This window comes from Cololabis saira, chromosome 8, assembly GCF_033807715.1.
Source record: "Cololabis saira isolate AMF1-May2022 chromosome 8, fColSai1.1, whole genome shotgun sequence".
In the NCBI taxonomy this organism is placed as follows: domain Eukaryota; kingdom Metazoa; phylum Chordata; class Actinopteri; order Beloniformes; family Belonidae; genus Cololabis; species Cololabis saira.
The window spans coordinates 14887486-14992068 of record NC_084594.1 but is presented as its reverse complement, the minus strand read 5'-3'; the positions used below and the strand labels follow the sequence as shown (position 1 = coordinate 14992068).

The 104583-nt window shown below is 40.3% G+C and overlaps 2 protein-coding genes across 8 annotated transcripts; both read right to left on the bottom strand.

Moving 5' to 3' along the window:
• Positions 1-3533: 3533 nt before the first annotated feature.
• mybphb (myosin binding protein Hb) lies at positions 3534-17490 on the bottom strand. The gene is made up of 12 exons (XM_061726853.1): positions 17189-17490; positions 15829-15924; positions 15602-15736; positions 13713-13880; positions 11353-11441; positions 11072-11267; positions 10851-10990; positions 10528-10687; positions 8187-8323; positions 4637-4823; positions 4498-4553; positions 3534-3835 (listed from the first exon to the last, which is right to left on the bottom strand). The coding sequence occupies exons 1-11, from the start codon at positions 17418-17420 to the stop codon at positions 4522-4524; spliced, it is 1572 nt and encodes a 523-aa protein (XP_061582837.1). The 5' UTR covers positions 17421-17490; the 3' UTR covers positions 3534-3835; positions 4498-4521.
• An 849-nt stretch (positions 17491-18339) lies between these two features.
• On the bottom strand, positions 18340-101940 carry nav1b (neuron navigator 1b). 7 transcript variants are annotated; one of them, XM_061726851.1, is made up of 32 exons: positions 80124-80923; positions 79900-79988; positions 70301-71038; positions 64045-64147; positions 62062-62418; positions 45068-45218; positions 43849-44149; positions 40948-41692; positions 39212-39625; positions 38443-38484; positions 38193-38353; positions 37617-37790; positions 36946-36998; positions 36584-36607; positions 36000-36077; positions 35231-35239; positions 32514-32597; positions 30809-30920; positions 30598-30719; positions 29145-29320; positions 28871-29027; positions 28392-28584; positions 27332-27429; positions 27147-27242; positions 26578-26746; positions 24884-25119; positions 24610-24764; positions 24447-24518; positions 23088-23284; positions 22872-22990; positions 21646-21843; positions 18340-21541 (listed from the first exon to the last, which is right to left on the bottom strand). In XM_061726851.1, the coding sequence occupies exons 1-32, from the start codon at positions 80906-80908 to the stop codon at positions 21458-21460; spliced, it is 6492 nt and encodes a 2163-aa protein (XP_061582835.1). In that variant the 5' UTR covers positions 80909-80923; the 3' UTR covers positions 18340-21457. The 7 variants fall into 7 exon arrangements, with proteins under 7 accessions (XP_061582835.1, XP_061582830.1, XP_061582831.1 ...); XM_061726846.1 differs by lacking the exons at positions 35231-35239; positions 70301-71038 and adding an exon at positions 101827-101940; XM_061726847.1 differs by lacking the exons at positions 35231-35239; positions 36584-36607; positions 70301-71038.
• Between the last annotated feature and the right edge of the window lie 2643 nt (positions 101941-104583).

Below are 104583 nucleotides of genomic sequence, written 5' to 3'. Positions count from 1 at the left end.
TTTGTTCCACCCTTGGGCTTACTGACAGACTTACTGAATATGCATTTCTTCTGTGAAGCATTGCATTCATCAACGTCTGAGCTCCATTTGATGATTCAATCGTTGTGGTTAAAACTTGCTAAGCACCACAGATGAGGCTGCTGCTGGACTCAGATTTTTTTTTTTATCGCCTGCTATGTTAAATCAGTCTGCTTCTGACAGTTTGAGTCCAGTGCCACATGTCCCACAGGACACCAATGCAGCCTTCTATTATACACTTAAAGATACATACAAATTCATAGTGACTTGAATTTCAGTGACGAGAAAGATGGAGATGGAGAATAATTCGACTATGTTTTGGGCCTGTGATGGGACTGTATCCCCGAATCTAGACAGCTTATGTTTTCAAGCTGAGGTGGCCCCAAATAAAGCGGCATAGATTCATTTATGTTTTTATTTTTAACATGTTATTGATGTTAAACTTTGAAGCAAAGAAAATAAGCATTTTATGCAGATTTCCCCAAAACAGCTTTGCCCTTTTGATGCCCGATGTTTGAGTGATATGTGATAAATACCTTTCTGATACCTCTGCAGCACCCTCACCATCAATCCAATCAAATACAGTCTAAAAAAATAAATGCAATAAATAACAAAAGAAACAGAATTACCTAATGTTTTCATCGAGGTACAAAACAAGTTTTGTACAGAAAACTGTAAAGGACTGAATTGGGAGTGTTTTTCATTTCAATATATAACAAAAACTTAAAATTTTAAAAAGTGTATGTATTTTTTTTATATATCAGGCATCAAGGGGTTAAATGTTGAATTAAACAAAGAATGTCTTTCTTTGTGCACAATGCAACAACTAATTTCTAAGAAAGTAAAAAAAAGAACCTTGTCTCAAGCAAACGTGAGTATCTTAAACTATTTTGCTAAGAATTCTTGTTAAGAAGATTTTTATCACCCCATTAACATATTGATATTTTTGCTTAAATAATAATAATAATGATAACATTTGACTTAATATATGAATACTAGGCTTATTTTTAGTGGGGCAGTTTTTTGCAGTGTAACAGGCACCTCATTCCTCCTTAACTACACGAATGAAAAGTGGGCACTGACAGGCTATGCAGCTGATTTAGAAGTGGAACATTTGTCAATGAAAAGCATCAACAAGATGAAGCAGCGCGTGCCAATTCCACCATTACCCTTATTAGAACTTCTGGGAATGCTGCCAAAACTCTGCAGCAAAAGACGGCCACCCTCCCTTCGACCGGGACGCACCATTTCATTACCTTTGACGTTACCCTTGACGAAGCAGCTCAGTGCATCACCAACAATAGGAGCAACACCAACAGATGAGTCAGAGGTACTGCATAAATTGAGCCCTGTCCCTTTTCCTTTTTTAATAGGGCTGGGCTTATTTCTCTTCCCATTTTGGGAGACAGTGACAGAGGGAAAAGCTCTGATTGAATCCAACTATTCCGCCAGAAGGTGTTTTGATTGCCTGCTGCTGAACATTGTAACAGATGAGGGTGAAAGCACAGAGGTAATTTCGTGTGGAGATTTACAGGCAGGAAAATGTGCCTGAAGCGTCCACAAAACCTGAACACGAAAGTCTCAAACCCATGGTGAGGCTGGAGAAAAAGGTTTTGGGTGTTGTCACAATTTCAAAAGCATTTATTCTTAAATTAGATGATACAGACTCATCTAAATGAAACTCTGCCCGCCTCTCTGCAAGACAGGAGCAATTAATCAAATTATACTGCTGAATGTGAAACAGCAAACTCACTGACATTAAGAATATGGTTTCGGTACGGTACTTTGTAAAACTAATAAAACCACTGAGTCAATGTTCTCTTTTTAATTTAATTTAGAATTTAATTCTAGCATTTGGATACATTTTGGGAGACACCTTAGATATTTTATACTATAATCTTTAAGTATTGTTTACCAATGATTTAATAGTGGCTTTGGTGCGGGGACCAAATCCTTTTCAGAACAGGATCTAAATTAGACAGGAAGTCTCCTGCTCCATGACCCTTTTGCAGCATGTCAGCATCCAGGGACCCTGTAGAAGTAGGTCTGAGACCCAATATGGCTCACAGCCAACAGGTTAAAGCTACACTAGTGAAATCATACTAGTATCTCAAAATGACAGGAGTGGTGTATATTTATGTTTCTGTGTGGGAGTTATTGGCAGTCAGAGGTGTTCAGATTTCTACTCCTTTGATTGGATTTTAAAAGGTGAACTTATGAATGAAAATTACAAGACATGTCATCATCATGTGGGTCTGTATTGATGTATGAATGTGTCGCTGTCAATACTTGTTTGAAACACAAGAGGGCGACAAACTCAAAGAGGACTACATACTGGGCCCGGACTGCAGACTGGGTTTCTTATTTTAAGTCCTCAAAACTCAGCCTTATTTATTCCATAAAGAAATCATATTCAGTACTTGGAGATGTCACTGTATCACAAGAATAAATGTAACAGAATCTGAGGAACTTTTGCTTTAATCTCATTACATTTATATTATAATTAGTTGCATTCCATTTTAGTAATTTATCTGTTTTCCCTCTCTCAGTGAAGGAAACTCCCTCTCTAAAGTACATTTTGTTAGTTGAGCCACTCGGCCCCTAAAATAACCTGAACAAGATGGAGCACCAAGGCTAATTTAGTCGGGCTCTGGGTGAACCCATGCGTCTCTGTAACCTGGATATCTCTGGCTTCCAGCTCATGTCACTATGCAAGTAACTCCGTGTCCAAATAGTTACAAGAACAGTATTATCGACTGGTATTATTATGGAAGTCCTGGCATAGCGCGATGGAGTCTTCGGTCCGCATGAGCCAAATAAATGGTGCTGTTGCTGCAGTTTGTCAATTATCTGCCAAAAAGGTCAACGCAGTATGCATCTGAGTAAAACTTGAGATGACTGAATCGGGACGCAGTTAAAGTGCCCTCTGCTTGCTTGTTAGGTGTATATTGTTTTGTTTTACCTTAAAAAAAAAATGAAAAAATCCAACATGAAAGTGAAAAATCACATCAATATAAACTGTGACTATGAAGACATACAGGACTGTCTCAGAAAATTAGAATATTGTGATAAAGTTCTTTATTTTCTGTAATGCAATTAAAAAAACAAAAATGTCATACATTCTGGATTCATTACAAATCAACTGAAATATTGCAAGCCTTTTATTATTTTAATATTGCTGATTATGGCTTACAGTTTAAGATTAAGATTCCCAGAATTTTCTAATTTCTTGAGATAGGATATTTGAGTTTTCTTAAGCTGTAAGCCACGATCAGCAATATTAAAATAATAAAAGGCTTGCAATATTTCAGTTGATTTGTAATTAATCCAGAATGTATGACATTTTTGTTTTTGTAATTGCATTACAGAAAACCACAATATTCTAATTTTCTGAGACAGTCCTGTACAATACAACTCATCACTAAGTCTGACTGCATGAACAAGTACTGTGAAACAACTGCATGTTTAAATTACCTGCACAGTGAATTCAATTTACTGTATTGAACAAACAGGACCAGAAATTAAATAGTTTATTATTATAAACACGTAGCTGTTACATGTCCTATGAGGAACAGATCATTGAGACGGACAAGATGATAAAATAGATAATGCGATAACTAGCCGTCACTGACAGTTTTGTTGGGAAAAACTGATTGGAAGAAGCAAAATTGTGGACATGGATATGGACTTGAAAGTTTAGTTTCAGCCAAGAAGCTTTGACAAGAATTGTTCATCTTAACCGAGTCACAGGCCACAACCCGTTGGAAGTCTGGTCACCAGCCAAAAATACACATTTTCCCAGGAATCCAGCACCTTCCTGTGGTGACAAAAACACAAGTTCAGCTTTGACACCTTCTTTAATTGTTGAAGATGACATAGATACATTTATTCTCTTACACACCTTATGTTGTAAAAGCCTCTGCGCCTACTTTAGGATGGCAATAGATAAACAAGTGACACGTGTTAAAGTGTCAGCACAATTTAATCATGGCAGCAATTTAAATCACACTGAACGAACGCCTACACAAATAACAGCCCCCCAAATATTTATGCTATTCTGGTGTTAAAAGAGTAACTTATGAATAAAGTTGTGTTGTCCTGGAGGAGGTTGCTGCTGCGGCAGCTGAGTCAAGGAAATGTGATTAAGTCCCTTGACTGAGTGCACCAGCAGACATTTAATTTATGGGTGCTACCGCCTGGACCCTCTCAAGGCAAAGGCTGCCTTTTCCAAGTTTAGCGACTTCCGTTTATGGACACCAAGTCACGAAAGAGGGTGGAGCCGGCTCAGCACTCACACGTGTCGCCCCGAGACACAGATGCAACTAAATTGTTCTATTTGAACCGGTGTTCTTATCACAACTGAAGAACGGGTGAAACTTACACCACCGTTTACATCTGAATCATTTGTTTCAATGTTTATTTATAAAATGTTTCGGCCAAGTCAACACAGTGTTTCAAAAAAGAGATCCTTTTTCTGACCTTTTTGACGGTGAAGATCTCCACTTATTTCTTTTCAGCGTCGGCAACCACCGGCTCTGTTCAACAGATAAAGTTTGGTTGCTTGAGTCAGAAACTAAAAAAACTGGCAAACAAAGAATTTTAAAGCCCCGAAACTTACGTTTGACCTCCACCTTGCAGCTGACAACGTCTTCACCGTGATCGTTCATGGCTTTGCAGGTGTACGTGCCGCCGTCAAAGCTGCAGGGCTTTCGGATCTCGAGAGAGCAGATGCCCTGGACGCAGATCTGCCTGAACTTGGGGTCATCTCCAATAATCATCTGGTTTTTCATCCACTGGACTTTGGGCTTCGGAGAAAAAAAACAAAACATTTGTACAAGGGCCATGTGATGTGGCCAGCACATGATAAAACAACTCGCAAACATCCACGGAGAAGTGCTATTTCTATTTATATCCGCATCATATGGCAGAACAATACATTTGGTTGAAGACGAGTCCTGGTATGGGAGTTTTAATGGCCCTGATGTGGTCAAGACCCCGGGCCCCCACAGAGAATGTCAGACATGTGACTTTAAATGTGACATGTGACTCTTAAAACTCTTTTCCTGCTCCCGTGCTTCACAAAAGATATCTGTCCTGTCGGTGTGGCGGCAAAGACGAGGTGAGAGGCTCAGACAGCAGACTAACAGGGTCAGGTGATGATCGCCCACATTGTCGGCGCAAAGCCAGAACACTGGCAGCAATGCTTGAGTGATGGAGGGAATGTGTTGCTGCTGACGGGTGGTTTTGGTAAGTGTATCAGCAACAAACAGGAGTTTGCACCTAATCTAATACCAGGGTTTCCCACAGGCTGTAAGACCAGGGTGAAAGACCAGGGTGAACATTTCACAACCTCCTCACACATTTGTAAATCTTACTACCCAGAATGGAGGAATCTGCTTCTGAAGAGCTGTATCCCGCGGTGTGATGCAGGCCTTCCTCTCTGACACACACATTACACGCTCACAGAGAAGTAACTGGGTTACGGTGTTGAGAATCGGATTTAGAGACTGTTAAGGCCTTTTCCAAACCCTTTTAGGAAATGTTATTACAAAAAAAAGAGTTTTCTTTTACATCAAACACTATATGGTGGTCCAGGAGCTTTAGTTTGTTTTTTCCCTGTAAGTCGGTCTTAACGACTGAGATCTTCCCCTGGAGCTGATGAATGTTGAACTAGTGCTGGGCGGTATGACCAAAAATTTATATCACGGTATTTTTCAAAATTATATCAGTTTCACGGTATATCACGGTATTTTTTTCTTCATGCACAACTGGGTGTTAACCACATTTTCTAATGATTTGGAAAGGAATTGCTGCAGTAAATTAGCTTAGAATGGCCTATTTTACTGTCATGAGGAGGATGCATAAATCAAATAAATTTGATTTAGGCATGTTTTTCAAAGAAAAAAATCTTTTACAAAATTACAAAGTAGAAAATATTTATTGAACATAAAAAAACTGAACATTTTTTAATTTCCCAGCATTATGTTGTTTTGGTTCCACTTCCTGGTGAATGTTAGGTAAAATTCTTATGTGGTTACTTTTTGGTTGGCCAACGATTTATGTTTGTGGTGCTTGTTACGGGAGCGGCCAGTCTATTTCCTTATTTTACAACGCCGTTATTAATTGTTCGTTTTTTTTACCACTTATTCCACCGAACACCGAAAGTGTTTTTTTGCCATTTTCGGCCGAACAATTTCGGTTACCGAACAATCGGTGCATCACTACTGCTAAACAGTCCCCTCACAAACAGTGTCCAGCGGTGCTACGTTCCCAACGTTGTGTACGCTACTGTACATACTCACCGGTATTACGGTATATGAAAAATTCCTATCATAAGAAAAATAAACACCGGTATTCGGTATGAACCGGTATACCGCCCAGCACTATGTTGAACTGCAGTTATTTAACTGAAAATACAACAATCTATCCATCTAGTGTCTTTGAATTTGGCCAAGAAGAAGCAGGAAATTCAACACTAATGATTGTAAGATGGACGCGCTCCTAATTTAATGAAAGTTAATTTGCTGGTAGCTCACTCCTCGATCCCTCGTTGTTTACTACACATGTATAATCCGATTCTTTGGAAAACCCTTGGGAAGAAGCGATGCTTTAGCACATTAATTATACATGTGCCCCTCGCCACATCAGCAACCTGTACTGATGAAGACGAAATATGCAATGAGATAAAGCTTTTGTGGCTTTTTTTTAATTACTTCTTAAAGCGTCAGCTGTGTCCTTTACTGTGAACAGACAAACTCTCTCCCTACGATTAAGTCTGGCAGGTCCAGTTCTAGAGACAGTATTGTATAACAGTTAAACTTGTACTTTTAGTATTCCTGGTTGCACTGGTACGTTTATGATCCAAAATATACTATACAAAGTCATATAAGAGGTACAGTGCAGTTTCTGTTTTGGAAGTATACAGAATTAAAATACTTTCATCACTGAACTCAAACCTAAAACTGCAGTAACGGTGACTGTACAAGTAACAGACGCATCACTTCAATTTATGTCGTATTTGTGCTGTTATGTTATGTGTGAGACAAGTGATAGTTTGTATTTTTCAGGTACTTTGTTTTTACGTTTTCATCTTTTGTTTGCACATTTAAGTGCTTTTGTCAAAGTTTTTTCAATACCCAGTTAACTAGGGGTGGGCAAAAATATCGATATGGCAATATATCGCAATACTTTTCCAGCTGATTCAATATCGATATTCAAAATTTGAATATCGATTTTTTTTTTTTTTTTTTTTCCTCCCCCCCGATTTTTTCCCCATTATATCACCCAGTGCTCCTACCTAAGTGACAGTCCTGGGCATTGCCACTCTCTACCAACCCTGGGAGGGCCCTGCACTGAGCTCAGGTTATTTCATTTTATAATTTATTTTTTATATAACACAATTGCCTGTCCTTAAAAAATGAAAAATAATGGACAGAGGTTCATTTATTTATGGATTTATATCTATACTGACTGATCACTGTGCCTGTCCTTGGTTTTAGTACCATCTTTCTTGTGTTTATTATCATTTGCCACATAATTAAAGCAACCTCATACTAAATTTAATGTTAATTTCATATGATGTAAATAATATGAAAAACATATACAAATATGTTGTAACTTTAGCTTGTATAGTTATAATAAAACATTGTTTTGACTCAGTTTGTCCCATGAATTGTCACTATAATCTGATGAACGTGCAACTCAGATTTTAAGATCCATCACTATCATCTGATGTACATATATACAACTTGGATTTTAAGATGTGTAATGCATTTTAAAATTTTTCGGTGAACTATGTAGAATATAATAATCGGGATATCGCATAATCGGGATATCGCAATGTGTATCGTATCGTGGCTCAAGTATCGTGATGCGTATCGTATCGTGAGGTCCTTCCCAATACCCACCCCTACAGTTAACCACTTTCATCTTGACACCATGATACACAATCAAAGAGAGCACGCTTCCCAAAAAAAAAGTAGCTTTTGAATTTCTGGACAGCTCCAGTAATGTTTTGTTGATGCATTTCTTTGTTTCTTGGATCAGATGTAACTACAGGAGTAGGCTGTGCTGTAGAAGAACAGTCTTCTTTCTCAATGGTCTTTTGGGGCCACTTTTCTACGAAAGCTGTTAATTTAGACATAAGCCAGGGAGATGAGTAACTGTACCCTAGGGAATCCCCTGACGGAGCAGAGCAGCCTGGTGCTGTAGCCGACGGTGGTGTGCCTGTCCGGCAGAAGCGTGGTGAACTTGGGAGCCTCGTTGAAGTCATGCTCCTTGTATTCAGGAGGCTTGTAGTCGATACCTGCAGTGTAAGCAAAACAGACACAGTTGACCGTCTCATCTGTCCCTTCCCATGATACTACAGAATCACTGGTGCATGCTGGAATGCAGGCTTTCCCTTCTGCAAGCAAAACATTGTTTTTCTTCATTTAAATAACATTCTTTTATTTAGTTCTGTCTGATTACTACACATGTTTTCTGAGAGCTTCTTGAGCTTTCACAAAAAATGCACTTTTTGAAGCACACTGTCTTTTCCTCCTCCTGATAGCCGACACCGCTTAAAGGAGCGTTCCGGAGTTAAACCAACCCCAAGTCTATTATTAGATGGGAAGGAGTGTAAACTTTCATTGGGGACCAGAACACCGTGAATCAAAGCAGTTTTAACTCAGAAGAGAACATGTTTGCAGCAAAATGGCAATTAATATTAGCGCAGTGGATATTCAAGCTACGGTATACAGACATAAACTGCTATTCAAAGCTTCTGACAAGACAGAAAATAGTCATTTAACTTTAGTGATTGTGTGCCGAGGTTCCCTACAGACAATCCAGGTTAACTTTACCTTTGTATGTACACAAAAAGTGTATAAAAAGGACTGATTGTACAGACATCTCCACCTGGATGCTGCAATCTCATCATGAGTTTGTCAAAAGATGCAAAAGGAGGAGAATTCATGGCCTCCGCGTCTAACGCTTGTCCTGATCCAGTTCCGTGGAAGCAGTGTATCGATGTCCCAATAAATACACAATGCAGCATAAATCTGCTTTAATTTTCAACTACCGGTATATTAACACGTTTACTATTCATTAACATTGTCCAATCATTTTCAGTTTCACTTATTAGGGCCAGACTGACAGTGCAAAGGCCCTATTGTATCTGTAGGAATTTTTTTTTTCCTTGTTTTTCTTGTTTGTTTTTTTTTCCTTCTTCCGATTTTTGTCCCCTAAACGTGCCCCAAAAGTCACCAAATTTTGCACGCAAACCAGGCCTGGCGAAAGATTTGATATTTAATGGTTTGCATTAATGGGCGTGGCCTAATGGCTCAACAGCGCCCCCTAGAAAACTTTGTGCCTCAAGCCCCACAATACGGTTTGACGTACATGCACGAAAATCGGTACACACCTATATCATGGCACAACTTAAAGAAAAGTCTCTTGGCGCCATGGCCGAAACCGGACAGGAAGTCGGCCATTTCGAATTAATTGTGTAATTTTGGCACAATTTATGCTATTTCTTCGGCCGCTTCTTCACCCGAACCGTAACGTGCACCCAGGTGTGTTATACATAAAAATGTGCGTCTCGATCCTGCAACGATGCACATTACTTTTCTCAGTCAAAAGCGTTACCGTGGCGACGATAGACGCCAAAAAGCGCGCCCCCCCCTTCATCTGATTGGTCCATATTTGATAGTTCCTACTTTCTGCTCTAACTTTTGAATGGTTTGATATAGAGTCCTGGGTGGTGTCATCTGACTCAGTTTTGAGTCCTTTAACATAATTGGTGCAAATTAGCCCCGCCCCTTCTTCTGATTGGTCGATATCTGATAATTCCTACTTTCTGCCATAACTTTTGAATGGTTTGGTATAGAGGGTCGTGGGTGGTGTCATCCGCTAAATGTCTAGGCCTGAAGAATCTACATGCAAGTCATACAAGCGCTTCCACTGCAGCACGCCTGAACATGCACGAGGGTGCGAGGGCCCGTTCATCGCTGCTTGCAGCTTTAATTGGTTTTGTGGTTTCCTATGCATTTATTGGTATTGATTTTTGGCATTTTTATCAACATATTTACCTGTTTTTTTGGTTTGTTTAGCATTTGTGCAGGCAAATTAGATTTCCTTACACTAATGCATGTATCAAATCTATTTTACAGCTGTATATTCATATATTTTAATCAAATTTAGTAGTTTTTTTTAAGCTAGATGTATTTTTTTTGTAGTATTTTTTTCTTTCCATTTCTTCCATTATTTTCATGATGTCCTTGCAGATTAGTTTCCATGTCTCCTTTTGACATTTTTGTGTCTGCATCAGATCGTCATGAACATTTAAAAACTGCTTCCACTGTTGCTCACGGGAAAAATTTCCATTTTTAGCAACGTACCGGTGAGATGAGTCCATGCATTATTGTTAAACAAAGAAGAAAGAAACAAATAAATAAATAATTACAAAGCTGTACAATAATACAGATATTGTCCTAAACAGCGGATATTTTTCAGAGGGAAAAAACGTACCTGTCTTCAAGATCTTGGCCTCTTCCTTCGCCATAGTTGCACACTCGCTCATTCCGACCTTGTTCTCAGCAATCACTCTGAACTTGTAGGTGTTGCCCATGATGAGGTCGGAGATGGTGGCGTTCAGCCTGTGATAATGCTCCAGCACATTGAACCACTCCTGTAAACACACAAACACGCACGGCGACGAGACGGTGAGTTATCCGAGAAGGTGCTGCAGATTGAGGATTTAAACTACGTCAATTATCGGTGGGATCCTTCGATTAATGATAACCGAGCATTACTAACTGCTGCCTTACAGCCAGCTGAAACTGAGAACTTACCCCAGTCTTTTTGTCAGCTTTCTGGATCGTGTAACCTGTGATCTCAGTGTTTCCGTTGTCCTTGGGTGCAGTCCACTCCAGAGCGACGTTGAAACCCCAGGTATCCACAATCTTCAAACTGGCGGGAGGCCCTGGCTGCTCTGTGAACGAATGCATATGGATTAAGTCTCTGACAGTGGCGCTTTGAGGCGTCCCCCTCATAGCGTTGACATTTCGCTCACCGACAATTTGAAGAGTGATACTGGACTTGTCCTCAAAGTCGTCCACCTTCACGCACATCTCGTACACGCCGGAGTCATCTCTCTCGGATTGACGGATGAACAGGATGCTGTCTCTGTCGGTGCTGCGGATGTTCACCCTCTTCGTGTCCAGGGGCTCACCACCCTTTGTCCATGTCACAACAGGTTTGGGTTTGCCCTGAGGGAGAGGAAATTAAAACAGTTGACTTTTCATGGTTTATACACGACAAACGCTGAAAAACACAAGGACATCTTCCACTCACTGTGAAGGGGATGGTCAGGTTGATCTTGTCTCCAACGTGAGCAACATGCCTCTGCCTGAGGGCACGAGGCAAGCGGATATGGGGACGGTCTGAAGAGAAAGACAAGGACCAGCTTGATTCAAATATTTACATATCACGACTGACACATTCTTATCAGGTATTTTACTCCGCTTGTGCTAGCGCTTCTTATTGCTGCTCCTCAAGGGTGCACATTCAATTCAATTCATTGTTGTATTTAGGGCTGGGGATCGATTCAAATGTCTTATTTGGTCTTTATTTGGTTTTATTTTTTCCCACATTCCATTTTTATTTGTTCCATTTTCGGTGTATTTTGGTTTTTAATTTTTGAGCATTTTGTTTTTAGCATTTTTTGCAAATGTAACCCCAAGACAGTATATAAAGTAATGAAATATAGACAATTTATGCAATTATTACCTAACACTTTAATGTTTTCATACCTTTAAACATATTTAAAGGCAAAAACATGGCACCAGTTATTCTCGTGTCCAACAAAACATTCCTTTTTTGGGGATAAACAAAAAAAGAACCAAAAGTTGTAATATAATGATGAAAAAAAACCCCATAAATAAATAAAAGGAAAAAAAAAAAAAAAAATCGATCTTTAGACATATGAATCGATTTTTAGGAATTAATATGAGAATCGATTTAGAATTGGGAAATCGATTTTTTCAACACAGGCCTAGTTGTATTTCTTAAAAACAGATTCATAAATCTTAACCATCTTACACGTAAGTTCTCAGCTTTTAGAGAAACTATATATAAAAAAAAAAATCAAATATACTACAGTTCCCCATAAAAACAAAATAACATGGATGGTAAGCCAGCCTGACTTGTGCAGCCATCTCTCTATTAGACACTATGAAGTATCTCTTGCAGCTCACCACCTGCTGAGTCCAGCAAAGCCACACTTGTCAGGAGTCTAAATAAAGCAAGCGTACTGTGGCAGTATATATCACCTATCTTCCTGACATGAGATTTGGGGATTCAGTTACACCAGAATGTGCTAAAAAACCATAGATCAATTAAGCAGGACACAGATACTGTTGGTAAGGGCTTAAAGGGATGTGATTTGTAGATGTAAGTTGAAATGTCTTGTGAATTATTAAGTGTAAACGTGGGGGAAAAAAAGGAGGTGAGATGTAATGTGTTTATAAAATAGGAAACATGACTGGATGTTTGGTGTCTTATCACTTCGTTCCGAGTGCCAGGCTTAATGAACGTTCTTGTAAAGTCTGCGGCATGTTTCAAAATAAACAGTGAATCTCCCGAGCTGTCATGAGATTTGGGTGACATCTGAGAAGTCAGACCCACCACCTCGTCTTAATTCGGAGGCAGGACTCGCTAGAATTCCCCCAACCCAACCCTTTTCCCACAAGCTCCCCATCTGCTAGCAGTCAAATTACTTGACACCATGGATCTTGCAGCCTGTGAAAGTTTTTGTAAGTAGTGGTTAATAACGGTCCAGTATGTTCATGCCTTGCATCCATATGCGGACCACCACTTGTGGCGAATGTGACGTTGGACGTGTTGAGATCCTGCCGGCCGCACAGGGCTCAGATTCCCTTCCCCCCCTGTCCCACTCTCCGTTACGCATAACGATGATCTGAGAGGCGGGCTGACTAACGCAGCGCCTCCTTTTAGAGTCCTCAGGGTCCACTTATCATTATACCACAAATCACTTCAGATGTCCTGTCAGTGATTAGCACTGTCAGGTGTGCAGCATCAGCAGCGCCGCTTTGCTTTTGCCCCCGCGGCCCGGGTGGATCAGGGTTTCGAGTCTTAAGTGAGTGGAGCGTAGTTTTGTAGGGTTAGCGCTGCAGGTACGTGCCAACAGGACGGGGAAAGCTGAGAAGAAAACATTGCTGAGCTGTTTCAGTTTTACTCCTCCACTTCACAGCCCCCTCCCATCATGAGCAGAGCCTCTCTAGTGTTAAGGCCAAAAATGTGTCAGATGATATGCTCCATATCTGTTTTATTTCACTTTAGAAATTAGTGGAGATTAATATGGTAGGTGAGAAAAAAACAAATAACAAACTAGTGCATGTGCAAAGGCATCCTGTGTTTTTTCTCTCCTCTTCTGCACTTGCTTTATTAAACTAAATGTGCATGCACATTTAAGATATTTATTTGAGCATTTTCCTCCTTTCACAGATGTTTCCTACTTGTTCAAGGTTAATCCTTACATTGGAGAAAGTTATCCCATCAATATCCGAAGGATTTGTCGTTCCTGCTGTTAGTATTTTATTGAAAATCTTAGTTTTAAAATGTGCATCTGGTCAGGCATGTGACATTTTGTTCTGGGACTATTCCCACTGGCTGCCTTTGCAAACAGTCCTTACCAGCAACCTCCTTTACCAGGACGGCCTCCTGGAGGGCGAGCGGGGGGCTGCGACCTCCTTCGTTCACAGCCACCACGCGGATCTTCAGGCGGTCGCCGGTGGTCTGGTTCTTGATGATGTAGCGGCAGGACTTCTGCGGCTCCTCGTTGCATGCTTTCCAGTCGTCAGCTGGGAGGGAAAATATAAACTATAAAGCGTACAGTATACAGTTTATAGATATTAGGCCTCGCCTATCAACAATAATAAGATTAAAACATCTCACAAAAGATTTTGACTGTTACCAATGTATTCTTTGTTTTTCAGACGGAAACAGGACCTACATTCAGGAGCAAAGGTGTGCATGTTTTGTTGCTAACATACTTCTGCAAGAAGGTTGTTCCATTTTCTTCACCTCCAACAGTTGCATGACAGTAACATATTGAAATTATAATAATAATACAATAATTTATGAAAAAAATCATTATAGTATTTAAAATAATATTAAATGAATCCTGTAAGAGAAAGCCAATAAAAACTGGTACAAAGTAAATCGACTTGCATAAGATTGTTTGCCATTTATCTAGAAGACAACGTCTAAGTTTACATGATGGGACCAAGTTCAAGTTAAATGTCTCCAGGATCATGATCATGATCTCCTAAAAGACCCTTAAAGACCCACCTGCTCAAGATGGCATTTGGCTGATAATAACACTGTCACTTTTTAACAGTTGTGGGAGTTTTCCAAGTTTTTTATGTCTTGGGATCCTTTTTCTGGTCTATGTTTTTATTTGATTTTAACTCTGAAGCATGTGGGTCAACCCTGGTTGTTTTTAAAGTGCTTTACAAATAAAGACAGATTATTTCATTGATTTGCTCAAATTTAAATTTGACAAAAAAACAGAGGTGTGTCTTCGACGAGCTGCTGAAGATTCACAGCTAAATGTTAATTTCGTTCAGTCATAGTACACGTTTGTTCCTTTAATTACATCAAATTAATACGTTTTGGAAACTTCAAGCAGATTTCTTTATGTGTCCTGGAAACTGTTGCCGGGGACGAGTCAATCTGAATCTGCGCTGCATCATATCATATGAATTAATTTCCTTCTTTGCTTCTCTCTCATCTTTTTTAATTTGTATCTTTAGTTATTGCGGTATTGTGGTACTGTACTCTCTTATCGATACTGTTGAGTTGTTTCCCAATGGCAATGTGAAGCAGCTGGCATGTGTTTTCAGATCACAAGGACATGAGATTCAACACTGCAGCTCAGGAGCATGTTGTGACTCTGGCTGGAACCTTTTTTAGAGCCCGTCTTAAAGTGCAAATGTTTAAGACAGGCTCTAAACTAAACTGACAAGTGAGCCCTAACGGGAGCAACCAAGATAGTAAACATTGCTTATTTTGCAACTTTGTAGCGTAAAAAGCTATTATATTTGAAAAGTATGATGCATTTGATACAAAATGACTGTGTCCCAATCTGCTGAATCAATTTGCAGCAAAACTGCAGCTGAGATTAGCTTAGTGCTGTAAATCTAAAAGCAGGACCTTCAGCAGACTACAGCAGCTTCTGAAATGCCTCCTTCCTTCTAGGGAGAAGTTAGGTAGCTCATGACATAACTCTGCGACTGACACCTCAGGGACAGCTGCAACTGATACAGCTGACCTATATTAAAACAGAAATTTTAGATTTCCTGGGTGTAAAAAAAAAAAAAAAAAAAAGCATGTTGAAAACTGAGATATTACGATTGTTGAAAATGTCAAGATTTAAAATCTGCTGCTGATCTAAAATCTTGCTGAAATAATCCAAAGGTCAGCTGTCTTGTGACGATGTATTAATACCCCCCAACTGACCCCTTCCGTTTGGACACGCTGGTGCTTGGTAGACCTGGTCCAAAGAGGAGTTAAGACTTACTTCCGTCCTTGCACACCTCAATGACGTATCCATCCAGACCAGAGTCCCCGATGTGCTCAGGCTCGCTCCAGATGATGGTAACTGAAGTGTCATTTTTGTCCTCAATGAACAGGTCCACAGGAGCACTGGTGGGCTCTACAGAGGCCGTTAAAAAAAATCAGTCACTGATGGACATAAAAACTCCAAAGGTCGTGTCACATCCCGTTTTCTTTTAAACGAAGTGTTACCTTTGGGGGGAGGGGGAGGAGGAGGAGTGGGTGGTTTGGGCTCTTCTGGTGGAGGTGCAGGTGCTTCACCAGCTTCACCACCTTCACCAGCTTCACCTGGTGTTACAAAGACATTTGCATTGTCAGCAGAAAAAAATGGCACTTTAAAAAATAATCCAGCTCTTGATCTGCCATAAGAAACGCTCACTGAGAACTTTTCTTTAAATGTCTCAAATCTACAGATTCATCAGAGACGGTAAACAGTGAGGTATCAGACTGCTGCATGTGCAGCTTTCATTAAATGTGAATAACTCCTGTTTTAAACAAGAGAATAAATCATCTAGCCAGTAATGATGCAAATGTATAACTGTAGACTCAAAATACACATGTATCTGACGTTGCTCGTGTGGATTTTCTTTTAACCATCTGCAGGAGTGGCAATGGCAGCAGCTGGTAATTCCTCTGTGGCAGGAACATGGGCTAATAGAAGATGTTAAGATGAATTATATAGGAGTATAGCTGGCACTCCCATAAGAGGTGCATGGTTTAGGATTCATGAATCCATTTTTAAATACCATCTGCAAGAACCTCATCAGAAGCAGCAGCAGCTGCTGATTCTTCAGTAACAGGTGCTGCAGCCTTAGAGGTTACAAGATATTGTACATAAACAGAGATAACTCCTTTGTAAATTGTGAATGTGACTTATCAGGCCATTGTTTTTTATTCTTCATAACATCAGCCTGCACCCCTGCTGCAGCTGGCTATGTGGTCATTCATAAAATATATTTAAAAGTATTAGATAGGATATAAAAGAGGTTGCATTTATGGAAAGTTCAGATAGCTGATAAACTCCAACAAAACCAGCAGCTTCAACAAGGGGATTAGCTGATAAAAATGATAGTAATGGTAATGTCTTGCCTGAAACATCATTTTTGTATAATAAGTTTGGAGCACGTTCACATCACAACAGATGGATTTTCGTGTTTAATCCGTGTGCATTAGGGAACTCGCACAAACGGAAACTGATATCAGGCTGGTAATCCTGCAATAAAGATGTTCCCGTGTTATTTTTATGGGTACAACCTCTTACCAATAAACAGTGGCGCATTCACACTGAGCGCATATGTGTGCGTAAAAGTGATCCAGTGCTTACCACGTCGTGGACCAACAAAGTAGGCTTTAATCCTAACTATTAAAGGCGTCTCCAAGGTTCAACCACAGTGAAATAAAAAGAAGGTCAGCTATGTGCTGAATTAAGCCTGAATTATGGTTCAGCGTTAAATCGGGTCTGCGTTGGTGTAACGCGGAACCATAAATCAGCTTCAGACGGTGAAACTCTCGGCGCACGGCGCACGGCGCGCTGCCGCGCACTGGCCGGTACCTTCGGCGTGTGCAGGCGCGTCTCCGGCGTGGGCTTCTCCCTCTGCGTGCTCGCCTTCGGCGTGAGGGGCCTCTGCTGGGGCTGGAGCTGGTGCTGGCTCCGGCTCCGGGGCCGGGGCCGGCTCTGGAGCCTTCTCTGGAGCCTTCTCGTGAGCCTTCTCGTGAGCCTTCTCCTCCTTCTTGGCGGGTGTTTTACCAGCCGCCTTCTTGATCGGGGCAGGCTTGGACGGCATTTTGGAGGTGGCAGCTAATTCCCCAACTTAGTGAAGCCCTTCAAACTTCATCCGATGCCATCATTCCTGTGAGGATGTCAGGCTTATATAACGCCCGGCGGGGTCAGACACCGCCCCTCCATGAAACTCGGTGTAATAGATACTGAGCTCCACGCTTGAGTCGGATCACCACACTGACTGCGCATCATTGAAGCTTTCCTGGCGTTATCTTTGCCTGATGGCATAACAGAGCCAAACGTGTGAAAACACGGACTGCTGTAGCCCTCAGAAGTCAGAGGCAATCATTTTACATTCACCCTAAAGGTATAAACCTAAGGAAGAGTATTAGGGCCGGCCAGGCAGGAGAAAAATAAAAATAATATTTTAGAGGAGGAAGATTTTTTTTCCATTATGCATTTCGAGAAAAAAGTCGAAATGTCGAGGAAAAAAGTCGAAATGTCGAGAATAATGTTGAAATACAATTTCAAGAATAAAGTCGAAATTTCGTGAAAAAAGGCAAAAAAAATTGACTTTATTCACGAAATTTCGACTTTTTTCTCGACATTTAGTTTTTTTTCTCGAAATTGTATTTCAACATTAATCTCACATTTCGACTTTTTTCTCGCCATTTCGACTTTTTTCCTCGAAGTGCACAATAAAAAAAAAAATCCCTCAAAATATTTTTTTCTCCTGCATGGCCCTTCCGTAATAAACTCCTTTAATGTTAAACATAATTTATTTGTGTAGTGCTTTCCGACACTTCTAATTCAAATAATATTTATTTACTCGAATTAAGTGAGGAATGTAATAAATACAAAATAATCTAAGCTGAAGGAAGAATTAAGAAAATAAATAAAAATGCGGTGTATAAACAAAAGGAGATTTCATACGTTGATGGGTTGGCAATGTCAATTTGGCACACAAGAAACCAAAGACAAAATATAACATGTATTTTATTAATTCCAACAAACAGTGGTAAGTGGATGAAAGCCTTCAGAAGCATGCCTTATCCATGTTTTGGAATCAACTCTGAAGTTATATACCCTCCCACCAATGGCACCTTTCCTTCCCCTCATTTATGATTGCTGCCGCATCCGGAACGCCTACAGTATTTACAGTCTTTACAATGATGCTCTGTACAAAATACAGAAATTAACTTTTACAAAGGATTCCTTAGAAAAGAAAGAAATATCAAATATTTGAGTATTAAAAATGAAAGAAAAAAAAAGAATCATCTGGAATGGTTTTCCTAAACATGTCATTGTCAACATTTTTATCTCATCACGCAGCAGGTTTACATGCATTTTAAACACTTACAACCCTTAACATTTGCACTTTAAAGACATTAGATACAGCATAACATTTTTTTTAATTCTTTTTTTTTAGTCCACAACAAGCTTTGCATAAAATATGACTATTCAGCAACCTGTATGGGCCTAAGATATCACATATCTTATTCTGATTTACCTAGAATATACTATGCAAACTATAAAGAGTTGATTTGTGCCGACCATGACAGGCTCATGACTTTAATCCTCCTTCTTTATAGTCATTCAACCGTTTTCGTAAACTAGAGTTACATTATGCCTGTTACCATTCATAAGGACAAAACACAACAAACAGTTTAAGCCTTTTTAACTACACTTATGAACCCTGTCTTGCTGCCCCACCCATCCAATCTTACTCTCTTTAAGGCCAAGTCTCACCTACTGAACTAAGCATCCACTTTTATTTTGTGATGCAGTTTTGTTCAAATCAGAACACCGGATATAATACACTGCCACTGCGCTGTCCAGACATTAACAGATTGCAGACGCCAGTAAAAGTTGCTGCATAGTCCCGATACACTAGTAAGCAAACACCAATCACTGCTATCACTGAGCAACAGGCACGACAACCAGTAGATGAGCTGAGAAGCTGGAGCCGATGACTCGGGTTAACCTGCAGAAGCAGATCAGTGCCGTCACTGATGCTCATCCCCGACACATTTACAGAAATTAAGTTATTCTATGTCTTTTTGCTTCTTGAAGTCTTAAATTGATCATGTTTGGTCGTCTAATGTTTTAGTTTGCAGGTTAACTGTCAGATTAGTCATATACACAAGGATTAATAACCAAATCAGCAGCAAACTGAATGTAAAAGATTACACTTTCTTATTAAGCTGTCATTAAAACGGTCCTACATTCTTTTACAGAATTAAATTCTAGTGTGATTTTGACTAAGCTCTGAAGTAAATGACCGTTGTGGGACGATACATTATTTCTACTCCACTTGCACAATCATCAAACATATCTTTCATTTACCTATAATTTCCTCTATACAAAAAAAAATAAAATAAAAAAATCTACACATAATCTTATAAACGCTTATTTTTTTTCTTTTCTTGAAACACAATTTGTGCCTGTTCCGCGTAGCCGAAGCGTTCTCAGATGAATAATGCACGACATCGACATGAGTATACACCGCACGACATCTGACATGACCTCACTGTACCCACATAAAAGTCGTCAACACTTTTTAAAAAAAAAACACCTCCCACAAATACCGGCCGCGATTTCCAAAACCTGGTACACATTTCTTCTGCGTTTAACAGAAAAGACAGAAAGCTCTTCACTATCCTACCCTGCTAACCTATTTGACATTTGAGTTAATCCTAAAACAGCGTGGGCCATTTTTAAAGAGCACCATACTAAATGACAACAAGCGTGAGCAGTCGTTCAGTTTCTTTTGTGAAGTGCATGAAGTAGCCAGAGGCGTCTGTAGAGCCGTGCTTTGCAGTGGAACTTAAGGCTTCCTTAAAAAGCACGTCCTACATGATACTGTCGTAAGGTTGATGTTTGAGTGTTTTATATACATTCATAATTAAACTTAAAACTCTAACTTGACAGTCAATATGCAAGATTGAAGTACAGTATTTGGTTCAGTATATTAGATATTTGCACCAACTAATGCAGACGAGTCACTGCAATGCAGCTTGATTGTATGTACATAATATATACACAAGATTAGGGGAAAAACCTGAAACAAATATGCTCGTAGATAAATGTTGCAGGAACATGTCTCAGTCTGTTACTTTATTAGAGGGTGTTTTTATATAATTTCTTTATATCCCTGTGTATTAAGTATCTAATACCTGATATAAGTGGCAGCATTGGTGCTGCTGTCTGCGTGAAATAAAACTGAATCAAATGCTTGATAACAAAAAAAGAAAAGAAAAGTGGTGTGCGGAGCCATAGTGATTCATTCGTCACTGATAAATAAGTTATATTTTACCCAAAAGAGTATGACAGCAAGATGGAAACATATGGGAAACATATGGGAAACAGGTTTAAATTAAGAATAATCAATACTGAGTTAAATGACTTTTGCTCTGAGAGATAATCATGATGATTTGAGATAAAAAAAAAAAAAGAAAATAGAGTTGAAGAAAAGGTGATTTCTGGCTGTTTGGGATGATATCGATGAAAGCACCAGCACGCTGCTAAGGTTGAGGTGACACTGACGTCTTTTCTCTTAAGGCCTCTTAGTTTCACCTGCTCGGGTTGTAAAGATCAGGGTTGCATATGTGTAGGATTTGGCCTTTAACGACATTGACAGGAGATATGTACTACTACTTTGTAATAAACAGTAGTGTTCATTATGCTGTCATACTCTTTTCCAAAAGAAGTTAATTAAAAGTAATGCTATTTGATGAAAAATCAAAACAAGTTAAGTAAGAATAGCGCCATTTGATGGGGACATCCCATGATGCACTTGTTGCAGAAATCCCCTGAAGCCAAAGTGCTAAGACAATGGATTTGATAGTAATCAGTTAGCACCAATCTAAGAGTATCAAGGGCTAATATGGTGGAAAAATGTTAAAATATATTTAAACACTGTATGTGTTACAATAATTTGGGATTCACAGGTCATAGTTTCAATCTCCCACTGTTGGAATGACAGTTTAAATCTTCCCACAACCATTTGTGAAGGTCTGTTTCTTCCCGATTGTGAGCTTCTTCAACACAGTGAACAAAAATAAAATTCCAAGTGCTGGGTGTTGGGTGTGAGCTTTGCATTCAGAGTTTAAGCAGGCTGGGATCTTCTTTGTCCGGAGACTCAATGTGATTGGCAGCTTCTTGAAGTTTCAGAAGCATTGCCATCTACAACACAGAAGAAAAATATTAGGAATCGAGGGACTTATTTGACTTTTAAAGGTGATTCAAAGTTTGCAAAAGAGAGGGACATAAGGGGAGATTGCTTCTACCAGGGGATCTGATTCCATGGAGCTGGGTGGAGTCTCCTTGTGTGGCATCTCCTCGCTGGACTGGCATGGGCTGCCGGAGCCGATGCTGGGAGGAGGTAGGTGCACCAGCTTGGCCTGGTCCTGCTGGGCAGACGGCCACGGCAGGGTGCCCCTCACCCACTCCACTGGGTCCTCCCATACGGCTTTCTGGCCATGGACCTGAAGAGTCACAAAATACCAACAAAGAAGCAAAATACAGTATGTCATTGGAACGAGAGGTCAACGAACTGACATCTAGACCTCAGGGGAGCAGCATTTAATCAACTTGGGGCTCATCCATAGGGTTTCCACCCATCCATCAAGCTGCTCAGTTACATTTTTTGGGAGTTGAATTGCTGCTCTTTCTTTTATCTGTGCCTTTGTATACAGAACACTGTTGAATAGCAACAGAGAGGATTCTATAGTAGAAATAACCTGGGAAAATTTTAAAGGGGACCTATTATGGCAACTAATACCTATTTTAAACAGGCCTTGAATGTCTTAAAAAGAAGCTTTTGATTGTTTTTGCTAAATAAATGAGAAATTCAGCCTCCGAGCCATGTCTTTATGTTCCCATTCTCTAACCTCATTCTCTATGTGGGATTCTGAGTTGGCGGGGAGGCTATGATGATGAGGCTCTGTGCTGATTGGCTGCCTGAATGACACGATAGACCGCTACGAAAAAATGGCGGAAGCTCCGGCCGGCGGAGTTAGTTGTGGGCGTGGTTTCACGCATCGAATCTGAACGGCTCGTAGATCCACATCACACTGGATGGCTCATCCGGGCGGCTGTACAGACACTGCAGAATTTGGTTGCTTTCCTCCTTCTCTGAGTTGGCAGGCTGAGGGGAGACCACTTTATATATGTTAAAGCAAGAGAAAACCTGTTTTTCATAATAGGTCCCCTTTAAGTAATGGAAATGGAGGAGAGACAACTTTATACCCTGGATAAAATGTCCAAACCAGACACTACAACTCCTCATATTCATATTCCATACTCATATTCCAGCCTCCTCGGTCTCATGGGGTTTTCTAATTAATTAGGTCCAACAGTTAAAATGATTCTTTGATTTGATGTGATTTTTTTCATGTAGAGGTTGAGGTAGGAGACAGAGCATTAGAGGAGGGTTGACCCTGAGGTGCGCTTGAACTATAAATCATTGAACATTGGGATTCAGGTAAAGCCCCAGTCGGCTGTGTGATCTCACCTTGATACCATCCTTGGCACCTTCTTGCAGATATGGAATGATAGACAGGTTCCAAAGATCAATGAACCAAGATCGGAACTCATCCACTTTTACCGGACAGGACAGGAAAAAGCAAGGGCCTGAAAAGGACGAGGAGAAAGGAGAACATACATGTTAAAATGAAATGGAGTCGTTTCTTTAGCCCTGCAATTCTGTCCCGTCCTGTGTTTTTCATACCAATGAGGAAATCTGACGTGCTGTGCTTTTCGAGGAAGGCGTGCAAATGATACCACAGTTTGGGAACCCAGTCTAACACCCTGATGAGGTCCTCGTTGTTCAAGCTCCTCTCGTCTTCAGACTCCATCAGCTTCCTGTGCAAATACCGCACGAGAAAGCCATTGGCTGGCTCCACGTTGTTTGAGAAGATCACCATCCTGAGGCAAAGAGAACGTACACGCAAAATCTCATACCGGAATACAAACAAGGGAGTAAATCAGTGGACTCGCTTGTAAACTATTAATTGTATTATTTTAATCCTTCACTTCTAGGGGTGTAACAATATATCGTGCCACGAAATTTCGCGATACAAAAACGTCACAATACGTGTCGTGGAGGTGACAAAGTGTATCGCGATATTGGGTTATTAATATTAATCTATTGTGTTGACTAGTAACGTGCATCCGACCGCGACCGCGACCGCGACCGCACCTCGACCCGGGAACCAAAATCTTACTCCGCTCAGAAGAAACTAGTCCCATTTTGTGGTCCCGTTTTGAGCTCTGAACTTTTACTAATGTAAGGCTGGTGTAGAGTTAAGCCTTACCTTATTAAATTAAACCTTTTTCGGGTCGTGAGTAGGATAAACACGCGGGCAACTTCTGCTGAGCTCCAGTCTACTTTAATGTCCGCTCAACAGTGTAGGATTTTAGATCAACAACACAGCACCCACTGTATCACTCCGCCCAATCTAAAACATACTAACAACTACAGATAAACTGACTAGTTTAATTATAGTCCCTGATTTACATCAGAATATAAAGAATATATTTATAAAATAATGAACCCTGAATTACCAAAATAAACTTCTTAACAAAAATAAATCTCCTCTTACACTTATAAGGTGACCATGAATCAATCTTTTTTACGATGTAAAATTGTATGTATTTATTTACTTTTATTTATTTATTTAATTTTAGTTGTTCAATTAGAAAGAAAAAAGTCAAATCATACACGAGAGAAACTATTCAGTTTGTGGCAAATATTTGTACTTTGTATGAAACTGAAGATGCATAATGCAAACCTGACATTTACTTTTAGTTCAGTTTGTGGAAAATGGTTGGCCTGGCTTTCTCTTTAAAACTTAAACAGTTATAAAGCATTACAAACTGTAACAATAGGGCAAACACACAGCATTGTTTTGTATTTTATGTCTTTCAAATAAAAGACAATTTTTCCAGTCATATGTTCCTCATGCAAGGTTGTTAAAAAAATACTGTTATAATATCGTATCGTATCGTTATCGTGACCTCAATATCGTGTATCGTACCGTATCGTGAGATTAGTGTATCGTTACACCCCTATTCACTTCTGACCAACCTGAAGCTGAGATGCAAGCTGTGGTTTCCCGTCATCTTCACTGGCTGATTGCTTGTTCCGATGATGTAAGGACTGAATGCAGAGAAAAGATGACAGTATTAGGCGACATGTAACGTATAATCGATACAGTATACACCTCTGCAGCTGAGCATTGGGACTTTACCATTTATGGTATTTGCAGGTGAGAGCACCGTTCACTAGTTCACTAACAGAAACAGGATCATGAATATCGTCAAGAATAACCACCAGCGGGATGTCGGAGGTGCTGGTTTCCCGATCTATCTGATTGGCCAAATTAGAAAGATAAAGCTGCAGGTCCTGAGAAGAGAGAGAGAGAGAGAGAGAGGCAATGAGAGACAGCGACACAAGATTCTAAAAAGAAACTGGCAAACAAACTCAGGGCTGTTGGATAGGGCTGGTTTGTCGGTCTCCGTTACCTTGCATGACTGGCGGTGCATGTTGAACGTGACCACAATGCTCTCTGTGACTTCACGGGCACTTCGGTCCACCAGGTACTCAGCCAGCCGCGAAGCAAGGTAGCTCTTACCTGTCCCGCTCGGCCCAGAGAGGATGAGACGGCGGTGTTTGAGTAACAGGCTGATGTAGTGTTGCATCATGGGCTTGGGAATGAGTGTTTCAAATACCAGGCTGTCCACACATTTCTCTTTCAAACCTTGAGAGAGTGAGCGGAAAGAGGGAGTGAGCTATCAGGGGATCGACTGCAATGACAGTGATACATTCAAGTTGGATACTTAATACTTATAATCATTATTTGATGCAATGCAAATAAACAAGATACACTTTGGTAAGAAGATGTTTTCAAAACAGATTCTTTGCACCTCGCATGTCCTTCATAAGCAACACCAAGCTTAAGAATTCACTCTGAAAATAACTACACATCGAGTGTGGGAAGTCTGCGCGCACCCAACCCCCGCAGGCTGCAGAAGGGCTATCTGTTTTATCATCTATGGGCCCCATGTGTCTGAGGCTGGTGGACCAGCTGGGCTCCACAGTGCTGATATCATGTTACTCATCACCCTGCCGGGGCTGCCGCTGCCTTTCCAGCTCCTCTCGCACTTTGTACCCTGTACATTCCTGCGTGCCAATGTGCCTACAAGATCAAATGAAGTTACTGCTCTGATAAAAAACAGGTATGAGGTATGTTCTTGAGCCCCAAGACGAAAACTTCACAATAACGCATAAAGCTGTCAATTTACATGTGAATAGATGTTTTTTTTTTTTTTTTTTAATACTTTTTATTTTGTCTCTTCAAGTTACACAAAAAGGAAAGAGAAAAAAAAAAAAATAATAAAAATAATAAATGATAGTAACAATCATAACATAACTACCTGGGGGAGATGTAATATTTTGCCATTCTTTTCTTTCCCTTCTTTAAGGGCATGGCTGGGATTTGACCTTAAATGTAGACCATTTTTGCCACTCTTGAGCAAAATCCCTTCCTCTAATTCTCAAACAAAGAGACAATTTTTCCATGTCGTAGATTTCTTCAACAATGTCGAGCCATTGTCTCAGTCCTGGGGGATCTTGTCAGGGCCTTCTTAGCAGCAACAGTCAATATTTTGAAGAGGTAGATGTCTCTCTTTTCACTTATTTCAACAGGCATAAGTCCCAGATATACAGTACTTGGGTCTTTAGGTATTCTCAGATTTAGAATTTCCTCCATTGTTTCGATAACATTATGCCAGAATAATTGTATTTTTGAACATGTCCAAAAGATATGAGAGTGATTGGCTACTACATGATCACACCCTGGCCAACAATTCTGTTGTTGTTGTGTTTGTTTACTCTTAATGTGTGGAGTGATAAAAAAGCGCATGAGATTTTTCCAGCCGAATTCTCGCCATCTTCTCGAACTAGTTAAAGATTGCTGTGTGTTGCACATGGAGTGAATAGATGTTTTAATATAAATCTTTTGTCAACTCAAAACTACAGAGATTGGTGCGACTGGCTTAAAATAGCATTATGCAACACTTCATTTCCTAGAATTATATGTGATATTTTGATGACTTTAGTGCATTTTTGATGCTGGGAATGAATTTACATCAAAATGTACGATTATCTGAAATATAAATGTTCCCATGACTTGAAAAGTAAGAATTTTCCTGCGCACCTTTCAGAGCCACTGTGATGCTACTGGAGCTTCTGGACATACAGCGGGACGGCTGTGATTCAGGAGCTTCTCCTCCCAGCACTCGCTTGATGTGACCCATACTGTAACTGTAGATGGAGTCTGTTGAAAGCCCCAGGCTGGAGGTGGGATCCACCTTGGCTATGTAGACCTGGAGAGCATAGAAAACCACAACAGAGTTCAACCATCAAATCAGGATTTTGGGTTTTCGGGGGAAAATATTGACTGAAACTTTGGAGTGGAAAAAAAAAAACATAATTTATGAAACTACCAGGAGTCATAAAGGAGCGAGGAAACCTCACCTGGCCCGGACACGGAAAGGATTGACAAATTGATAGCTCTTTCTTCTCTGACAGAAGGAAATTATAACCTCTACGCTTCGTAAAGTCTCCAAAAAGAACCACTACCAGTACTGAATAAACATTTGGCTTGATTTAGGACCAATGCATGCATCACAATGAACCAAACATTACTACGTGGAGTTGACTCTACTAAGTGCAGTCTGGAAAGGATGTTAACACAAACAGATCACACTGAAGTTGATGTCTCACCTTGAAAGCCTGACTGACTGCTGAATCCAGCATGACCCAATCCATCCTGCCATTAACCCTCACAGTGCCCACAAAGAAATCCTGCTGTTTGACTTCCTGTTGATACAGAGCAAAGTCGTCAGGTGACACGGAAAATTTAAGAAAGAAGTTCTCAAAAAAAGTATTTGAAAGGAAAAGCCACTCACATCTTTGAAAACACATAAATCAGCAACACAAACCACCACCCTGACGCGGTGATCATCCCTCTGAGAGGAGAGGCTGAGAGAATCTGCAGTGTGGATGTCTGCCGGGAGAATAAAAGATGACAGAAGAAAAAAATGAAAATCAGAGACGCTAAATGAACCAAGCAGTTGTGTTCAGTCTTTGATTCTTTTGTTTGTTTAAGCAGAGATCATTGTTTAGAACAGGGGTGTCAAATGTGCGGCCCGAGAGAGATTTTCATGCGGCCCGCAAGAAGTTTCCAACGCAAAAAAACGAAATGTTAATTTACTAAAAAGGAAGGCATAAATAAATGCCATGAATCGCAGCATATCCGATAATATATTTCTTCTACAAATCCATCGTTATTCCACAGAGAGCAGTTTTTTCTAGAATGCATTTGCCGATTTTATTTCTTTGTCACTTCTTTTATCACTGCTAAAAAAGATGACAAAATATTTATTCGGAGAATTTCAGTTTTGAATACGAGGATAGTGACAAAGTAAAACAGTTAAAAGAGAAGTGCTGACTTTTTCGGCACACTGGTGTAAATATCCGCGCCAATTTTTAAAAATAAATACACTTAATTGTACTGGAAAAATCTCTAAATCACAAAGAAACACTCTCGGATGTAATAAGAAAGATTTCGCTTTTAATTACATTTCCTATAAAAAAGCGAAATATAAAAAAAAACATACTTGTTTCTGTTTTTCTTTGTAAAATGATATTAAAAGTATCTTACATAATTTGAAAAAAACGAGAAATTTCAAGAAAAGATCCTGAAGAAATGTATTTTACATAATTAGAGTGTAAACAAAGTGCATACAGTATTTCCTTTAAAATTAACTAAACTGATATTGGATTAGATAACAATAGTAAAAATTTTGCACCAGTTTTGTTATTTTGAGCGTGCGGCCCACAAGAAAAAAATTGGTCAAATCCGGCCCGCCAAGCAAAATGAGTTTGGCATCCCTGGTTTAGAAGGTTTAAGGGGTAAATTCATGCACATGTTTTTTTTTTCCTAGAGTATCTGAGGCTGAGCTGTACCTGAGCCATTCCCCTCACTCAGCCCTCTGCTGTAGCTTTTGGGCACGGCAACTGACTGCCGAGGAGAGGAACTTCCCAGAGCTGTGAGACCAGAGGATTGAGAGGCTGAGCTGGAAGGTCCAGGAGATGGACAGGGAGACAGTCCAGTTGTCTTTAGCTGGTCGTTCTCAGCCTTCAGGCCTTCCACCGTCCTCTGAGAACAGAATAACAAGCGCGCCAGAATGTTCAATGCTAATACTTCTCGAGATGTGACGAGATGTGTCTTTTTTTGATGCTTGCATTTTTGTGGATGCATCCTTAAAGCATTCCTAACATTAAAGGTAAAATGCCATGGAATAATTGGCTTGAATTTAATGGAAAAGTACTTAATGATGCCTAACAGAAATTAACCAATAAATGAATAAATACCAAGTTAATAGGCATGTGTGTCCATATAAAATAAAACAGTTTTGCTTTTAATAGACATATAAACCCCCCACCTGCATGCTGCTCATGGCGTCCTGCAGCTGCTCCAGCTGATGTGCAGAGCTTAGAGCCTCCAGGCGGATGTCAGTCAGCTTGCGCTCCTTCTCCCACAGCTCTGAACGCAGCTCCGTTACAACCTTGTCGTCCCCCACCTCGCCCTCTTCACACAGTCTGGAAACAAATAGTTCACAAAATACTTCACAGGATAAAGTAGCTGTGACATCATCATCTAAAATACATTTAGATCATCACACATCGTAACATGCAATTGTTCGTTCAGAGGATTACCCTGATGACAAGGCTGAGGTGGAGGTTTTCATCGTCTGCTGAGGGACATCTCCGATGTTATGGACCTTGGGGGAGGAGGGTGCTGAGGATTCTGGCGTGGAGATCTCTTCAATGTCAGCATACGGTCCCGGCTTGCCGCCCTTCTTGCTGAAAGCTTTGTTGAAGGAGCTGCGCAGCTGTTCAGCAGAAACAAAAAACAACCCCGACAAAATAACCAATAGATCTGTGAATCACTACGTCAACATTAAAAAAGGAAAAGAAGAAAGATTTAATAAAATCTACTTGCATCATATGAGCCATTTTGGTTCTGTGCTTAACTGATGGCGACTGACACGCAACGGAAATACGTGGAGATAACCATGTGAAATTATTTGCATGAAACTCAACTATTCAATTTGACAATATGATCATACAATGAGGATTGGATGTAAAACATCAGATGATGGGAGGTGATCAGATGTTTTTAAAGAATGACTCGTTAAAGCAGCAAAAAGAAACTTTCGTTATTTTGAGCTCAATTCAATTCAATTCAGTTTATTTGGGAAGGGACAGTGTACATTCATATACATTTAGAACTAAAAATGCAAATGCACCCAATTTTAGCTCTAGAGCTAGTTTCCATTGGCAGTCCCCCGGCTAAAAATAAGCTCAGTGGGGCCCCCTACAGGCGTGGAGGTTAGGTCGCTTTTACGATGGCGTGAAACATTATTCTTGTTTGGTTTCTTCCTCAGTCTCTCTTTTTCTGTCACCACTTTCTTAAGTCTCCTAATTGCCTCTGCCTTGATGTCCGCTGCACTTCTGAGAGAGTTACATCGTTGTTGATCTGTGACCTGGGACTCCAGTTTAATTAATTGGTGGTTTTTGCCGAAAGCAGGGACATGAAATGGCAAGGTTTCCTCAAATATAAGCAAATACAACTTCAAATGAAACTGAACGTAATATTTCTAGATGAAAGAAAGTCTTTTATGCTGCTTTAAGTGCATGCAGGCTGTGCCAGGAAGTTTATTGTAGCAACATTTCTTACCTCAAAGACCTAAAATGAAAAAGAAGGGCAGCATGAGGGAGAGACCAGAATCATGCTTAATAACAGATGTGGAACAAGGCAGGAGAATGATTCACATGCAATAGGATAGAGTAGGATAAATGATTTCTAATGTCAAACTAACACAAAACACGTACGATAGCCCAAAGAGAATGTGAGCCCTGGACAACAGTGATTTTTTTGATTACATAGAGTCCATACAGATCAGTACATGCCTTCCCAGATTAAAACATGTTATACTATAATAATAGTTAATAATTAGAAAAGGCCTCCAAGTACAGTATAGCTTAATTGATTATTTTTGCTCCTTTTCTTGTTACAGAGGTCAGAGACGCCCGATATCGTTAAGTTCATACTTCATTTGAAAAAAATTAAAAAAAGGAATTGATGTATGCGCCTGTGTTTCCTCACCCAGCTCTTCTTTTTCTTCTTCTTCGCCTCCTGCTCCTTGAGACTCCCCATACTGGAATGGCTGGTGGTGCTGGTGAGACTGGAGATGCTTTCCGAGGAGTTCTGGCGATTAATCAGCAGCTCTGAACACCGGGAGGACAAAGCAGGGCTGAAACAGTCACATATCTGCCTCTGAGCACACAGCACATCTACAGTATGGGACATGCTGTACCTTTAGGTGTGATATCTGGATTACTGAGAGCACCGTGGATGATTTCCTGGGCTTCTGTATTTTTGGCTTGGAGTATCTCAATGGTTTCCTTCAGCTGCGTGAGCTCAGAGTCCTTGAAAAAGGTACAAATGTTTGTTTAGGTTAGCAAACCTGCTGAATCAAGATTATAGATAATATATATATATATATATATATATATATATATATATATATATATATATATATATATATATATATATATATATATATACATACATATATATTTATTAGGGCTGTCCAAGTTAACGCGTTAACGACGCGTTAACTTAACGTCCTCTTAACGCAGACAATTTTTTAACGCACGATTAAAAACAAAAAGGTGCATGATATAATTTCTGGCGCTCAAGGGCACCCGTACCCTGAGGAAAAGTATACTACAGTATGGTGGATTGAAAGATGGAGAATTAAAAGGGACTTTTGAATGGCTAGTTCACTTTCAAAAAGATGCCAGATGGTTCGCTGGACAAGACTGAAGTTATTTGCATGTCGATTTGAAATTAATTACTATCAAAGTACGTCGAGTCTCAAATACCACTTGCAGCCAAACACATGAACAGAGAGCGCCGCTCCGCCCCCCCCACCTCGTCAAAAGCAGACAAGCTTGCAAAAAAGGACGAGTCAAATCAAATCAAACTTTATTTGTTAAGCGCTTTTCTTACAAAATAAAAAATGCAACGCAAAGCGCTTTACATAAAACATAAAACTCAATAATGCCCCGGGCACACACACGCCAACAGACGGGCGCACGCACACTGTGATTCGCAGTGTGTGATATATGGCTGAGGACTGAGGATCAGGTGAGGAAATGGTCTGCACTTTATAGGTTGAGTTCCACTCCCTGCTGTTACATGTGCACTTTATTTGTTTGTGATTTATTTTTTGTATCCCCCTGTTTTGATCCCACTTAGGAGAAGGGGATATTTTTTAGCCTTTTGTTGTATATGAGGTTAGACATAGTTACATGGGAAATTTAACTGACCAATGCACTTCTTGTACAATGTTTGTGATGCATATGGTTGTTTTACATTGAGCTTAAAAAAACAAGAAATTTGTTAGTCTTTAGAAGTGTAAAGTTGGGGACTACATTGTGTTTGTATTTATGAAGGAATGTTACATTCAGGTCAAAAGCTTTTTTTGTGAATAATTTGAATAAACATTGGCATAAAGCAAGCATATTTGCCCTTTCTCATGTTGTTAACAGTATTAAAAACATTTAAAAAATACCTAAAGGTAATTTAGAACAGCAAAAAATGTGTGAATAAATGTGTGATTAATATGTGATTAATCGCAAGTTAACTGTGGACAACATGCGATTAATCGCGATTAAAATGACAGCCCTAATATATATATACATATATAAGATAATAACATCAGGTTGTGTTCAGTGGCTGATACAAACAAGGAAAATGCCAAGGTGCCATACTTCTGACTCACATCTTATTTTCAGGATAATTACATCAATTCATAGTCTCTCTTTCACTGACAAATCTAATACAATACATGTTTAATTAAGGTTTATCAGAGTCGTTGTCATGAATGTGTGAAATATCTTCTAGTTTTGTTCCGATTTTCCTGTTTGAGTGATATAAGCTTCTCTCTCCACATAAACAATTTAAGCCCATAGAAACATATGGAGGATATGATTCATTACCATTATACATCATACCTTTTGCTCCGATGAGACTGACAGCGTTTGGAGGCGCGCTGTCATCAATGCCAGACTCTGTTCAAATGCTGCCACCAGGTTCGCCTTCAACAGAAAGAAACAGAGATAAATGGGCAAAAAGAGGCGGAGCGAGAGTGAGTGAGTCACCGGCCGAGCGGCCTCAATGCGGACCCACATCAGTCTCACGCACAGCACATCAAACAAACGAGGGGACAGCTGTGAATGAAGGCAGAGTTGAAAGTAGACATTAGGGTAATGTAGGGGAGGCGGAGCAGCGATGTGAAACTAACCTCATCACTCTCGGCTGCGTGTGTGACCTTTACGCCGAGCTGTTACTGCTGACAGTGGATTGTTTTTATGTTTTCTTACAAAGACATACTGAGAAAATCTCTAAGGACCATATGCATGCGACTCAGTCCGGAAATCTGAAATAACTTTTAGCATGAGGCATCTTACAGTTTTTCTACAGAATTTATAAGTAATAGCTTTAGGAAACAGATGATGGAGACATGATGGATGACAGAGAAGCTGGAAGTAGAAAAAGAGCCAGCAGCTTTGGAAAATAATCATATATTACACTGACTTCATGAATAGTTTATAAAGATATCATGTTATATCCCTTTTTTTTTCTTGTCAAAAAAGTAGCTGTTCAGTTGTAGAATCCCACAATCCACGCTTTGTGACACAACCCAGTTCAACAGAGAGTTAGTGGTGATCCCCTTCCCTCTTTGTATCCACTCTCCAGCTGTGCATTTGGCTTCTTTTTTCTTGCCTGAACGCTGTTCTGTCACTACCTCCCGAGGCAATACATCTACAGAACAAAATATTACGCTGTTCCACCTCCCGTGCCCTTCACACAGCGCAGCGGGGCTACATATAGGAAGTCCAGGAGCGGTATGAACTGGCTGTGCGAATGGGACAATAAATTCCAGTTCAGCAGATTCTAAGGGTCTGCCGAAGCCCTTCGTGGCCCGACTGAGCGAACACTGACACTGACTGAGGAGACTCTGCAGAGACATCGCCAGTTGTTTACAAATTTACAGCATATTATGTACCATTTACAGTATATGCTGTGTCAACGTGTCAAGTGTTGGCACAGCTGACTTAAAATGTGCTGTGACCAGAACCACCTGTGTGTTAAGCTTAATACTTATAGCAATGAGAAATGTGTCATTTTACATTATTCTGTAATTTATTATAGGTAGAAGTTGTATGACAATGTTGAACTTCCGTTAGCTTAAAGAATGAATCATGAATAAACTGCATATAACATTTGCAAGAGAGGTTATTAAATGCTGCAAACAACCGGCTTGTTTATGATGTTAAAATACTGCCGCATGATTCATACAGACAAGTTCTGATCAGTTCATAGATCTCATTTACAGAAGTCTGGCGTAGAGATGGTGCCCACTAAATGTTTTAGAACATTTAGTGGGCAATCAGTTAAACTATATAATCATAACCTTCGTCCATTGTAAAAGAAAGTCTATTTTTTCTGTATTTTTTTTGATACAGCTGAGAAGAAAAACGAACGACTGGCATCGAAATACCCCTCAACAGCAAATGACGGCTTCAGCCACTTTTGGTGAGGAACGTCGTCTTGTATATTATTTTTCGACGACTTGAACCTTGCAGTTTATGCGCCAACACGTTCTTGCATGGCATGCACTTAAGTTATGACCTGATCTTGTTGTGAAATGAATTTGAAATATTTCCTGACTTGCAGTGGTGGAGAATCACTCCACCAGACACTCCACCGCATTTTATAATGATAGTGGAGACAGGCAGGAAATTGTGGGTAACGAGTGGGGGAATGACATACAACAAGTGTCAAGAGAAAAGAAACGCAGCGAGAACTCAGTCCTCGGGGCGTTTGCACTCGTCCCCTAACCGCTTGTATCTCTTGGGTCCAAATTCACATTTAGTTTTGATAGCTGTGTCTTCGACTGCAAATCCTAAAGTAACATTAAATGGTTTTATTTTCTCAAATAAAACAAGAAGCATGCATGGTTTCACGGAAATGATGTCAGAATTCTAACTGTGCTGCCATATTTTAGACAGAACGTTTTTTAGACGCGTTTCACCGATAAACTAATCCAGTGGTTCTCAAATGAGGGTACGCGTACCCCTGGGGGTACGTGAAGGCACTACAGGGGGTACGTGAGATTTTAAAATATACATATATTTAAAAAATAGAATCCATGCAAAAATCCTTTAAAAATAAATATTTCATAAATAATTGAGGAAAGTCTAAATTCATAAAATGAATTCTATCTTCAGGAGTAGGCTATTCAACTTATTATCCTAAAACCGCAGCGTATTCCCCACACCAGGATGGTTCCACCTAACCTGTCAAATGCCACCTGGCTTCACCTGTCAATCACTTGGACCAACGATGGAGTCGTGGTTGAAGCATAGCAGCAATATCTTTATGTTTAATAAATCAGTTACTGATGGCACAGTGCTCTGTTTTAGGCCTTTTTTTACAACCAAAAGTGCTTTGCGCTGGTTAGGGGGTACTTAGCTGAAAAAATATTTCACAGGGGGTACATCACTGAAAAAAGGTTGAGGACCACTGAACTAATCAAAGATAAGTGCACACTCACATAAAGAACATTACTACTAACTGTGCACGGCATGCTTTAGGTGTGCCACACCACATCACAACACAAACATCCCCGTTATCACTGATAAACTCAAGTTACAGTCTAACAAACCTGGCCTAGCTGCTACACCAGCATCCAGAGGTGCGGGACAGTGGGAGACAGGCGAGGGGGGGGGGCGGCAGTGAGTCCAGCAGTCAACACAGCCGGAAGTGTAAAAGAGAAGGACAGTTGCATTAGGTATGGGAAAAATCTCTAAGAAATGATACTGCAGTCATAAGGCACACACACACACACACCCACACGCTCAAAAACGAATTTAAAATAATAAAAAAAAAAACACCAGGCAACCTGACAGCAAAATCGATAAGTAGATGAGCTAAGGAAGGCTGGCCGTCCGTTTGATCTTTAGAGAGTGAGCCAGTGCCGGTTTACCCTGCCAGCTTCATGCATGACAAGCTGCACGATGAAGTAGTTAGAAGATGCGAGGCCATAAAACTGTTATGAGGTGGAGTTGGTAGAAACTAAAATGTGCGGGTGAGTAGCAGGTTTGGATTAAAAGAGGATGCATCGGTGTAGCAGAGCCTTTATATGCTGTATATGGTTGTAGGCAAGTTACATGGTGAGAAGTTTACATGTCGTATGACACCCAGGTGTTAAACCGAATTAGTGAGAGGTAGTTATTACTTCTGTAGAGCATAATATACATTACCCTCTAGAGTCATCTAATGTGGTCACCCCCCCCCCTGCTGCAAAAATCGCTTGGTGACTTTTATATAATTTTCCGTTTAACTTTTTTCAGCCTGACTAATATCTAATGTGTTCAAGTAACTGGCAAATCTACAAGTGGCGTAAAAAAAACAAAACAAAACTATATACATACATTCGCAGAAAGCTGCATTGTCAAATCAGCAACCTTTTCCTGGGAGGACTCCAGCTCTCGCCTCAGCTTGCGAATTTGCTGCAGACACAATACAAACAAGGTCTAAGCAGTTTGGACACAAATGTGGTTCTCCAAAATATTTTGCACCAAATGTTATCAACGTTACTCCAGATTTTGACTGTGAAAGCAACGATGGACAGTGTTAACGGCATGGTTTTGTTTTATCAACAACACAAATTTGCAAGCGACAAAATACTAAGATTACTCTTTTGTCAGGAAACAATAAAGACAAAAAATACAACATAAAACGTATGGATGGCTTTTGAGTTTTATAACTTGTCATGCATTGGAAGTTCTATAAACTCGGCGAGCTTTATTAAATGTTAAGACAGCGGTGCTGAAACACAAATGATATTAGGGATAAAACAAAAGAAACTGAGTTATGAGCTCTGGCGATAAAGATCCCCTGACTTCCTGTAACACTGAAAATAAGATGTGATGACTGGACACACTTCCCCAGCACTGACAGATGGCGCAGACGACAAGCATACGTGAGTTGAAGACTTATGGCACGTTGGCCTTACCTCCCCTTGTATCCTCTCCTCATTCTAATGAAGGCATGGTGAAAGCAAGAGGGACACGGAAGAGGATTAACGCTACCGCCAGTAAAGAAAACCACTCATCACACAGTAAAGGGAGCTCAGTGAAAATATCTTCTCATAAAACAGGTTATGAGGAGTATTCTTACATGCTACATGTCATCAAATGGACGGGTCTCTTTGCCGACCTCTAACAGTTATTATAATTATGTCAGTTTGCCAAAAAGATTTATCCCTGCTGTAAAACACTTTATCAAGTCTATGTAAACTGCAGACATGAAGTGCTGAACTCCAAAACGATATAAAAAAAATAGGTCGCCGTGCACAAAATAGTTGTGTTTACTCACCGAGGAATAGTTGGATGAAGCATTGGATACCAAAGAGAGCACAGAGCCGTGCACTGAAACAAACAAGGTGGAGATTTATGCATGTCCTCCTCATAAATGAATGCTAAAGCACATACTGGATACCAAATCCCAGACCACCGGAAAGTTGAGGGGGGAAAAATATGCACCAACTCAGCTACATAATTCATAACCTTTTGGTATGCAGACACATAACTTAGGAGCCTCACGTTTTTGTTTTTTTACATAAAAAGTAAAATATTACACCTGTGCAATGTACTTCTTTACATTTTTGAGTTCGATGTGAAAACGTACCACAAGGAAGCCGCTGGTACAGCACACTACATTTAATGCATTCAGTTAGCGGTACTTTTGTTTCAGAATGTGAATCAAAGGGCTTTCCTATTATCTGAGTGAGGGCAGGTTTAGATTATCCATAGAAGGCATCCTGCGTTGCTCAAATTTCATTATAAGTAGTACCTTTGAATCCTTATTTAGCTAAATCTGAAAAGGAGACCGTATGACTCCGCTTGCTCTGTCCGAGAGTAGGAAGACAAATGTCTTTCAGACATTTTACCTCTCAGATTGCATGTTGTACAAACAGACAGCTTTGCTTTATTCGAGGTCATGTTGAGAGACTCCCTCCAGAAGGGAGGTGAGGACAAAATGCTCACCGTCATCTCCTTGTTCCCGGAAAGATCCGGAGCGCATCAGGCTTTTTGGCCGGTCTGTCAGGGACACACTGCTCCCCAGGGGGGAGGATCCGTAGAGATCGCAGGATGACTCATTGGTCGGGCCTGTGCTGTTGGAGCGTGACATCCTTGGAGTGCCGCAGGAAATTGGGGCAACTATCATGCAGAAGGAACAAGAAAAATACTGCAGGATTCAGAGCTGTTCACATACAGAACAGACCATAATCAGGTACAGCAGTCTCCTTCTGATGACAGAGGGTAAGGCAACAGTCAGTGATAAATTTAGCTTAACTTGTCCTCCTCCTACCTGCATCTCCCACATATTTCAGTCTTGAACTAAAGTCCAAATGAGTGTAGATATGAAATGAACATATGTACTTGAACAAGTCTGAGTCTTTACTATCTTGCCATCACTCATTTGAGGCAGTCTATTTACATGGAAACTTATGTAAAGATTTCTAAAACCTTGGCCCAACTTTTTTCTCAGTATGAACCCGAAATTCAGCTGCAGGCAGAGTTTTTTAGACCCTGCCAGGAAATGGGAACGAGCACACTCACCCACATTAGTGAGAAGGACCTTGCTGGAGGAGGAGTGAAGAGGACGGGTGGGCGAAGGCAGCTGGGGGGGGGTATCGCAGTCTGTCATGCTCCCTGTAGTGTGGGAGTGGCGCCTTCCTGGTTTACTTCCATCGCTGTCGGAGAGGCTTGAGCCGTATCGTCTAAAGAATAAAAGGCATTATAACTCAAGCAATGACATTACATTTAAGATGCTGGATTTTAAAAAGATGTTGCAATAATGTCGACTTACTCTAAGCCTTTCTTTGGCAAGGTATTCCTGTCTGCTTGCAAGCTACAGAGAAGAAACAAACAAACAAACAGTGTTTCCATTAAGACCAGTAAAATGATACATTTATCAGTCTCTGGAAGTGGATTCATCTATAAGATGATCTAAACTGGGTTACTGATCATTCAGTTTGACCTTTCTAATAAGATCTGTATGATTTCTGAGTAATACATTTCATCTTCCTATTTCATACAATCCAGAAAACTGTGGATTTGTGAAATGTACATTCATTTGGAAGGAAATGATATAAATGGGATAAATGACAAATCTGGGATGGATCCCGGTCTTCACACTTTCCACTCCGGAAGAAGCCACAAAAATATGAGTGGATGGAACATTAAGTGCCAGTCCAATACTCGTGATGAAACTGAACATTATATTTTACCAACTGGCTGTTCCGCATATAAATAAAGGAGATATCTTTCTAAGATTACTAAATTACTTGGCAATAACAACATTCTTGTTTTGATCTTGAACACTTTTGCCTTAATTTTACAGAAAATCAGCATCCGGGGGAATGTTTTCGCTTTGATATTTCCAAGGGACAGTTGTGACTTTACTTTTTCAAATCCTTTCGTTAGTTGCTGTGTAAATAAGAGAGACTGTATCTTTATGTGACTCCATATAAGACATTTCTCACTCATAACTGCCCGACGATGAAATAATAAAAGATGCGATACATTTTTACCACAAACACAACATTTGACTCATGGTTAAATTACAATATACTTGCCTATCTGTGAAGTTGAGGGACGTCCTGCTCCCGGCGCCCCAGGTTCCCGTCCCCCTCGCCTCCTTCTCATGTGCGTCTGTGGTGAGAAACCTGGACGTGGCGGGCACGCTCATCTGGAGGGGCAGGGACTCCATGCTGCGGTGCATGCCGGACAGTTTGGGGTAGAGCACGGGGGATGCGCTTAGACTCAGACTCTCGCTGGTGTAGGTGGGAGAATCGATGTGGAGGACCGGCGCCGGGCTGGGGGTGAGGCGGATGGGGGTGTGGGAACTAGCCAAGTCCTGCAGCTTGGAGTACGGTGGGATTTTGGGCGGAAGGTCCTGGATGATAATGCAGGAGTCGAGGCTGTTGGAGTTGACCTTGTCCAGGTGAGCCAAGCTGGGCGGGCGGCCCAGGGACTTGGAGTTCAGCATCCTAGGAACCAGGCAAAGGCACAATGTCAAAAAAGACCATAACATTCCTGAGCTATGCGTGTTACTAATCAACACCTCAATTACAAAAACGTATTATAAATATATTTCATTTTATTCTAAGAGTGGAAAAACATTCTAGGGCTGTGCGATTAATAGATTTTAAATCTAAATCGGATTTATTAATCAAGACGATGTTAAAAAAAGGAAAATCGATTTTCCTTTTTTGCAGCTGGCTGCATTACAGACAGAGCTCGTCTAGTCATCTTTGTTTGGTCAAGAAAATTGTAAATGTTGTCACTTTACTAAACTCAAGGAAGATTTACAGTATCTTTGAATTGCACTTCATTCCCAATAGGGAAATTTGTTTGCTATTGCGATATTTTTTAAAAATAAAGATAAAATATTTAATCGGGATTTTATTTTTGTCCAAAATCGCCCAGCCCTACATTATTCTGGTGTTTTTTAGTTCTCTGCATAATTTGGACCACTTCTCTGGCAGGTACCGGAGGAAAAGCTGCCCACAATGAGCTCTAGGGACTATTACTGTTATGACAAATAACTAGAAAACTGTTACGAGAAATCACTTTTGCTGTTTTGTTACTTTGAAACGCTTCAGGTGTCTGCAACGGCGAAGCTGCATTAATGGCTAGTATCACGAGAGGGGGAAAAGGAATTAATATGGATTGAAGAAGCTACAACATACTGCTGCACCTTTCACCTTTTTTTTTTAAAATTGTACATATGTTAATAAGAGCCATTTGTCTATTACTGTTTGCAATTATTTAAATCTGGGTTCAGTGAGCGAAAAAATTGAAGACAAATTCCCTGTCCGGCATGTTCATACTTGGCCAATAAAGCTTATTCTTCTTATTCTTCTTATCCCTATTCTTCTTACAAGTAACTATACAGGACTGTCTCAGAAAATTTGAATATTGTGATAAAGTTCTTTATTTTCTGTAAAACAAAAATGTCATACATTCTGGATTCATTACAAATCAACTGAAATATTGCAAGCCTTTTATTATTTTAATATTGCTGATCATGGTTTACAGCTTAAGAAAACTCAAATATCCTATCTCAAAAAATTAGAATATTCTGGGAATCCTAATCTTAAACTGTAAGCCATAATCAGCAATATTAAAATAATAAAAGGCTTGCAATATTTCAGTTGATTTGTAATGAATCCAGAATGTATGACATTTTTGTTTTTTTTAATTGCATTACAGAAAATAAAGAACTTTATCACAATATTCAAATTTTCTGAGACAGTCCTGTACAGGTCAGAGACAGCCTCTTGTGGTGAGAACAATATAAATGAGAGACCTTGGTGTTGTAGGCGAGGACAGTTCAGGGTATTTGCTGCTGCTGGTCCGTCTCAGGCCGTGCAGTTTCACCACAGACTCGCCTGTGGACTCGGACTGACTGGCACAGCAGTCCATGTCAGCACCCACTGCTTTAGCTTTGGCTCGTTCCTTCTCCTTCTCCCTGTCGGTCTGGTTCACCGGGCCGGTACTTGTTCGATTACTCATTTTACCACTGCAACTACCGTGCTCTTTAACCCTTGGCCCCGTGGCGGACATGGGAACAGGCTTTAAACTCAACAGACTGGAGTCGAGGGTGCTGCTGACGGGCCGAGCAGCCGGGCGGCCGATCACGCTGAGCGTGCTGGACTTGGCCGGCCGGGGCAGGCTGCGGTACTGAATGCTGTTGCGGGTGTTGGGCCCCAGGAACCTCTGCTCGCTGCTGGCATCAAAGCTGTTCTTTCGGCCCGAGGGCACTCCTCCTCCCACGGGCTTCACGGGGATGCCGGACGACTTGGGGGTTTTCCCCACAGTAGCGGAGCCACTGGAGATGGTGGCGCCCCCTGCTGTCATCAGAGTTGCGGCACCGGTGGCTGTCGGGGGTCTCTTATAGCCGAAGGAGCCCCCCGCGGTGGGTTTGACCAAACCCGATGGGGGCTTGCGGTGCTCTCCATGATGATCCCTGCCAGCATCCGAACGAGACCTTTGTAGGCCCGCGGTTTTGATGGATATTTTGGATCTGTCCAGCGGCTTCTCGCTTTTTGGTGCTAAATGAAAATAGAAAGAAAGAAAGACAGAAATCTTTATTGACATTTTCTTTTCTTTTTTTGTCTGCATATATATTAATGGTTAATACCAAGTTTGCTAAAACCTGAATCATATATATGCATTTTAATATATAATCTAATCTATAATGCTTTTTTTTTCTTTTTTTTTTTTGACACTTTCTCATTTCATCATATGACTTTTCTTAACACACCCATGCCTTGGCCAGTAGGAAATATTTAAACAATAAATTGATATTTTCTATAACAAAAAGAAGAAAAATCTTCATGTTACAGTAATCCGATTCACTTTATAGTACCTGTTAAATAAGAAAAATTAGCTTATCTGCATGTAGAAATGTTATTAAACAATGTTCTTGTGGAGGCAGATTCTTGGATGTTTGCTGACTGGTTCAAGCAAAACAATCTCCCCATCAAAACTTTTTCTGCAGACAGTCGTGCACGCAAAGATGATTATGATCGCTTTAAACAAATGCAAACAAACAAGAGTTATGTTCCCTTCAAGAAGAAATGTTGGTAGGTGCTGACAGACCATTCTCTACCTTCGACACTGTGTTGCGATCCATGCTTGGATTTGCAGCACTAATGCAGCAATAATCACTGTGCATCTGATTTTGCCCTGAAAGGAACGACTTCACATCTTGAGACAAAAATATTTGAAGCAAAGAGTACTGTATACTTTGATTTCATCCATTACAAATCCAATAAACCACACGCACGCTACATCTGTATTTACTGAAAGAGCTTTTGCCTGCCTTACATGTTGAGCGTGACTCACCAACACTCCCAGACTTCAAACGGTCGATGCAACTTTTCGACTGTGTTATAGGATCGTTCCAGGAGATTGAAATAAAAATGGAGATTTGCATTTGGTTTAGGCAAACGCAAGAGATTAGTCACGAGCCCGTGTCTTTTCCATCATCCTCAACTTCTGTCATTTCATGTCTGTGCCCACCACATCCCTCTTTCATCTGACCATTTCAGCTCTGAAGTGCATTTCAGCTCAGACTCTTCTCATTTGTGGTTTCATGATGGCCAAACAGGCTGCCAAGAAGACAGTCGAAATTTTTGCAAAAAAAAGTATTAAAGAGTCTTCTTAGAGGGGGGAAGAAAAAAAAATCCTCTTCTCATACCTCAAACACAATAACACATCAAACTGGCTGTTCTTTGGTCAGATAGCACGCCGTGCTTTTACCGTGGTTTGTAACTGCAATGAAGCATAATGGCTTCTCATTTGAAAATCTCTTTGGATAAAAGAATCTGCCAGCTGACTAAAAGTAACTGGAAAAGCATTTCCTTGCCTCCTCCATCTCCTCTATTACTTTTTGTCTACATTTAGGCTTTTCAATTTGATTGAACTTGAAACTTTAGTGAGAGACTTTTTCCTCCATTTAATTTCAAGTTCAAATATTTTGTTTTGCACAGGGGTTGCAAGAGCAACAGATGGAGAGCATCACTAGAGCAAAGTCACCGCCTAATGCAAATGTGTGTCAGAGTACATCTCAGATGTCGAAAAAAAAAAAGATACTGACAAAAATCGAGAGTTTAAAGGAAATGTAATATCAAAAGACGAGAGTGAGTCCCGCGTATTTTTGTAAACTTAGAAGTGGTATTAAAAGGTACATTTGGAGGAGTTTGCTCGACATCTAACCTCTCAATGTTTTACAATGTCTTCCTTTCAAAATGCTGAGAAAATACATACCGAGCTTTAAGTGAAGTGAGGGAGGTTAGAATAAAAGATCAGCTGGTGTTCTTTATGGAGCAATATTTAATCATGGCATGTTATGTTGGGGATTTAGGTTTAAATAGATTCAGCTGTTGCTGATACAGCGTATCTGCAGACATGTACGCTAGCAGATCTTTCTTTGAGATAATGGCAAATCCATGGGCCTTGGCTGGAACTGGAGATTTTCTTCATAAAGATTCTCCTGTGAGATAGTGAGCTGTTTCAAATCACAGTCTGGCTGAAACTAACAAGCAATCTGTAGTCATCTTTGCTGCTCTACAGAGTTTCATACCAAGGTAAAGCATTCAGGTAGATGGTAATAAATGACATGGATTTCAGTTACAGCAAGAAAACAATAACTGGTTAAACGTATTACAATACAAAGCAAACAGTCAAATCCATTGGGTCTCACCTGCGACTTTAAGCATGCTCTGTGAGGTATGGGTAATAGGAGAGGTCACGCCCACTGGAGGATTTCTGCCCTTCTTGAAACTTCCTGGTTGACCCAAACTTTGAGGTTTCCTCAATTCCCCTTTAATCCCAAAGTCTTCGCTCAGGCTTGGAGGCTTCTTTCTCCACTTGCTTGGAGCTTCTGTCTTGAGACTTCCTGAGTCATAGCTACAACTATCAAGCTTGTGGCTGGCCTTGCCCTCCTCGCTGTACCAAGAAAGCCCACTCTCCACCAGGGAGCGCTTCTCTGCATCAGTGCGGAGCTGCAACGAGAAGAAAAGGAGGAGGCGCAGTGTGGGTAACCATCAGACGCGGCCTGTGTTATCTATGGAATTGACTGCTCTCTGCAATCTTTGTTCCGTCTGAGCTGCATTCCAACGGGAAAGATAGACCGATAAAATGATATGCCCCAGGAGGGTTGAGGAAAACCACAAAGGAAAACAAAGAAGAAAAAAACATGTAAAAAGTATGCTTGTGGATTTAACACTTTCAAAGCTAAGCTGAGACATGAAATACTGATATAATAAAAAAATAAAAAAATTGTGAGTCAGCAACGACAAGAAAAATGGCAAATACAAAACAAACCATAGTTTGTCGTACAGTACAAAGGTCGCAATAAGGAGAAATCTGGGCATGCTGTTTCTTGGCATGCTATTAAAGGTATATGGGGTGACAGATGGGGCCTGCAGTAGCACCTAAATTCAGTTCTTCCCAGCATGCACTCTGTATGTAAATCAAAGCAAAAACTTTACCTAGACGATGAAAAGACACTTGCTCAAAGTGGAAACTGAACAGCTTTTATCAAATTTAAAGAACTCCTCAAAAACATGGCATTTATTTTTGGTTTACAAAGTATGAATTACCAATCAGGACACTATTTTATGTCCACTTGTGTCTATGTTTTTGTCCCATCACAAGGGCAGAAGATACATCAAGAGACGTTGCACTAAATAAAGCAAGGCTAATGGTTAATGGTGTGTAGACTGATAGTCATGGGACTAAAACAGAACTTGTAACATTGTCCTACTTTCTCGATGCAAGCTTGTCTTTGAGCAGATGTCATATAAGAAGTCACTTTTTATTTATTTATTGAAACTAAAAACGCAGAACTGCAAATAGACGAAAGGAAACAAAACAAACAAACAAAAAAACCCATCACTGATGAGTTGTTTTATGCTTACCATAACCGAAGAGTTGCGTCTGGATCCCAACGGCGTGTTGGGGAGGGAGTTAAGAGATGAGCTGGCATTGAACTCCTCTGAACTGAGGTTCTCCGAGCCGTCGCCATCTCCATCACTGAGCCCGCTGCTGATGGAGCTGCTCTCATCCCAACTACAACGCGACAGGAAGAGTGTGTTATTAATCCGTCTTGTGAACGTGCACTGAAAAGATGCAGAAATATGTGTCTAAAGTAAGAGAAAAAGCAACACCCATGTGCCCTTCTGTCTGCTTTAGGCTCTCTCTGCAGATGGTCCCAAGCTGAAACAAGCAGGTACCACAAACAAAGCAGCTAATGCATCATATGGTTATCAAATCCTCACGAGTGGAAAGAATTTCTTCCTTCTGTTTATGGTTTGCAAATCTCCAATTTTAAGTATGCATAAAGCAAGATTTACAAATACAGGTACTTGGAGTGGTGGTAAGACCCATCATATATTGATAACTGCGCATTAAGTCCTAATTTTTTCATTTTGGCATAGCTGGAATATGGAATAGTTCAAGAATAAGAGGTAAAAAAAGAGGTAAAAGTTGAACAAATCCTGTTTTATGATAGTTTTTTTTCCTTGTTTCTGAACTTTTTTCAAAGATTGAATGCTTGCTAAGAGCTTGCTTCACAATGTAAGTTCTGATTGTTTTCAAACCTTACAAAGGGGAAATGTCCTTTTGCAAACTACTACAAATTTTCTGGGGAAACTCCCTTTTTGCAGTCATAATAAAATGGTCAATTTGGACAGCTATTTTACATCATAAAAACATAACCTTCACCACAGTTTAATAAATCACTGTGACAGCAGAGCAGTTTATTTTTTTTAAATATAGGCTAACAGCATCTCAACTGCAGCTCCAAGGGAAGCTTGCCACGATATTCTGATAAATCATGTTAAACAAAAACGATGATATGTGACAGGATTTAAAATGTGGTCTGTTGTTTTTTTTTTTTTTTACAGAAGCAGGATGAGGGAAAGCAGATTGACGGCCCCCAAAAACCCTTCCCGAGCGTGCCCTCCGCCCCTCGGGGAATTTGAAGTTGCCCTGAAACAGATGCTGCCAGATTGGCCCCCTCCCGTTAGGACGGCTGGGACGGGATTTAAAAACGGCCAAGAGAAATTGCTCACTTGGCATCAGCTCTCTGGAACCATTCATACAGTATCTGAGTACATTTAAAATGCTGATCACTGCGCGCAACAAGAAATTGAGCTTCTCGGTCGAGCAAAACGTCCCAGCAGAATAAAACCGTTAAATCTAATGGGTTTTAAAGACAGAAGAGCAAAGATTTGCACGTACTTTAAGTGAGCAATAATGCATTACTGAGTTTTAAAATAGCATCTCCCAATAGGTAAATGCAAGTCCAGCTGAGATTTTGTATAATTATGTTCCCCGTCATTACCACTGGCAACCACGGGATGTAATAAAATTTGTGTTGGCGCACGGAGAAGTGGCACAGTGGAAAAGGTAAATTAATATGACTCTTTAAAGCTGAGTCACTGCTTGAGCCGAATCTAGTCTTTTCCCCTTCTTTGGTTTCCACATTGAGCTGAAAATGCTCTGCGGGTCTGCAGTCTGCAATTAGCAAAGGCATGGAACATGGAACTGCACAGAAAAACACAGGGAGACAAAAATGGCTTATACATGTTCAGAATTGGACATAATCACATGGCTGGATTTAAGTGGTAGCTCAAGTTGTAAAAACACCAAGAAGCTTATCTTGACAAGGGTTTCTTGGGCGCCGGTTTGAAGTGTTTTGATGTAGAAATGCCTTGCTTAATCTAAGTGTTACACTGCCACAGATACATGACCTCAAAGGCAGTTAAACAAGAGGGAGAATGTTTGATTATAGATAAAAGAAAATGGAAAAAAAAAAGTTGTTAGATTTACAATTAACACTGGGGATGGCTGTGGTACGCCCAAACAATACCTCTTCTGTCTTTGGGCGACACAGGGGCCGGGAATAACCCCGGAGGGGTGTCAGTCTACGGGGCAGGAAGGTCTGTGGGCTGTTGATATTACAAGCCAAGATGTCTGCTCTCGGAGGTGAAACAGACAGGGGGAGGGTGGGAGAGCACCAGCCTAGCAGAGTAGTAATTAACTTATTTGTTTTCTATGGCTCGACTCCAACGTTTTTCTGATTTGTGTCTGTGAGTTGCAGTGCAAAAATGGTTAAGGTTAGAGAGGACGAGGACACATCTGGTGCAGCAACGTGGAGACATCCCCATCATTGTCTTTGTAAATGAGTTAACAGCATCATCAAATACACACACACACACACACACACACACACACACACACACACACACACACACACACACACACACACACACACACACACACACACACACAGTGGTTGCCACTATGGCAGGACTTGCACAGCAGATGCCTTTCAATGTAGAAGCCATTTCTTGACATCAAGTATGACTCCAAATTAAAAGCACATGAAGAACAATGCATCTTTTTCTATTAACCAAAAAATAGGAGGAAAAAAGAGAAAGAAAAAAGGCTCTTGGAATAACATGACTTGTTGAATGAAAGAATACTTCATTATAATGCCATTCTGTCGTTTCCTCACACAATAAAATGCCAATGCCAAACCAATGTCAACAGATGGCTCTGTTGCAAACCGTAATAATTACAAGGTGAGTTGCCAAAATAAAAGACTCTCTCTTTATTCCGGCAGACATTCATTTTTTAACTACACTGCAACGTTAAACCAGCGAATTGAGTCGTTGGATAAAAGGAAAAAAAGGATAAATGATAAGTTAAATAACACCCAGGATATGTAGAACCCTAACAAAGTCATGCACATTGAAGCCGTCGGCAGAGACGAGTTGTGTGCGAGTTAAGGCTGATTTATGGTTCCGCGTTACACCAACGCAGAGCCGCAGAACGTACGGTGCGCGTCTCCGCGTAACCTACGCCGTCGATTTAACGCGGACCATAATTTGGGCTTTACCTCGGCGTGAAGTGCGGAGTCCGTCGCGCTCTGGTCGCCGCCTGCAGCGGAGACACTTTCCCGACCAAAATACGGCCGCTCATTGGGGACTTTTCCGGTTAGTTGGTTTCCTGACTGGGAACTGCGTATCTTAAGTATTGAGTTCGAGTCACATTGGCATCCTCCTGCGAGCAGAGACCCCCTTCTCGGCCATGTATGCAGCAGGGCAGCAGCAGCCCGGCTACACTCCTCCCAGAAGAGAGGAGACAAGTGATGACGAGGAGACCGCAGACCTGGGACTCACCAGGACACTGACACACAAACCTTCCCAACTAGTAATCTGGTTTAACTGACCCTTAAATCATAATATAAAGTATTAGGGCCAGGCAGGAGAAAAATAAAAATAATATTTTGGAGGAGGAAGATTTTTTCTCAAATGTTGAGAAAAATGTCGAAATGTCGAAAAAAAAAGTCGAAATGTTGAGAAAAAAGTCAAAATTTCGTGAATAAAGTTGAAATGTTGAGGAAAAAGGACGACATTTCGACTTTATTCACGAAATCTCAACTTTTTCTCGAAATTGTATTGCAACATCTCGACGTTTTGACTTTTTCCTCGACTTTATGACTTTTTTCTCAAAGTGCACAATAAAAAAAATCTTCCACTCTCAATTTTTTTTCTCTTGCATGGCCCTAATACTCTTCCGTATTTAACTGACCCTTAAATCACAATACATACGGAAGAGTATTAGGGCCAGGCAGGAGAAAAATAAAAATAATATTTTAGAGGAGGATGATTTTTTCTCAAATGTTGAGAAAAAAGTCGAAATGTCGAAAAAAAAGTCGAAATGTTGAGAAAAAAGTCGAAATGTCGAGAAAAAAGTAGAAAAGTCGAGATTAATGTAGAAGTATAATTTCGAGAAAAAAGTTGAAATGTCGAGAAAAAATTTGAAATGTTGAGAAAAAAGTCAAAATTTCGTGAATAAAGTTGAAATGTTGAGGAAAAAGGACGACATTTCGATTTTATTCACGAAATCTCAACTTTTTCTCGAAATTGTATTGCAACATCTCGACGTTTCGACTTTTTCCTCGACATTATGACTTTTTTCTCAAAGTGCACAATAAAAAAAATCTTCCACTCTCAAATTTTTTTTCCCTTGCTCTTCCGTATTTAACTGATCCTTAAGTCATAATACATGACTACATATATTCATGTATATTAATAACAAAACCATTTAATTAGTGTTTCTGTTGTATTCAAATACTGTATCTTCCTTTGCATAAACCTATTAAAGTGTTCATAAAGTGTACTCTGTTCACAAAAACCCCTGACATTGTAATTTTCTTTAGCCCCACCTTCATTCCTAACTTTGCAAATAAAAGCAATTCTGTTCTGCACCAATATGTTCCATTGCTTGATTTATTTACAGTCAAGAGCTCTCATTCACTTCTGATTATTATAAACTAATATGAGAACATTCAAAAAAAAGTAATTTCCACACCATACGATTTGGAAAGTAGGCCTGCAACCACTAAAAGTACACATGAACCACCACATAAAATCTAAGGCCAAGTCACTAGCGAGTGAAAAAAAGCTAAAATGAAGACCCTTGTGTCAATAGCTAAATGCCCTCCTTATATACTGTAAATATATAAATACTCCTTTAGAAATACATGGAGATGTCCCAGCAAGATACCGACAACTAAAGCTCTTGTGTGTCAATTTCTTTGAAAAGCAGAGCTTTTGGCAGTGCAAAAAGCATTCAATGTGGTAACACAAGACAGTTGTTCTTCCCATCACTCGGGGAAAGGTTATAAGGCAATTTACAAACAACCTCTTATAGAGCAAGAAGTGGACGTGAGAGTTGAAAATATTCACAACAGCTGCCAATCTTTCCCAAATTGTTTAACTCAGGAAGTTCACCCCAGTGTCAGATCGTGCAAGGCTCAGGGATATTTAAAAAACCCAAGACCCATCACGGACTCTTTAGACCTCACTTATTCAATGTTAAATCTCATGACAATACGATTAGAAATCAAGTGGAGATCTGTCCAATGGCTGAAGCTTGACTGGACAATGATCATACACACTCCAGCAGAATGTACCACAAAACAGACAAAAACGAAAAGAATAATTCAAAGTCCAGACCTCAACCCAACTAAAATGTTAAGAGAGCTTTGAAAAAGACTGAAGCAGACATTAACAAACACTGTCTCTCATAAGTCCAACACAAAGAGGGCTAAACAGCAGAAATTACTAATAAAGAGTTTAAAAGTTAAGAAACCCTTCAGAGGAAAGCCTTTCTGTGTGTTTTAGCAGGTTTATATAATAAATCAGTTAGAACAGTCTACTAAATAATACTTATATATTTTCTCTGTCAATTTACATCAGCCTTTTGATTTTTTACAGAATAATTTAAAACAAATCCAGCAGCTTATTTGGTAGTAACGACATTTCAAATTACGTGGATTTCCGAGGTGGTTTATGGGGAATTTACAGTACCATTTTAGCTCAAGTATTGCCTTGCTTTGAGTGTCTTTTAAAATACCCCCTGGGTAATTCTGCAGGCTGCTGGCTTCTCTCCATATAGGAGAATACAATCAGAAGAGACACCTCTCACGGGACCCGCGGGCTTGTCTTTGTGCTGCAGCAAAGTTGTGTAAGATGACTCATCATAGCGTTCAAATACTAAAAAGGTTTGCATAAATACTGCAATCACATCTTTTATGTATATATTTATTTATTTTTAAACTGGAAAGTATTCTTTTTTAATTCAGATGAGACTTTGGATAAAGATATCTTGTGGGGTTGGTGATAATACAGGAATGTTTATAACAGATCTCAAATAAACCTTCCTTTGAATGGTCTTTAATCCAAATTAAGGAGTGGTTATGGTATTTAACTGAGAAAAAATGGTTCCGTCTTTATTCATTACCTTAAGAGGCCCGGCTGGAAAAGCTCAGTCCAAGGTAAGGTAATTGCTGCAACTGCAACCACAAACCCACAGATGACACGGAGACCTCCAGTGGTGCATGAGAAGTCTTGGAAAGCCTCCCTCCCCCTCTCATCAGTAGTGGAACAGTTTCACTGTAATTTCTGATGATCTCAGCTCTGTAAACCACTCCAGGAGGTCAACGCTACGTGGACCAAGATGGCCCCACACCCTGTCCACATCGTCAGTCAAAAGTAGTTCAGTCATTGACTGAACCGGTGAAGTTAAGATTCAAGATGTAGCAACAAAACACTGTACATAACCAAACATAATCTTCATCTTATCATTGAGGATATATATTGTACAACAGAAAAATGAGGAACTTCAGGAAATAACAAGGATTTTCAGATATATATAAAAAAGAGCCTATTACCCCCTTGTGGTGTATCCCAATTCTATTTCTTTATCCAAATCAGGCTTCATTTTACAAGAGAAATACAGAAAGTTTTTAAAATACATTTTAGATGACTTTGGTTTACGTTCTATTAAACTTAATATGAAACAAACAAGATAAAGCCATGGAATAAAAGACGCCGGTTTGATAAATGTTATGTCTGCTTCTGTGTTGTTTAATCTTTTCACTTTCATATTCTCTAAAGCTGCATTTGTCTGTTGTTTGTGTCCAAAATAAAGTAAGCAAATCTCTTGTTTAGATGCCCAGTGGCATTTAAGTTTATTTCCAAATACCAAAAGATGGATTATCATGTCTTTGTCTGGAGTGATGAATGATCTATTGTCAAACAAAGGTAATTGTATTACACAGTCATTGTGTATGTAACATTTTTTCAAGCATTTCACTCGGTCACGGCCTGGATTTTGACTTGGCCATTGCACCCTTGATTCTTTTCTTTTTTTGCAAGTTTTTGTGCTTGGCACCATTGTCTTATTGCATTACCCAATTTAAAGCAAACTTAAGCTTTCAGATTTATATGTTAAGTTAAAGTTTATTTCAACAGAAAATTCAAAAAAAACTTCAGATGACCAAGATAATGTCGTTTCAGCAAAACAAATGTCAAATCAAGATTGTCTTTTGGCTAGTTTCCTTTTTTGCTCAAATTTGACTGTAAAACACTTTACTGTTGAGAGGAGTTCTTGCCAACGTAATAAATGCTACATATTGTAGGGTAGTATATATTATAATATAAGGTGTTTATGCTTATATGCTGTTTTGCTTTATCCAAGATGGTCATGTTTAGTTGAATGCGATGCTGTGCATGATGGCCAAAAATCTCCGCTTGGCTTGTCTGATCAGAGAAAAATGTCCCAGAAGTTTGTTGATTGCTCAGATATTGCAAACGTACCATGCTGCCATATTCATTTCAGAGAAATCATACTTTTCTTTTAACAGCCATTCCAAACACACACATTTTGCTGTCTCTTTCCAACTGCACATTAATGAACCTTAATATTTAGCTAACTAAGGCCTGTGGAGTCAGAGATGCACATCAAATGGAGGTATTACACACTCTAAATAACCTTCAAAATGTAACAACATTCTCATTGTAGAATCATGATACTTCGATTTTTTGGAATTTCCCTGATTTATAGGTAATGAAAATTATTTCTCTAGAATCAAAGTAATGCTGATGCCTGAAGGTGTGTCAACACCCGACAAAACAATATTATCAAAACTTAATTTTTCATGAATGTGTTCCTTCCGATTAATTAAGCCAACCTGTACCTGTTTCCTAATTACAACATCTTAATCTCTCTGGAAGTATAATGAAATGATTAAATTCAAGTTCAACAAGAAAAGACAGTGTAACATGTTCGTCCAAAGATGTTTTTATGTAATCCTAATCAAGACCAGATGATTCCTTTTTGTAATGTCCATATGCATAAATCTTTAGGACGTGAAGAGGGTGAACTTTGTTTTCCACATCACTCTAAATTGTTTACAGTACGAAAAGGATTTGTGTTGCTCACATCCCCTGTTTATCTGAGCCAAACCACAGGGATACCAAACAAGCCATCAGCCAAAAAGCCTGTAAGATATGTTTGCACTGGATGGTAACAGTGGACCTGCACAGATGATCAAATAGCTTAAAAACATCCTCTGTGTTTGTGTTTACCTGTTTTTGTAACACTGTCACCGCTGGATTTGGGAATATTTGCAATGTGTAAATATGAAGATTCAGTGAGACTTCAAAGCGTTTGCTTTTGTCCTGCTTTTACTGGGGCATAAAATCAATTTCACAGTCTGACCTTTACCATTGTGGCTTTTGATCTATGGCTCTTGCCGTTTCCTTTTGGTGCAGTAGAATGTGCTGCATCATGTGGGACTAAATGGTGAAAGGCATCAAAACAAAATTTGAGGGAATATAAAAGACAGAATCAAACCCTGTTTTTTTATTCAAAACTACTTCTCATCATTTTTTTTTTAATATTAGATGCTCTTAGTCATATAGTTATGAGTGTCACTGAAGTAACTTAAAGTCATACTGAATGCATTTCCACAAACAGTTAAAACTATACTATATGTAGCACTGTGGTCAAATTATTGAACCGTTAATTCAGGACTGTGTTTCTGTTATGCAGCCTGTTTCTGTGTGGTGTAATGACATCAGTTTTCCAGAAGAGGGCACAACTTTTTCAAGCTTTGGCTTGAATGGCCACAGTGTGATGTACATTTTCTATTACAGTATATTAAAATGAGCCAGCACTTGACATTTAGAAAGAAGAAGAAGAAGCAGGAATTGGATTTTGAGCCCTTTGATGCAGAGGAGGAGCTGACATTTCTCCATTGTGTGCCTTCAGTTCAAAGCTACAATGTGGGAAATTACTTCAGAAAGACAATCCCAGAGCACAGCACAGAGAACAGTGATTTATGTCTGCTTAAATATCGGTCGTTTAAAAAGACTACAGATGAAGAAGCCACACGTCTCTGATCTTGCCTATGCCTGATTTTGATTTGCATTGAGTTTGTAACATTGGACAGTCCTCATGGCAGAGCAGCGAAGTACAGCAAATGGGTGTGAGATCATCCTGAGCATGATCGACTGCTGGAAATGGTAGTTGCTCCATCTCCGTGGAACCCAGGACAATGGACATGATGTCTGATTATTGGACTGGAAAATTAATCTACAGTCTCTGTTAGTCTAAGGATTCTTGTTTCCTACAAATGCATCCCACAATACAGGTGATGCACTCGTTCCACTGTGACCCACGGTCTGATGTGGTTTCGTGTTATGGTTATGAGTTGATTTTGATTTGATTTGAGTTTTTTTATTTCGGTCCATTTGGATACAACATAGTACAACATAAAAAAAAGGTCCAATATTTTAAGTGGCACCGAAAACATATAGGCTGAAGCCAAGGCTTATTATGCCTACCCTTTTATAAACCTCGACTCAGGAGGTTTTATACAAAACAAAACTAATAATTTGGGTTCAAACATTGAAAAAGAATGGATATATTGGACAAGTAAAAAGTAAGCAAAGACAAAAAAAACAAAGACGAAAACAAAACTAAAAAACATACTATAAATTGCAAGAAGTGATATATTAAGTGGTTCTTGGCAAGAGACTGTACAGCGCGGAGAGCAGAGGTTAAGAGTAGGGTGTGTAAAAAAGAGAAAAAATAATATTTTTTTAACATACCAAGTGGCTTACAGGGCACCTGGTATGATGTGGTGCTGCTTCACCAACTCCTCAGCTAAACGGCCGCGGAGAGCGGTCATGCAAACACTTGCTTCGATTTGCTACTATCATCGTATTATTATAATATTATCATATCAATGTTTTATATTTATTTAATATTTTAAGTTTTGTCCTGCACTCTGTTTTTATGCACCAGTTGATGATAACACTTAATATTGCACCTAAACTGCTTTCTATCTGAATGATGCTTCTTTGTGTGCACATTCAAAATAAAATCAGTCCACGTATACGGATGCAAAAGGCCTCAACCAAGCGGACCACATTAGCGATAGTTTAGCTAAATCAGATAATCAGCCTTTTCTGTACCAACATCAACAAACATACAGGCTTAACAGCAAATAGGTACCATATGATTCACACTTTTAAACATATTACTGGGTGACCCTGTTTCACATTTTCCACCTGGGGCTGAGTGTTAAACACTGGTGGAATTTAAACTGCACACCCAGACGACCACACGCAGACATGATACATGGATGATTCATGCTCCCCGGGGTGCCGCTGTAATGGTCCATTATTCACAGGGCTGAGGACACTGGTAAAGGTGGAGGCACATTTGGCGTTGGGGGGAGCCTTGTCGAGTCAGTATTGTGCTGACCATTGCTGGGGAATGAGAGCACCATATTGACCCCAGATGTTTTTAAGGTGGTGACTGCGGGAGAGTGTGTGCTCTGTGTACGCTGCACAGTAATAGATGCTAGAGCATATTCAAGAACAGATTTTTCCATTATTACTCCAGCGTCAGCCACTCTGGGGAAAAAAAAGTAAAATTATTAATAAAATTGGCGTCAAAAACATATTTTAAAATCAAGCTTGTATTTTTCCAGAAATCCAGAAAACCTCATCCACTTTTGCTCTGTTGCAGTCTTTGAAGGAGTGACCTGAAGCAGTTGCTTCATTAAAGTGTAATACCAACAGCCCGCAGAGAGCCGGAGCAGCAAGGGCAAGGACCAGTTTTTGTGCAGATGGGTTTAAGTGGGTCAAAAAATGTGTGAGGCTTGAATAGTCAGGGAAGCACTCAGTGACTAAGAAATGTTCCAATACAGACAGGAAAGGGAAATTGAATGCAGGCTGCCTGAGGCACAGATCTGGGATCAGATGACTGCAGCAAATCCTTTGTGCATTATAGAATGCAATCTTTTCTACATATGTAACTCCCATGCATGAGGCTCTTAATTATTCCAACACTTTCATACTGTACACGCCTTTAACAGATGCACCCTCTAGAACGGGAAGGTTTTGTTATGGTTGCCATGGAAATGACATTGCCAGAGGAGCAAATTAAACCGAGGGCTTGTTTACCTTACAGAGAAACATAGGCAAAGATAGATTTGGCATACATTCAGCACTAGGCAGGCTGTGGGTGTGCATGTGTAGTTTATATGTGTTAAAATCAATTAGAAGGGTAACAATTGTGTTGTATATAATTTATTGAATTTATTAGGACAGGTTTACTAATCACAACTGGTGACCCTGTCAGTCCTCTGAATCCCATTATGTCGATGGAAATACAAACAGCTTTATAGGCTGTCTGCAGGTCCCACCAAAGAGCTAATTATAGAACGGCCTAATCAATGGTTTACTGTGTTTTGTTCATAGCTGTTTTCCTCTGGCTATCGCTCTCTGCTTTCCTTAGTGTCTCCATTCCTCTCAAGCAGTTGACATCACACACACACACACACACATCCTCCCAACATACATCCACCCAGTAGCTACCACACTGACACACAAGGCAGCCCATCACTGGGTCAGTGGAAGACGGTTGCCATGGCAGCACATCCCGAGCAATGCTGCCGCATGATTGTGATCAGGAGCGATGCTGCTGAACCAGGCTGCTTTCTCGGCTCTGCGTTGCTGCCCGCATGCTGCTATTAGAGAACAGAAGAGATGCTTAACCCGCCTCAAACCCACAAAAGGGCAGGACGGCCTGGTTTACGTAGTCCTCCGAAACTGTGTGTCAGGCTGTGTCGACAATGTGCATTGTTCCATTTCCTATGTAATGCTGTGAACAGCCTGTGCTCTTGAAATTAGCTCTTATAAATATGACAGCTGGATTGCTCACAAAGAACCCTCAGCACCATTCATCCAAGATGAGACTGTTTATTGAAAACCTGCCTTAATCTAAAAAAATCTACAAACAAAACAAGGTTTTTTGGCTCAATATATTCTTTAATATTTTATATTAAAAGATCAAATGACTATTTCTACTGTAGCACTGTCACAAACATGGGTGGAGTGGAAATGGTCATTGGTTTAGAATCTGCTTTTGGATAAAACGCTTTTCTGACTGTACAGTAACTTGAGTTACAGACTGATTGTAATTCATCGGGTTAACTGAAACAGGACTCTGAAAGAATTTCAATGTTGTGCTGCATCTGCTGGGTGTGTAACGCCACGATAGTTTCCAAACAGGTTTGCTGTTTCAGCTTCATGAAATAATAATAAATCTGTTTGCTTTTCTATTCCTGTGTGGCCAAACATTATATTCCGTGTAGGTCTAAACTTAGGCAGGACATGACTTGCACTCAGAGAACAAAAAGAGCATCAGTCAAACAGCTTTCTAAATATAGCCATTTTAATTAAAGGTTAATTTTGAAATATTAGCCGAGCCTGCTGGCTGACTCTTTGATTAGAGGTTCGGCATCATTGGTTTCCTAATGTTTTAAGAGGGAGAACCAAAAGAAACATAAACCTGGAATGAAAGCCAACTACCCACGGAAACGGAATCTCGGCTTCCCTACTGGACATCTTAATCAGACATGTTCTGTTATTGCAGCTCTGTGCCGTTGCTGCTTCTCCCCTCAGTTGACCAAAGAGTTTTGAGGTCAGCCAAGGCAAAATCTTCCCATTTCAGGTTTTCAAATACTTGCCAAGACAGCGCATAAATCTGTCATGTACGACAATCAAGGCCAGGGAAACAGGCCTCCTGTCCAATTCATATATTCTGCTACAAACATCTGGTTTGCATTCATCACATCAGCTATATGACACAATGGAAAAAAAAGTATTTTATTTCACTGAACATCTGCATTAGCGATAAAAGCTTACCTGAACCGCAATGCTTACATACATTGCAACTGAACGGCTGTAAAAGTGACTAAACACTATAAAAATGACATTGGTTGCTGAACAGCTTTCATAATTTATACATCAGATATGGAAAAGCCATCCGCACACCGGTAAAATAATGTGATTACTGCCCCGTTCATAAACCAGGCCGCTAGAAAATAGCTTGCAATCAAATGATAGCATGATTGATGGAGGAACTTTGCCAGTTTGCTTGGAAGAATGTAACCACAGGAAGCATTTACGATTCTGTACGTGGTCAAGGCTAAACAGAAGCCACCTCAACACGGACTAATCTGCAACACAGTCACTTCCTCAGTGATAGAAGCTGGCCTCATAAAATGTAGTGCATTGGGTAAAAAAAAAGGTATCCTTAATGTAAGCCAACAGCATCTGTCGAGGCCAAGATAGGTTTTTGTTTTCTTCCTTCAGCTTTTCCCATTTTTCAAAGATGGTTATTGTGTTCTGCATATAAAGTTGGTGTGGGTTCTTTGTCGGATGCACTTCCTGACACAACGCATCTCGGCTTGTGACTGGCACTATGAGTGGCTAGGACAATGAGGGCAATGTGGGGTTCAGCGTCTTCCCCAGGGACACTTTGGTGTTAGACAGGGATGGGATCGATCCGGCAGACTTCCAAGAAACAGGACTGTGATCCAGTCCTGTTATATCCAAAAGTATACTGGCTTCATTTCTCATGCGCATCCCTTTATCAGTTAAGCAAAAAAACACTTTAAATGCATCTCAGCTTAACAATAAAAACCTAAAATGATTAACAGAAACCCCTATGGTTTAGGAGTTCCACTTGACTCATTATTTATATTCTGCGTGTGTCAATTACCAGTGGAAGCTATGGAGCCCCTCTGGTGACACTTGACAAAAATAAAATAATTTATAACTTGTGGCCCCACATTAATAACTCGTGGCCACGAGATATTAATGCGTGGCCACGCATTATTTTATTTTTTTCAAATGTCACATGTTATTACTACACTCGCCATGACAATACTCTTGCTCTTTAATATAAATAGACTATAATTACTGTTATTAATGATGAATAACCATCCCACCAAGGAAGTTGCATCCACGAAGTCCAGACAGTAGGTTATAATGCCATCCACGAGTAAAATAATGCGTGGGCACGAGATATATAATGCGTGACCGCGCATTAATAACTCATGGCCACGAGTTATTAATGCGTGGCCACGCATTATTTAATTTTTTTCCAAATGTCACCAGAGGGGCTCCGTAGGAAGCTATTTGTTTTTAGCTGGTAAATTCTTATAAACCAATAATCGTCCAGCATCAAAATGAGCTGAAAACTACTGGAAAAAGTATGAGTAAATAAATAAATAAATTAACTAAAGAGATTGGTGGCAACCGGACCAGGGTGAAACCAATGAGCCATTTTGGACAACTGATCCAAACATCTTTGCTAGTTGGTGGTATGTTGCAGGACGAGTGCTTGTTTATGGTGCTATACGAAAGATTAAAACAAATCATCAAAACAGTACCAAATGACAAACTTTCAGCTTGTTTTAGTTTACCCTTTCCTTGGAAGAAAAGAAAACTGTTAAACAAATGTGACTATAATAAGGACAACTTTATTTAAAGCTTCTCCTTTATTGGATGTAATAATCCCTCCAACAATATGAACTGATAACACAGGTGTAGTCTAGGTAAAATTAGCCTTTTGTGTGTCAGAAAGGCTATCTTTATGATTGACTGAAGACTTTTTTGCATATTTCATATCTAGAACAAGGCTGATCATCATTATGCAGCGTGTTTCTGTGTACTGAATGCTAATCCTCTCTGACAGACAGATGGAGGTGAAGACAAGACTGATGCTCTATGTTGTGGTATCAGATTGCTGATGATATTGTGGTTAATGTCATTCAGAACACAGTTACTGTGGTGTGAGCCAGCCATCCATTTCACATCAACCAATAAGCCAGCTGAATTATATGAGACATGTACAGTACATTTTAATCAACATGCAATTTTGACTAATTATTATTATTGACGGATATCCATATCTGGATTGTTTAGAGCATGGGCCAGTAAAAAAAACAAAAAAAAACGATACACAGTATACAATAATGCATACTTAAGGGCTGATTTCAGGTCACTGAGATGTATGAAAATATGCAACGGCGGTTTTACTGCAAGGAAGCAGAAACTGCACCTCTCCTTAGTCGATTTTCAGCTGGTTTCCATGGTTACACTCCAGGAGCCTGATCTATTCTCAAGAGCTGGAACCTAATGGTTTTCAATGAGCTGAACTGTAAGAGTATGACAGGGGATGTAGTAGAAATGCAAATGTACCACAGACTTTGCAAGGGAGCGACTACTGTAAGGAGAAAATTGGAGCATGCGTAGGTGCACCTGCTTGAAACACGGATTAACAGCTTATCTACACCAAAGGTTGCTGGTGTGTTTATGAGGTAGAATAACTTCTTCTTATAAAAGTACCAACATCCTGGTAGTCCTGCAGCAGAATTAGATAAAGTAGCTGTTGGAATAATGCAGAAACTGAGTAAGCTGTATACATTTAGAAGGATTTTCAGGGTGTTATGGCATGCAGCTTGCTTGCGATCAGACAGAGGAGATAGCATGCAACTCCTCTGAGTGGGCAGTCATAAAAGCTTATTAAGAGCATGACCCATAGCGATCTTGGTTTTAAAAATATACAGTGGCAGCCAGTTCACCTTGAAAGCTGACTTTGGCGGTCTGACACAGAGCATGATGAGGCATACAAATAAAAATTGAGATGAAAAATCTTTTGCTGCCTGATCTTTTAAATAGCAAGCCCAATTTCTCAGCCTCGCCTTTCACATACTATCACTCTGAATCACCTTGGCTGGACAAAATAAAGGACGAATTTGAACAGATTTGGAGAGAGCATGGATGCTTAGACCTTTGCTGTATGATTTCTTTTATTTCTTTCCTCCTCTTTTACATGTAGAGCTAACCATCAGTTTGAATCATCCAAGCTCCAAATTCAAGTTTCACTTAAATTGACCCAGTTGTATCCCACACTTTTTCTTCTTTTGATCTAATTTCAACTCATTTCGAATGTGTGTCATCTCTTTTCTTCTCCTTCATGGGCTCAGTGAGAATGTGACCTGGCATGTTCGGCCTAGTGAGGGCTTCATAGGCTGGGTTTAAATCCCAATGCATGTGCAACAGCGATAACGCTGCTTCTCCACACTGGAGAACTGTCCTCGATTATTTCTCTCTCTCTCTCTCTCTCTCTACGAGACTTACTCTGAGCTGCCAAGTTTGGAGAGGGAATTAGATGAACATGCACAAAGGACGAGAGACAAAGAAAAGCAGGGGTGACTGTTTTGAGTGTAAACGAGGAAAGCAGAAACTTCAGCTGGACATGTGAGATGCAGCATTCGGTGTGTGATCTACACTACGTGTGGCATCCGCTCCTGCTGAGCGCCGCCTTCACGAGATACACGCACTGTCATTCCAGTCACAAGTGAGGGGGAACTTATTGTATAACTTGATGACTTCTCTATTCAGTGAAAAAAAAACCCCACACAAGCTGTGTTCTTTCATACTCAGCAAATGGGCTTTTTGATAAACCCTTGAAGAACAAGAAACCTGCAAGGATAGCTGATGAAAGCTCTTTGATGGGTCAACCAAGAAGGATGCCTGCACAAAATAGAAATTCCTGATGCTTGCATCGGAATTTTCCTTCGTTAAAGATTGTGCACCAGAGTTGAGGAAACACATGCATGTTTTTTTAATCATATAATACAGGACTGTCTCAGAAAATTAGAATATTGTGATAAGGTTCTTTATTTTCTGTAATGCAATTAAAAAAACAAAAATGTCATACATTCTGGATTCATTACAAATCAACTGAAATATTGCAAGCCTTTTATTATTTTAATATTGCCGATTATGGTTTACAGTTTAAGATTAAGATTCCCAGAATATTCTAATTTTTTGAGATAGGATATTTGAGTTTTCTTAAACTGTAAGCCATGATAAGCAATATTAAAATAATAAAAGGCTTGCAATATTTCAGTTGATTTGTAATGAATCCAGAATGTATGACATTTTTGTTTTTTTTAATTGCATTACAGAAAATAAAGAACCTTATCACAATATTCTAATTTTCTGAGACAGTCCTGTATATTAAAATGGAGCTAGAGACAATGCCTAGTTGTTCCAGGAGGACCGCAAACAACCAAACCATAAAGAAGGGCTCGAGGACAAACCGACATCCAGCCATGTGCAGTCACTGATAAGCACTTGCTGTCAAGGTAACAAGAATTTAAAACCCTTTCTTTTCTTACCCATTATCCAGGTTGTCATCATCATCTGGCAGACTTTTGCCTTGAAGTTCAGTGTCACTCAGGTACCCAGACTTGAGGTCGGTGTCATCAACATCGAGACTTTCAATGAGCTCAATGCGAGCTGTGCTGCTGAGGCGGCTGGAACAGCGCGCGGGCATGGTGTGGGCTGTGTACTGGGAAGAACTTTTGCTCCCCTGGTAACCACCGCCGGTGGAGGATGGGGCATCACCGGCCTGAAGTCGGGGACTGGACTGGCCATGGCGCCAGGAAAGAGGAGAGGAGCGGTTGGATAGGCTGGATATGCTGCGAGCGTTGGTGTCATCACTGTCATAGCCCACATTACTGCTGTCCAGACAGCTACAAAGGCACACGGGGTAAGTGTCAGTGAGTCCCACAATTACATTTGAGGTAACTAGTCGACGGTGTTTGTGCAGAATTGACACATAAAATCATAAATGTTTCACTGTATGATGAGAGCATCGAGCAAAACATGTTAGTGTCTCTGAAACAACCCCTTCAAAGAAAACCACAGTGAAATGCTCGTGACCCAGATAAAATAGCTGTGTTGAATCATCTTTGGAGACTAAAGCCTGAAGAGCTGCCACTCAGAACTTGAAATTCTCCGTCCCTAGTTTCTTGCCACGCAAGACATGTCCATAAACCAAGAAAAACATGGTTAAAAGTACCGTGCCTGTTATCGTTCTCTGTTTGAAATATGTTCAAGTTTGCCTCAAATTTCCACTTGTAAGTGGGCCAGCGTTGGAAACATCCACTAAATGGCTGGAAGCATATTCTGTGTCTGCTGATTGCATAACTAGATGAACCAAGTCACCCAAATAAATATTGCAACGCAGACCACCGTGTGTGTGTGTATATTTATCCAGTGTTCATGGATAATTCATCAATAGAGAGGCTGGAAATTTCTGCTTTTGTCGATGAATTGCAATGTTTTTTCTTCTTTTCTTTTTTTTTTTTGTAAATGACATGCTCAGGAGACAGATGGGATGCAATGTTATGTCTTTTAAGAGTGTTACCATGATGAAAGTATGGCGGATGATACAAGCACAGCAAATGATGACAGGTCAGCCATTTTTATATCATCTAAAATAATCTTTTAAAAATTGCCCAAAGCAGCCTAACAGCATTCATATCAACAGCTTAGTAGTGCAAAACATAATTATACAATTTGGTCATGTGCAAACTCAGAAAATACATTAAAGGCACTCTATGTAGCAATACCACTTCTGACGCCATGGGGGCGACATAACACAGAAAAGCTCATCTGTCGGGGCGTGGTCACATCGAAGACAACGACACAACAAAGTGCACCTCTAGGGGGTCAAAGTGGTATTACAAGATGTTCAATAGCACAATATTGACAGTGGGGCAGATATTTATGCCCCCCTGTGGTCAGAAGTGGAACTGTTACATACAGCAGAGAGACTTTCAAGCCAAAAATATCGCTGCATTTCTTAGTTTCAGTCAAGAAAACATTAAATCAAGGAAACAGATTCACAGCCAGCAATAGCTAAACTTGCAAAAATGTGTCAGTTGCAGAAAAAAAAAACACTCTTTGTGCCTGCCACCAGTTGATTTGTCTGTTAGCTATTTAATCCTTAACAGGCATCTAATACATGTCTGAATCTTTTATAGATTAGCCAGAAAATGAGAGATTCCTAAAATGAGGTCATGAGCAATAAACGGAGAAGGCCCATTTAAGAAGGATGGAGGCCAGATGTTGACCAGGTGGCATCTCTCCAGCCGCTTACGCATGATAATACGGCACAACTGCTTACATATGATTGTGTTATTGATCCTGCACGCTCTCAGCTGCTTGTTTATATTCAGTGAGCATTTACTTACTTCAGGCTAAACAAAAATGTTCTAAACGCGTCCCAGGCATGATATCAAAGCCACTGGGCCGGATCATTAGCTGCTGTTGATACCATTGTGAAATAGGAGGAAATTACCTCCTCCACTTACCTGTGGCTCAGCTGGGAGCCCCGAAGACTCGACATCGTGTCTTCCAGATTTTGGCGGAGGTCAAGAACATTTTGTACGGTGCGCTTCCTCTGGGTCTCGGGGTCTGTGGGCCAGACATGCAGGAGAAGAAGAAAAAAAAAGAAAAAAAAAGTTGGAAAACGTTTAAGGGCTCAAAATAAAACTTTTTTACAAGTTTCCGTTGTTTGTGTTTAATCCCAGTGCTTGTGCACACACGCGCGTATTGCCTCCACATGCATTTGTTCTCACTTGCATTATCTGTGTGTGGACTGCTGCGACAGCTGCATCCTCTGTGAGAACACACCCAGCGCATGTTCACATCATTAGGCAGACAAATGTCACTCCACGGGCAGCTTCCCACGGCAACCTGCGCCGCTCCCCTCCACACTGATGAAATACATCTTAAAAATGAAATACAATCAGGTTGCCTGCAAGTGGGACTTCCCACCAGGTGGATTCTGGCCACAACAGGACTGCTTTCAGATATTTTCCTTTTAGAGTGTTTTTTTTTTTCTTTTCTTTTCTGCTGCACTTTATCTAAGAGTCAGTCAGCTGAAGCTGTAAAACTATCACCAGGCTGAATTGCAGCCAGAACAAGTTAACGCCACATCAGCTTATTCAAACGGAGCTGCGTGCAACGTAAAATATGCAGTCACTGGGCAATGACCGTGTCAAATCAATATTAGAGTACAATCAGGAGTGTTGTTGTGTCAGCTGCAACAAATGAGAGAAACCCCCATATCTCAAGAACACAAGACTTTTGGGGGTTTTCCCGTCCACAAAGCAAAACCCTGCGGCGGAGAGAAAAATGAACAGTGCGTTAACTGGAAGGACTGGCGTATTGATGACGATGTCAGGGGGCCGCGTGGCAAAATTAAGTGCTGGTCTCATAAGACGATGCTGCACTCATTCAGCTGGGTGTTCAGAGTGTGTGAACCAGAAGCATCAACTTAATACAAAATATAGTTCATGCCTTAGAAACATATTTACCAATGTACATAGTGAACATTTTTAATTGAGAGTAAGGAAATCCAAATCTTGCTTAATGGCTCGATAAATGTCAACCGACGGAAATGTAAATGAGATGTTCTGCATGAGATACAAACACGTTCTGTCATTTATGAATCCCTGAAATCTGGTCAGAATAACGTATTGATCTGAATATTGTTTGTTAAAAAATATTTGCAAGTGGGAAAAAAAAAGCCCTCCATCACTCACAGTTTATCATTTAATTGGCATTTAGTTGTTCATGTTATTGCAATTAGTTGACTTTTTCTTGTAAATGTTGGTTAGGAAATGTACTGCACAAGCTGCACTGACATAAAATAAAGTGAAATTAAGTTGTCAGTGAAGTGCATTTTATAGTAATGGGGAATGATATCCGACACAAGAATTATACATTTTGTCAGAAAACTGCTTCATGCATCACTTAAACTAAAAAAAACACTGCCACTTCAAAGTGGAAAGTCTTAAAAAAACCTATCAATAAATCTGTAGCTTCTACTAAATTACAGATTTGGCAGAGAGCAGGCTGTAAATATTAACTGAATCGAGTTCTCTTTCAGCTTTTGATGTATTTTCCCATCTCTCCAGCAGACTCACATAAAGTTGTAGAATCAAACCTCAGAGGCCTTGGAGATGTTCTGGTGGCCGTATAGCTTATTTAACACTTAATACTGTTTTATTATTATTTTTTGCCGGCTAGAAAAATTCAAGGCTAAGAAAGCTTTAATGTAAGAAAGAAAACTCAAACCAGGAATACTAACCCCCCCAAATGAACAAAAAAAACATGGAAAAATTACGTTTATAGTGTCTCATTTATCCTGCAATCATGTCTGAGGGTGTGCAACCATGCAGGTTTGTTCTCCCATTTTTTTATTTTAGAATTGTCTAGACATCCTCTGTTGAGGACAAGTCAAGACCAGTTTCACACTCGTACCCTGTTCTGCCTCAGTTATTTCTTTGTAATGTCTACTTGTAATGTTATTTTGCTCTTTTTTTGTTGAAAGATGCCCTGATTTTGCCTGATAAATGTGTTGATTAGGTAATCAGTGGATGACTGACACGTCCCAGGGATCAGACAGGTGTCCAGCTGAGGCTGACCCACTTTCATTCCCAACACTAAATACTTTCCAGATTCCTGGAATTGTTTAAGAAATTTTGCTCTGCAGAGGGAAAAATATGCTAATCCCTTTCAGCCTTCCTGTGAGCAGCATTATTTTCAATCACTTTATTGATTTTCTCACACATTTTTTCCCACTCTGGCAATCTTCTTCCCTTCTTTGAACCCCAGGGACTAAAGTTTTTCGTGCATATTGGTTTTCTGCAAAGCCATGATTAAAATCACCTGTTGGCATCACATGTTTAAACAACACTATTATTATAACACTATTGTTTATTATTGTTTTTGTTTCCACCCTCAAATTGTCTCTTTACTTTTTTCTCCCTTTGTGGATTGTGTTGCAGACTTAAAATGCAGGGAAAAAAAACTCTGCATAAGAACAAATATAATGAAGTTGACAGGAAGAAAAAAAGGATTTTGGCTCATGCTTCCTACAATTAAATAAAAGTGCATTTGAAAGCACTGCTTCTGGTGCATTTGGATTTTCCATAATAGGTTCTTTTTTTTTTTTTTTATAAACTGGAGTTGGTTAAGACACAAATTCAAACATCTGTTTTGGGTGTATGCTGTATGAGGTGTGCACCGTGTCCCTGCTTGGCCGCTGGTGATCTTCTGGTGCTCTGCATTGCAGTGATGCCTGTGATAGTGAAAGAAAAAAACTCGGACAGAATACTACAGTCCTAATAAATATGCAGCACCTAAAGTGGGCTGTGTGGTGCAAAGGCAAAGTAAAGCATAGCAAGCTTAACTACAAAATAAATCATATACTGTATGAACTAAAATTAACATTCCAAAGATGATAAGTCAATATGAAAAGATGTCCCATGTTGCAGAATGTTACTAATTCCTATAATGCTCAAGCTCATCAATCAGAAGATTGGCGGTCTTTATCAGGCTTCAAGCACACTTTTTAAGCCTTTTTGTTTGAATGTGTTGACATTGGAGGTACTTGACATAGAAAGAGAAGTATGCGTTTTGGTGCATAAAAAAAGTAAATCCAATGGGGCTTTTCAGTTTTACAAATGCACATGAGGAAGCATCAGTGGAAAAGTATGTATCTTTGCATCAAATAACCGCCACACTCAGGGGAGAAACAAGATTGAAAGGTGAAGAGTGATGTTTACAAGCATGTGCAAACAGCAAGGGTGGAAACGTTCAGATTTTTTTTAAGGCGACATGTGAGCAATAATCACGATGCAAATGTGCTTGGCTGAAAGCACATACTGTAGACATTTCGTATTTGTCCAATTTTCCTTTCATATATAAGGTGGCCTATTAAACAAATCTGTTCGAGAAGCCAATTTTGTTCACTCATTTTATTCACCTATTAAAAAGAAAACTTTCGGCTGTTTTTTTAAAAATTTTATTTAATATTACATCATTATATTGTTAATGAGATTTTAATGTTTGAAGAGGTTTCTTTTTTATAACTTCTATAATAGAGCAAATTCTGGCCCTTGCGTGACTGAAATAATGCCAACTGTGACTGCCCCTGGCCCATTTACCTTTTCCGCTTTTATAGCTGCAGGGCACTGCTGCATGTAGAGATCTGGGATGACAGATGACATACAATGATGATGAAATGAGGTTTGCTCATCTTTTTGCTGTCTGTCAAAGAGTTGTTTTTCTTTTCTTTTTTATTTAATGAGGAGTAGCAGTGTCTCTACTACTCTAATCTTGTGCTTTCTTTATGAATGTGGGCCTAATCATCCGAAAAACATGACAGCTGTTTATCAGGGGGTACTTTCATCTTTTTTTAAATAACTAGATTTACTATGACCTTTTATTAAAACAGTTTCCTTATCTCTAACGTGACATATTTAGGTCAACGCACCACAGGGATAAACTACAAAAGCAGCTTAATTTCTAACAGCTAATTTCAAGGTAATGCGTGACAATTCCTACCCCAGCTTGATCACAGTTGCCCCGTTCCCATCCTCAACAGGAAATGCACAGCATGTTTTAGATGTTTCACTGCTTCAACACACCTGATTCAAATGACTTATCTGACATAGGTGTGTTAAAGCAAAGAAACAACCTAAATATGCAGGATAGCGGCTCTCTGAGAACAGAATTGGGCAACCCTGACCTAGATCTTAAAAAGCAGAGTTTCAATCATATCTTATAACTTTCATTTCCCACTGTAATCAAGAGCGCAAACGTACATGGACAGTTTGAGCTGATTATCCAAGCTGATCATTCTTGAAGTGATGCAGGGGGTTCAGAAGCCTCTATATTTAGCTCCATCCTTTCAAGGAGCTTATATGCTGAACATCCCAACATTAAGCACTGACAAGGCCTTAAATTCACTATGGACAATAATGAATAGCTCTAATCAGTAACAAGCATGCTCAAAGTTCACACACAGTAAAATATGTAAATAAAAGATATGTCTGTGTCCCTGTCTTGAACAAGAAGCTTAAATGTTGCAACGATTCAAAAAGATGTCCCTCAGTTTCTCTCCGATCAACTTATGTGACTAATGAGCTTTGTTATTTTTTAACGCTTTCCATCATGACAAACTATATTGATTCAGTGGAGTGTTGGTTTTTTTTTCTATTAATGAACAAAAGGCACTTGACCTTTGAGAAAGACCAGATGGGACTCACATCTTAGATGATGATGGTGATGAATGATTCAGTGAGGTAACCCTCCCCCTCTCCTCACTTCCAAAATAAATAAATAAATAAAAACAGTCATCTCAGCTGTTAACCAGTGTGCCACAAAGTCTTTTGCAGATGTTGTTTTATGCAGCAGTTCCACTCTTAATCACACTGATGGCATGTGAGTGGAGATGCAGCCATGGGTACCGCACCGTTCACAGCTCCTACTCCTACGCCTGTGTGTTATCTGTGACCAACATGTATGATAGATTCCCATAACGGCTAATGAAGCACGGATAACCAAATCGCCACAAATGTTTTCATTAAAATGCAACAGGCCACATGCTCTCCTGATGATGCTCAGTCAGCTGAACATGACAAAATAGCTGCTGGTATCTGATGACATTTTAGGACAAAGAAGATGTTGTTAGACTGACATTCTAGTGCTTTAGATTCCTCGTAAAAAAGGCCTATCAAAATCCACTCATGATGCTTCAAGTGTCATCATTTTGTAATATTATGCATAGAGTAAAATACAGCCATTGTAAGGGAAATAGAAAAAAATGCCAAACAGTGAGTGAGAGTAGGATGTAAGACAGAACATAACCTCTCCAATAAAGATCAAGCAGAAAACTAGATTTGAAGCTTATTGCACACAAGCCTTGGTTAAAACTCTATCTGTAAGACTGCCAAATACAAATATACTGTGTCCTGCCTTCACTACAAGTAATAATCCTGGACCTGCTGTTAGATACAAGAGGTGTAAAATTAGAACACCAGAACAAAGAGAAAGGAAAGTGATCAGATTCATGATCAGATTCATGATCACCATCATATCACGAATAATACCATCATTTCATTAGTCAAGCTCTGTCTGTTATCAAATCTGAGCCACACCTCCACAGAAAAATACATTTCCTACCTATATATGCTACGTAGTAGTGCACACGGTGTAAAGCATCAGAGCTCTGCAGATGAATAGAGTTGGGAGGAGACTAAAATGTGCAACGCCGTGGCTAGAAGGAACTGAGCATGGCAGCCTGTCCTTCCTAGTCCTTGTTTTTGGAAGAGTAAACGGCGCAGCGGATGGAGCCTTGAGTGCAGCGGCACATGTTCCACCAAATGACAGCTTTAGAAAGGCAATCTGTTGGTAATAATCCAGAACCTCCCGCCCCCCCACCTCCATCGGCTTCATGCAGTCCGCCAGTATTGGTCTGACAGATATTTCACAAAACCGAGTATCAGAAATCTGAACCACGTACTGGAGGAGAAAGAACAATGGAGCATCATCATGTTCGACCGAGCACACAGCTTTGTAGGAAAGTGGAAAGATGGATCAGGCTTTCATGAAACAAGGAGAGAAGGGTGCCTTGCAAAGATGCCTTCCTGAGGAGATGGAAACCTGCAGAAGCTACAGTAGCAGGTGCCTCGTGGTACGTGCTTGGTGTATGAAAGGGGGGCGTGTTACACTCAATCACACTGTTGGGTGCAAGAACTGCCCTGTTGAACTCACCTAGCATTTGACTGAAGAGCAACTGCTCCAGGTCACCCAACACTGTCACCACCAGCTCTGGGTCAACCTTCAGGTAGGGCTTATCCCCTCCCTCCTCCTCGTGGCCTTTCGAGCCAGACTCTCCACCGGCGCTGGCTCCAGCTTTCTTTGCATTCGCCTTCGCCTTGCTGGAGAGGATCTCATCGTCCGACTTTCCGTCCTCGGGCGCCTTGCTCAAAGGCTTCACCTCGGCGTACGGACCTCGAGGTATGCGGCTCTGCTTGCTCAGCACGGAGGGAGCAGCGAGAGGGCTGAAGGGCTTGGGTTTGCCCTGGAACAGCGAGTGTTCGGATTTGGATAGGTTTCGAGAGAGCAGGGCGCCTCCCCCGGCGCTGCTGCCACCGCCTGCCATCCTTGGCTTGCTCGTCTTGCTCTGCCCTGCCCCGGGCTTGGCCATGTCATCACACCACTTTGGCTCGTAGAGCTGCAGCTTCTTCTCAGCGTCGGTGAGAACGGCCAGGTTGGTCAGAGACCTCTGCTTACGGAGACTGGAAGACACTGGTAGTCTGCCGTCAGAACTACCTGCCCGGTAGACCTTTAGTTCACCCCGCGCCGAGCTCTGGGCCACTCCAGACTTGGCCCTCTTGGCTGCCATGCCAACTCCTTTGCCATCTGCTTGGCCGTATGCCTTGCTGCTCTCTGTCCTTTCCATATTCATGTCGCCTTCTCTGCCTTTTGCGTTATTTCCAAGCATGCCCCCTGCATGAAAGCATTTCAAAAAGCATCAGGAGGGGAAGGGAGCAACCTTTTCTTACTCAGACCATTCTTTCCCGTATGAAATCACACGTAAAAATACAAAATGCTTCCTTCAGATCAGAGCTGCAGGCTTCTTGTTCTTCCTTCTGCCTCCTTGTCTCCTGCTCTTTCTTCCAGACAGGCTGCTGCAGCTGCTGCTGTTGTGCAGTGCAGCCCAGGCGCTCCCTTTCTCTCCTTCCCTTCAGTCCTCCTCTCCTCCGTTTTTTCCACTCTCCTCCCTCCTGCACGCCCTCCTGCCTCTGAAGCGCGCAGCAGCAGAATGACAGTGGTGGCACACGCAACAGCGCTCCCTCCTCCCACTGCTCTCTGCTGCCTCTCCTCCGCCTCACCTCCCATCCCTCCCTCCTTTCATCATTTTTTTTTCTTTATTGAAAGATGCCTTTTCCAGGTTTCAGCAGAATGTGTCAAACGCAGGAGAACGATGAGAATAGAGTTAAAAAAAACACACAAAAAAAACAGTCACCATCATCCTCTAACGCAGCATGTTTTCCCACCAACTCCCGCGATTCCTTTGTTCTACCCCTCCCCCTCTTCACCTCCAGTGTTCAATACTCTCGATGCATGGATCGTGTTCATGAAGGGGATATTAATATGTGAAGTAAAACCCATTTAGCCCTGCAACTATACGCCATAGCCATGAATTATAATAACTGTCACAACCCGACACAATGCAACAACTGGAGCGTCCAGATTATCTCTTGATCCCGTCTGAGCTTCCTTACGATATCAATTTGAGATTTACAACTGGATAAATCATATGCTAAAAAGATCAGGGTTGTGCTGTCCAGATAAACACACACATCTGCACTCTTTTTCAACAATATCCATATAAGATGAGATAATTAAATATGTTCCTGCTTTCCTCACAGTTGGGGAAAATTTTTGTCTTCAACGCGCAGAATATTTGCCAAGTGGGTGACTTCACTTCGGCAGGCAGAGGAAATGACAAGATGTGCCTGTGTAGGCAAGTAACACACCCAAAACCACACTTTACAAAAGTCCTCAAGTCTTCAAATGCATTCACAGGCACAGCAGAAGCGAAGGCAGTGTTGGAATTAAATTAAGGACACATTGTTTTGTAACGGGAAATATTCGCTGACGATTGAGTTTTATAATCTCCTTAAAGATATTTCACACAGAGTCTCTGAGGAGGATTCAGGAGGCTCTGGTGCACTCGCATGCAGGGCTGCTCCATGGAAACAGCCCTCTGTCCCCGCCTGCATGTCATGAGACCTCACCCCTCTGCAACGACACAGCTGACAGAGACACATTTACCTTTTTCACAAGCCTTCAGTGTCATTATCCTGCAGGATCTTTTAAAATGCATTCAGGTTCAACGCTTTTTTAGCAGCAGAAGTGAATAAAAACATGCTACATGGTGCCACTCGACTGCATTTGACTGACCTGTTGCCTACAATGTCAAGAGGGGACCACTCACAGTGGGTCTGTAATACTCCACTGCCCTTTTTATTGGGATTTCAGGGCACCTGGAGCGGCGACGCTGTGATCTGGCAATTAGCCTGTGGAAACAATGACGAGGCTTGTTCCCCGTCATCACAAGTTCCCTCCTCCAGCTGACTCCAGATCGCTGACGCTGACCTTGCTTTCACTTTTTAGAGAATGGCTGATTTGTTTCAGGGAGTGGGGATTTTTTTTAAACGAACTGTGGCAGAACAAATACCAGCAAGATGGTCACATGAAGTTGGCATCAGATATTGACAAAATAAACACTCCCACTGAAATGATCCGGTTTTATTAACTTATTCAGATATGCCTGTGTGTGAATTATAACTTCTCTCTGGCCATTATCAGGTCAACATTTATATTTGTCCAATACTCTGGTTTAAGACAAATTATCATTTTAATATAGTGATAATTACCAAATGTTAGAATAGTGAAAATTAGGGCTGGGTATCGATTCAAATGTCAAGAATCGATTCGATTCCGATTCTTAAGATTCAGAATCGATTATCACGATTTGATTCGATCCGATTCAATATTGATTTGGCTTAGTGTTGTTTAAAATGTTTTTTGAGCTTTTGCCTGAATTATATGACTGTAAAATAACTAGTGAAATAATAATTTCACAATAATTATTGTGAAATAACTAAGAAATAAATAACTCAAACAGGCCTTTCAATATCCATTTAAAGTGCAAAAAAAGAAAGAAATTGCAACAGTTCATGCAGTAAACAAATCATTTTAGCTTATCTAATTTATTCCGTCACCACGCACACATATTGCCATGAAGCACCTGCATTTTTCAGACGTGTCATGACAAACTGTGTGTCCGACAACTGGGATTATAGTTCACTGGGCGAAAATGTAATGATGGGGAAAAAAAAGAAAAAAAGAAAAAAATCGATCTTTAGACATAAGAATCGATTTTTATGAATTAATATGAGAATCGATATAGAATCGGAAAATCGATTTTTTCAACACAGGCCTAGTGAAAATGTATATAATTTACATCAAAAGGGTTTTGTCTTGTCCTGTTCCATCTTTCTCAGTGTTTCTCAACATGAAGCGTTAATGCAAAATATGTAATTGTGTTGTTGCTGTTTTTTGTCTGTTTTTTGTTTATCTTTTTATTGTTGTCTCCATTCAGTAACTATACAAGCTCACAGTTTTTGTCAATTTTTAAGAGAATAGAGGGTGGAGTTTTTAAATCTATTAAATCTGTGTCTGATTTACATCCTCCAGCTGGCCGTTTCAGGGACTCTAAGCGTGTGTGTGGGTGTGTGTGTGTGTGTGCGTGTTCATAGCTGGGCAGTTACACAGCTGCTTGTTATGCACTTCCCTGGTCAGCATGTTTAATCATTTTTGTGCTGCTCAGCTGCTATGACGCAATGGACTGAGTAACATTAGGAAGGCCAACACATGTGCTCCAAGGGGGAAAACCACGAATATAAACAATGTCACGCTACTTTAGACACGGTACCATCAAGGATCGGTGCCAAAATCGTTCTGTAAGAACACAACAGCCCTGAACATAAATCAGAAGTGAATGCATCCCTTTACAATATCACTGTAATGTCCAATAATGCAGAATGGCAGCACAACTCTATAACTGCATTATGTCTAACCTGAACTGTAACATTTGGACTAAAGAATATGAACCTAATATTCACTGGGCTTCTTTTTATGTTCTTCAGCAAAGTTTAATCTTTCAGGGTTACTGGAAAGAAAAAGGAAGAATATTCGTAAAAAACCCCGTCCATAAAGGTTGGGTGTGTCATTAACACTGAAATGTTGTTTTATAATCCCTCTGGCAAGTCCTAGACTCTTACCAATGTGTTTTTCAGAGCTAGACTGTCAGTGGCATTGTTTTATGGGGGAAAACCACTGCAGCTGTAATTAGTGGGGCTATGAGTCATTTTATTCCCCATCATTATTAGTGCAACAGTGTTTCTGATCGTTTTAGTCAGGCACAGATTTTCCTGTTTCTTTTCTGAGCTCAGCTTTTTCACTTCCTCCGGTATGTGAAAGTGTAATGTAGACATGCAAAGAAGCATGGTTCTAGCTCTGGTGTTGACAAGCAATTTCATAACCATATTTAAGTAGTTAGGCTACTTAGAAATTACTGGTGTTATGCCAGATTAAGTGATTGCTGGTGAGTTTGTTTTTGTAGAATTAAGTTTCTATTTTACTCTATTTCAAGTCCACCTTTCTAAAGTATTTGTTTCAGCCTCAACTAATTGGCAATCAGGTATGTTACAAAAATGAAAAGTGGTAAATCTTTGAATCGCTAGTCTTTAAAATAATTTTATGCAAGGGTGTTTATAGTATCCTCAACGACAAAATGATCAAAGAGTATTTCATAAAATGGGATAATCAACCAGACATGTGATATTAAAATCATGGAGTCAATCTGAGATTATTTAAAAAAAGACAATAAGGTAACACTTTACAATAAGGGTCCCTTAATTAACGTTAGTTAATGCATTATTAAGCATTAATTAACAGTTTAATAATAGTTAAATAACCATTATTATGTATTACTTAACATTAATTAGCATTTAGTTAATGCATTAATAAACAGTTAATTAATGCCTACTGCTCAGAGTTAATTAATACATTAGTAAGCATTAATAAACGTTACATTATGTAATTATTTATCCTTATGTATGCATTACTTAGTATTAAGTAATACATTAGTTAATACAATTATTATCATCTGTACTAAATGATGGTACAGTACAACCTCCCTGCAAAATAAAGTGCTTTAAAGAACTGCATGCAAGTCTATCCTCATTTTGTGCCTTTTTAATGGAAAAGGGTGGACGCATGTTTTTTATCTGTTTCTTGCACTTTGTATAAAATTAAAATATGAATTTAAACTATTACAAAATGTTGCATGGTTCGGAAGTCGCATGGTGCATGATGGGAAGCAAAAACATGTAATTAAAGCTCATTGTGCTGACTGGAATGTGAGCTGCCTGAGGGAGGAAGTCTCACGAGGGATTTTATTATCCGAATCAAAATTCATTCATGTGCAAAGAAATAATCTGTTCATACTGGACTCAAGTCTCAGGAAATGACAGCCAAAGTTAGTTACAAAAACCACCGGTATCAATCCAGAGCAGCGAGCCTTGCCGTCGTGAACTCTTAGGTAAAAATTCTCATCATACATCCTGCTGGAGCTCTGATTTCCGCTGAGGTTTAAACTATCTGTGCAGCACGCCTACATTTCATCTTTCAGCTAATTTGTAGTTGAAACCAGATGACAGCTTACTAAGAAAAATCTCTTAGCTCAACAGTCAAAAACAGAATTTAAGCATCCCTTAGGTCTGCCCAGCAGAGATGACAGGATCTCCCAGACAGGGGGTGAAAGACGATCCTCCCATCAAACCACTCAGTCTCTCAGTCCCGCGCATATCCGTCCGCGGTGGAGGACCACTCAGACGTTTGTCTGATCTCTCTCGCCGGAGGCTGGCTGAAGGCTCTCATCCCTCACTCATTACGATAATTAAGATGTCAGTTAACAGGTTTTATAATAACTGAGGTCATCAGCAGAAATGAAAACAGTCAAATGAGTCAAAATAATTCGTTTGTAATTTGAATTTTCAACTAAACATCTCTCTTCAGACAAAACAACTGGTGAATTATTTGCAACAGCAAACCAAAAGAACATAATCAACTCATTATGTGGTAGATTATGTAACGATATAGTCTGATTAGGTTCAGAGCTGCTGAAAGGCCCAATTTAAAAACTGTCAATATACAAAATCTAGTGCCTCGTCACCACTTTATGTCTGGTTAAATGACACTCAAAGGGCACATTTTAGTGAAAATCCATGGATACATTCAAGTAATCCCCATTGATTTATTTTGGCTCATTAGAGGTGCTCTGTGTGGAGACATGGGCGTCTGCTTTCTTCTTATTTTACTGTGCTTTGGATGTTTTGGATGTCAAAGTAATCAAGGCGGTACCATCAAGGATAAGTACCAGAATCCTTCTGTAAGTAATCAATAGTGCCAAACATAAAGCCAAAGTGAATGCATCACTTCCCGATACCACTTTAATGTCAAATGAGAATTAGAGTTGTTCTTTGGATGTTTTGGGGCGTGAACTTTCCATCAGAGGATTTATAGACACCAACAACCCCTAAAGATGATCATAAACTAACACCGACTTTCTAATCCTAAACCTAAAATCACATTTTAAGTCTCATGAAATGATTTTAAGCTCATGGGGTTGTTTCCTACGACGGAATATTAGGGCCAAACTAAGACAAAAGGAAATTACGAGAATAAAGTCGTAAAATTACGAGAATAAAGTCGTAATATTTTGAGAATAAAGTCGTAATATTAAATATATTATAAATATAACTTCACAAGATGCTCAATATTCCTAATTTTTACACAGGGAGAAGAGTTCTCATAAATTGTATTCTCATAATATTACGATTTTATTCTCATAATGTTACGACTTTATTCTTGTAATGTTACTACTTTATTCTCGCAATGTTACGACTTTATTCTCGTAATTTTACGACTTTAATCTCATAAAATAACGACTTTATTCTAATACGACTTTATTCTCGCAACATTATGACTTTATTCTCGTAATTTTACGACTTTATTCTCATTATATTATGACTTTATTCTCGTAATTTCCAATTTCTTTTTGTCTTAGTTTGGCCCTAATACTCCGTCGTAGTTTCCCATTCAGCTGTGTGAGATAGTAAAAAGCCCAGAGGTCTGTCTGACTACAAAGTCTGCATGGTTTATTATTACAGGTGTATGTCGAGTTTGCTGGCATCATCCAGTTTATTTAGTCCAAAAAAGAATCCATCTTAACTCAGCAATGGATGGCATCAGATCTTAATGTGAAACAAAGACGCTTTTTGAACAAACGTGCATCAATGTCACGAAAACATGTTAAAGTATTAATTCTGTCCTGTGGTCAAAGCTATTACCCTGGACTTAGTAGCATCTGTTCGCTTCCTTAAATCAATATCACTTATTTACAGCAGAGCTTTAATCATGTAATCTCTCTCTAATTGGACTTAATTGATTGAATTGTCATGGTTACATCTCCTAATGATAAATTGCCTTCACTGAGAGACATGTCTTATGCCACTTAAAAGTAATGAAATATTGATGCAACCAAATGCAAGCTACAGCGTACGTGTTTGTTCACACCTGTCCTGTTTGTGCGAGCTAAAGCCTACGTGAGGAACTGGGCTATTGCAGGCATCAAAGCATCAAACAGACTTCCGCTTTTAATCCTTTACAGAACCCTGACACAACTGACGGAAATTAGATTACGGAGGGACGAAAACATTGAAAGGCGCTTGCATTAACAACAGGTGGCAGTGAGAAGCTATCATTACAACCTGGCAGCAGAACGGATGAGAACGAGTGCCATGCTGAGGAGAATCCGCTGTCAGCAGAAAGCCTAATTAAAGCCCGGGTGTTACAGCATGCAGTTTAACACAAGTGGAAAAACAAGGGTTTCTCATAACCAGCTAGTGACCTCAATGAACTGAGTAAGAGAGATTTTTCATGGTTTTATTGACTCTGAAGGGATCATGACAGGAAGGAAGATAATTTGAACAGCCATATTGGTTGAATTTGAGAGCTTATGGACTGTCTACGGTAATCTTAAGTTTTTAAGATCAGTTATTACACTGTTTTATTTATAAACATTAAAGTTCCTCCTCTTTTCCTGCTGTATGCTACAGAGCCCCTCTAGTGACATTTGAAAAAAATAAAATAATGCGTGCCCACGCATTATTTTTACTCGTGGATGGCATTATAACCTACTGTCTGGACTTCATGGATGCAACTTCCTCCTTGGTGGGATGGTTATTAATCATTAATAACGGTAATTATAGTCTATTTATATTAAAGAGCAAGAGTATTGTCATGGCGAGTGTAGTAATAACATGTGACATTTGAAAAAAATAAAATAACTCGTGGCCACGCATTGATTATCTCGTGGCTACGAGATATTAACTCGTGGCCACGAGTTATTAATGCGTGGCCACGAGTTATTAATGCGTGGCCAAGAGTTATTAATGCGTGGCCACGCATTATTTTATTTTTTTCAAATGTCACCAGAGGGGATCCGTAGTATGCCACTGGCTTCCAACATTTTTGTTTCTTGAGCCCTAAAACATTGTGTGACTCTTCATCACAGATGAATGTTGTCTGTCAGAGTGTTGTCTTTGATTTTATGATTTAGATTGATTTTTTTGAAGACTCCTCTCAAGTGGATGGACAACCAATATTAAAGGACAGACAACTCGGGGTGAAAGAGATGGAGAAACAGAAGTAACATTTCTTATGGTCTTATAAAGTTTCGGTGACACTTTGGTTAAAAATATCATGTGGATATAGTATATCCAGCTCTACAAGTCTGTAACAATATGTTGGTTTTAAAGTGTAACAGCTTTGCCTTTCCAACTTCTGAGGTACAGCAAAGCCATCATTTACATACATGCTGTGAAGTTGGGTGGGGGGGGGGGGGGGGTTGGTGTTTCCATTGAACGGTGTTTTTCTCTGTAAAGGAGACTAATCTGAATATATCTAGAAAATAAACTAATCTGGCCTGGATCTGTGATGCCTTATCCTCCTGCCGATCCGCAGCAACGGGTTACCAGGTTCTGCGGAGCTGCGCTCCACGCCCCGCCCATTTTTGTCTCGACTGCGAATCAGGAAGGAGGGGGAAGTGACGTATGCCGTAAAGCAGTCAAAGCCGTAAAAATGTGTAGTTTTGTGTGGCAATGTGTGGTACTGTTCCTACCATGCTCCTCAAAGTTACATAGTGCCAGTGAAGGCGATACAGACCCCTCAGACCATGACAGAGGTGTCATTAAACCTGTTGGAAGTTGATGTACCATCACAATGACTCTAAATATTATATTAAGGTGGAAAAGTTACGTAGTGTCGCTTTAAGTCTGAATCACATATCGCCCGCCTCGAGCTGCTGGGAACAACACGGCAGGGTTGTATTATGTAGAAGCTTTTTGATGTGGAAATCATTTCAGACACCCAAATATATGTTTAAACAAAACAAAAAAAAGGATTTTTATGTCCTCTTAAACCCCCACAGTACACCTTTAACCATAAGCACTTAAAGCAAAGGGTAAGTTTGCTTTTATTTCTACTTTTGGAGAATGTCTGGTTCCATAGGCCTGAAAAAGAAAATGTTTAAAAAAAAAAATAGAAAAGGAAAAGATCTCTGAAGTAGGACTGAAGTTCCAGAAGCCCTTTAGGTGGGCAAATAATAAGATTTACAGCCTCAGGCCTGCCCTGTATTCCCAAAATGGAGAGATTAAAGAGAGCAAACTCACCTAAATCATCACAACAGACCTCCATGGAGTCAGAGGAGCAGTCGCTCAGATCATCAAGGGCGGCATCCGTGTCCTCGCTGACCTGAAACCTACACAAAAGGCACAAAAGACTTAAACAGAAACCAACGGGGGGAGAGCTGTATATAATGTCCACTGTGCCCTAAAAATAAATTGCAGCCCTCATTTTTACTTTTGATTTTAAAGAGGTGAAACACTGCCCTCACCTGAACCTGAAGGGAGCGACAGCCGCCATGTTGACTCTTTCTGGCTCACTTGCCCTGCGCGCCATGTTGAACGTATGATAAGGAGATTTTGATTTATTGCTGAGCATCTCTCCAACAGAGGCTCCCGGATCCGGGTTTAGCGCGTTCCTCACATCTTTCTGGAAGTTTTCCACTCCGGCTGAACTCTCGCCTGACGTCTCGTTTCCATTCGCCCCTTTGGTAAAAAGAAGACGTCCCCGTCCTTGGCCTGACTGAACATTAGCTGAGAGCCGAGGTAAAGCGTCGCCCTCGTGTTCGTTGTCCACATTTCTCAGGCGGTACTTCCCGAACGTCCAGTTCTTGTTGGTGTTCTTTCTGAACTGCAGGTCTCTCAAAGCCTTATGTGTTAGCAGGTTGTTGCGGAGGTCTAACGTGTCTTTAGAGCGCGGAGCCTCCCTCTTTGCCATTTGAGGGCTGCTGTATGCTGAACATGTCCCGTCGTTTCGCTCTGTCGCTGCTGGGCCTCTGTGCGAATACACGGCAGTCTTCTGCTGCAGCAGGTGGTTCTTCAGAGCTGATCCTCTCAGCAGCTCCGAGGACCCCGAGGAGGCAGAGGATGAATAATATGCAGCCTGACGTCTGGCGGCTTGCTGATTCTGCACTGCGGTATTGTTGAGCCCACCGTACTGCCGTTTGGGATCCATCTTTGGGAGAGGCATCATGCTTTGAGGTAAAGGCAAACTGGAGCTGACACCTGTGCCACTCTGGCTCTGAGACATCACTTTGATGTTGGCTCCGCTGTTCATGCTTTGTGACAGTCACTGGACAGAGACAGGAAAGAACACATGGAAATCAAATATGGTTCAACTTCTTCTTTTTTTATGATTTTTTTGCCTACAAATAAAAGTACAAACATAAAAACACCCACAGCATTCAATAAATACACTGTAATGTACACAACTTACACAACAAAGTCACACCAAATTGAATGACTTTGTTTTCCCAAATGCAACCATATACACACACAACTGTTTCTGAATAACTTTGGCTGAAATACTTGAATTAGGTGTTTTTTCACATCAACATGTTGATATTAGGCCTGTTACGAGTGTGAATTTCCAATTTTATTTAGATACTCATAATTTATAATATATGAATGTGCGTGCGTGCGTGCGTGCGTGCGTGCGTGCGTGCGTGCGTGCGTGCGTGCGTGCCGACTGAAATATTGCGTTTTCTTTTAAGAATGCTCAAGCTGTCAAACTGTCATTGATATATACATTGTATGATTTTATTTTATTTCTAATAAATTGAATGTTAAAAAATAACACTTTTTGTATGATCAATAACTTTTTGATCCAATTTCATTAACTGTGACAGCCACCGTGGCAAACTGACACCTGCAGAATTCTTAACTCATACTTTTCACAAAAAACAGTTCAATCAATCAGAAAAGTGGACTGCAGGAGAAGAAGAATCGTATTCGTAACCTGTAGAATTATTTTACAGGCATACGGACCAAAGGCTGTTTACAATGTCTCAAATACTTTGCCTCAGGATGCTCCTGTTTCTAGAATTTCCTATTGCAATAGGAAATTCTGGAAACGGGAGCATCCTGAACACCACATTGAATATTGCACGGTATACCTGGTCCCAGCTGGTGGCCTGCCGTGAATCCTTGCATATTTTTAAGTGATCCATCTTGACTGACAGGATGATCTGATGGAGGAGGGGGGACTGTGAGACTGCAGAGGCTCCCACCGTTATCTATTTGGCCAAAAGGTGGTGCCTGCTGGCAGTGGCGGGGGGACAGCCAGCGTTGGCTTGGCCTGAAAGGAAAAGTCCTCCTGCTGCACATGCCAAGTGGTGTCAGTCTGCCACCGGCCTTCGCAGCACGATTCACACTGGAGGTTGTGGGTAAAGGGCCGAGAATACATTAGTCAAAGCTGCCGCAGCATATGTTGTCTATTTCAATCCGCATGAGGTTTGATTGATTCTGTTTGGCAGGTGTTCTCATTTTGAAATCATTCAAATTAATTGCTCTGATTGATACATTTTGGTTATTTTCGTCTTTATTCACACTGGGATTATTGTTTTCTTCGGCCTGAAATCAGCTGGTCCATTGCTTGAGTTAAAAGCTCAACTGAAGGTCACGTGAAACATCATCAGCCTCACTTTTCTGATGGCGGTGTTTCTCCTGGTCGAGGAATGTGAACTCTATGACTAGTCTGGATTTCAGACCCTTAGGATTCTTTGATGCTGTAAGTGATACATAATGGTATAATGTTCTTTCACCTCAAAGCATCCTCTCCTCTTTCGCAGCTCATTCACTCATGCTCTCAGTCTATCAGTTGGTCATGTGGTTAGAAACTTTGTCTCTGTGAAGCAGACGCTCTGGAATGTGCAGCTGTTTTACAGGATTTGGTGCTTTATAAATCTGAAGTGAAAGGCTTTTATCTGTCAGTCAGTTTTTTTATTTGGTCTTTAATACAGTATCGTATGTATGCTGTCAAAAAAAATAAAAAATGTGTGACTTCCTGTTTGAGAATAGCCCTGCTCCCTAACATACTTTGGAAACAAAAAAGTCTGCCGATCACAAGAGATGCTGTTTCACACAGACACAACCAGTCATGTGAATAGATACATGTTAATACATTTATCATATCCCACGCAAGTACAAACATTTCTCATTGTGATTCTTAAGTATTGTCTGGTAAGCATGATGAAAGCAATTACATTTATGCTTAATGAAGTTGCAACCTCAAATGATTACATTACATCAGACCACTGTGGAAACACCTACTACAAACGATTAAGTTTCCTCTGACACAAAGTTTTGTAAAGTAACACCCACATGAATTAAATTGTTCTGATATTTATGTAAAATAATAATAAGATAGAATAAAACTGCGAAATCTACATGAGTTAAATGTATAAATGTCCAACATTAGCCAGTCCTCTCAAAGGAGACAATGATAAGCAGAGGTGGGCAGTAACGAGTTAGTAGTTTTGAATCACTATACTTTTTACTTTTACTTGAGTAGATTTGTGAAGAAGAAACTGTTACTCATACTCCGCTACATTAGGCTACGTTGAGCTTGTTACTTTTCTTTTATCCCTTTTATCCGCGTACGCGTCAATATCGTGACATCACTGAGTGATTCTTTGGGAAAAAAGTTTGTTTTTGCATGTTTTGTCACATTTACACAGACTCAAACACACACAGAGTTTCTATGAGTTCATGGGCTTGTTCTAGTTCTGCCTGGTTAAAAAAGAAAAGTACAAAGGCTTGAAATGTTGTGCTACTCGTGCTTAATTTATTTTTTTATTCTGTTATTATTTAATTTATTCTATTATTTATTAAAGCACTTGAATTTACTTTAAGATTATTTTAATTTAAGCTATTTTTTATTAATTTTAATTTATTTTATTATTTTATTGATTTAATTTGCCTTAAGATGATTATTTTGTACTTTTGTCTGTTTGAATGGTTGTGTTAAAAAAATAAATTACTCAGTACTTGAGTAGTTTTTTCACCAAGTACTTTTTTACTTTTACTCAAGTAATTATGTGGATGACTCCTTTTTACTTCTACTTGAGTCATATTCTTCTGAAGTAACAGTACTTTTACTTGAGTACAATTTTTGGCTACTCTACCCACCTCTGATGATAAGGTAGCAGTGTAGAGCAGTGCAGCCAACACTTCACAGTAAGGTGCAGCTTACAGTAATACAATTTAGACCCATATGCAGCTTTAATGGGGGGGGGGGGTCGATACGTGAGGACAACAAGCATGAGAGGAGACAAACGAACAACACCATCTTTGAATCTCTTGCAGCTTCACGCTCTCCTGTTTTTTCCTTTCCTCTCCAAAGCGTCTTGCATGCTTCACTTGCATGTCAAGACCATTTAGTGACTCATACTTCAGTCCCTTTTTCTTTAGCGGACACTATAGTTTTACCTATGGTGCTCATTTTCTTTGTTGCAATTTCAGTCCCGCTTTAGAGCTTCTCTTTCTTCCGCACGTCTTTATCAAAGCATACAGCCAACGCTACAAGAAGCTAAAACCGCTCATTCCGCCGAGGCTATAATCAAAGTGAGGGTTAGACTAAAGATACTTGTACAGGCTGACATCATGTCGGCAGAAGATCTCTTTGCTCTGGCAGAGTCTCCGAACTGCTTAGAGAGCTCCGTGCAGCTGTCCCAGAAGTCTAACAATCTACTAAAGTAGACAAGAAGCTCAAAATGACAAATCCTCTTTCGGAAAATCAAATATACATGATAAAATCTAGAAATAATTAACATACAGTCCTACTTCTGAAGAGCTGATGAAGCCATGGAGGACTGGACTGAAGTTGAGTGAAGATTTAATGCAATCTATTTTATGTTTTTACAAACTAACATGTCAAAGAATTTCTAGTTGGAAAGTCCCCCAAGATGACATTCGATATTACTGGCACTATAAAAATAAATGAGGTTGAACTGAATTTTTAACTATCCAATCTTGTAAAATGTCACCTGTAATAAACTGGTAACCTTTCACCTGGAAAAGCAAATAACTGTATCACTGTATCAAATGTTTGTCTTCGCAGGCACACGGATGCTCTCCGATGTAGCCCAGCTCCAAAAGATAACAGGGCGTAATGGGTGCATCATTGCATTATCTACATAATTCAATTTTCTCAAGACAGCCGTGTTATCTAGATTTACACTAGGCCTGATCTCATTTTTATATATAGTACCGAGTCCCAGATTCCTGATTTTTACCGTTTCCTCTTGTGCCCTAGCTTTGTTGGAAAAAAAAAAAACCTCTGCCGGGAGAAAGATGGACTGAGGTCAGCTCAGGCTGATTATCACACATTTAGCTGCAGCTGACTGGTTACTGGCGTTGTAGGTGACAACAGTGTCCTCTTGTGTTGTTGTTAGTCATCTGGGACAGTTAAAAGCTGCACTTTGTTATTTTGATTTGCTGATATCAAACTTGTATTTTTTTTTTTTTCCTTGTAAAGATGATGGAAAAACTCAAAATGAACAGTCTCTAACTAGGACATTAGACTATTTTTGTTACATAACAATATAATCTTAAATATGCATGTTAAAACATGATTAGAATTAACTGTTGTCCTTAGCTTGATTTCCATAATTTTCTCTAAAGAGAAACATCTCAACCAGGGGATTTAAAACCACACAAAAAAATGTCCCCATTACTAATACTGAAGGTGTGTCGTCATAAAAAAAAAAAGCGTAGACGCACTCAATCATATCCCTAAGAGGATGAATCAGATTTACTAGTCATTTTTTACCTTATATATATTATTATATATACTACATATTATTATCTTATATTGCAACTTATATTTTCTGTTCAGAATATAATATCCTTAAAATAATTGTAGATATTAAATATATATTACAGATAATTTGTTCACGCTCATGTTCCTTGATAGATGATTTTTCCTCTGCTGCTGTAGGGCCATTTCTTCAGTTCACCCAGCCTTTTGTTTATTACCTGCACAAGTAGTGGTTTTAAGAATATTACTTTCATTCTTTGCATTATGGCCTGACACTTGTATTTTTATTGTTTGAAATAAACTATGAGGGCTGTGATGTCAAAATCCAAGCACTTAAAGAGCCAGTTTTATTCAGATAAATGATGAGCTCATTATTTTATGTTGGGGATTTACTGGAATGATTATAACTGCATAAAGTTTTCAAAGAACACATCAATCATTTATTTCTGAAGTACTTCTTAGCTTCTTTTGTAACCATATGTTGTTCCTATCTTGTCAGTTTTCTTGATCAACGGCCATTTGAAATTACGACAATCTGCCTTTTATGCTGCATCCCCTGTCTTTTTAAGAATCGGGGTAAGTATTAAATTATGTACTTGCACACTTACGCTTACCATTTTGAGACCATTCACGCTAACAACTATGTGTTTGTGAAGTACAGTCCGAGTACTTGGATGTGTGCACTCAAGAGACACTTCACACACACTCAGTGGCCAACATCTTGTTGTCATAGCAGAAATGGTGGGACACTGCTATATTTTTGGTCAAAAAGATGGAAAAAGAGAAAATCTTTGGAAAGGATAACACACAATAAGAAAAATTGGCCTGGGTTTGTTTGGAATTTATCCCTAACCAAAAACCAAATCCTGTGGCAGTAAGTCAGGTAAGGAAGAAAAAGCACAAAGACATTTAAACCTTTTGACAGCATACATTTGTACATGTATGTGGATGTTTGAGTTCACTCATGGAGGCGAGCCACCGGGAACATCGACTAAGACTGCTTTGATCCATCACCTGATTGGTCAAAACAAGAGCGTGTGAGAGGCCCGTCTTTTATTCATTATAGTTATATGCCTATCCATTGTTTGAGGTTTGCTAAATGTACGACAAGGTAGGCTGTGTGCAAATGTATTTCATGGTGATGTAAGTAAAGGAATAACTAGAACAAGACGAACAAAGTGTCTGTTCAGGAACAGGGTTTCCTTTTAAAACGCATAATTTATTTCACTGTGGACATTTCGGCTTTTTATCTTTGTCATGGATAGGATTTTTACAATTCCAATTCCATTTTTGGTTCTTTATCCATTCCCTTATCAATTTTCATTTGGAAAAAAAGGAAAACATTGAGAAAAATGGTGCTAATATGATAGGCAGTGTTCGTTGGTTAATTAGTTTCCAAGGACATGCTAACTTTGCTGCTGTTGCTGGGTTGAGAATTACTGACATTAGTCTGGAGCAGGTCAAAAAGATTCATTGATAGTCATTGCATGCTGTTCGCAAATGTTTTAGCATGTTAGTAGTATTTCCTCCCTTTGATGAAATATTCACTTGGCAAGTATTTTAAAGGAGCTTGAGGCCGGATTGAGGCAAGATTTATGAAAAAAATCCGTATACATTTTAAGTTTTCTAGTAATAATGTCAGATGAAGCGTTCCAAACCCAAAAGAATGAGCCCTCTAGTGTATCTCTCCTTTGCGTTGAACAGGCTGTGTGCTGCAAAATGTGCTGCAATTCGGTCCCGAATTTCCCGCGCTGGGCTGCGGATGTGACGTCACATGATGCTGCATGTGCGTTCTCCCCGTTCTCCCGTGCCGGCTTCACTGTTGGCTGCAGTACCCCCAACGGCCGTCGTGGTGAAGGGTGGCGCTAGAGAGTCTCATTTCTTAAAAGGAGCCTCAAGCTCCTTTAAAGTTGCCCTGTTGTCATCTGTTTTACTGAAATGTAACCAGACTTTTGAGCGTTTGTATCATTTGGGCGCCATGTTTACTATTGACTGCTGGCTTAAGTAACGTGCGTGGTGACGTCATTCGTGCCCACTGGAATCGAAAATGATAGTTTTGCAAATGATTCCAAGGAATTGAAACACTGGGAACCGCTTCTGAACAAGAACTGGTTCGCGATTTCCATCCCCAGTCATGGAACAGACCTTCACTACATCATATCAAAACAGTATGATGCAAGCCGCTTGGTGGCGCAGTGGGTTAAGCAAGCGGCTCATATACTGAGGCTACAGTCCTCCTGCAGTGGTCGCAGGTTTGAATCTCATTCCCATTCTCTCTCTTTACCCCCTTCCTGTCTGCAACTTCAATAAAGGGCCACTAGAGCCCAAAAACAAAAACAACAAAACAGTATGATGCATAATGCAAACCTCTAAGCAGTTTTAAAATACATGCATGACAATATTGCTGGCTACTAAGAAGAGTTCATCAGAGATGAGTTGAGATGTTTTTTCAATGAATTAAAACAGTAATCAATTGCGTGTTTTTTTTTCCAGAAATTAGCATTGCCACCTTCTTTTTCCAAACAAACCAAGGAAACAAAGTACAGTAACTGCATACTAAAATGAAATATTACATAGTATTACATATTACATATATTACATACACAAGTGCTGCTAACTGCTGTTTAAAGCAGTGGTTCCCAAACTGTGTGCCTTGAGGCAAGTCCAAGTGGGCCGTGGGATTTTGTGACAACCATAGCCTACTGCAATATAGTATACAACTAGACAAAAATAATTATTTTAATTTATTATATACTACTTTGAATGCACTCATTCCATAATACAGAGGCAAACTCTTTTACTAAAAACTATTTTAAAAAATCCTCCTGAAATGGGTGTGTTTGATGAAGCCCAATTTTGTGTTTGATGAAGCCCAATTTGATAAAGTTTAAATATTTTTGTGAAGTATTTTGTTAATAAATATTTCATGAGTAGAATAGTTGTCTTTGTCATATCTTATTTGGCATTAGTAAATAATAAACTTAACAGATAAACAGATGATATTAGTGATAACACGTGTTATAAGGCTATTTTGCACAATAGGTGTGCCTTGAAATTTTTATTTGTCCTTTGGTGTGCCTTGGGCACAGAAAGTTTGGGAACCACTGGTTTAAAGGGTGTGGCAATATCGCTTTTATCCAGAGAATTCATCTTGCTTTTATTGTCCAGTGGAAGCAGTGGAAAAGTGGACTACATTATGCCAAGCTGCTGTGTATCCCACTGCCACACAAGTACATCCAACATTTTTTTATTTATTTATAAAGTTAAAGTGTGCCCTCACAGTTTTCAACATGTTTGCACTCAGTATAGATTTCATTTTTGTCTCGATCACATTGTTGCTCTGATGCCAATAATGGTCGGGCTCTCTCTAAAATCCATTTCTCTTCCCAACACAGTGAAATTGACATTACTCTTCTCCACTCTGCTCTGCTCTTAACTGGCATTGGTCTTTGTTTACTCATGAAGGTGTCTGTCTAAACCCTGTTTTCTTTTTGTTTTTTTTAAGTCTTATCATCACCTACAGCTTTCTTCCAATGATTACTGGTCACATTTTATGTGGAGCTTACTGTGAAACATCAAATACTATTCTTTTTTCCTGTTAAAAAGAATCAAAGTCAACTATCCTCTGTGTTGCATGTGAGATCAGAGTCGCTCTTGGACGCCTGACTTAATCTAGCGGCTAATTAAAAGGGGATTTATTCTTTATAAATCACTTTAAGAGCTTACAGACGGTCAGTAATGCAACATTAACACCCTAAACAATGTCTAAGCTTCAAGCAGCTAAGTCCTTTTCCTTTTTTATTATTCAGGCAGGCTTTTAGGTGATATTTTACGCTGTTTTAAACTGTTGCCGTTTCTTATCCCTGATGTGTTAATAGCTGCAATTGCTTGTTTTTTGACAATCTTTATTTATTGTACAGCACTTTGTGACCGCTGTCTGTGAAATGTGATCTGACCATAAAGGCAGGAATAAAAAGATAAGTCTGGTGTAGTAAAATAAAACATTTTAAAATGAAACAGGAAGTGCTGTATGACAGTTTTTTTTTAACTCTTGAGCTCTTAACATCTGCCTTCCTTGGTCAGGGGACTCTTGAAAAGGGGATTTTAAATCTCAAGACTTCCTTACACTTGTTGAGTAAAGGTTGAGAAATAATAAATAGCTTAAACCACTGAAATTTGCCTCACATCTAACCTATAGTAACATGTCTTTGAAAGGTCCTCCTTACCTCAAACAAAATCTACTCACACAAACATCATAAAGAAGAAGAAAAAACACTAAAATATCAACAATCAGCAGTGATGTAAGGTCACAACTTAATGTTAATGATAGTTCCGGTTTGACAAGTGTATGAATTGTAATTTTCTGTTGAAAATTCTGTTATTTACAGGCCAACATTTGCAGGGAGCTGATTATAGTTCTCTACAAAGATTAATTTTGTTTTTGAGTTTTTAATATTGACAGACATTTAATAAAAGATCATTGGAAAGCTTTACCACGTGTGATGCTTATCCCTTTTAAAAAGCAACAAGGAGCTTAATTTAGTTTATTTAACACCCATGATTTTTTTTTTATGTTTCAAGCTTCAACGCTAAACTCTGTCAGTGAGGTCATCTAACAGTAAGATGCAAGGTTTCTTCTCTGCTCTCATATCAATTATTTAATCCAATCTGAACAACAAACAAACAAGCCAGAAAAAAAAGCACGTGGTCCCTGAAGAATCTGGAAAAAATCTTAACTAGTGCTGGAGGTCGGATGTAAACTCTCTAAGGCGCAGTAAAACGGCTGCTGCTGCATTTCTGATGGTGTTATGCAACAAACAGGGTTCTCTGGGGTGAACTGAATCCTGGGTAGAAATAACCAGCATGCAAATGCCACACTGCAGTTCTGTGATGAGTCAAAGTGTGGGCAGTTGTCTGTGCTGGATCTTGAGAACTGGGTTATTGGAACACATAGAAAAGGAAAAGCACTCTGGAAGTATACTTGAATCACACTTCCAACTGCAGCAACTCCTAAAATAGTATACAAGTGGTTGAGTTCATGCATAATCAAATACAACATGCTCTTTCCCTTTTATCCAAGAGACCTAGCAGAATACACCGCAGGGGTAAAAATGTACTGCTTATTGCTCCGTATTTTAATCTTACAAAGAATATTTAGATGAGGACCTGTGAGATTCAGTGTGTATGGATGCAGAATCCCAATCATCATTTCAGATTTTCGGATTAGAATCGTGTTACTGTGTTATTGTGTGTTGCATGTGCAGTATGAGTGAAAATGTAAATGTTCAATTTTTGATCAATTGAATCTTCTGCTTCAGTATGCTCTCGCAAATATGACGGTCACTGCTTTTGCTGACACAAATAACACATGCCAGAACAGTATCTGGTACACGTGTGTCACTTGAGAGGGCTGTTGTGTTAACATGAAAGTCTAATGCAAGACACTTGTATTGTACTGAATCTGAATAATACGATCAGATCTTTAAAAATCAGAATTGTACTGGAATTTGAAAACATTTATTTCCACAACTTCCACCATTCCACCATTTCCACCACCTGTGGTGGATTATGGTGATATATAGAGGGCAATACTCATTCATACTGGATGCAGTCTACCCAGAGCAATAAGGTTAATCACAAACCTTAACCACTTTTGCACCACAGCACCTTGTATACTACAGTAAGACGCAACATTTCTTTGCTCCTCCGTTACAACTGATACAGAATGCTGGCAGCGAATCTGCAAACATACCTTCACAAAGACATAGGACAACAACCTCCACCCAATACAGTACAATGTAAGCCACAGAGCTCAAATCCAAGCGCATAATATGTCAGGTGGGTCTCGGAGACACAAACACAAGATTGATTGCTTGACCCTGCCCACACTGTTCCCATCCACCTGTTTGTGCCCAACTTCTTTATTTCTCTACTTTCTGGTAAGATTTGATCTGCCATTTTCTAAGGTATACAATACGTGCAGACAAATATGTGTGTATACCCTTCTGTGCTGTCTCTAAGGCATTCTTTTGTGTTTTATTTATTTGTCTCTTAAATAATTAGTTGGTATTCATTTCAGTTTGAAATGATGTATTAGTCTGCTATAAGTTTAACTTGTTTATAAGAACGATTTATTTTGATATTTGGTCACTGATGACATCACATCCTGTTAGGTCACTTCCTGTTGTTGAGAAAATGGTGGCGGTGTCATTACCCGATGTGAGTCGCTACCCGATTTGAGTCACACATGCGCAGTCGCATTATGAATGTAAAATGATGTAAAATGTAAAATAATGTAATGTTAAAAATGTGTTAGTTTATACCATTCTCAACTGAAAAAATATGAACATATCTATGCATCTCTCTCTATACAGTATATGATCATATCTTAACACACACACACTATAAGTTAGGGATATTGTGAGACACTATTTTTATTGTCTAAATTTTGTGGGTAATATTAAACTAATGAAAATGGTGTTTCTTCTCATTCATCATTAGTAATATCAAAGGAAACTTTTACTTATTTCATTAAAATTCAGACCAAATAGGAAAAGCAATCATGTAAATAATAATATCTGCGCATGTGTGACTCAAATCGGGTAGCGACTCACATCGGGTAATGACAGGCAGACATGTGGTGCATGCCCAGCCCCCCAGTCTCGCACTCAGAAGGCACGCCGATTTTTCCCAGTTAGTCTAGACGGATTTAAGAAAAAAGGCCTTTTATAAGAAGTAAGGAGCATTTATGGGTATAAGTCGGGAACCGGCCTACCTTACATATTTCAAGGGTGTGGAGTCCAAAAAAAAACGGTACCCGAGAAATTTGGAGTTTTTTACCTTCTAATTTGCATATTAAAATGGCCGCCAAATTGCCCATCTTGCACAGTTATTGGACCATTTCCTCCCATTTTTTTTTGTAAGTAGGCAATCAAGATGAAGAAATTAAGTCTCTAGATCGATAGTCAAGGGTCAAACAAGGATATAGTGGAGGCTCAGTGCCTTTTTTGTGTATATATATATATATATATATATGCAAAATACCAACTTTTAGGGTGAAATTAAGCATTATTTGTGTCATTTTTTAAGGCCGACATAAATATTAAATAAAAGTTACTCTGAAATTTTCCCTGTTGATATGACATATGATGTACACCATATTATATGATAACAAAGACAAAAATCCATTGCAAGTTGTCTGGGATTTCATGTTTTTTTTTTTTTTTTTTTGTGCAAATTAAGCATTTGTTCTCTAAATTCTCTAAAAACCCAGGTAAATAGGGACAAATATTCAAAAAGAGACCACCATGAAACGTACCAAGTTGAATATTTAGATCAGTACATAGCATGGTCAGTCCCATCGCTGAGGACCCTTTGCCTGAGGTGAATTAACAGCAAAGAGGATCGTAACAGTTTCACACGCTTTGGTACCTATAGCCACCTGCAGCCACCTATAGCCACCTGCAGCCACCTATAGCCACCTGCAACCACCTATAGCCACCTATAGCCACCTGCAGCCACCTGCAGCCACCTATAGTCACCTGCAACCACCTATAGTCACCTGCAACCACCTATAGTCACCTGCAGCCACCTGCAGTCACCTATAGCCACCTGCAGCCACCTGCAACCACCTGCAGCCACCTATAGCCACCTTCAGCCACCTATAGCCACCTGCAGCCACCTATAGCCACCTATAGCAACCTGCAGCCACCTATAGCCACCTGCAGCCACCTGCAGCCACCTATAGCCACCTGCAGCCACCTGCAGCCACCTATAGCCACCTGCAGCCACCTGCAGCCACCTGCAGCCACCTATAGCCACCTGCAACCACCTATAGCCACCTGCAGCCACCTGCGGCCACCTATAGCCACCTGCAGCCACCTATAGTCACCTGCAGCCACCTATAGCCACTTATAGCCACCTGCAGCCACCTATAGAAACCTGCAGCCACCTGCAGCCACCTGCAACCACCTATAGCCACCTGCAACCACCTATAGCCACCTATAGCCACCTGCAGCCACCTATAGCCACTTATAGCCACCTGCAGCCACCTATAGAAACCTGCAGCCACCTGCAGCCACATGCGGCCACCTATAGCCACCTATAGTCACCTGCAGCCACCTATAGCCACTTATAGCCACCTGCAACCACCTATAGCCACCTATAGCCACCTATAGCCACCTGCAACCACCTATAGCCACCTGCAGCCACCTGCGGCCACCTATAGCCACCTGCAGCCACCTATAGCCACCTGCAGCCACCTATAGCCACTTATAGCCACCTGCAGCCACCTATAGAAACCTGCAGCCACCTATAGCCACCTGCAACCACCTATAGCCACCTATAGTCACCTGCAGCCACCTATAGCCACTTATAGCCACCTGCAGCCACCTATAGAAACCTGCAGCCACCTATAGCCACCTGCAACCACCTATAGCCACCTGCAGCCACCTATAGCCACCTGCAGCCACCTATAGCCACCTGCAGCCACCTATAGCCACTTATAGCCACCTGCAGCCACCTATAGCCACCTGCAACCACCTATAGCCACCTGCAGCCACCTATAGCCACCTGCAGCCACCTATAGCCACCTGCAGCCACCTATAGCCACCTGCAACCACCTATAGCCACCTGCAGCCACCTATAGCCACCTGCAGCCACCTATAGCCACTTATAGCCACCTGCAGCCACCTATAGCCACCTGCAACCACCTATAGCCACCTGCAGCCACCTGCAGCCACCTATAGCCACCTGCAGCCACTTATAGCCACTTATAGCCACTTATAGCCACCTGCAGCCCCCTATAGCAACCTGCAGCCACCTATAGCCACCTGCAGCCACCTGCAGCCACCTATAGCAACCTGCAGCCACCTATAGCCACCTGCAGCCACCTGCAGCCACCTATAGCCACCTGCAGCCACCTGCAGCCACCTATAGCCACCTATAGCCACCTGCAGCCACCTATAGCCACCTGCAGCCACCTATAGCCACCTATAGCCACCTGCAGCCACCTGCAGCCACCTATAGCTACCTGCAACCACCTATAGCCACCTATAGCCACCTGCAGCCACCTGCAGCCACCTGCAGCCACCTGCAGCCACCTATAGCAACCTGCAGCCACCTATAGCCACCTGCAACCACATATTGCCACCTATAGCCACCTGCAGCCACCTATAGCCACCTGCAGCCACCTATAGCCACTTATTATAGCCACCTGCAGCCACCTATAGCCACCTGCAGCCACCTATAGCCACTTATAGCCACCTGCAGCTACCTATAGCCACCTGCAGCCACCTATAGCCACCTACAGCCACCTATAGCCACCTGCAGCCACCTATAGCCACCTGCAGCCACCTATAGCCACTTATAGCCACCTGCAGCCACCTATAGCCACCTGCAACCACCTATAGCCACCTGCAGCCACCTGCAGCCACCTATAGCCACTTATAGCCACCTGCAGCCACCTATAGCAACCTGCAGCCACCTATAGCCACCTGCAGCCACCTATAGCCACCTGCAGCCACCTATAGCAACCTGCAGCCACCTGCAGCCACCTGCAGCCACCTATAGCCACCTATAGCCACCTGCAGCCACCTGCAGCCACCTGCAGCCACCTATAGCCACCTGCAGCCACCTGCAGCCACCTATAGCCACCTGCAGCCACCTGCAGCCACCTATAGCCACCTGCAGCCACCTATAGCCACCTGCAGCCACCTATAGCCACCTATAGCCACCTGCAGCCACCTATAGCAACCTGCAGCCACCTATAGCCACCTGCAACCACATATAGCCACCTATAGCCACCTGCAGCCACCTATAGCCACTTATTATAGCCACCTGCAGCCACCTATAGCCACCTGCAGCCACCTATAGCAACCTGCAGCCACCTATAGCCACCTGCAACCACCTATAGCCACCTGCAACCACCTGCAACCACCTATAGCAACCTGCAACCACCTATAGCAACCTGCAGCCACCTATAGCCACCTGCAACCACCTATAGCCACCTGCAACCACCTATAGCCACCTACAGCCAAATGCCGAAAATCGGGGCTGTTATGCACTCAATGTGTACATGTCAGAGTGATGACCAATGTCCTTGTTTAAATGTGGAGTTGTAGTCCTCAAGCATACCAAGGCAATGGGTAACCAAAGAACTTGGAAAAGGACTGAAGAAAGAAATACTAATCAAAATGAAATTCCAAAGACAAATGGCACACAAGCAAACTAGAAAGGTATAAAAACAATTTACCAAAACAAGTGACCTATGGAACTTACAGAAGAAGACGGATGAAAGCAAATCAATTCAGCTAGAAACATGAAAGAAAATATACAGAAACAAGATCTGATCTGTAGAACTGTTCAAGGGAAGTTTCACGTTTTTTTTTCCCTATTCACTTAAATGTTTGAATTAAGAGCATTGTGCTTTGTTTGCATAAAAAAATGGATTCTCAGACAACTTGCAATGGTGTTTTTCTTAATTATTATGTAATATGGAATACATCACATATCATATACACACTGGGAACATTTAAGAGTGATATTGACTGAATATTTATGTCGACCTTAAAAATGACACAAATAATGCTTAATTTCTCCTTAAAAGTTGGTATTTTGCATATATATATACATAAAAAGGCACTGAGCCTCCACTATATCCTTGCTCTGACCCTAGACTATAGATCTAGACACTTAATTCATCATCTTTGAATGCTTACTTACAAAAACACTTGGGGAAAATGGACTGAGCAAGACAGGCAGTTTGGCGGCCATTTTGATATGCAAATTAGAAGGTCAAAAACTCAAAATTTTGCTCAGGTACCCTTTTTTTGGATTCAGCACCCTTGAAATATGTAAAGTAGGCCAGTTCCCGACTTGTACCCATAAATGATCCTTACATTCACTTTTTGGGTACATCCCGCAGCCGCGGTACTGCAACAAAAAATCCCATGGGGACCAGAAAGCTTTTTTCCCATAGACCGCAATAGTAAAAGAGAAGCCTCTAAAACTGTTCACAGGACACCTCCAGCTGTAATCACCGTCAATTACTAATCTTTGTATTCTATATTTTTAAGTCATGGACTTTATATCCGTCAAAAATGTTTTATAACGGCCAGAAAAGTCAAAGAAAAGTCTCTTTCTGGGCGTGACGTCACAGCCGTGTCTGTGCACTCCACGGATGTATTATATTAATATATATTATGTAATTATATTATATTAATACATTAACAATATATGTAATACTATACATGTAATAATATACATTCGTTAATATATTATATTAATACATATTATATTAATACACGCCTCATTGCCCCGGGGCATGATGGGAGGCCCAGAGCATCATGGGAGGTGACTCAACTGCGCATGCTCTATGGGCCCCACAACGCGGAAGTAAACCCGGAAGTCAGGAAATTTTTCCGGTGTATGCGCTAGGTGAGCAACTTACATTGAAATGAATGGTCGGCCATTTTCGGTCTTCCATCCAGTTATAATAGATCCATGTGCATGCCCTGAATGTAATCCGCGTCCATCTGCTAGGAAACATCATAGAGGCAATGCCGTAAATTCATATATTTAATGTTTAGGATGTTAAAAAAACATAAATAGTAACACTTTGTTAAAAAATTACATTTGATGAACGGTTAAAAAAGGAAGTTTATTTAAATTTACTTACAAGTTAAAAAACATGCTGGTAGACATTTTAATTTCTACTTAAAGTGCATAGAGTGATGTAAATTCATGTTTAAATTAATGTACAATGCAATATTTCTTTAAAAACACTGAATATTTTGTATTGTTTTATTCACAGTTTTCACCACGATGTCAAATGAAGAAGTGTGACAGTAAACGCTCAACCTTACTACGACTCTGTCTTCATTAACAACGGTTTAACTTGGTGTTTAGTCAGAGTTTCGACACACTGCACGAGAACACTACACCTTCTGTTAACAGGAAGGTTCAAAATAGGAAAAATAAAAAACGAATAACTAATGGAACTGGGCCTTGACAAATTTGCTGGTACTTTCGACTTAATGTTCTGTTGCACAACCTTTTAAGGCAATTGAAATCAAGTCATTTCTGTAACTCCCAGAGAGACTTCTGCACCAGTAGACAGGTTTTTTCTGCCACTTGTCATGACCAAACTCTTCCATATCCGAGGCTACCTCCTCCAGACTGCATGTCTCAGCTTCTTCCACCCACTGATAAAAGCTTCTGAATGGTTGAATGTTTTGCTTATCGTCCATGGTGTTTTTAGTTGAGTGGTTCATATTTGCTTCCGCGACTATAGGACTGAAGTGACCAAAAAGTTCCAGTTTTGTTTCATCTCCCCAAAGGACATTCCCCCAGAATCTGTGTGGCTTGTCAGCATCAACATGCATTTCAACAAACTCCAGTCTGCCTCTTTTTAGGATTTGCTTTCAACAGAACAGTGGAGTCATCCTCGGCCATCCGCTTTGGCTCAAACAGTGACGGATGGTGTGAGCTCAGACCAGCTCAGGTTTTAAAGGTTTAGTCTGAACACTCATTATTATATAACAGTGTTATATGGAACATATCAAATATGTATCAGACTTTCCCAGGCCAGCACACGTGTCATTTCGGGTCAGCCAAGGTGGAATGTGTCCACCACTGGAGCATGTCTCTGGACTCGACTTTCCAAAACCAAACCAAACCACACCACACACACACACACACACATACACACAAACAAGCACAGAGAGCGCAGAGCGAGAGATAGAGAGAGTTGGGTTTAGGACAAATTGAGACGTGGCATTTACAAGGCCCTTTGGACATGAATGTCTCCAGTATTTAAAACACACAACATCTCAGTGCATGAGAATACGAATACGAAAACGTTTTGTGATTTTTTTAGAATTATCCTGATATATGACATGTGAGATCAGCTGCAGATTTTTCGTGTAGTCACTCAGGGTGATCGCAATGTCACAGCGCAGCTTCTTTGAAAGGATGATGAAAGAAAAATAACGCCAAGCGTCTGAAAGAACAGAGGGTCTGAAAGCAAATTCTGCCTTCAGCAATATTCTTCTCACATCACTGTAATAAAGGTTGAGAGACCGCAGGGCACTGATTTTGTGATCTTGTATTATAATCCAAGCTGGCATGGAAATTAGTTACTGCAGGTCCAAAATAGCAGCAAGTTGCGCACACAATAGATCTGTTATATTGGGAATGACATCACCCACCATTAGTAGTATTCCCATGGCTGGGCATGGATTCACAGTGTAGTGTTGAATTACTTTACCGGCTTTATTCAGTGCACTAATGCATACCTGGGACTAGGTCGGGTATGGAGCTTCCGGACTTTTTCACGTGTCTCACAATGTATCTGTAGCAAAGCTGTACTGCTACTGTTAAAAATGCACATGAGCAGGTTCTGTTATCCTGCTAAAATATCACACTGAGCACTTTAATGGGCACAAAGTGATGTGTTCGTGTGTGTGTGTGTGTGTGTGTGTGTGTGTGTGTGTGTGTGTGTGTGTGTGTGTAAGCTCATATTCATTTTGATGACAGCACCACATCTCAAGAAATTTGGAACAGGAGCAACGAAGCTAACTGGGCAAAGTAACTGGCACAAATCAGAAACATCTGGAGGAGTATTTTGACAAGTAAATAGGTCAACTGGCAACAGGTCAGTAACACAACTGGCTATTAAGGGAACTTTTCAGAGAGCCAGAGATTCTCAGATGTAAAGATGTGCATATGTTCACCAATCTGTGATGAACTGCACCAAAAAATAAATGAAAAAAGTGGAAGAATGGAAGAAAATTGTTCCTCAGTGTAAAATTGGTTTAAAAAGACTTTTAAGATGCCTATATCCAGAGGTGGACAGAGTACTCGACCCCAGTACTTGAGTAAGTGTACAAATACTAGTGGTCAAAATTTACTCCGTTACAAGTAAAAGTAGCTCAGTCAAAATATTACTCGAGTAAGAATAGAAAAGTACTTGCTTTTAAAAGGTACTTAAGTATCCAAAAGTAAATGCTTTTCAATTTACTTTAAGTAAAAGTAAGAGTAAGAATACATTTCTTATTTTCCACATCAGTAAATTACTATATTTTTTCTAAATTAATTTAAGGATCTTTTAACTTTCTGTAACTTTACGTTTCTGAGAATTCGATGTTGAGTTGTTGAAAGCAGAGAGGTAGTTCTGCTTCGGCAGACACAATAAACATTTGAAAATAAATGTCTGTGGAAAGAGCAGACCTGAAAGTAACGAGTACTTTTCAGCCTTCCTAGAAATTTACTTGAGTAAAAGTAAAAATATTTGTCTTGGAAATGTATTCAAGTAAGAGTAATAAGTACCAAAGAAATCTAATACTCAAGTAAAGTACAAATCCTCTGGATATGTACTTAAGTACAGTACTCAAGTAAATTTACTCCGTTACTGTCCACCACTGCCTATATCTACAGTGTATAAAATCATAAAACGTTTTCACAGAATCAGGAGGAATCACTAAGCTGAAAGTCAAATCTGGAAGGTTGTGATCTTCGGACCCTCAGTTGGCAATGAGCACTCAAAACAGACATGATGCTTTACTGGGAAATATTGCATGGGCTCAGGAACACTTTCTTTGTCTGTGAACACAAATCGCTGTTACCTGTTACCTATCCACTTCGTGCCTTGTGGCTGTGCAATCCACAAATATAGCTCTGTCATGCAAAGAAGAAACCATATGTGAACATGATCTGCTGTCATCTATGGGCCAAAAAGTTGTTCCGTGGTGGTCAAAATTTGAACTTCCATTTGGAGATCATGGATGCGACCTGCGTACTACAGAGGAGAGGGACCAACCAGCCGGTTATCAGAACAAGGTTCAAAAGCCTCCATCTATGAAGGTATGCGGTTACATTAGTGCCTATGGTGCAGGCAGCTTGCACACCTGGAAACCCATCATCAATGGTGTGAAGCACATAGAGGTTTTACAGAAACATCTGCTCCAATCCCAATCCCCCCAATTTGTCTTTCAGGGAAGGTCTTGCATATTTCAGCAAGATGATGCTAAACTACATACTACACCCATCACAACTGACTTCATAGGAGAAGAGTTCAGGAGCTGAACTGGCCTCCATGCAGTCCAGACCTTACACCAGTCGAACACATTTGGCGCATCATGAAACAAAACATCCACCAACGACGGTCCAGAATTGTTGAGCTGCAAGACTCCTGCATTAGACAAGAACGAAACATCATTCCTCGTCTTTAAACTGCAGCAACTAGTGTCTTCACTTCCCAGTCAGTTGCTACAAGAAGAGGGGATGCTCCATAGCGGTAAACATCGCCCTGCTCCATCTTTTTAGCTGCCATCAAATTCAAAAATTCTGTTACACATATATACTTACACTCCCTACTTTTTTAAGTATACCAGTGAGTGTAGATGGACCAGATAAACTGGTACATTGTTAACACAGTTGCACAGTCACTGATACCGACTCAGTGAAAATCCTGTTACATGTAGCCTTTCGCTGCTACACTGTCAAATATTAGCTCATGAATGTTGCTAAAATCTCTGTGCGCCAGGACATTCTTGGTAACATCCAGCATTTGCTACTTCTTCACTCATTTTTTTAGTGGAAAGCATCACTGAACTCTTTAGCGAACAATGAGCATTTGAAATGTTTGCTCTCCATGACTGAGTCTTGGAGATTGCTCTCTTTGGATACCGACAGAATTATAGGCTATGGATAAACAGTAATGTGGTGTTGTAGTATTTCTGGCCACCATTAAGAAACATATCAAATTTCACTAGCTTTGCTCTCCTCCATCCTCTGTGGGAGTGCAAACTTCTAAATGCTCTGTTCATTAGCTGTGGGCTAACGTTCTCTGTGTGCTGGTTATTGCTGACGAGTGAGCAGTCAGTTTTCAGCTGCTTGCTTTGCAGAAAGTGACACTGAATTAAAAGAACCTTAAATACACCAAGAAATACTGATACAGCACGTTGTATGTTAATAATTAATTGCAAATGTTATTTTTCCAGCCACTGGACCAGCAAGTAGTATGAGCCTGATGCAATGATAGCCAGCAGCACAAACTGGTATGATTCAGCAGTGCATCCAACGCAGTTATTGGGCACATGACACCCCATCCCACGTAGAGCAATAATAGTCCAGCATGGCACAACAAAGTCTTTACAGGCTCAGCAGTCTGGCCTTGTCTTGTTTCCCTCAGATCTTTGTCTGAGCTTGGGTTGAATATATGCACATTATAGAAATACCTTGATAGCTGTAAAAGGATTTTGATCTGTTGACTCCTTGCATGCTTAATTAATACTACTGGATGCAGTAAAGCCCATTAAACAGAGATGTTCAAAACCATAGGAAATAAAGATGTCCGATTACTATAATCTCAATTCATCACATTTCATTCCAATACACAGGTGAACAAACATTATTTAGCCTCAGTATACACTTACCTAAAATCAAGCTGACAATTCTTGGAGAGATGGAAAAAAAGAAAAGTGCAAAGCCACCTCAAAACATTTGGATGCTAAGTGATAAGCATTATTTTCAGGTGTCCATCAGTCCATCTCTAATGCAACTGAACTGTGCTGAGAAGCTGCTTCCAAGCAAAGCGTTACACTCTGATATGCAATTTCTCAGATGAGGCACCAAACAGCAGCTTCCAACTCCGGAGCATCTCATCCTCTGTCCGATGTCTGGATCAAAGTGGGACTGCTCTCGCTTCCTGCTTGCATAACAATACTCTAGACAGATCTTGTGCTGCAGTTGGTGCCTGTGGATCAGACTACTTAGCCAGCAGGCGTGCTCTCCGCGGTGCAAATGGACCTGGCATCATTCCAGTCCAAGTCTCCCTCTGAACCAAAGTGCTGAGCTAAAACTGAGCCGTATACACCTGATGAAGTGCTCATAAAGCTGTCTCTTGCTCTGTACTTATTTTTCCTCTGCCTCTCCTCATCTTGTCCCAGCCCAAGCGTGGCGTGTTGTATGTTGTGCATCTCTTTTGCCTGGTGCTCAATGTCATGAGTCACAGGCAGACCCAGTGAACTGAACTAATCTGAATTGTCACTGCATCTTTGTAGTTGGCTTCCTGCAGGGCACAGGCTCCCTCAACACGACCCTCAGTGAGAATCTGGGCCAAGCAGAAGCCGATTCGGGAGGTGTCAGTTTAGTAAGAAAGACTGACGGGAGCGAAGATGTGATGACGCCATGGATTTACACACAGTTTTTCGCTTAAGCTTTGAAGTGGGGATTACAAATTGTGGCTAAGAACCCTCCCCTCCTGTGAGTTCTGTGGGCAAATGTTGCAAACTGACACACACAATCAACTTAGAAAGCAGATTATAAGGAAGCAAGGACATGTGGTGGGGAGAATTGAGTGTGTGCCAAGAGCAATGAAGCAACGTGCACACTTGTGTGAGGCTGGACACCGACGGTGACATGGTGGTGTGCATGATAAATTTCTTGGCCATTCGTTGACATTGCCTCTTACTGAACTGAAATTGTTCGTTGGGATGAATTATGTTCCCGATGACAGTATATTGATAAAAGCGGTTTGGAAATGAGAGTCTGTGCTGAGTCACAGAAAGGAGATAAGTAAGGATTACAGTCGGAGTTGTGGAGTGGCTGGACGCAGAAATAACCAGAAACATGTAATTAATCTGCTCACCGAGACCCTTTTGACATTTACTATCTGACCTTGGGATACAAATTGTTATCTTGATTGTGTGATTTCTTGCACAGAGTGGGGGAATTAATCCCTGCTTAATTAAAGGTGCAAAGATAAAAATCAGTAGGTGCACTGGCAGGTACGGAAAGCTCACGTGAATAGATTGTGATAGCACAAGCCTCGTCCTTCACCCTTCTCTCTCAGCTTATTAATTGTGCACTTCACACTCCAATGCTTGTACGTTCTGCCTCAGTTCATAAATCTTATCCCTGTGATGCCTTTTGCATCTGCACAGTTTACAGCAAGTAGTACATACCAGAAGACAGCAAGACAATCGGGGAACAGGGTGTGTCCCTAAACCACTGAAACATAATCTCTGCCTGTATGTGACCTCTGCTGACTAAATTAAAGAACTGCATCCCTGCGTCTCTCATGTGGGCCAGAAAGCGTGCTGCAGCTCAGGCGCAGTGGATTTAGTGAAACATCCAACTTTCCTGATTGGACACAGAGTCGTTCAGCACCGACATCCTGCCAGAATCCCCCTGCATAACACAATTATCTCATTTCCTTTCCCCTGAATGCATGCATGTAGTAATTTTTGTTTACTGAATTGGTCTTATATTTTTAGATTCAAAACCATTCTAATGGCATTACATAAACTATTTCAAATACTTTTGGTCACTTGTGTTTGAACAACTTGCTTTTGTTAACAGGCTAGGAATGGAGGGAGAACACAAGAGCTTGACTGGTTACAACATGAATTAGATTCAACTCAGTTCAATTCACTTCAATTATACTTTGTCATTCCTTTTTTTTTTAAATATACAGTATATATCATGAAGCCTGCATAATATTACTGAATGGTGATATTACAGGCTTCTCAGGGCAGTGTTGCACCTCTCTCAGCTGGGAAAGGATAATGACACCTTGAGATTTACCTTTTGTACCAGTAGAGTTGATATTAATTTTGCTTGTGAAATTTGTGATGAATCATTTTGCAGTATATTACCAAGTATGTATAGGCCAGTGCAGTTACCGTAAGACTGATGTGCTTACAAAGAAAGGTTTGACAAATATAAGTCTGTGAATTAAAACACAGGGGAATACATACAGTAAGATAATAACAATTAAATGAAGTAAAGTTCCGTGATACGTGATCAGTAAAACAGCAAATGTGGCTGGCAATTAATGTCTCTTACTGATTAAATCTATTCGTACAGTAAAAATAAAACCACAGACCCAAAACAACATTTAATTCAAAAGTACAGGATGAAGCTATATTAGATTAATATTAATTTACTGAAATAAGCAGTAACAGTAAACAAACAATGTCATATATAAGCCAAAAACACCAGAGCAGCCACAATTTCTTTCTCAGCGTGAATCCAGCTCACCTCCTCCAGCTCCTCCTCCTCACCTGGTGACTTGGCAAATCTTCTGTGAAAAATGGAGCCAAAAGCAGGACCATTAGCAGAAGAATCTTGGCTTCAGGTCAGGTCAAACATGACAACAGGGAAGAAAAAAAGAAAAAAGGAATGCTGAA

Coding starts and splice junctions, on each gene's coding strand:
- mybphb (XM_061726853.1), bottom strand. CDS start 17,420: ATGCCGTCCAAGCCTGCCCCGATCAAGAAGGCGGCTGGTAAAACACCC. Junction 10,688..10,850: donor AAGCTGACAAAAAGACTGGG/GTAAGTTCTCAG, acceptor GTGTGTTTACAG/GAGTGGTTCAATGTGCTGGA. Junction 8,324..10,527: donor GGCCAAGATCTTGAAGACAG/GTACGTTTTTTC, acceptor CTTACACTGCAG/GTATCGACTACAAGCCTCCT.
- nav1b (XM_061726851.1), bottom strand. CDS start 80,908: ATGAACAGCGGAGCCAACATCAAAGTGATGTCTCAGAGCCAGAGTGGC. Junction 38,354..38,442: donor TTGCCAAAGAAAGGCTTAGA/GTAAGTCGACAT, acceptor TTTATTCTTTAG/ACGATACGGCTCAAGCCTCT. Junction 21,844..22,871: donor GTGCCAAGGATGGTATCAAG/GTGAGATCACAC, acceptor GTGACTCTTCAG/GTCCATGGCCAGAAAGCCGT.